The 141086-nt window shown below is 35.9% G+C and overlaps 1 protein-coding gene, 1 long non-coding RNA gene and 1 pseudogene across 4 annotated transcripts; all 3 read right to left on the bottom strand.

Moving 5' to 3' along the window:
* Positions 1–18550: 18550 nt before the first annotated feature.
* LOC112860957 (peptidyl-prolyl cis-trans isomerase A pseudogene) lies at positions 18551–19097 on the bottom strand (annotated as a pseudogene).
* Positions 19098–51814: 32717 nt separating this feature from the next.
* CHD1 (chromodomain helicase DNA binding protein 1) lies at positions 51815–129288 on the bottom strand. 3 transcript variants are annotated; one of them, XM_086691934.1, is made up of 38 exons: positions 128799–129288; positions 126514–126709; positions 120166–120223; positions 103384–103585; positions 102316–102426; positions 101201–101265; positions 98371–98520; positions 97970–98241; positions 96032–96257; positions 95473–95573; positions 95069–95247; positions 94016–94143; positions 93036–93252; positions 92261–92350; positions 91019–91209; positions 90121–90309; positions 88210–88372; positions 86980–87132; positions 83842–83913; positions 82989–83138; positions 76616–76764; positions 76133–76229; positions 75928–76023; positions 73846–74022; positions 71161–71321; positions 69816–69857; positions 68330–68460; positions 67483–67621; positions 67111–67261; positions 66002–66124; positions 65047–65175; positions 64331–64594; positions 63837–63977; positions 58652–58830; positions 56874–56970; positions 55836–55887; positions 55122–55332; positions 51815–53358 (listed from the first exon to the last, which is right to left on the bottom strand). In XM_086691934.1, the coding sequence occupies exons 2-38, from the start codon at positions 126560–126562 to the stop codon at positions 53013–53015; spliced, it is 5451 nt and encodes a 1816-aa protein (XP_086548060.1). In that variant the 5' UTR covers positions 126563–126709; positions 128799–129288; the 3' UTR covers positions 51815–53012. The 3 variants fall into 3 exon arrangements, with proteins under 3 accessions (XP_086548060.1, XP_086548194.1, XP_086548132.1); XM_086692068.1 differs by lacking the exon at positions 64331–64594; XM_086692006.1 differs by lacking the exon at positions 120166–120223.
* LOC147584252 (uncharacterized) lies at positions 108596–110794 on the bottom strand. The gene is made up of 2 exons (XR_015245470.1): positions 109208–110794; positions 108596–108960 (listed from the first exon to the last, which is right to left on the bottom strand). It is a non-coding gene; the product is annotated as an uncharacterized LOC147584252 (long non-coding RNA).
* Positions 129289–141086: the final 11798 nt, after the last annotated feature.

Genomic DNA, 141086 nt, shown 5'->3' with positions numbered 1-141086 from the left:
TGCACCCTGCCTGGTTACAATGATGTTCAAACCAAGTGAACCCACCAGGCTGGTCAGCTAAAATATATTACAGTCGGTATACCAAACTCCAGCAAGAAGAAAGCAACAGGGCCAAGTTTTCTAACTGACAGCTTATCATGGATGACAGTTATATGACACTTATTATTATTATTACAGTAATGAAAAGTCCAACTACAGAAAAAGAAAAAAAGTAAGCACTGCTACCAAATGGAATACACAAGACCAAACCATACACAAATTAACCAAGTAGGAATTGCACTTGCCATCAATGACATAATTTTTAAAACATGATTATCTCAATCACTAATGTAGCCCTTGCACCTAAATATATAAAGCAAATATTAACAGATGTCAATGGAAACTTGACAGTAGTATAGTAATATTAGGGGACTTTAATACCCCACTTACATCAATGGATAAATCACCCAGACAGGAAATTAGTAAGGAAATATTGGCCTTAAATGACACATTTGACCAGATGAATTTAACTGATACATATAGAACATTGCATCCCGAACTGCAGAATAGACAGTACTTTTCAAGTGCGTATGGAACACGCTCCAGAACAGATTACATGTTAGGCCACAAAACAAGTCTCAATGCATTCAAGAAGATTGAAATCATGTCAAGAATCTTTTCTGACCATAACAGTATGAAACCAGAAATCAATTACAAGATAGAAACTGGCAAAAAACACAAATACATGGATACTAAACAACGTGTAACTGAACAACCAAAGTGTCAGTGAAGACATCAAAGAGGAAATCGATACCTTGAGATAAATGAAAATGGAAACAACTTACCAAAATCTATGGAATGTAGTAAAAGCAATTCTAAGTTCATAGTAATACAGGCCCACCCAACAATCAAGAAAAATCTCAAATTATCCAACTTTATACCTAAAGGAACTAGGAAAAGAGTAAAGGTCAAAGTTAGTAAAAGGAAGGAAATCATAGGGGCGCCTGGGTGGTTCAGTCGGTTAAGCGTTCGGCTTCTGCTCAGGCCATGATCTCACAGTTTGTGGGTTTGAGCCCCACGTTGAGCTCTGTGCTAACAGCTCAGAGCGTGGAGCCTACAGCCTGCTTTGGATTCTGTGTCTCCCTCTCTCTCTGTCCCTCCACTACTTGCTCGCTGTCTCTCTCTCAAAATAAATAAACATTAATTTAAAAAAAAAAAACTTTAAAAAAAGGAAGGAAGTCATAAAGATCAGAGTGGAAATAAAATATAGATTTAAAAAATAGAAATATCAATGAAACTAAAAGCTCGTTCATTGAGAAGATAAACAAAATTGATAAACCTCTAGCCAGACTCATCAAGAGAAAAAGAGAGGGCCCAAATAAATAAAATAAAAATGAAAGAAGTTAAAACTGATACAGAGGATCATGAAAGATTATTACAATTATTAATTACATACCAGCAAACTGGAAAATCTAGAAACAAATGGTTCATTTCTACAAAACTTCCAAGAATGAATCACAAAAAAAAAAGGAATAAACCCATGCAAGAAATGAAATTAAATCACTACTTTTAAAACTTCTGGGGCACCTGGATGGCTCAGTCAGTTGAGAAATCTGACTCTTAATTTCAGCTTAGGTCATGATCTCATGGTCATGAGGTCAAACCACATGTCAGGCTCTGCAATGGGTATGAAGCCTGCTTAGGATTCTCTCTCTCTCTCTCTCTCTCTCTCTCTCTCTCTCTCTTCCTCCCACCTCATTCCCCTCTCCCCCACTCATGCTTTCTCTCCTTCTAAAAAAAAAATAGAAATAAAACTCCTAAAAAATAACATTTTAGGACAAGACAGCTTCACAGGTGAATTCTACCAAATATTTAAATAAGTGTTAGTACCTATCATTCTCAAATTATTCCCAAAAGAAAGTGAATAGGGAAAAATGCTTCCAAACTCATTTTGCAAGACTAGCATTATCCTGATACCAAAACCAGGCAAAGACACCACAAAATAGAAAACTGTAGGACAATATTCCTGATGAACATAGATGTAAAAATCCCCAACAAAATATTACTAAACCAAATTCAATGATACATTAAAAGAGTCATATACCATGATCAAGTGGGATTTATCTCAGGGATGCAAGGATGGTTCAACATCTGCAAATCAACATGATACTCCACAATAACAAAAAGAATAAAAATTCTATGACCATCTCAATAGATGCAGAAAAAAATGTTTCAAAATTCAACATTCATTTGTGATAAATACTCTCAACAAAGTTGTTATAAAAGTAATGTACCTCAACAAAATGAAGGCCATTTATGAGAAACCCATAGCTAACATCATACTAAATAATGAAAAGCTGAAAGCTTTTCCTCTAAGATCAGGAACTTTCATTCTAGCCATAGCAATTAATCAAGAAAAAGAAATAAAAGGAAAATTGGCAAGGAAAAATAAAAAGTAACTCTAGTTACAGATGACATGATAATATATACAGGAAACACTAAAGACCCCACCAAAAAAAAAAAAAACTATTAGAAAAAACAAATTCAGTAAAGTCACAGGACAAAAATGGACAAACAGAAATTGGCTGCATTTCTATACACTAATAATGAGCTATCAGAAAAAAAAATTAGGGGGCGCCTGGGTGGCGCAGTCGGTTAAGCGTCCGACTTCAGCCAGGTCACGATCTCGCGGTCTGTGAGTTCGAGCCCCGCATCAGGCTCTGGGCTGATGGCTCAGAGCCTGGAGCCTGTTTCACATTCTGTGTCTCCCTCTCTCTCTGCCCCTCCCCCGTTCATGCTCTGTCTCTCTCTGTCCCAAAAATAAATAAACGTTGAAAAAAAAAAAAATTAAAAAAAAAAAAGAAAAAAAAATTAAGAAAATCCCATTTACAATTCCACCAAAAAGAATAAAAAATCTAGGAATAAAGTTAACCAAGGAAGTGAAAGACCTGTAATCTGAAAACTATAAAACAACAATGAAAGATATTGAAGATGACACACAAAATAATGGAAAGATATTCCATGCTCCTGGATAGGAAGACTATTGTTAAAATGTGCATGCTATCTAAAGCAATCTATGGAGTCAATGCACTCACTATCAAAATACCAACAGCACGTTTCACAGAACTAGAACACATGATTCTGAAATGTGTATGAAACCACAAAAGATCCTGAATAGCCAAAGCAATCTTGAGGAAGAAAAACAAATCTAGAGGTCTCACCATCCCGGATTTCAAGATATACTGCAAAGCTAGTAACCAAAACTGTATGGCACTGTCACAAAAAGAGACACATAGGGGGCGCCTGGGTGGCTCAGCTGTTAAGTGTCTTGCTTAGGCTTAGATCATGATCTCAAGGCTCCTGAGTATGAGCCCCATGTGGGGCTCTGATCTGATGGCTCAGAGCCTGGAGCCTGCTTCAGATTCTGTCTCTGTCTCTCTGCCCCCTCCCCTGCTCACACACTGCCTTTCTTTCTTTCTCTCTCTCTCTCTCTCTCTCTCTCTCTCTCTCTCTCTCTCTCTCATATAAACAAACATTAAAAAAAAAATTTTAATGGACACACAGAACCAAAGAACAGAATACAAAGCCTTAATAAGAAATCCACACTTATGTGGTCAATTAATCTACAACAAAGGAGGCAGCAATATACAATAGGACAAAGGCTCTTCAACAAATGGTGCCAGAAAAACTGTAGAGCTGCATGCAAAAGAATGAAACTGGACCGCTTTCTTACACCATGCACAAAAATAAATTCAAAATGGACTAAAGAGCTAAATGTGAAACTGGAAACTATAAAACTCCAGAAGAAAACACTTCTTTGACATTGGCCATAACAATATTTTTCTAGATATGCCTCCTCAGGCAAAGGAAACAAAAGCAAAAATAAACTACTGGGACTATACCATAATAAAAAGGTTTTGCATAACAATGTGAACAATTTAAAAAATGTAAAGGCAACCTACCAAATGGGAGAAGATAGGTGCAGATGATATACTCAATAAGAGATTAATATCCAAAATATGTAAAGAACTAATACAGCTCAACACACACACACAAAAACAAATAATCCAATTAAAAATCCCACAACTGATAACATCTGCTACCTACTGGAACCAACGTGATTTGTTTGACTAAATAAATGTGTGACCACAGGGAAATTCACTCTGGCAATTTACTGATATTGCCATGGTGTTTCAGTGATAAACCTGGGGACCAACTTATCTTATAATATTGGTGGCTGCCACAGGATTAAGCCACAGTAGGCTCTAGGGCAAAAGAAAACAGGCAGAGGACCTGAATAGATGTTTTTCTAAAGAAGGCACCCAGATGGCCAACAGATGCATGAGAAGATGCTTAACATCACTAACCATGAAAGAAAAGCAAATCAAAATCACAGAGATATCACGTTACACCTATCTTAATGACTAAACTCAAAAGACAAGAAATTATAAGTTTTGGTAAGGTAGTAAAGAAAAAGGAACTCTCATGCACCACTGGTAAGAATGTAAGTTGATTCAGCCTCTATGGAAAACAGTATGGAGGTTTCTCAAAAAATTTTAAATGGGAAAAAAAATTAAAAATGGAAATACCACATGATCCGATAATTCCACTACTGAGTATTTACCTAAAGATAGAAACAACACTAATTCAAAAAGATAGATGCACTGCTAGGTTTATTGCAGCATTATTTATTTACAAGAGCCACAATATGGAAGTGACCCAAGTGTTCATCCACAGATGAATAAAGAATATGTGGTATATATACACAATAGAGTATTACTCAGCTATAAAAAAGAATGAGATCTTCACATTTCACAACAACATGGATGAACCTAGCAGCTATTATTCTAAATGAAATAAGTCAGAGAAAGACAAATACCATATGGCTTCACTCACACATGGAATATATGAAACAAAACAAAGAAGAAAGAGGCAAACAAGACAAAATAAAAAAACACCAGACTCTTAAATAAAAGAAAAAAACTGGTTGTCACAGGAGGGGAGATAGGTGGCAGGATGGGTGAAATAAAGAGGTTTCAGAGGTGCAAACTTCCAGTTATCAAATGAGGAAATCACAGAGATGAAAAGTACAGCATCAAGAATATAGTCAATAATATTGTAATAACTTTGTATGGTGACAGATGTCAACACCCTTATTGTGGTGAGAACTAATGTATAGAATTACTGATTCATTATGCTACACATGAAACTGATATAAAACTGTTAATTGTACTTAAACAAAATAAAACATGAGCTACCAAAAAATAAAGATGAACCTCGTAACAAATTGAACCACAAACTTGAAAGTCTTATATGCTAAAAACTGTAAGACATTGATGAGAGCAGTTGAAGGACAACACAGATAAATGGAAAGATATTCTGTGTTCATGGACTGAAAAAATATTGTTAAACATTCATCCTAACCAAAGCAATCTACAGATTCAATGCATTTTAAAGCAATTTATCAGTGGCAATTTTCACAAAACTAGAACAAATAATCTTAAAACGTGTACGGAACCACACAACACCCCAAATATCCAAAGCAATCTTGGAGAAGAAGAACAAACCTGGAGGTATCACAATCCCTGATTTCAAACTATAATACAAAGCTATAGTGATCAAAACAGTGTGGTATTGGCATAAAAGTAGACCCACGGATCAATGGAACAAATTAGAGAGCCCCAAAACAAACCCATGCATGTATGGTCAATTAATCTATGAGAAGTGAAGCAAAAATATACAATGGGAGAGAGTCTCTCCAATAAATGATTTTGAGAAAACTGAACACCTACATGCAAAAAAAAAAAAAAAAAAAAAAAAAGAATTAGGACACTATCTTAAAGCATAGAGAAAAATAATACCAAAATAGATTAAAGACTACGAATTTAACAACTGAAGCCATAACACTCCTAGAAGAAAACCTAGGCAGTAAGTTCTGTGAGGAGAGCCTTTTTTTTTTCTCCCAAGTTTTTATTTAAATTCTACTTAGTTAACATATAATATTATTTTAGTTTCAGGAGTAGAATTTAGTGATTCGTCACTTATATATACACCCAGTGCTCATCATAGTAAGTGACCTCCTTAATACCCTTCAGCCATTTAGCCTATCTCCCACCCACCTCCCTCCATCAACCCTCAGTTTGTTCTCTACAGTTGAGTCTCATGGTTTGCTTCCCTCTCTCTTTGTCCCCCTTCCCTTATATTCATCTGTTTTGTTTTTTAAATTCTACATATGAGTGAAATCATATGGTATTTGTCCTCTGACTTATTTGGTTTGGCACCTCTAGCTCCATCCACATCATTGCAAATGGCAAGATTTCATTCTTTTTGATGACTGAGTAATATTCCATTGTGTATGTGTATATATATGTACATATGTGTGTGTATATTACACATACACACCACATCTTCTTTATCCATTCATCAGTTCATGTACATTTGGGCTCTTTCCATAGTTTGGCTATTGTTGATAATGCTGCTATAAACATCAGGTGCATGTACCCCTTCAAATCTGTATTTTTGTATCCTTTGGGTAAATACCTAATAGTGCAATTGCTGGATCTTAGGGTATCTCTATTTTTAACTTTTTGAGGAATGTCCATAATGTTTTCCAGAGTGGCTGCACCAGTTTGCATTTCACTAACAGTGTAAGAGGTTCCCCCTTTCTCTTTGACATCAGTCTTAGCAGTATTTTTTTGGACAAGTATCCTCAGTCAAAGGCAACCAACGCTAAAATGAAGAAATGGAAGTACATCAAATTAAAAAATTTTTGCATAGCAAAAGACACCATGAATAAAACAAAAAGGCAACCCACTAAATAAGAGAAGACTTTTGCAAATAATACACCTGATAAAGAGTTAATATCCAAAATACAGAAATAACTCACTCATCTTAATATTTAATTGTTTTAATTGTTTTAAGTTTATTTTTTTGAGAGAGATAAAGAGTGAGTGGAAGAGGAGCAGAGAGAGAGGGAGAGACAGAGAGAATCCCAAGAAAGCCCCACACTGTCAGCGCAGAGCCAGATACAGGGGCTTAAACTCACAAACCTTGGTATCATGACCTGAGCTGAAACCAAGAGTCTGATGCCCAACCGATTCACCCAGGATCCCCTAAAAAAAAAAAAAAAATGAACATAAAACTTTTTCTTTTTTTAAATTTTTTTTTTTTAACGTTTATTTATTTTTGAGACAGAGAGAGACAGAGCATGAACGGGGGAGGGTCAGAGAGAGAAGGAGACACAGAATCTGAAACAGGCTCCAGGCTCTGAGCTGTCAGCACAGAGCCCGACGCGGGGCTCGAACTCACAGACCGCGAGATCATGACCTGAGCCGAAGTCGACCGCTTAACCAACTGAGCCACCCAGGCGCCCCCATAAAACTTTTTCAAAGAAGACATATGGATGACCAAGAGGTACATGAAAAGTGCTCAACATCACTGACCATCATAAAAATGTAAATGAAAACCACCACGAGATATAGCATTGCACCTATCAAACTGTCTGTTGCAAAAAAAAAAAAAAAGTGTTGGCCAAGATGTACAGAAAAGGGAACCTTTATACACTATTGGTGGGAATATAAATTGGTGTAGCCACTATGGAAAACAATATAGAAGTTCCTCAAAAAAATTAAAGTGGTTTCTGAGTGGGTCAGTCAGTTAAGTGTCTGACACTTAGTTTTGGCTCAGGTCATAATCCCATAGCAGTAGGATGAGCCCCACATCAGGTGCCATATTGAGCATGGATCCTGTTTAAGATCCTCTCTCTCTCTCTCTCTCTCTCTCTCTCTCTGCCCTTCTCCTCCAAATCTATCTTTCTCTAAAATAAATAAAATGAAAAAAATAATTGAAAATAGAACCACCACAAGATCCAGAAATTCCACTTCTATTTATCTGAACAAAAACAAAAACACCAATTCAAAGAGATATATGCACCCCTATGTTCAGTGCACCATTATTTACAATAGCAATGATGTGTAAGCAGCCCAAGTGCTCATCAATAAATGAGCAGATCAAGTAGAATGTGGTATATACATACATACAAGGGAGCATTACTTAGTCATACAAAGAATGAAATCTTGTGATTTGTGACAGCATGTATGAACCTAGTGGTTATTATGCTAAATGAAATAAGTCACATAGAGAAAGACAAATACCATATGATTTCTTACATGGAAACTAAAATACAAAATAAAATCAGACTTACAGATACAGGAAACTAACTGTTGGTTACCAGAGAGGGGAAGAGGCTGGGAGGGCAGGCAAAATAGGTGAGGGAGATTGAGAGTCACAAAGTAAAAGAGTCATAGGGATGAAATATACAGCATAGGGAATATAGTCAATAATACTGTAATAACTTTATATGGTGAGAGATGGTAACTAGACTTATGGGGATCATTTCATAACGTAAAAATCTTGAATCGCTATCATGCACACCTCAAACTAATAGAATATTATATGTCAATTATACATCAATAAAAAATAAAAGAATTTGGCAATGCCAAGGGAAATAGTGCTACTTGATGGCACAAAAGGCTTTCAAAGACTTTACACAGGAAGCAGCAAGGTAGTAACCATTGCCGAGGACAATAAATTTATTTTCTAGCAAGATCTTCTTCTGAGCTGTCAATAACAATGCCATTAATACATTGTTGGTGATTTGTGCAGTAAGGACTATGGAGAGATCTATTCATTTGCTCATTCGAAGTACAAGGGATAGATTCTGAGCCATGAATGTTCATCTTCCATCTTGGGAATAAAAAGGAAAGAGTAGTCAAATAACTTGGGATGGCACAAAATATAAGATTCTGAGTTTTCTGTCAAATTGGAAATTTGGTTGACATTTGGAGGTTGGGAAATAGGTGAAAGTTTATTTGGGGAGCTGGGAGGAAAGGAAGATATGTTCATTTTGGGGAAGTGGCAAACCCTGGAGCTATTCCTAGAACTAAATTTGCATTTATGCCCCTATGAACGTTCCAGAATCTAAGTCTGGGTCAAAGTTCCAAAGACACCTAAGTTAGACATATCCATAAGGGGGATGAACTTGGTACCAGGGCTTCTAGAAAAATGAGTGAGACCAAATGCAAAAGTTGCGCATACCACATGACTCCTGCTTGCCTCCTCATGGTAATGCCCCAGAAATCTCAGCATAAATTCTGTAAGGCCCTAACTCAGAGTAATGCTGACCTGCAAACAACTATTTGCCCTGGACAGAACCTTAGGGATGAAGAGTGGCCTGGGGACAGGAAGAACTCTGAAGAAAAGCTGCTACCAGAGAAATTATTGCAGATTTCTGGTCATGTATTATGCACTTCAGCAAATAAGAGTCCCGGTAGAGTATCCAGCTTTGGGAAAGGACACTCTAAAATGTTTTCATTGACTGGGTTGCACATAGAGTGTTGGAGACAGGTCCCTGCAGTGCTTACAACGTTAGTAACCTTAGCTCTTGTCTGCAGATCCCTTCCAATTGTTCAGACTAGGCCAGGGATAGCATTCTGAACTCTTCAGAACTGCTTGCAGTAGAAAATGGCAAAAGGAAGGCAGCCTAGCCTGGTGGTTGAACAAGTCTTTCCACTCTCTGATCTTACAATTTTTTCAAAGGTAATAAGTGAGAGGAGACAAATGTGAGAAATTGCACACAGACGCTCAATAAAAAAGCAACATGGACAAAAGTTAATGAAAAGATGTTGAAAAGGACTATAAAAATAACAGAACTGGGAAGAAGAAAGTGACAAAGAAGTAAACAGTGAAGGAGAGACAAGTGAAAAAAATTGTACATAGCTAATAAAAACACAGAATGGAGTTATAAAAATGCAGGGCAATGCTGGAGATATTTACGAAGAAAAGGAGTGGCGTAGAGTAATCCCATATCCTCTGTATCAGTCAAGGTTCTCCCTGAAATAGAACCAATGGAATATATAATATATAACAACATGTACATATATAAATATAGATAGGTACAGATACACTGTGTATATAACCAAATGTGTATGTATATACATGTGTCTGTGTATACACACATATATGTAGATGTATATGTAAAAACACAACAGTTGACCTTTAAACAACACAGGTTTGAACACAGTAGTACATGGGTCTACTTAGTATTTTCTTAATATTTTCTCTAGCTTACTTTAAGAAAATGGAATATAATACATATACAAAATATGTGTTCACAACTGCCTATGTTATTAGCAAAGCTTTCAGTCAATAGTAAGCTATTAGTAGTTAAGTTTTGGGGCAAAGTTATATGCGGATTTTCTACTGTGTTGGCAGTTGGGACCTCCAGGCCCCATGTTGTTCAAATGTCAGGGATGTGGGGTGAGGGAAGGGAATTTGTAACAGAACTTTACTCATGCAGTTATGGAGTTTGAAAGGCCCACAGTCTGCCATCTGCAAGCTAGAAAACTAGGAGAGCCAGTGGTGGAATTTAGTCTGAGTCCAAAGGTCTGAGAAATGGGGAACAGCTGGTATAAGTCCAAGACTCTGAAGGCCTAAGAAGCAGCAGCCCCTGCAAGGGCAGGAGAAGATGGATGTCTCAGCTCTTGAAGAGAGAGAGAATTCACCCTTCCTCCACCTTTTCATTCTATTCAGGTCCCCAGTAGATTAGATAAAGCCTACATACATCGGTGAGGACAGATCTCTACTCATTCTACTGAATCCAGTGCTAATTTCTTCCAGATACACTCACACAGACATATCCAGAAGTAATGTTGTACAGTCTGGACATCTTTAGTCCACTCAAGTTGACATATGAAATTAAAAATCACATCCTCCTTTCATATACTTGCTTTTAAAATTTATTATACATCTCTTAGGCATTGGAAGGGGTAATAACTGATCAAGACTCTATGATGTCCTCAACACAATCCAATTTGAACTACCTCAAGCACAAAAGCACGAGGGATTTATTGTAAGGTTTCAGAAGTATCTTATGCAACCCCAAGGGCAGGAATGGAGCCAGACCCACAAGGCTGGAAACTGCCTGGAAAGCTGTTAGGGTCTCATTTCTGCTTTTGATTCTACAAGTACTTTTTATTCTCTCACTCTGCAAGCCGGTTTCTCTACTTCACAGGAACTCTTACTGGAACGTGGCCAACTGTGGTTCCAACTACCTGCAGAGAGTTTACATTCTTGGGAGCAATCTCTTTGTTAGGTGAACATAACACAAAATGGGCAGTGAGCCTTTCCCTCACCTCACCACAGACCTTCATGAAATTTTGGCACTTTGGTGCTCTACAACTTTGGTGTTGCCCACTTTATTCAGTTTCTGAGAGGAAGGAAGGGAGGAAGGAATAATTCAACTTAGTAATGCCACAAGAGTAGAACTAGGACTGAAATTAGAAGAAACAAAGAAGGAAAGAGTCAAGAATAAGTTGACAGATGTAACTGAGATCATTGTAAAGACTCCAAGCTCGTGGTAGCCACTTTTTTTTGACCCTAACCTATTAAGAATACCAACATGGAGGCTGTGTGAAAGGGAAAAATACTAGAACTGGACTGATCCTACACCAACAGAGGGAAACAAAGGGATTTTTTTGATCATCTATCATGTCAATGCAGGCACTTTGCAAACTCCATGAGATTTGAAGAAAATGAGCAGAGAGGTTGACTAATTAGGGTGTGATCACCAAGCAGTAAGGGGTGGAGCTTGTTTACATTAGCATCCAGGCTCACTGAGATTATCAAGTCAATGCTTGCCATGTGAAACCATGCTCAGTCCAATAATGTTTTATTGTTGTATATGATTTAAAGTATAGTTACCTACCTGAAAGAAAATGCTAAGACAGTCTATTAAAAATCATTTTTCATGAATTAGTAAATACTACAAATTATCATTTTGTTAGTTAACAATGCATCTAAAATATTTGAGAATATTATCATAAGAAGATAAATCACACACCCATAATCTTAGTTAAATACTTTATTTAGTTACTATAAAAATGAACTTCACCATCCTGTTTGAATCATTAGGGTCAAAAAATGTTAAATATTTAGACTGTTTTATATATAAATACTGATATAAACTCATGTGCATGTATATAACATCAATAAAATCTTATATAAATATCAACATTACTAATCACCTCACAAAAATGTGCTGGAACTTGTCAACTCATCAGAATCACATTCTTTGGCAATCATGGGATAGGACTACAAATTCACTATATAAAATAACTCACTGCAATTGAGGACATATATTAATGCGTAGAAGAATTGGATTGAGGGTAATATTAAAGGGAAGAGTTATTCAGTTAACAAATGTTTGTTGAATACCTACTAAATACAAAACACTGTTGAATGCTAGAGATTCAAAGCTAAATAGTCTTTTTTTTTTTTTTTAAAGCTAAATAGTCTTATTTCCTTACCTAGAGAAACTTACAATCTAGGATACACATTTCTATGATGTGTATCCACGGTTTCAATTAAGTAAAGTAACTTGTCTCATGGTTCTATGGATTAGCTGGGCTCAGTGGGGTGGTTCTTCCTTGGGATCTCTCATTCAGTTGTAGTTAGAGATCAACTGAGGATACTGTGATCTAAATGCTCACTTGGGCTGGACATCCAAGATGGCACACTCAAATGGCTGATAACGACTTCACTGGGGGATCAGCTGGGGCTGCTAACTAGAGTACCTGCACATGACTTTTCTATGTTGACTTTGCCTTGGGCTTACATACATAGCATGGCAGCTCTAAGAGGGAGACAGTATAAAAGCAGAGAAGATAAATAAAATGGAGTTAATGGCTATACCAGGAACTAGCACAGTGTCACTTCCACTGTATACCATATGTCAGAGCAATCACAGGGCTTATCCAAATACTGTATAAGAAAATAGAGAAATAAACCATCTCTTGGTAAGAAAGTATAAAAATCATAGTGTAGAAGATAATGTAGGATTAGAGTTATCTTCAGACATCTTTGGAAAACACCATCTGACACAGATACAAAAGCATTGTTTTGGCAAATGATTTATTTCAAATCATTTTAACTTACTATTAAAACTTTGTATGCAGTAAATTACTATCTATCTAGCAAATGAAATTATCCTATCTATACTTTCCTGAGGGAAAGAAAGAAATGCCTCATTTAGGGAAAGAACCCCCTACAAATAGTAAGATAATACTAGTTTGTGTCTAACATGTGTATCACACACACACACCCCACATAGAACAAAAACAAGTCTTTAATACACAGGGCAAGATAATAAATCCAAAAACAACCTTCACTGATAATGAATCTAAGTGCTTACCTTAGAGTGTTGTATCTTTTCAGCTCTTCATCAATTCAAACTGAAATTAATCTATTGAAATCATCTATATGATACTGTTACATGTTTTAGACTATATAATCATGTCTTCTTGGCATTTACAACCTATGTCCAAGAGGAGAAAAATGCTCTCTCTCCTTCATGAAGAGTCTTAACAATGGTTAATGTGTCTATTACTGAGTGTTTGGTTTTTGGCTCTTTCCCCCCACCCCCAATGGCTACCAAAAAAAGTTACACAAAATACAGAATTGAGTGAACTGCCTCTTAACCTGCATTAATTTTGAAACAGGTTCAAGCATCTCTTCTTGCTCATCAATAGACATGAGATCACTGTAAAAAGTCTCAAAATTTTTCCTATAATGCTCTGTATAAAATAGAAATGTGAATCATAAATTTGGTGAAACTTCCATCAACTCTTCATTTTTGAATAGGGTCATTAGATAGGCATGGAAAACCCAAAAATATCCCCCTGCTTAAAAATGTCTTCCTAGGTCTCTACATATTTTAGTCTTCTTATAAAGACAACTTACTTAAGTGGAGACTTAGAAAATCCCAGATGGTAAATATATAGGTTCTTCCATGGCCAGAAGAAAGAAAAGTATATTAAAATATTGCAGTTTTTCTGAGAAGAACCACCTCCTCCCTCACCTTTTGGTACAGAGGAGAGTAGTCTTTCTTTCACCTCATGTTCTCCATGAGCAAAAATTCAGTCCTCTTTCCTAGCTCTCATCCCCAGTGTAAGCCTTGCTGTCATTTATCAGTAAAGACAGTCCTGATAGCTTCCAAGCTCTCTGAATGATGAGGTTAGAAAAAAGTAGAAGGTGGCTGATTCACTGGAGGGCATGTTGAATCGATACCCAGCATGTGTTGGGTATGCAAGTCAACGAATTCTGGGAGTGGGCTCAGGTGGCTCACTGAAGAAGGTTTCTTCCTTGGGCTACCTTTGACCTCAATTTAAGCAATTTATTTATAGTTGGGATAATGTAGTGATTATATGACCTCAAAGTAAATTGAACAAGCCCATTAACAATGCAATAATCACCCATTATGAAGCCCATTTTTTACAAGAATGATGCATTTATCTCTTGGATAGAACTTGATAGGGACCAAGATGGTAGAAGCGTGGGGAAAAATTTCAGAAACAAACATAAACGGTTTGTTTTCTGAGGAATAAATAGGTCAGGGTTCCAAACACTCCATTTCATTAATCAACTTGGCAGGAGCATCAACAAGCTCAATTGTAAATTATTAAAATGGGAAAATAATACGCCCAAAGAGGTGGGAAGAGTGGTCTAAATTTTCTAACATTTTAAAATACTCTTAATAAATTCTTCACTGACTGTGCAAGCAATATGTTGGGTAACACTTTTTTTGGCCAAAAAAAAAAAAAATCTCAAGGATTTATTTCTTCATTACAGACTATATATCCCTTATTATCTGGAGAATCTTACTTCACTTCTCAAGTGTACTGAACTACACTGATCCACTTATAAAACTAAACTGATCTCAGTTATCCTTGTTCATGATGCTAAAAATGAATTCCTTAAGGTCATATTGTGTTATATTGTCCATGCATTTTGTTGTGCCATTCTCAAAAATATCTAGGTTACTAAAAATAATTTTGGTAAAACAATTAAATCACTTAATGAAAATTGGATATAATATGCAAAACATTCAGAGAATAAAGGAACATTCTTTTTACTCTACCCACAGAATATGAAAACGATGAAGAGAGGCAATAACTAACCCCAAACTCTTGCTCCAAGGACAGGCAAGCGATGTTTCAAATGGGTACAGATGGATATCTAGGACATTCAGTTTCCAAGCCCTGAGCCTTCAACACCTCTGTCTCCTACGTTGGATGACTCAATGCTACAGTCTGGTTTATCTAGTCCCCACTCACCTGGAGCTCTTGCTTAATTAATCTATTATGTACAATAAGAGGACTTTCCCAGAAACACTTCTAAAACCTCCTCCTCATGCAATATTTTACATGAAAGCTCTCCCTTCGACCCCTTACTCAGCATAATACTGTATCCTGTGTAGATTAATATTGCATTTGTTTGAGGATCAGTTATCTGCAAAACTCTGCTATCCAGAACACAACCATGATTAAATAGTAAGACAAGAGGTCAGGTGAGCCAAAAAAGGAATCTTACAGAGCATGTACACAAAATTGTGCATTTTACCCACCCTCTGGTCATCGCTCAGGGCTTATTTACTTCTATGTTAGGTACAATTCTTACATCCCAATCAGCCAACTTCTTATTCACCATCAGAAGGAAAACAACATATATACAGAGGGAAAAGAGAAGGCTAAGAGAAGCGGCACACACACAGTAATAAAAAAGAAACCGGACAACTGCTTTGGATGCAGAAGTGAGAACTTCAAAACATACATCAGAATAAAAGACACATCATTGTGAAGCAGAGTGCAGGAGCAGACAAGCTTATGCATCTCACCATCCCCTGAGGCCATTGGTGATGTTCACTGTGGTGGAACTGAGTCATCCAAAAGAGTTTAAGTTATATTTTGAATTTACCCAAATAAGAAGGCAAAATGTGTATCACCCATTATATAATGTTTTTCAATAAAATGGCTGAAATCACTCATTAAGTGGATTTTGAGTGTTTATCATGTGCCAGGCTCCGCTCCCAACCCTGTCTTTTGTTTTTAATTTTAGGTAACTGAGTCCTGGAAGATAAGCTGCCTTCCTAAGGACATTCTCCAAGTCAGTCCTAGATTAAGCCAGGCCATAAAGATAGTCTGTAACCAACCCAGCGGTCCACCTTCTGTAGTTTGCTGCAGACCCAGATTGCTCTCAATGGTATATTTATGATGTGACTGAAAAGGATAATGACACATAGGCCAATAAAACCTGTTGCTTCAATAACCGCGAGAAACTTCGGGGAAACAATAGATATTAGGACCCAGGGATGTATTTATCTCTGCTCTTCATATAAGGAACAATACTAGCTCTTGCTTGTAAGTTATGGGCTCTATGAATCATATAACTGATTGCCTTTCTATTTTGTCTTGGAAGCAGAAAGCTCAAAGCTAAGACTGTGATTCTCCTTCCTATTAACATAAAGGATTTCATGGGCATGTTTTTGTGTACTGCATTTTGTCTTCAAACCTTTTGTTTTCCATATGTCTCATCCTCCTCACTTATTTTGACTTTATATCTTTTTTTGTTATGTTGTTTTATTTTTAAAACCTTGTATGGGATTTGCCATGTGCTGGACACTGTTCTAAGCACTTTACAAATATTAACTCAATGATTTCTCATAATTATGCCATGTAGTAGTACCTACTATTATATCCACTTAGAGGTGATTAAAAACTGAGGTACTGAAAGATTAGTGAAACATCAGTGATTTGATGTTTCAGAGTATACTTCTTCCTGGACTTCTGAGAGATATGTTTCCCACTTCCTTATTTAGAAATCTATAGCATCTATAAGTGCTCTAGTGAATGGCCTCCGTCATTCATCTTATTGCTTTATTAAGCAATTAAGCAATTAAGTCCTGTTAGCTGCCTGAAACTAAGTATTCCACATCTTCAAAAATCCTGAGAACTCGGGAACAGGATTTCCGTGAGTATTTTAAGGATTCTTTTTGAGGATTTTAGCGCAACATGCTATGAATACTTTCTTGAATTATTAAGAATCATGGGACATCTGGATTAATTAGCAGGGCAAATCTGAATGAGTCTTTTACTCCCAAAGTACAGTGCTCTTCTCCTCCTGGGTTGATATTATGCCCTTGACTTTGGCTGTGGACAATTCAGCAGCTGAAGGAGGAATTAACAGTTCAGACAAGACTAATCCCACTACCAAGAACAAAATGGCAAAGAAAATACCTTTTGATCCCTTATTCACTTTAAAATCAGCCCAAAAATGAGAATAAAAGAAAGTCAATTTTAGATGATCCTAAAATAAATCCACATTCCCTAAACCATGTTTAAATCAGAAGTGAATAGGGGAATGGGAATGCATTTACCAGACAAAGAAACATCCAATGCAGGTAAAGGTAGATACCAGTGGAAAACAAGTCAATTTGCACTGAATCATTTCTGAAAACCTCAGGAAAAGGAGATACCAGGTACCAAGAAAGGTATGGGTGATTCCAGCAAGTGAACGCAATAAGAATCCAGGTCTCCCCTGAAAAACTGGTCCAGAGAAACAACCTGTAGATAACTACTCCTGGAGGACACCAATAAAGAGTGACAAATGAACACACTACTGACCTACAGTGAAGCTTGTCAGTAAGTGGGTCAGTAAGACCCACTACTTACAGGGAGTTTTCACTGAGCCTCTGAATGTCCATACCTACACATGAATGGGAAACCTAGGGTCACCAAGAGGTCAAGGGACACCCCTTCCTGAATGAGAAAAAACCCTCACCTCTAACCCACCCAGCCCTGCCGTGAGCTTAAAAGGTGTCAGGGAAGGGGGAGAAGCAGGGAAAAAACAAACTGCAGAGAAGAGATTTTCAGATGTACAAGATTTCACAACCACAACCAAAGAATTGGATTCTATTTTTTTTTAAATCTTGAGAACAAATGAGGAATTCTGGAAGACTAAAAATATTACAGCAGAATTAAAGATACCCCTAGGAGACATGGAAAATAAGTCTAGGAAATCTCTAAGAAGGTAGGACAGAAAAACTAAGTAATGAACAAGAGGAGAGAAAAGGTTTGTTTGGTTTGGCTTTATTTTGAGTATCAAACCTGGATGTGAACATTGACTCTTGGGAGTTGCAGAAAGATTGAACTAAAAAATCATTTGGAAAAGACAAAGAGGATTGAAGAATGACAAGCAAATGAAACCATGAAACAACTCCTGGTGGGGGAGTGGGGCACTACTTGGTCCACTGAAGAAAAATACTTGAATATACTAACGGAAATACTACATGAATTTAACTAAAAAATTATGTTGTGGTTGTACCATATTGAAAAAAAGAGGTGAACAAACTATGTAAGAGGGCAAAAATTATTATTCGCTATAAACACAGAAAATGCTTAGAAATGATGAATTAAGAGAAAGCAATAAATATATAGAGATACAAAGGTAAATACAGAGGACAAAATCTAATAATTTAAAGTGGTTGCTTTGTTGTTGTTGTTGTTTAGCCTTTATTTCATGATCATAAACTTCACTCTGCAATCCAACTAAACTTAGAGGGGAGTAAGGAGGACACGGGGGACCCATAGAACTGAGGCGGGAGCATAGCGACTCTAGATTTCGAGCAGATGGGGGCGGAGGGGCGCACTCCCGAGCTACAGAAGGAATGGTCTGGTAGTTAAGATAAAACACGAGTCAAATTTATTGGATTTGTCCACAGTCAGCATTGGTGATCTTCCTGCTGGTCTTGCCATTCCGGGACCCAAAGGGCTCCACGGCTTCCACGATGTTTGTGCCCTCCTTCACCTTGCCAAACACCACGTGCTTGCCGTCCAAACACTCGGTCTTGGTGGTGCAGATGAAAAACTGGGAACCGCTCGTGTTGGGTCCAGCATTTGCCATGGACAGGATGCCAGGACCTGTGTGGTTCAGGATGAAATTCTCATCGTCAAACTTCTCCCCGTAGATGGACTTGCCTCCGGTGCCATTATGGCGTGTGAAGTCACCACTTTGGCACATAAATCCCGAGATGATCCTGTGAAAGCAGGAACTCTGTAACCAAATCCTTTCTCCCCAGTGCTCAGAGCACGAAAGTTCTCTGCTGTTTGGGGGACTTTGTCTTCAAACAGGTCGAAGGACACGTGGCCCAAAGGCTCGCCGTCCACGGCTATGTCAAAGAACACGGTGGGGTTGACCATGGCTGAGCGGCGCGGGCGATTCCAGGGTGTCAGCGTCTGCCTAAAGTGCTTGCTTTTAGGGGCGCCTGGGTGGCGCAGTCGGTTAAGCGTCCGACTTCAGCTAGGTCACGATCTCGCGGTCCGTGAGTTCGAGCCCCGCGTCGGGCTCTGGGCTGATGGCTCAGAGCCTGGAGCCTGTTTCCGATTCTGTGTCTCCCTCTCTCTCTGCCCCTCCCCCGTTCATGCTCTGTCTCTCTCTGTCCCAAAAAAATAAATAAACGTTGAAAAAAAAAAATTTAAAGTGCTTGCTTTTAAAGAGTGGGATTTGGGGGTGAGGGACATGGATACTGTGTGGGGTTTTTTAAAGCCGTTTCATACTTAAGTTTTTTAAATTTTATTCTGAGAGAGAGAGAGAGAATGCATGTAAGCATGGGAGGGGCAGAGAGAGGGGAAGAGACAGAATCCCAAGCAGGTTCCACGCTGTCAGTGCAGAGCCCAACATGCGGCTCGATCCCGTGAAAAACCGTGATATCAAGACCTAAGCCGAAGTCAAGAGTTGGACACTCAACTGACTGAGCCACCCAGACGGCCCCATACTTAAAAATTTTTTAATCTGGGGCATGATTACCCTAAAGAATTAAAAATACAATTACAACATCTACATAAACTTTCCAGATCACAAAAATGACTATCCTTTGATAAATAACTATGTTCACTGGAAGCATATGGACAGTATGATGATCTATCATAGAGGATTTCCTGGGTAACAAGATGAAATTTAAGGTAATACTTGCTAGAATATAGGTCTGGCTGCATTTGAAGCTGTTAGTACAAGTCTCTTGTCAACTCACAGGTCTTTAAGTTGTTTGAGTTTCACTTTTCTGAACACAGTATAGAGCTTTTAAACTGTGAAGTAAATGCTTTAGGACAGTGTGTTTCAAAATGTTTTCCTCAGTCCCTGGATGGTTCCTCATAGTCTACGAAGGATCCTCAGTCTGGCAATTGTAACCTTTTTTTTAATGTTACATTTTTTTTTCCATTTATTTCATAAATTTGACATTTAAGGTGAATTTTAATTTTTGCTAAGATCTCATTAGATCTTAACAATGTCTGAGCTTTTAGAGTTGTACATGTGCTTTTTGGACTGTACTCATCACAAAATCTTGTATAACATTCAACTATATGAAAATACTGTCTGTTCACAGTGTTTTCAAGTGAACTGAATACTGTCATTTCAATTTGTTAAATATGCATTTTTAATCGTCCAAATTTAAAGAAAATATATCCATAGTATAAAGTAGTTCACTAAAGATTAAAAGGAGTGACGAAAATGGTAATGTACATACTGTGACTCATAATAAAAGCAGATAAATAAATAGGGTGGAAAACATCAGTATAAATATAGAAAGTGAATCTGCATAAGTGAAAGCAAGAAAATCTAAACATGTAATGATATTCCACAAGCAACCAATAAAGAAAATTATATACAGTGAAAAATATAAATGAACTTTATTGGAAAATTGATCCACTGCCTCCAGCCCTAGTGCATTATCTGTTAAAATACTTGTCTACAGTAGCATATAGCCCTAGAGGGTCTTATGCATAGTGACTATTCTTGTAAACTTAATCACATTTTTGTAAAACTATGCAAAATAATGTTATTCAATATACAGTTGCTTAAATTTTTTTTCTGAGAGCAGATGAATGACCAAACTACATACTAGTATTTATACACCTGCTACCCTTTATAGCTGTGAAGATTTAAAAACCAAAAAAGGTCAACGTCTTGTTATATCAAAAACAACGTCTTGTTTTCTTGTTACATGTTTCAAGAAAAACATCTTCAAACAACATGTCTTACCATGTATCAATAATTTATATAACATCATAACAATAAAACAATGTGATACTGCCTCAGAATGAGAAAAATAAGCCAGTGAACAGAAAAGAGGTAAGAAGTTGACCTAAGTCAACTTCCTATGTATATAGCAACTTGATATATTATGGGGATCTGTTGAAAAGTTTTCCAAGGATGAAAACACTAGCAGGCACCGTTTTTTTGGCCCTTCCCTTCTACCTAGCTGGCCTGGCTCTCATGGAGCTCTGATACTCTCTCCATCTACTTACTCACTCCAGCATTTCCTACAGACTCACTGGCCCATGCCACCCACGTGGCCCAGAACCCCTTCCAAACAGCTCACCACCCTGCCACACCTGACAGGCCCCCATGGCCATCACCAGAGCCCTTTTTCAAGGGGCTCACCACCCCCACCACTCCCAACAGGTGGCCTCAGCCAGCACCAGAATTCTTCCTGGGCACCTCTGTCTGAGGGGATCAGCCCAGTACACTAAAACATCTACAAAAGTTGCAGCCAGACCTCACAGCAAGTCTCACTGGAGGCCTATCTTGCCCATCGGTATGCTATCACTGTCACAGCCAAGCCTGTAGCCAGCTATACCAAGAACTGACAGCACACCCAGTGGGCCCATAACAGTCATATCCAGGCCTCTCAGTGAGAGATGCCAGGGGCCAGCCCTGATTACTGGTATGCCAACAGCAGTGACAACGAGACCTCACAGAAAGATGCACCAGGGGACAGTCCTGCAAAACAGTGAGTCTGCACCAATCACAGCCTAGCCACAAAAGGAAGGTACATGCAGCCCACACAGGCAGTACTTCTAGGGCAGCTGGCTCAGGTTACCAAGGTTACCCATAGGACTCCTTCTGCACAAAGCCACTCCTTTATGATGGGGAGACATAAATGATCTACCTAACACAAAGAAACAGGAAGTTAGGCGAAATGAGGAGACAGAGGGATATGTTCTCAAGAAAAGAGCAAGAAAAACACCTTAGAAAAAGAATTAAAACAAAGCTATCTGTCACATTAAGAATTCAAAGTAATAATCATAAAGATATTCACTGAACTCAGCAAAAGAATTAATGAACACAGTGATAACAGTGATAGGAACTACAAAAAAGAACCAATCAGAGGTGAAGAATACAAAAAGTGAAATGAAAAATACACTAGAGGCAATCAATAGCAGATCAAATGACACAGAAGAATCAATCAGTGATCTGAAAGATGGGATGGTGAAAATCACCCAGCCAAAACAACAAAAAGAAAAAGAAGAGGGGGAAAAAAAGATAGCTTAAGGAAACTCTGGGAGAACATCTAGCATAATAACATTCACATAGTAGCGGTCCCAGAAAACGGGAGAGAAAAAGGCTGAGGAAAACTAGATGAGGCAATATTGAATGAAAACTTCCCTAATTTGGTGAAAGAAACAGACATCCAGGGGCACCTGGCTGGCTCAGTCCATGGAAGAAGCAACTCTTAATCTTGGGGTTGTAAGTTCGAACCCTATGTTGGGTATAGAGATTACTTAAAAATAAAATCTTAAGGAAAAGAAAAAAGAAAGAGACATCCAAATCCAGAAAGCACTAACAGTCCCAAATAACATGAACCCAAAGAGACCCCACTAAGACACATTATAACCAAAGAATCAACAGTTAAAGAGAGAATCTTAAAAGCACCAAGAGAAAAACAAGTAGTTATTAATAAGGAAACTTCCAGAAGAATATTAGCTGATTTTTCAGCAGAAAATTCATAGACCAGAAGGAGTGGCATAATATATTAAAAATGCTGAAAAGAGGGCACATGTGTTGCTCAATTAAGCATCCAACTCTTGATTTTGGATCAGGTCATGATTTCATGGTCATGAGACTGAACCTCACATCAGTCTTGAGATTCTCTCTGTCCCTCTCCCTCTGCCCATCCCCTGCTTGTCTGTGCCCTCTCTCTCTCAAAAAATAAAAAGTTTAAAAAGTACTGAAAGGGAGACACCTGGGTGGCTCAGTCGGTTAAGTGTCCAACTTCGGCTCAGGTCATGATCTCATGGTTTGTGAGTTTGAGCCCCGCATAAGGCTCTGTGCTGACAGCTCGGAGCCTGGAGCCTGCTTTGGATTCTGTGTCCCCCTTCCTCTCTGCCCCTCCCCCGCTGGCACTCTGTTTCTCTCTCCTTCAAAAATAAACATAAAAAAAAAGTACTGAAAGGAAAAAAATACCACCAAGAATATTCTACGGGACAAAGTCATCACACAAAATTGAAGAAGGGATAAGGAGATTCTCCAACAAACAAAAGCTAAAGTTTGTCAACACCAAACCGGCCTTACAAGAAATGTTCAAGGGACTTCTTAAAATGAAAAAGAAAAGGTCCTAACTAGAAAGAAGAAAATTATGAAGGAAAAAATATCTCAGTGGCAAAGATAAACATATAGTAAAAGTAATAGATCAACCACCTATATAACTAGTATGGAGATTAAAAGAATAAAATAGTAAAATCATCTAGACCTAAAGTAATTAGTCAAGGGATACGCAAAATAATAAGATGCAAATTATAACATCAAAAACATAAAATATGGTGAGGGAGAGTAAAAATGTACTGTATGTATGTATATATTTTTATATTTGAGAGAGAGAGAGACCAGGGAAGGGGCAGAGAAAGAGAGAGACACAGAATCCAAAGCAGGCTCCAGTCTCTGAGGTGTCAGCACAGAGCCTGACATGGGGCGTGAACTCACAATCAGTGAGATCATGACCTGAGCCAAAGTCAGATGTTCAACCGACTGAGCTACCCAGGTGCCCCCCAGAAATGTAGTGCTTTTACAATGCATGAACTTAAGTGACCATCAAATTAGACTGCTATATACATAAGATGTTATATATGAACCTCATGCTAACCACAAACCAAATACCTTTGATACACAAAAAATAAAGAGGAAGGAGTCCAAGAATAACACTAAAGAAACGCACCAAATCACAAGGAAAGAGAACAAAAGAAGGGTAAAAGAACAGAGAAGAACTACAAAACCACAAGAAAGCAATCAACAAAATGGCAATAAGTATGTATCTATCAATAATTATTTTTTTATTTTTTTAAATTTTTTTTGACATTTATTTATTTTTGAGACAGAGAGAGAGAGAGCATGAACAGGGGAGGGTCAGAGACAGAGGGAGACACAGAATCTGAAACAGGGTCCAGGCTCTGAGCTGTCAGCACAGAGCCCGATGCGGGGCTCGAACTCACGGACCGCGAGATCATGACCTGAGCTGAAGTCGGATGCTTAACCGACTGAGCCACCCAAGCACCCCTCAGTAATTACTTTAAATGTAAATGGCCTAAATGTTCCAATCAAAATACATAGGGTGGCTGAATGGCTAAAAAAACAGACCCGCATACCTGTTGCCTACAAGAGATTCATTTCAGAGTTAACAACACACACAAAGTGAAGTGAAAGTGAAAGGATGGAAAAGTTATCTCATTCAAATATAAACAAAAACATAAGGCAGGATACCAATACTTACATAAGACAAAACAGACTCTTTTTAAAAATTATTTCTTATGTTTTATTTTTTATATTTGAGAGAGAGAAAGAGAGCAAGCAGGGGAGGGGCAGAGAGATGGAGACAGAATCCAAAGCAGGCTCCAGGCTCTGAGCTATTAGCACAGAGCCTGATGCGGGGCTTGAACTCTTGGGTAGTGAGATCATGACCTGAACCGAAGTCAGACCCCCAACTGACTGAACCACCCAAGTGGCCCCAAAATAGACTTTAAAATAAAGACTGGGGGGCGCCTGGGGGGCGCAGTCGGTTAAGCGTCCAACTTCAGCCAGGTCATGATCTCGCGGTCCGGGAGTTCGAGCCCCGCGTCGGGCTCTGGGCTGATGGCTCAGAGCCTGGAGCCTGTTTCCGATTCTGTGTCTCCCTCTCTCTCTGCTCCTCCCCCGTTCATGCTCTGTCTCTCTCTGTCCCAAAAATAAATAAACGTTGAAAAAAAAATTGTTTTTTAAATAAAATAAAGACTGCAACAAAAGACAGAAAAGGGTATATGTAATAATCTAAGTAGGGGATATACAACTTATGAATATCTATGCACCCAACATAGGGACAACTAAAGGCATATAGCAAGTATTGACAGACATAAACAGAAAAACTGACTGTAAAACAAGAGTAGAAGATTTTAATATCCCACTTACATTAATGGATAGATTATCCAGACAGAATGTCAATAAGAAAACATTGGTCTTAAATGACAACATTAGACGAGATGGACTTAATAGATGTATGCAGAACATTCATCCAAAACCAGCAGAATTCACATTCTCTCCAGTACACACAGGGCATTCTCCAGGACAGATCACATGTCAGGCCACAAAACAACCCTCAATAAATTTAAAAAGAAGAAATTTTCAACCACAAGGGTATGAAACCAGAAATCAGTTACAAGAAGAAAACTGGAAAAACACAAACATGTGAGGCTAAAAAGCATTCTACTAAACAACGAATGTGTCAATGAAGAAATCGAAGAGGAAATAAGAAGAAATACCTATTTACAAATGAAAATGGAAACACAGCTTTCCAAAATCTGTGGGACTCAGCAAATTAGTTGTAAGGGGCAAGTTTATAGCACTATAGGCCCAAGTAAACAAACAAGAAAAATCTTAAACAATTTTAAACTTGCACCTAAAGGAACTAGAAAAAGAACATAGTAGAAGGAATGAAATAATAAAGATCAGAAAAAATAAATGAAATAGAGACTAAAAACAATAGAAAAGATCAATGAAACTAAAATGGTCCTTTGAAAAGATAAATACAACTGATAAACCTTCAGGCAGACTAATCATGAAAAAAAGAGAAATGATTCTAATAATTAAATCAGAAGTGAAAGAAATTTCAACCATACTATAGACATACAAAAGATCATACAAGACTTCTATAAACAATCCTATGCCAACAAATGGGACAGCCTAGAAGAAATGGATAAATTCCTAGAAACATACAACATTTCAACACTGAATTAAGAAGAAATAAAAAATCTAAACAGACTAATTACTAGTAATAAATTGAATCAGTAATCAAAAAACTCCCAACAAACAAAAGTCAAGACCAAATGGATTCAAAGATGAATCTACCAAACATTTTCTCAAACTATTTTGTTCCAAAGGAACAAAAGAAGAAGGAGAAGAGAAGAGAAGAGAAGGAGAAGGAGAAGGAGGAGGAGGAGGAGGAAGAGGAGGAGGAGGAAGAGGAGGAGAAGAAGAAGAAGAAGAAAAAGAAGGAGGAGGAGGAGGAGGAGGGGGAGGAGGAGGGGGAGGAGAAGGAAGAGGAGAGGGAGGAGGAGGAGGAGGAGAAGGAAGGGGGGGGAAGAAGGAAAGTTTCCAAACACATTCTATGAAACCAGCATTACCTTGATACCCAAACCAGAAAAAGATACCACAAAATAGAAAATTACAAGCCAATATCCCTGATGAACATTGATGTAAATATTCTTAACGAAATATTAGCAAACTGAACTTAACAATACGTTAAAAGGATCACGCACCATGATTAAGTGGTATTTATTCTAAGAATGCAAGAACAGTTCAATATCCACAAATCAATCAACATGATACACCACATTAACAAAAAGAAGTATAAAAATTCTATGATCATCTCAATACATACAAAAAATTTGGTAACATTTGACATCCATTTACAATTAAAAAAAAAAAAAACCTCTCAAAAAAGTAGACATAGAGTGAACGTATCCTCAACATAACAAAGACCACTTATGAAAAACCCACAGTTAACATTATACTCAATGGTGAAAACCTGAAAGCTTTTCCTCTGATTAAGAACAAGACAAGGATGCCTACTCTTTCTTGCCACTTTTATTCAACATAGTATTGGAAGTTTTAGCCATATCAATTAGGCAAAAAATAAAATAAAGAAAATAAAGAAAAGTAAAACAAAACAAAATGAATTCAATTTTAAAAAATAAAAAAATTATAAATTAAAAAATAAAATAAGATAAAAGGCATCCAAATTTGAAAAGAATAAAACTATTTGCAGATAATATGATACTATGTACATAGAAAACCCTGAAGAGCACCAAAAAATTACTAAAACTAAAAAATAAATTCAGTAAAGTTTCAGGATACAAAATTAATAGGCATAAGTCTGTTTCATTTCTATACACTAATAATAAACCATCAGAAAGAGAAACTAAGTAAACAATATCATTCATAATTTCATCAAAACAATAAAATACCTAAGGAATAAATTTAACCAAAGGGGTGAAAGACCAATACTCTAAAATCTATAAGACACTGATGAAAGAAATTGGAAGAACAATACAAATGAAAAGATATACCATGCTCATGGATTAGAAGAATTAATATTGTTAAGATGTCCATACTACCCAAAACATTCTACAGATTCAATACCATTCCTATCAAAATACTAATGACATTTTTCACAGAATTAGAACAAATAATCCAAAAATAGCCAAAGTAATCTTGAGAAAGAACAAAGCTGGAGGAATCCACTTCCTGATATCAAACTGTACTACAAAGCTTTAATAATCAAAACAGTGTGGTACTGGCACATACATATCAATCAATGAAACAGGACAAAGAGTCCAGAAACAAACCCATGCTTATACACTCAATTAATCTTCAACATAGGATGCAATAACATATAATGGGGAAAAGTCAGTCTCTTCAATAAATGGTGCTGGGAAAACTGGACAGGTACATAGAGAAGAATGAAACTGGACTTCTTTCTTACACTGTGTATGAAAACAAACTCAGAATGGATTAAAAACTTACATGTAAGATCAGAAACCATTAAACCCTTAGAAGAAAGCATAAGCACTAAGCTCTTGGACATAATCAGTCTGATGAATGGTTTTGTGTGTGCGTGTGTGTGTGTGGATCTGCCTCCTCAGGCAAGGACAACAAATTCAAGAATAAATAAATGACACCACATCAAACAAAATACTTTTCAACACTGATAAAAATCATTAACAAAATGAAAAGGTAACCAGGTTATTTGTAAATGATATAACCAATAAAGAAAGAGTTAATATCCACACAACTCAGTATCAAAAAAACGCCAACAATCCAATTTAAAATCAAAGGGAGGGGGGTGCAGAAGACCTGAATAGACATTTCTCCAAAAAATACATACAGATGGCCAACAGACAAAAAAAAAAAAAAAAAAAAAAAGTGTTCCATATCACTAATCACTGGGAAAATGCAAATCAAAACCACAATGAGATATCACTTCACATCTGTTAGAATGGCTATGATCAATAAGACAAGAAATAACAAGCATTAATAAGGATATGGAGAAAGGGAACCTCATGCACTATTGGTAAAAATGCAAAATGGTAGAGCCACTATGGAAAACAGTATGGAATGTGTTCAAAAAATTAAAAATAGAACCACCACATGATCTAGCAATTTCACATGTGGGCATTTATCCAAAGACAATGAACACACCAATTAAAAATATATATATATATGCATCCCAGGGCACTTGGGTAGCTCAGTCAGCTGGGCGTCTGACTTGGGCTCAGGTTATGATCTCCCAGTTCATGAGTTAGAGTCCGCTTTGGGCTCTGTGCTGACAACTCAGAGCCTAGAGCCTGCTTTGGATCCTGGGTCTCCCTTTCTTTCTGTGCCTCTCCCCTGCTGGTGCGCTCTCTCTCTCTCTCTCTCTCTCTCTCTCTCTCTCTCTCTCTCTCTTTCTTAAAGTTAAATAAACATTTTTTTAAATATATGCATCTCAATGCTTAATGCAGCATTATTTACAATAGCCAAGATATGGAAGCGACCCAAGATGCTGTGGTATAGATACACAATGGAATATTACTTAGCCATAAAAGAAAGAATCAAATCTTATTTGTGAGGACGTGAAGGAGTTGGTAGCATGCTAAGTGAAATAAATTAGACAAAGACAAGTATGTATGATTTCATTTATATGTGCAATCTAAAAAAATAAAACAAATGAGCAGAAAAAAACTAAAACAAAATAGAAACAAATTCTTAGATTTAGACAACAATCTGGTGATTGCCAGAGAAGAGGGTGAGGAGACAGGCAAAATAGGTGAAGCAGATTAAAAGGTACAAACTGTGCTGACAGCTTAGAGCCTGGAGTCTGCTTCAGAATCTGTGTCTCCCTCTCTCTCTGCCCCTACCCCGCTCACGCTCTGTCTCTCTGTCTGTTGGGATGAGCACTGGGTGTTGTATGGAAACCAATTTGACAATAAATTTCATATTAAAATAACAATAATATTAATAATAATAATAATAAAATAAAAAATAAACGTTAAAAATTTCAAAAATAAAAATGAAAGGTACAAACCTCCAATTATAAAATAAATAAGACACAAGGGTACATGTACAGCATAGGGAATATAGTTAATAATATGTAACAACTTTGTATAGCACAGAGGGTAGCTAGTTTTCCTGGTGATCACTATGTAATGTATATAAATGTTGTATCACTATGTTGTGCATCTGAAACTCATAATATTGTATGTCAACTATACTCCAATAAAAATTAGTAAACAAAATTTTTTAAAAATCAAACTACGTAAAGAAAAAGGTTGATAAATTTGAAATCTTTAACTTTGATATGAAATTTTAGAACACATTTACATACAGAAAATATTTTTAAAATGAGTCATTGACTTGGGAGAGGCCAAAAGGGAAACAGATTCAGAGAAGATACCCAGGAGATTCCATTATGTCTATAGACTTTCTCCCAAATATGTGTGCTTACACATGTATAGCAAAATGCTATTGTGTGATAAAGTTAACTTACTGGTGTGGGCTATAATGTTTTCTAAAATTTCTCTACTTTATGCTTAAAATAGTTGATAGAAAAAACATTAAAGAATGTTTCAGAAATGTGGCAAGTAGAACGTGATTTCCATCATTTGTGAAGTATGAGCTGCAGAAGGAAATGTGAGAGTGAGTGGGAGATTGATATTCTCAAAGAGATAATGGCAAAATACTTTTTAAAATGGATGAAAGACGTGAATCAAGATTTAAACACACCCTTTGTGAATTCTCGTGAACACACACCTTTCTTAAGGAAATATTAAGCTTGAACTAAGATGTGTTTGGCTATAATTTGTACCAGAAGAATCAAAGTATCTGGGCTGGGATGGAACAAATTTATTATCAAACTGGAATACCAAACATTAAGTATTCTTATCTGCCTGCCAATGAACAAATAGAAATTAAACCATTGGTAAAATTCCCTTTTTAGATGACATGATTAGATGTTATACAATATAAAGGACATACAGTGTGGAGGAGCAATCATTTTTTTCTGTGTGCTAGCAGATAATTTACTTCATTGTTTATCATTGGTGATCAAGGTGATGATTTAGATTATGTATGTAATACATATAAGGTAGAAATATTTGATGATAGATTCTTGTTTTGTTTATCACTGAAAGCCCAGACTATATGAGAATAGACTTTTCATTTGGTAACTGGTTTTTTGTTTGTTTGTTTATAAATGTTTGTTTATTTCTGGGAGAGAGAGAGAGAGAGAGGCAGGGAGAGAGGGGGACAGAGGATCCCAAGCAGGCTCTGGCTGACAGCAGAGAGCCAGATGTGGGCTTGAACTCACGAACCACTAGAACATGACCTGAGCTGAAGTTGGATGCTCAACCGACTGAGCCACCCAGGTGCCCCCAGTAACTGGTTTTTGTTTGTTTTTCTGTTTTTGTTTTTGAGCCATAATATAGATGGGGGTGGGGTGGTATTAAACTATGGCCCACAGGCCAAATCTGACCAACCACCTGTGAGCCCCCTAGCTAACAACAGCTTTTATACTTTCAAATGGTAAAAAGATAACAATACTCATAATAATTAACACTAAATTTCCTGATATGTGAAAATTGTGTGAAATTAAAATTTCAACATTCATAACGGTTTTTAACACAGGCACTTTCCTTTATACAGTGTTTCTTGCTACTTTGATGCTACAAACAGTAGTTGCAACAGAGAATGTAGGGCCTGTAAAACCTGAAATATTAAATCTGCAGCATTTTAGAGAAAAAGTTTACTAACCCTCCTGCCGTAGACTCTAAACGTGTATCTCAAAACACTCCAGCTGATATGCAGAAGGAAGAGACATAATTGGAAATCATCTATAGATTAATACCAATTTATACACTGCTTAATTCACAGAGAAGAGTTAGTTACGTAGAGAATATGACAATCATGATTCAGCACTAATTGAAATTGTGAAAAATATTACTATAAACTGTGGTTATGACTGTAACTCCTTCCCATAAGCTATGTGAAGAAATATGAGTTAGTAAGTTTCTCTGCTTTTACATTCTACAGTAAACTGGCTTTGAAGGGAGAGTTGCTTACATGAGTTTTTGAAAGGAGGGATGACGTGAACACACTTGAAATGCCAGCAGGCAAAACATTTTTACTTTAATGTTGTATCACTCCAGCGAATAGCCAGTTTCTAACAGCTCAAAACCCATATCCCCACAAATTTTGTATTGCGAGTAGCATAAAACTGTTTACAGGAAGACAAAACTGTAATTCGAATTATTGCATTGTGGAGTTTGACTCTGCAAACACTTGGTTTTGGGTTTTTTTTTTTTTCATTCTTTGGAAAATGTAATAAATAATTTATTTTGGGGCCAAATGTCTCCAGATCTAAATGAAACTTACAAGTTCAACTGTATATGTCAAAGCAACCAACCTTAAAAGTTAATTGTTGCTATTGCTGTTTTTAGTTTGACAGCCCACTTATAGTGTGCAACGAAGCGATTGAAAGTAAGCAATCTCTTTTAACTTTGAGATTCCTGTTCAATTCAAACATGAAAACCCAATTGTTATCAGTCGCTCCCATTCTCAGTTATACACAAATGTGATTTTTTAATTAAAATAAAATTGAGCTGAAGATAACAAATCCCCCAGATATGGAATTTCACTATGCTAATTTCATGAAGACCATATACTGTCATTCCTCTCTACGATTTCAAACAAAGATCATACATGGTTTAAGTAGTGTTCCCCTTTTAAAGTTGTGATGAAGTCTTGTTTTTTGTTATCTCCCTAAATATTGGTTGCTGTGCTTTACATATAAAGTGGCCCAAAGCTACTGGAAGTTTGCATTAAATGTTCAAAAATAAAGTTTTTTTAAGAAGTATATGGTAATAATAGCATGAAGCAAATAGGAACTCAAGTAGGAACTCAAAGTCTTTGCTAATAGATATGTTTCAAGGCCCAGAAAATTATACAATCAAAAGGCACAGAAGTATGAAACATTACGTACATTTGTGAGTGGTGAGTAGACCAGTTCCCTGGAGTGAAAAAGTTAATATATGGAAGACTGTGTTTCTGGCATAATGGATAAAAGAAGTAGGAGAAATGTGCCATAAATAAGGACAAAGATTGGAATGTATCATGTTCTACTAAACACATTGATTACAAAAAAAGCAAAAAGGATTTTCAACCTAGAATTCTGATGTCTTCCCTATTATCCATTAAGTTGGAGGTTTGAAAAAACACATTTTTAGAAATACGCTATCAGAAACTTAATTCCTATTTACCCTTTTTCAGAATGCTGTTGGAGGATATGCTCCACAAAAATAAGGGGATAAACCAAGAAAGGACGTATGTGATCCATGAACCATCCAACACAGGAGGGAATCAAACAGGATCCCAAAACGAGGTAAAGGAAGATCCTAAGACTATCTCTGTGCAAGAAGCTAGAGGCCCACCCGTCCCAAATGAGAAAAATCAGTAGACTTGGAAAAGGCTTCTTAAAGATGGAATTGGAAGAGTACTCAATGTGTTGGAACACATTAATTGAAGATTTGTACAATTGAGGGAGAATTTGGAAGTGAGTTGAGTACATAAAGCTATGTAAATGATAAATAAGACATAATTCCAAGGAAAACAAAATATTGTGTAGATGAGACAGAGTAATCACAATGTACTGTTTGTTTGACTCAGCAGCAGACAGTGTTTACTAGGTCATCATAATGTGAAAACTGAATATTATTTCTATTAAGGTTCTATCTATACAGGAAAGATCACCATGGCAACTCTGTGTGGGACTAAGATGGAGTAAAATTGAACTAAATCCTCTTCTTTCTAAATGAAAAGTTAATAGTGAATGCCTAAAATGGTAAGACTGAGAAATAGCCTTACACACATTGTATTTAGGTATATGTTAATTACAGCCATTGGATCAGGCAGGAGAGTCTAAAAAGACAGGCAAATAATGTGAGGGGTAAGTGGGGCAGACAGAGGACTATTCTTTTTCATAATAGGTTTCTGGAGGTATCTATGTCTTTATAATATGTGTATTTTTAATTTCCATAAAAATTAAAAAGTATATTTCAAACAGTTAAAATGCAGAATACAAAATCATATCTATTGTAATATGAACAAGAATTAAAAGAAGGTATGAACTAATAGGGACACCTGGGTGGCTCAGTTGGTTAAGCCTCTGACTCTTCATTTCGGCTCAGGTCATGATCTCATAGTTTGAACCCCACGTTGGGCGGAACCTTCTTGAGATGCTTTCCCTCTCTCTGTCCAGAGTGCATGTGCGCTCTCTCTCTCTCTCTCTCTCTCTTTCTCAAAATAAATAAATAAACTTTAAAAAAAAGAAGGTACGAATTAATAAATATATTGATTTGGAGAAAGAAATTTCTTCCTTGAAGAAATAAACAGGATGTTTATTTAGATACAAATGAAATATGGGGCTTGCATCCTTCTCAATGTTCATCACATGTTCTCAACTCAATTGATCTCAAAGGTCTAGATGTGATAAAAGCCTTGTATTTTGTTTTTAGTTAGCCAACAAACTTCCAACTAGCTTACATTAATACTTTTCACTGTGCCCATGATTTCCAGATTTGCTTGTTTCCTTTGTAGTATGTCCTAAAATTGTTCTGCCTGAAGACATCCTTGGGGTTGAAGACAATGCTGGTTTTTCTTGCCCATTCCATCTACATAACTGCCTTTCTCCCAATATACAAAATGAAATGCATGTCCTTCACTCATCCCTCGTTTTACCATGAGACAGTGCCATGATTTGAAAAACCTCTGGAGCATCAAGCCCTGGGACAAGTCAAAATACTACTTACACAAGTGAATGACTCTCATGAATGGGGAACAAGCATTTTCCAAATCAAGTAGTTTTCAATTCTTCTTACCACCAAGTAGGAGTATCTAATCCAGTCATTAAACTACTAGACCATTAAAACATTTCTGATGCTCAGTCACTGTGATTATCAGCATATGACATGGGAAGAGTTTAAGGAATCATGTTATTGCCTCAACAAAACACTTTCCATTTTTATCTACATATTTATGTGATCAAGTTTGTCAGAATAGAAGAAATAAAATTGATGCTGAATCCTGTATCATTCTAAAATAAACATCTCCTCATCCATCTCATCAACATCTACATTTCAAATACAGTTTTACTTTTTAAGTTCAATAATTATCAACCTTCATAATATATTTATGCTATCATGATTAATTATATATTAGTAATAACTAATAATTATGGTCACTTGATTTTTTTTAATATAAAACTCTTTCAGTTTTCTATTTGTTGCAGGAAAAAGTTGAAAGGGCGATCTAGAAAACCCTACAAGTATATATGTTGTGATGGAAGTGGAATTTATATATAAGAAGTAGAAAAGTACAAATTTTCCAATTTTTAAAGGAAGATTTTCCTTATAACTTTTTTAAGGAATTTCAAAGGTTGTTTGTTTTCAATTTATGATTTTTTAGGGATTACAAAGTTTGTTTATTTTTGTTTTTAAATTAGTTACATACAAGGGTGAGTCCAGGCAGGGCAGGAGTAGAGGACCACCACCCATAGAAAGCACAGTCCCTTGGGACCTCCCTCCTCTGTACCCCACCATCTTAACTTTTATATGGATGGTTATATCTATCAAATTGTCATGTGTTTATATTCCTTTGGATGTATAGAAAATATTATATACATTTTATTTCAAAATGTCAGTATTTAAAAATGTATGAGAAATGACATGCTGTAACATAAAAATTATGCCTTCATCTTGAAAATTTTTAGATACCAACGTAAGTAAAGATGCTGAATTTTAAATATCTTAAATTTAGTTATCAATTCTCTGAGGGGATTCACAATTTTTAAAATTACTTTTAAAAGTCTGAGAGCAAAAATTTTGCAGAACCCTTGCCAACTTTAATGGGTGGATTTCCACTGCCCTCTTGTGGTTTCACTGGTGGAACACATGAAGTACAAACCTGGACATGTGGCATTTTGGAAACACAGGAATTGCACTTCCTTCTTGTTGCATTGAATAAATAGCAACTGGTCATAGAGATGACTACATCTCACATACTTGTACTAGTTTTATGAAATGAAGATATAGTAAAAGGATTTGAAAGTTAGTATATAACAACCAAATGGGTCAAAAAAACCCAGCTTGTCTGCATTCAATAATTGTGATTTGGTATTGACCAAGTAACAAGATTTTTGCTTTCCAGAGATATCTAGACTGTACATAAGAGTCTAGACCCATGATGTGGACACTCCATCAGCTGAATGCAAAATCAGCCCATACTCTCGGGTTGTTCCCTGTGCAAATGTGGAGTTTACCTCCTTTCCAGTTTCTGCAACAACTTCCTCCTTCCTTGCCCTTTCCCTCCTATCTCTACCCCCGGGGGCCCTCCATTCCCTGGTGCTGTCAACAACTACAATATCCATTATGGAGAGAGTGTGGCCTAGTAGACGGACCAGGGGATAATGAAATCGGAAAGAATAGTATCTGAATTTTTACCCAACCCATCACTAACTGTGATCTTAGTAGAATTAATAGAATTCTCTTGGACAGTTTCTACAGCAGTAAATAACCGACCTCACGGATGCCATGTACAACTGTAAAAACACATAGATAAGGTGCTCAAAAATAGCAACCAAATGTAATTATTGCTATTTTACACTCATGACAGATAAGCAGGTCTTTCCATTTGGAGGACACAGAATATAGTCACAAGGAATCACTCCAGGTATCTTGGTCATTTTGAGTTATTCAGTCACAGCAGTGCCATCACATATATCTTCCTTAGTGTTTTTCTTCCTACCCTCTGAGAGAAATATTTCACCTTTTTTCTATCTGTATTAAACTTGCTCACTCTCCTCCCTTCCTCAGGTGATTGAACTTGGATTGTAACAGGAAACTAGATGCAGCCTCCACAATTACCAGCCTGCCCTTAGTCACACGCTGACAGCTATACCATGCTCACTTCTTTCACTATGGGGAGGACCTGCTCTCCTTGCATGTTCCGACACTCCACCACTCTCACCTTCATGAAGGCTTGACCACCACAATTACCCATTCTCCTCTGCATCATCTTGTTTCCTTTATAACGAAAAATATCCTCATATATCTGCTTCTCTTTAAAACAAACAACTTGTACCCACTAAAAAAAAAAATCTTTGTATTCCACATAACCCTGAAGATAATGATTGATTTTTCTGCTCCCCTTCATCATTAAACATCTTGAAAGTGTTGTCTATATTCAGAGTTTCTATCACATGCTTTCTTCAATCTACTCCATATGGAATAATGTCCTTCCCCTTGACTGAGGCTTGTCAAGGTGAGAAATTTAATTCTGACACCAAATCCAATAAACCCTTCTCTGTTCTTAATAGATTCCTTGGCAACTTCTGACAGTTGACTGCTCAAATGAGCAAAAAAATATGGCGGATGCAAATGGTATCTTAGGGATGATTTGATGGTAAAGAATATAAACTCACCCAAAGTAACTTAAGTAGACAAAGATTCATCTGAAAAACGAAAATCTCTACTGTCTCACAAAATCTAAGGGCAGGAAATACAGCCAAGCCCTAGAAGAGAATTCACTGGGCCTCTCTGAGTACACTTAGTCTCTTGCTCCTCCTTGTCTCTGCATGTCTGCTTCGTTCTTCTGCTCCTTTGAATACTTCCAGTATATAACTTTTTAGGTCAAGGGATCAATAAAGACCCACAAGAGTCTCTTAGGCTCCCTCAATAAATTTCCATGAGAGAGACCGGATTAGTCTAAGCTTAAATTGTGCATCTTGGGGCGCCTGGGTGGCGCAGTCGGTTGGGCGTCCGACTTCAGCCAGGTCACGATCTCGCGGTCCGTGAGTTCGAGCCCCGCGTCGGGCTCTGGGCTGATGGCTCAGAGCCTGGAGCCTGTTTCCGATGCTGTGTCTCCCTCTCTCTCTGCCCCTCCCCCGTTCATGCTCTGTTTCTCTCTGTCCCAAAAATAAATAAAAAACGTTGAAAAAAAATTTAAAAAAAAAAAAATTGTGCATCTTTTCTCAATTAGCTATGGCCAAGGAGTGGCAGGGTCACTGTGATGGTTAATTTTTACATCAATTTGCCTATGCGATGTTGCCCAGTTGTTTGGTCAAACACCTGTAGATATGCTGCTTTGTAAAGCCTTTTTTAGATGTGATGAACATTTAAATCAGTAGACTTTGAGTAATGCAGATTAACTCCCTCCTCCCTCCCCTAAATTTGAGGGAGCCTCATCCAATCAGTTATAAGCCTTGAGAGCAAAGACAGTTTTCTCAAAGAAGAACTTTTGTTTCAAGTCTGCAGAATAGAAATTCTCAGCTTCTAGCCTTCGGACTTGTTATAAGGATTTGGGACTCAGTAGCCCCCCAAATCATATGGCCCAGGGCCTTAAAGTTAAATCTTTCCCTCTCTCCCTTCCCCTTCTGACCCCTTCCCTTCTGTCTATAAATACAGATAGGTAGATAGGTAGATATAGAGATAGAAATTGTTTCTCTGGAAAACCCTGACTAATACAGTCACAAAGAGCAAACCTGACCACAGCAGTCTCTCCTGTTACTGGAGAGCAGGTGTAGGAGACAGGATGCGAACAGAGTGGCCCCAGCTGTGTTATATATATGAGTATCAGAGAATCTCTAACTTATTTATATTTACAGTTCATTGTACATGCTTAAGTTTGGAAATGATGCTCTTTCTGTGTTTATTGACAGCAAGGCTATACCACTGGAGCTCAGTCCCACTGTTATTAAATAACCCCTGCCTCAGAGTATTCAAATGGTTCAAATACCAGGCATTTCTAATAAAACTCAATGTATTCCTGTCTCTCAACCAGTGCCCTTTTATTTAAGCCCTCTAAGAGATACTCATCCTTTTCTCCTTACTTCTTTCACCTCTATTCTTTTTGGGCTGAGATTTCTTAAGAGAAATATGCTAGAATTTCTTTCTCCTGAAAGGGGGAGATAATTCTAGAATATGATAGCAGCAACCAAAATCGGCAACCAGATGAATCTAATAACGCTTCATCATCTTTGTTCCATCTCTGAAAACACTAGACCTAATTTTAAAGATATTAACAATTGTTCCCTACTGTATCTTCTGTAGAGCATCACACCCCAATAATAAAAGATTATAATAAAATATTATAAGAAGGTTCAGGGCCTCGTTACTTCTGCCCTGGGGTAAGACCTGCCTTTATTTAGGACAGAAAATCTCTTTGCCTTTATTTAGGACAGAAAACATTACAACTTCACAGTAATGCCCAAGGATTTACCAAAAGTCCTTTCTACTTCTCCCAAAATTTAAAAGCAGTTTTAGATGATACAGAGTTACCTGAAGGCTCTGTTTTCTGACCATTTGCATATGACTTGCTTTCTGTGCTCTCCTTCTCAGAGCTCTTCACAGGAAGATAGCATCCACCTGTTAAAACTTTTAGCCTTAAGGGGACGCAAAGTCTTCATGGAGAAATTGCAATTTGCTTACACTAAACTTTGCTATTTGGGGCACCCAATTTCAGAACAAGGGCTACATTTAGATCCAAATAGTTTCCATGGCATCTTCAACTTGCCCAAACCGAAAATTAAGTGCCATTTACAAGGTTTTCTCAGACAAGCAGGCTACTGTATGAAAAAAACAACACATATGACCCTATCATTTGGGAAGATCAGGATGATTTATCCTTTAAAACCCTAAAGGAAAGCGTAAAGAAATCCCCTGCTCTTGATCATCCCAATGACCAACTTCCTATTTTCCTCTCCCTCCTAAACTCTCATCACACTTACCCACTCCCCACATAACTAATCTTCACCCTGCTACCCTCCCTCCCTCTTCTGTGGATGGTGCTCTCAGGACTATTTAATAGATCACCCCCCTGACCCTGCCTGATGTCTTACCAGAAACTCCTGGATATGCTATATAAACTCCTTTTGAAGTCATCTGCCCTTGGTTACCTCGGCCCAACAGTCTGAACTGTCTTACTTCGGCCTGTATTTTAGCCAAAAACAAAACTGCATATTTCTATAGGACAATAGGTATGCTTTGCAGTAGCTCATGACTTTAGAACGCCACAAAGAGCACTGCTCTCAAAGGAGCCAATAACCAAACTCCTGTCGTGGCCCAAGAGATGTTCCTCCAAATGATAATCTAGAAATGTTGAACAGAGATGCCCAACAATTGGATCTAGAAAAGGAAAACCAATATTGGAAATCTACTAATTGTTTTTTGGTTAAAAAAAGAAAACTCCGGCTTAGGCCAAATAATAATCCAGTCTTGCCAGAGACTGAATTTCCATTACTGACTGCTACCCATGCATTGAATCATTGGCATACTGGGGAAAAATGATAATCTTCATGGATCAACACTGGTGGCGAAATATTAATATGGCTGCAAAAAGTGCCTACTTTGCTTGCCTACCCCACCTGCCAAAATGCAATTCAAGAAAACCTGTCCACACTGCTCCCAGGTACTTTACGTTCCCTAAAGGAGGTTTGATATTTGGGGCCCCTCATTTCAGAACAAGAAAAGATCTTGATCTACTAGAAAAGATTATCCCCACCTGAGGAACCGCCCTGGAACTTCATAGTGATGGGGGAACTCACTTCACTGGGCAAATGCTTGTAAAGGTCTGTGCTGTTTGGTTGGCCAGTTTTACACTTCCACTGTGCTTACCACCCTCAGTCCTCAAACACAAAAACTGCATAATTAAGACCCAATTAGCAAAATTTGCAGAGACCCTTCAGATACCTTGGCCAAAGGCACTGCCATTAATCCTTCTAAATCTCTGGTCTACCCCTTTTGACGTTATTGTAAAGTCCTGTTTAACCACGCTTTAGTAGAACAATCTTTACACAGCACACCCCAGGGAGCGAAGACCTTAAACATCGCACCTTGCAGCCTGGAGATTTTGTCTATCGGAAGCGATATCTCCAGAAAGACTGCACCTCTGTTGGAAAGGCCCCTCTCAGGTACTGCTGACCAACGCTTATGCAGCCAAACTCCAAGGAGTAGACTCTTGGATCCATGTGTTGCATCTAAAGAAGGCACCAAACCCTGACTGGACCTGACACCAACGGGTGGCCTGAAAATAAAGATTTCCAGGAACTGAAGCAGCTCAAGGAGATAGTTTTCCCGGGATGACAGAACCAGGCTTGTATGCCTTTTTCTTGCTGTTGCTGCTTACCTTGTTTCCTTCTTTATTTTCTTGACCCAATTTGTTGCAAAAAAGAGGAAAACTCTCTGACTATTGGATCTATTATCAGAAACTCCAGTCTATTCATGATGCCAGGGATCCCTTGGTCTTATCAGTAAGCAAGTATCCCAAAATTATATCTGCAAGACCTCTTCAGTTATGCTGTTAGAGCCAGATGTTCTCATGCCTGTTTTAACCCTTCTCTAACCATAGCCATACTTCTTTAGCTGGTTGCCTTCAACCAGGTTGAAGTAACCTGGTTGCTCCTGGTTTAGAACTACATACAAACTGGAGTCATTGTCCTGTTATATAATCATTTTTAAACATTGTGCGTGTGGTCAAATCTCTACAGAAGTGATGCACCCAGGTGGGTGGTGTTAGCTCAGCACTTAGAGATGATATCCAATGCTTACAACCTTGATAAGATATAGACCTCAGCTGGAAAATACCTGAGATTTTGCCCTCATTCCCTTCCTTTTAGTCAAATATGGCCTCAATGGTTTGCAATCTGTGCACTTTCCCTCTGACGTGAGACAGGACAACCTGTAAATGTCCTTTCTGGCACCAAGGGACAAAACCACTGAATATCAAAAACCTGATCTTGGGGCACCTGGGTGGCTCAGTCAGTTAAGCATCTGACTTCAGCTCAGGTCATGGTTCGTGAGTTTGAGCCCCACACTGAGCTCTGTCAGTGCAGAACCCACTTTGAATCCCCTGTCTCCCTCTCTCTCTCTCTCTTGCTCTCTCTTCAAAAAATAAATAAACATTAAAAAAACAAACACACACCCTGATCTTGAGCAGTAGTGTTTTGAGGAAAGATCTTAATCAAAAGGGGGAAATGTGAAAATAAATAAAAGAAAACCTCATTTAAAATGGAATCAGGAAGCCCCAAAGGGTGATCTTTCATGTACTGTCAGTCACTGCAAGAAGTCTACCTGATATTTCCCAAGAGGAAACTTACTTTACATACCCCAGCAGTGGGAAGGAAGAGTTTCTCCTTGTCCAGCAACAGCCCAGCTAATGAGAACTCAGTGAAACACTCCTCTCAGCTTCCTCCTTTCTTCTGTAAAAGTAAGCCCATCTCTGTTCTCCAGACTTGCTTCTGGTTCACCATAGTTTATTTGTCCTGAAATCCAATTCCTCTGCTATTCCCCAACAAACTCAATAGCTGGCTTTTTGATGGCCAACAAACATAAACGATTTCTAGTAGCCAAAACAATATGAAAAATGTACAAAGTTGAAACACTCTTACTGTCTGACTTCAAGAATTTAATATAAAGCTATCATAATCAAGACTATTTTATTTTAGCATAGGCATGGATATTTAGTCAATAGAATAGAATGTTCAGAAATAGACACACATTTGTGGTCAACTGATTTTTTTTTTTTTTTATAAACTAGTCAAATAACTCAATGAGGAAAATTACTCTTTTCAGTAAATGATACTGGAGAAACTGGATATCCACATGGAGGAAAAATTAACCCCAACTATTCCTCTCATCATACAGAAAAATTAAGTCGAAATGGAACAATGACCTAAATAACTCTTCTAAGAAAAACACAAGAAATTTTTTGATTTTAGGGTAGACAAAATCTCCTTATATAGGTGTGATACAAAATGTATGAAATATTAAGGAAAAAATTAGAAAATGAACATAAAAATTTAAAACTTTTGCTCTTTAAAAATTACTGTTAAGAAAAAAACCTTTTAGGTTTGGAGAAAATATTTACAATACATATATTTGATAAAAGATTAGTATTAAAATATGTTATTTACATTTACATAAAATATTTATATTTGAAATGCTTAGAGAGGATGTTGATAATGCAGGAGGCTGTGCATGTGTGAGGGAAGGGGATCGATGCAAAATCTCTACCTTCTGCTCCATTTTGTTATGAATGTAAAACTGCTTTAAAAAATAAAATCTAGTGATGCGTGGGTGGTTCAGTCAGCTGAGCATCCAACTCTTGATTTCCACTCAGGTCATGATCCCAGGATTGTGGGATTGAGCCCTGCGTTGGGATCCACACTCAGCATGGAGCCTGCTTACGATTCTCTCTCTCTGTCTCCCTAAGCCCTTCTCCATCGCTCACATGTGCATTCTCTCTAATAAAATTTAAAAAATCTATTAAAATATTGGGACAGAAAAAAATGCTTACAACTTGTAACAAGAAAGCAAACAATCCAACTACAAAATGGGCAGAAGTTTTGATAGGTACTTCACATAAGACATATAAATAGCCAAAGGCACACAAAGAGATTAATATCAGTCACCAGTAACATGCAAAATAAAACCATGTCATTGCATTACATAACTATTATAATAGCTTAAAAAAGAAGACTATAGCTAGTGCTGGCAAGGATGCAAAACAACTGGAACTTTCATATAAAATGCTACAGCTACATTGTACAAGTTTGCCAGCCTCATTAAAAGTTCATTAAGTGTTTACCATATGATTTGCCAATTATTTTCTAAGATATTTACCCAAGAAATGAAAACATATGCACAAAACAATGTGTAAAGAAATTTTCATAGAAGTTTTATTTATATTAGTTAAAAGCTGTAAACCCATTTGTTAGGTGAACAGTATAGCTACACAGTGGAGTATTATAAAGCAATAAAAAGGAACTACAGATACATGCAACATTAACTAATCTTAAAAACACTATATTGAGGGGCGTCTGGGTGGCTCAGTCGGTTAAGCGTCCAACTTCAACTCAGGTCACGATCTCGCAGTCCGCGAGTTCAAGCCCCACGTCGGGCTGTGTGCTGACAGCTCAGAGCCTGGAGCCTGCTTCGGATTCTGTGTCTCCCTCTCTCTGCCCCTCCCCTGTTCATGCTCTGTCTCTCTCTGTCTCAAAAATAAATAAGCGTTAAAAAAAATTTTTTTTTAAAAACACTATATTGAGCAAAAGAATCCGGACAAAAAAAGAGTATGTGATTTCATTAATTTACTTACTAAACTCTAGTTGGACAAATGTAATCTGTAGTAATATAAAGTAATATAAGGCCAATCAGTAAGTGCTTTCCTGGGCTATCTTTTAAGTGTAGGGATTGACAGTGAAGGGGACAATGAGCACTTCTAGGGTGATGGAAATATTCTGTATCATGATTATGTTAATATATATACATTTCTCAAACCTCACCAAACTGCACAAGTACAGTACATGCAATTTGTTGTAGGTATATTATGCCTCAATAAAGGTGACTAAAAAAAGAAACACACACACACACACACACACACACACATTTTGGAGTGCTTCTTCTTAGGATATAGTCATAAGAGAACATTCCTCCTATCCTAACAAGAAAACAATACAGTTAATCTAAAAATCATAGTTTTTACTTGAACGCATTAGAGAGTAGAGGTCACCAGGCAACAGAGTGAGCTGAATTCTAAAAAGTGACAAGATTCTCCAAGGGGAGCTGATATAAATGAACTGTATATTGACGTGCATAAAGCAATTAAGGATAAGTTAGAGGCATTTCACTGGCTCAGTCAGAAGAGCATGTGACTCTTGATTTTGGGTCATGAGCTTGAGTCCCATGTTGGGTGTAGAGACTACTTAAAAATAAACTTAAAAGAATAAATCAGTTATTTTTTTCTTCATTTTTTAAATGTTTATTTTTGACAGAGAGAGAGTGTGTGTGTGTGAGAGCACACACATGAGGGAGGGACAGAGAGAGAAAGAGGGAGAGAATACAGTGCAGAGCCCGACACAGGGCTCGGTCTCATGACTGTGAGATCATGATCTGAGCCAAAATCAAGAGTCAGATACTTAATTGACTGAGCCACCCAAGCACCCCCAATCCATTAATTTTTAATGGATTCTTAAAGGCTGATTGTGGGCTAGTGCTGTGGTTTGCAAAAGCAGAAAAAACAGAGGTACTACAGGAAATTTTAAATTTTTGAAAGAAACATATTGATAATGTCCATTTGTCCAAAACAACATTAACTATCCACTTGAGACAGTTCAGTTTCATCATTAGATCCCACTACATTACAAAGTTGTTTTTTGATGGTTTCTTTCATAAGAATCAAGTATTATGAGAAAATCAATGTAGAATAGGTAATGAGGGTGGCAGACTCCAATCTGATTCCATGATTTAAGAAGTTGTACAACAGGTGCACATATTTCAAGAATAAGTACTTGTGGTTATACTAACAATGCAAAAGATATCATTTTTTCTTTTAATACTCAGAAAATTAAGATTAGAAGGGAATCTCCTTGACAAGATAAAGGTCACATACAAAAAAAACTATGGCTAATACCATACTCATTGGCGAAAAGAATGAATTCACCCCAGATGGGAATAAGGCAATTCTTATAATAAGATACCTATTCTTACAGACAGTATAACAGAGGTCCTAGGAAGTACATTAAGGCAAGAACAAAAGGCATAAAAGATCGTGAAGATACAAATAAAACTTTTCAGAGAAGATTGATGTAGAAAATCTTAAAGCACTTGGAAGTAGCTATTTTAACTAATTGTTGAGTGTAGCAAGGTCCACAGGAAAAAGGTTGAGTCCAAAAATCAATACAGACTAAAAAATGGAAATAAAAAAGCATTTTAAGGGGGTAAATATAACAACATATGTGCAAGATTTACACACTGAAAAATCACAATGTTGAGCAAAATTAAAGACCTAAATAATGGAGATAAACACTGTGTTCCGAAGTCAGCTGTCTCAATCTTGTTAAAGTGACAATATTCCCCAAACTGATTATAGGTTCAATATAATGCAATCAAAATCCAGCAGGCTTTTGGTAGAAATTTACAATTTGATTCTAAAATGTATGTGGAAAAGCCAAGGAATTTGGAAGGCCATACAATTGTGAAAAATAATAAAATTTAGAACTTAGACTACCTGATTTCATAATTTACGAATTCAAGTGCAGTAATCAAGATGTGTTATCGGCATAAACAAATATAAATTAAGACAGAATAGGCAGCCCAGAAAGAGGCCCAGCCATATACGAACAATTGATTTTCAATAAGGTAAAATAGAAATTCAGTGGAAAGTGATAGTCTTTTCAACAAATGGTGTTGGAAAAATTAGATATGCATATCCAAAAAACAAAGTCAAAAACTAAAAACCAACCCCCCCCCCACCCCAACGCTTGGTTCATACCCCACACTACATACAAAAATCAACTTGAAATGGTTCATAGACTTAATGCAACTCCTAAAGGTATAATAATCCTTTTAAAAGAAAACATAGGAGGGACATCTGGGTGGTTCAGTCAGTTAAGCATCCGACTTCAGCTCAGCTCATGATCTCTTGTTGTGAACTCGAGCCCCGTATTAGGCTCTGTGCTGACAGCTCAGAGGCTGGAGCCTGCTTCGGATTCTGTCTTCCTCTCTCTCTGCCCTTCCCCTGCTCATGCTCTGTCTCTCTCTCTCTCCAAAATATTAAAAAAAAATTTTTTAATAAATAAAACATAGGAGAAAAATCTTCGTGATCTTGAGTTAGGCAAAGATTTCTACACACAAAGAAGGAACCATCCATAGTAGAAATAAAATGGAAACACTGGATTTTATCAAAATTTTTTAAATTCTCCATTTCAAAAGATACTGTTAAGAAAAAGATAAGCCATAGACTAGTTTATCTAAACTCATATCATAGTTTATCTGATACATGAATTTTATCAACAAATCTACTCTGTAAAATTAAAAAAAAAATTGAATACTAGAAATAAGAATGGCAAGTAAACACATTAAAAGATGTTGAATACCAGTAGTCACTAGGGAAATACAAATTAAGTGTTATCACTACCCACCTATCAGAATGGTTACATGAAAAATTAAACCCTACAATACAAAATGCTCTCACATGGTTGAAGAGTAACAAGAATTCTCATCTATAGCTGGTGGGAACATAAAAAAAATGGTATATCCACTTTGGAAAATAGTTTGGCAGTTTTTTACAAAGTAAAACATATACTTTAGCATACAATCTAGAAATCCCACTCCAAAGCACTTCCCCCCAAATTTAGAATATGTACCCAGAGACTTGTATGTGAAAGTTTACAACATCTTTAAACAAAATGGCCAAATAACTGGAAACCCAGTTGGTGAATGGATAAACAAATTGTAAACACTCAATACAAAGAATACCACTCCATAATGAAAAGTAACGAGCCACTGATAAACGCAAAAACACAGATGAATCTCAAAAACATTATACTAAATGAAAGGCTGGCTCAAAGCCAATATTTTGTATGATTCCTTTAAATAACATGAAAAAGTAAACACTATAGGGACAAATCAGTGGTTGCCAGGGACTAGATGTGGGGAAATCAGCGTGTGATTACTTTTTGGGGGTGATGGAAAGGTTTTAGATCTTAAATATGTTGGTGGTTGAACAACTGTATAATATGTCAAAGCTTATTACAATGCACACCTAAAAAGGATGAATTTACCTTATATAAACACGATCTAAAGTTTTTTTAATGGGAAAAAAACATCAAAAACCAGAGAGATGTTTTTTCTATTTCACTTTAAAAACATTGGAAATGCAACATATTTCTCTTGTATTATGGTGCCTTTACAAGTTGTGTTCTTTCCTTATGAGTAGAAAAAGACAATCTATCATGCCACCTAGAAACATGTCCTATCAAAAGATAAAGACAAATCAAAATGTTTTATATTTTCCTAACATACATCTCTGAATCTCTCTCCACAAAGTATCGTATTTCTTAAATAGCGATGTTACAAAAACTAGTTTTTCATTACATAAGTGTTTTAATTCTAACAGGAGAATTAACCTCTGTATTATTCAAGTCAACAGAATAAATATTAAAATTCTTACAATCATATTACTTGAGGCCTTTCTCTGCCTATTTTAATTTCTAGACATGAGACTTGGGTGTTTCTCTATGTTTCAGGTGATTTTTATTAGTTGAGTTAAAAAACAAAAGATAGCAAAAGACTCTAGTTATATAATGATAAGTGATACAAATGTCTCCAAAAACATTAACAGATCAGGTAACAATGGAAAGACAAAAAGTTTAATAATGCTGGCCACTTATGGGACATAGCATTTCTGGGAAAGAACCAAAATAATGGAAAAAAATACAATTGATATGTTGAGACACTGTTTAAAGTGCTAGGGGATACAGTGGTGAACAAAATAAGGTCCCTCCCCTAATGAAACTTACATGTTAGTAAGGAGGGAATGACAAATAAAAAAGAAAAAAAAATGAAGTCAAGTAATAGTGAGTGCTAGAAGAAAAAGCAAGATAAGGGATACAAAAATGGTAGGGGCATGTTTACCAGTTTAGAGACTTGATGGGACTCATTCAAGTGAGGGAACAAGCTTTGTACAAATCAGGGATAAAGGCTTTCTTGACAGAGGAAACAGCGAAACAAAGATCCATATGTATTCTTTGGTGCATTATAAGAGGGTAGTGTGAGTGAGGCAGAAAAAATAGAAAAAAAAAAACAGGGATAAAGCGCCATAGATTATAAAAGTTGTGAATGCTGAGTTTACTCCCTTATCAAAAATTATGGAACACTGGCAGTTCTTAAAAAAATTTTTTTTAATGTTTATTTTAGAGAGAGCACAAGCATAAGAGGGGCAGAGAGAGGGAGACACAGAATTGGAAGCAGGCTCCAGGCTCTGAGCTGTCAGCACCAAGCCTGACACAGTGCTCAAACTCACAAGACATGAGATCATGACCTAATCAAAGTCAGACGCCCAACCAACTGTGCCACCCAGGCACCCTGCCAGTTTTTTTTAATGTCATTGGTGGAGAAGAGTCTGGTTTTCTGTATTTTAATGGTAGATATCTATTAGGGGCATCTGCATGGCTCAGTTGGTTGAGCATCCGACTCTTGATTTAGGCTCAGGTCATGATCCCAGGTGTGTGGGATCAAGCCCCAGTAGGGCTTAGCCTGGAGTCTGCTTAAGATTCTATTTCCCTCTGACTCCCTTGCTCCTGCTCTCTAAAATGAGTAAAAATAAAGAAAAAGAGTAGATACCTATTAGATATCTAAGTGGAGACGAGTTCAGGGGAATGGCTGAAGCTGAAGAGACCAAGCAGAGAAATGGAAAGAGAAGGAAAAATAGTAAAGTTGTTAAGACAGAGGACAGAAATCAAAAATATTGTGATAGTGATACCAGGTTTCCAGAAAATAGAAAGAACTGGTCAAGGGACAAGACTTGAACAAAAATAAATAAATAACAAAACCACACCCAGACTCAGCAGAGTGAAATTGAAGAACAGAGACAAAGCAAAGTTTTGAAAGGTAGTAACAGGAAAAAACAATGAGTGCCAGGTTAATTCCACAGCTCATCTACAGACTGGAAACCTAATAGTAGCCTACAGTAATAAAATTAAAATGCAATTCCCACTTCTGCCAGATAATGTAAATCAACGCATCAATGCAATCATCCTAGCTCATTTAACAGAAGCATTATGAGCTCAGGTTTTGTTTTGAGGCTATTTATACCTTTTCAACTTAATATTTAGATCCAGACTCAAATGTAGACTAGGACATAGAATTAAAAGCATCTTACTCATTTTTGTTTGAACTACCAATCTTGTCTCAAATAAAGGTTGGTTATGTTTTTGTAATGTTTATTTGTTTTGGGGAGCTAGAGTACATGCAGGAGCAGGGGAGGGGCAGAGACAGGGCAGACAGAGGATCCTAAGCAGGCTCCATGCTGACAGTATAGAAGCTGATGTGGGGCTCAAACACAAGAACTATGAGACCATGACCTGAGCCAAAGTCTGATGCTTGACTGACTGAACCACTCAGGCACCCCCAGTTTTTTGTTTTTTAACTGAAGGCCAAGATGGCAATAGCCTTTTAGGATAGAAAATGTGGCACATAAAGATCCATTGAAGAATTTGTATAGATACTTGGAAACAGTCTGGAAAGTATTTTTTAATCCTACTTTACCAAGTAATCTTATCTTTCATTCTTTAACATAGCTAATATTCCTAACCTTAGGTCTTTCTTTATAAAAGAATCCAAAGATTTCCTAATAAAATCAGTCTATTAGGTTCTTGGAGGAAAAAAAAAAAAAAAGAAAAATATTAGCATAAAGAATTTATAAAATTACTCACTACAGTCATTGTCAAGAGAAAATATAATTTCAATTGAATTGTTTGTTTTAAATGTCTAAAATGGGGGCGCCTGGGTGGCGCAGTCGGTTAAGCGTCCGACTTCAGCCAGGTCACGATCTCGCGGTCCGTGAGTTCGAGCCCCGCGTCGGGCTCTGGGCTGATGGCTCAGAGCCTGGAGCCTGTTTCCGATTCTGTGTCTCCCTCTCTCTCTGCCCCTCCCCTGTTCATGCTCTGTCTCTGTCCCAAAAATAAATAAACGTTGGAAAAAAAAAAAATGTCTAAAATGAGAAGATGAGAATTTTAACACAGAAATTCTGACATTGTCAAGATATTTTTGTTGTACTATTACCTAGTTGCCTCCCCTTAAACATGCTCATAAATCTTGCATAAGGTGCTGCAACATATGTAATAGTTTTATCTGTACTTTTAAATCGAGTCTTAAACTTAAGCAATGGGTTTGATAGTTGTTTATATTAATATGTTAGACATCAATTTAGAAACATTTAAAAATATTATTCCATTATTTGCTAAGTAATGAACTACTCAAAATTTTAATAATTAAGCCACATTTACGAGTTCACATTAAAATTTCAGACGAAGCAGGGTAAGTCTAAATGAAGCCCGTATTTAAAAACTAGTTGCTTTTCCAACCCCTTCCCCCTTTCAAATTACCACAGCCCTTGACAAGAAGTATCACAACTATAAACCTACATTATTATTTACGGCTTAAAGATCATTGTCTAGTCAGAAACAGTAACGAAGATAGGAATTATGCCATTTATACCACTGTATAGTCTTGATAAATCTCAAGAAAGTGAAATCAGTGTATCTATACAACCCTTTCATAATTTAACTACAAAAATGAATTACAGAAATTATCGTATTTGTAATCTACCATGTCTTATGCAACTTCTATAAAAATTTCAGTTTTATTAAGCCACTCACTCTGAAATTAGTGAACAAATCATTCACACTCCAGTTTTCCACAGCTTTCCAGTCTAAAATTATTTTCTAACATACCCTGAACAAAGAATACTTTCTTTATAAGCAAACAGGCCATTGCTTTTAATAAGAAATCATTTATTGTATATTATTAAAGTGGAGGGTTAATTGGTACAGTACTATGCATAATCTCTCACCCTTAAAAATTTAAACACAAATGGATATAAATAGCAAAGCAGAATGAGCATGTAATAGACAAAATTTAAGCATATTTTATAGAGAATGTTCCCTGTTATATCTATGTACCAATGTTCTTCTCCATTGTGTCTTAGTAAATTTATGGCTTGTTCCTCTTCTACATGATTGCTGACTTTTTACAAATAATGAACATATTTTCCATCAATTAATGTTACATACAGTTTTAGGTTTTCCATTCAACTCAGCTAATTAGGTGATTGATCTATTCAACTAAATATGGCATTGTTAAGAAAGAGCCCATTCCATTGCCTCAAAAAATGTAATATTGTTCTTCTATGATATTTTGTATAATAGGATATAATGCAAATATCCCAGCTACAAAGTGATGAATTAAAAATGCAACCCTGATCTTTTTACTATGTCAATATTATAACTTCGTTAAGCATTATCTTGTTGTGTTAAATGCTATCTTGTGGAATAATCATTTACATTAAATGTGGAAAAAGTGGAAAAGCTTAAAAATGTGTACCGGCACTATGTTTTATCACTTTTAAATTTGATTATAAATTGACATTTAAAAATTGAGTTAGTGTTCCTATGTTATCTGATATGCCAGGAAAAAACAGATTATCGTTCTTCAGGTAACTAAAAGAGGGATCACCAAAAAAAAAAAAAAAAAAAGGAAAGCTTTGTTCACATAAAATTTTAGACTTTAATGGAGAAAATTAAAATGTTTAAAAAAAATACATCCATCTATGGACAAATTTCTGTAGATTATTCCCACAGTTAATCAACATGGGACACTTTAAAGACTATTATAGGCATATACCAATATACTTATATTTGTCAAAGTTAAGATTCAAATTTGTTACATCACAGCACACATCCAAGAATGTGTCACATGTTCAAAAATCCCCACTGAATATAACAAAATAAAAATCTGTGAATAAATATAAGGCATTCTGAAATAAAATCTGCAGGAAACCAACAAAGATTTCTATGATCTAATTTTACTTCATAGATTCATATAGTCTTTAAAATAGACTTAGTTTTGTAGTGCCACACACTTAATATTCAACTGCTTACCAAAATACCTTTTACCTGGTAGCTAAACGTTACTACTTAAAAAAAAAAAACAAAAAAAAAAACTAAGTGCTTGAGCGAGTAAGAATGCAGCAGAAAATTACAGGAGCCCACATATCCTTTTTCTTAAATTTAATTTGTCATATATAAGGTTTTTATATACAATCAGTGTGCATTGTAACAGTTTATATTAAAAGTCAATCAAGTTTATCTAAAATGTTACCTGGCTGCATAGCACATTTGACATTATTGCCCACATGAAAAGGGAAAACAAATGGATTTTACAATAACTTTTGGCCATTTTGGATTCTGAAAAGTGTTCATACACCTACCCTTTTAAACCAAATGCATCTGAAAAAAATGTTTCCAGAGCATGCAGTTTAGATTTTACATATTATCTCACCATTTTGTTACTACAAACACAATATTTTACTAAAAAAGAAAAAATGAAAGAAATAACATTTATCTAATAAAATAGTCAATATAAAAAGAGACTAATGGAATTAAGTGGCCCCTTTCCCCATTTTTTACATTCTAAACAATGATTCCATCAAGACAAATCATTAAAAAGTGTTATTACACTGATAATTTTTTTTAAATGATAAGAAGGCCTGAGTTGGTAGGGAAAGGAACAGTCAAAAAAAGCCTGAGCAGGGAAAGGAAGTAAGGAAAGCTCATTTAATCCATTTACAATAATTTACAGCCATGTGTGTGTATGTGTAAAAAGGCATAATAACAGATCACAAACAGGAAATTCCTGGCTATTTTACAGATATAAGTACAGAATTTAAATATTCAAGCTTGTGATGAAAAGCGGCAAGGTGGTCGCAGTGTACAATGTAAACAAGTAGCTTTGGAAAGTGAACAAAGTCCTTGAGTGTTTTTTCTTTATTAAGAAAAGAACTCTCTTTCATTCCTTCCTGAAACATGATCACAGGTCAGAGTAAAGTTCATATACAAACATAATTTAAATGGAGGTCAGTCTAAAATCACTGACTTAAAAACAGTTTTATCCAGCCTATATGGAAGGGCAGTGTTGAGGTCCCTGTAATAGTAAACATTTTCCATTTCTTTAAAAAAGAAAAAAAAAAAAAAGTACTACAGTATTTGTAGTACAGTGCAGCATAATCCTTAAATATAAAAATATTTTCTCTTCTGTTGGGATAATAGACCTTGCATCCTGGAAAGAAGTAACAATACTGCTACTGATAGAAGATCTGTTTATATCTTTCAAGTCATGTAAGGCAATTACTGTGTTGGTTTATGATATATGGCTAAAAGAAAAGTCCAGAAAGACAAAAAGTATCAGTTTTTGTTATGTTTTCCGACTACTCCAGGTATGCTCAGGTGTACTTTTGTGTTCAACTGAGTGTTCAAATGGAGATCTGGAGCCATAAGGAGACCTCTGATCTAGTGGTGATCTGGGGCCACTACTGGAAGGTCTGTGGTCCATCTGCCAATCTGAGTGATACCTATAATCCCTGGAAGATTTATGGTGTGTATATTCAGAACTTGCCCGATGGTCTGAATGCAACCGATGGTCTGAATGAGAACGATGATCAGAATGAGATCTGTCCTTTAAACTTCCTTCCAAATTTGACCTGTGATCTCTACTCCTGTGATCATCCAGTTTTCTGTGTTTCTCTCTATCACTATAATACCTAATGGAACAGAAATTAGGATTAAATTAATGATGGAAATTAAATGTTTCCAAATAGAAAAAGTATTAAAAAAATAAAACAGAAAAATACTTTAAGGCATCCTTTTAAATTGTATAGAAGCTCTGTGTTTCACAACAAGACCTCCTCAGTGAGCTTAAGTCACTGGACCTGTCTCTGCATGCCTCTGTGGAAAAATCATTCAATTCACAAAACTAAAGTGAACCATACAGAGAACCTCAGATACCATCTAATTTTACATGCCCATTTTTAATTATTTACTTAATATAATTTTATTTTTAATTAAACTATAATGGACATGCAGTATATTAGTTTCAGGTGTACAACATAGTGATATGAAATTATATACATCATGAAATGCTCACCATGGTAAGTGTATAGTTACCATCTGTCACCATACAAAGTTATTACAATATTACTAAGCTGTACTTTATATCCCCATGACTTATTTTATAACTGAAAATCTGTACCTCTTAATCTCCTGTACCTATTTCACCCATCTCCCTGACTCCAATCCCCTCCCTCCTGGCAACACCAGTTTGTTCTCTTGTCTGTATGAGTCTTTTTTGCTTTTCTGTTTGTCCACTGTTTTTGTTTTTTATTCCAGATACAAGTGAAATTTTATGCTATTTGTCTTTCTCTAACTTATTTCAATTAGCTCACATGCCCATTTTTCAACTGATTGTTACTTTTTATTCTATGGGACATTTTTATTAATGCATCTTAATTATCTGGAAGTGGGGGTTAGGACAACGATATAGAATACCCTTGAAATCAGAGCCTTTTATGAAACTCTAAGCAGAAAAAATAAAAACCTCTAAAATTCAGTCTATGAACTAATTTGTAGAAGAGAACTTTCACTGGTTGGGGAAAAGTCCTTGTTACAAAAAAAAATATGAATTATGTTCTATAAGTCTGTGAAATTATAAATATTTACTGCTACAAACAGGGCTTTGCATTTTGTGCCCTTTTCTAATTATAAGAGCCATTCTACAATTGATACTTATTATGTGACAGCACTTCTATCATAGAGAAGAAATGATTAAAGTAAATACAACTAAAATGCGAAGAAAATCTACTAATTCCTCTATTTCTGATCTTTTTTCTTCTCAGTTTTTTCTTTTGCTTTTCTTAATTATAACTAACTGATGAAAATACTCCTTTATGAAATAAAACGTATTCTGTTGTTATATTCAGATTGTTTAACTACTTAAAGGCTTCAAAAAACAACAAAACAATACTAAACAGAGAAAACTTCCTGATTTCAGGACTACCCCAGACTGCCATGATTAAGTTTATACTCAGTAGGGTGTTTTCACATAAATTAATTTTTCCCCTAGGAGTTTTTTAGTGGAATGGAACACAGAATTCTGCTCATCAAATTTCAGTCATATTCCATCAAGCTTTAATTTTACTCTGTTATTGTATTTTGAAGAGTATTTGAGCCAATATCCTCTAAAACCAACAAAAATGAATCCTATGACTTATACAGAACTCCCTATACTTTCATCTCTTACTGCACACTTTGTAACTAAAAAAATTTTGGAGAAATTTAGTTCTTAATACTAACAAAAAGTACTCTATATCAGGTTTTTTTTTTTTTTTTATTTGTAAACAAATTAATTTCACATAAGATCTGTTCTGATTACCTGAATAATGAATTGGCTGGTAAGGTCAAATAGAGTACATAAAGGTCAAAAAGAGAAGGACACAAATAAGCAAAACCGCAAAACCATCCAGTTTACCTGCTTTCTTGCTTGTAATGATCCCAGTCACGATGATCTTTGCCATTACTAAAGGAAGAATAGGGTCTTTTCCTAGAGTCACTCTTTTTGTAAGAATCTCCCTGATGTCGGTCTTTATGATGATCATGATACTGAGATAAGTGTCTATCAGATGAATAACTGTCCCTGCTGCTATCATCGTGATTTGTATTCTCTTTTAATCTTTCCACATCTGTTAGATAAAAGAGTACACCTTTTGTTAGTGACTTAAAAAAAACACATGGTAAACAAAAGTAACTTTGCTGCTAGATTATAAGAACTCTTATTTCAAATCCGGATAAACAAAATCAGTTGCCAAATACTGTTAAAGACTTCAGAACCGGTCTATAAAGGCAGAGCTAAGTCTTATAAAGGGTTACTGTATTCTGAAGTGTGAAAAATCACAACTGAAACAATCTGGAGACCATTTCCTTCTCAGACTATACTTTTGTGATTCTTGCACAGACAGAATACATTATATTCTAAATATTGTTTAAAAATACATTCATTTTAACAATTATCTATCATTTCTTGAAACTGGCAAAAAAGGTTGATTTATGGAGAGGTTAATAAACTAAAGTTATTGTTTAAGATAAAAGATTCAATATTAAAAACTGAGTATGTGTTATCTAAAACAAACCTGAAAGAGGAAAACAGTTTTTAAATTTACTTTCTAAAACAATTAGTAACACTTACCTGGATTTCTAATTACTTGAGCATTCAGGCTGCTGTTCTGGTCATTATTTTGCTAAAATAAATGCACATATGTAAGAATCTTTTAAGTGGCTTAAAATACCCTTACAAAATAGGAAAAAGAAAAAACACCCCAAAACGGAAATCCTGATGCTGAAAGAAGTTCTCATACACATGTATAAATGCATCACTTGCAGATTTTTTTTTAAAACATAGACTGTCTTTCTTAAAAAATTCGACCTTGAAATAATTTTAGAGTTACAGAAAAGCTGCAAAAACAGTAAAGTTCCCATATGCCGTTTACCCAGCTTTTCCTAATGTTAACATCTCACATAACACCACAGTATGATAATCAAAACTAAGTGTTAACACTGCTACAATACTATGAAATGAACTAGAAACTGTGTTCAAATTTTTAACATTTTTCCACTAAGATCCCTTTTCTGTTCCAGGATCCAATCTGGAACTCCATATTACATTGAGTTTTCTTATCTTCTTAGTTTCCTCTAATCTAATGAATAGCTTTTTACATTTTTTTGTCTTCAATGACCTTGACACTTTGGAAATGTAAGACAGTTATTTTGTAGAATATCTCTCAATTGGGGTTTGTCTGGTATTTTCACATGATCAAATTAAGGTAATACATTTTTGCCAAGAATTCCACAGAAGTGATATACCTTTCTTATTAGCGCACTATACTGATGGTTCATGATGTTGATAGGTCTTATTTTAGCTGATGTTACCCTTCACCATTTAAGGTCGTGTACGCAGATCTCTCTTCTATAAAGTCATTATTTTTCTCTTTGTAATTAATAAACATCTTAGATGAGATACTTTTAGACAATGCCAATATCTTATTTTCTCACCCACTAATTTTAGTTTCCTTCAGAACATCTACCTGCAGCAACTTTTATTGTGGTCTGACAGTGATTCTGTATTTCCTTTATTCCTCCTACATTTATTAATTGAATTATTCTACAAGAAAGAATGTCTCAGTTTTAATAACATAAATTAAAGGAAAAATATGATGCATCAATTTACCTGAGATTCCTGCCGTTTTTTAATAGCATGCTTATATAACTTATGTAATTTTCTTGCATCGAACTCTGTAAACTTAGATACAAAAATCCACAGGTTTCTAGAAAAAGAAGAGGTAATCAGTTTGGTAGAAAATATTTAGCTTTTTCATGGAATCCTTATCCCCTAGGTAGAAACACATACACATATACTTAGCCTTCCATAGAACAAAGTCTAAAGAGATTATTTCTACAAACTGTAAGAGACTCTTAAATACAGAAAACAAACTGAGGGTTGATGGGGGCGGTGGTGTACGGAGGAGAGGGGAAAACGGGTGATGGACATTGAGGAGGGCACTTATTGGGATGAGCAATGAGTTTTGTATGTGAAGTGATGAATCATGGGAATATATCCCCGAAACCAAGAGCACACTGTATACACTATATGTTTAGCTAACTTGACAATAATTAAAAAAAAATAAAAAAATAAACAAGTAACTTTATATGGAGGTGCCTGGGTGGCTCAGCTGTTTACACCTTTGACTTCGGCTCAGGTCATATCTCCAGTGCGGGCATTCGGGCCCCTCATTGGGCTCTGTGCTGACAGCTCAGAACCTGGAGCCTATTTCAGATTCAGTGTCTCCCTCTCTCTGCCCCTTCCTGTTTGTGCTTTCTCTCTCAAAAATAAATAAATAAAAATAAAATAAAAACTTTATATGGCTAAGACTCCAAACTTTTTTTTTTTTTTTAAGTAATCTCTACACCCAACGTGGGGCTTGAACTCATGACCCTGAGATCAAGAATCGCATGCTCCACCCACTGAGCCAGATTGGTGTCCCCATTTGGGTAAGACTCCAAATAAAACCAAACATTGTTTTAGTTCTCTTCCAAATCCCTGAATTTTATAGCCTTTTAGAGCAAAAAAGCAGTAATCCATCTTACTGAAACCAAAAATATGTAAATTTACAAGTCAAAAAGGGACTCATATTATGATTTATATTAGGTATAAAAGAAACAAGCTATGTTAGTAGTCTGAGTAAAGATACCATCAGATAATGTGCATTAAGGAGAAAGGGGACAAGGATAGAATTTCTTTTTTAACTTTAATCATCACTCCTTCAGAAATATGTCATTACAGTTTTTCCTTTGGTATGTAGCTGCACTGCATAAAGCAAGAAATCAGCAGACTAATAAACTGACAGGACTGGTTTATGGTCATTTTATAGTATTCCTAACTTGTCTTGCAGTTTGGCTTAACACTGATCTGATCTGGTAATCGTTAAGTGATTTGTATAATACAGCAGCTCAGACTTAAAATTTTAAGATCAACTGTGCTGCTGCTTCTAAAATAAAAGGGAAAATAAAAGTGTGCATTTTACACTGTTTGAGAATATTAATTCTTACAAGGCTATATACTCACACCTGGAAGATGAATTGCTAAATTTATGTAACAAATTTGTTTATTTGGAACTGCAAACTAAAGATATTACTAACAATAATTTGGTGAAGTGCAGAGATTTTTAAAAATAAAATGCAATCTGAATTTTAATGAAACAATGTTGACTATTTCTTAATGACAGAGGTGCCACCTGTGCCTTATCATGATGTGAATTAAGCAATCATTCATAAATAAAAAGCTTTAAAGGGAAAAAATGAAAACAATCGCCTTCAGATTACTTCTTTAAATAGTATTTTGTTATCTAAACTTCAGAATAGGAAAAATAAACTGAAATATGAGACAATTAGATGGTTACATAATTACAATTTAGGAAATTAACATTTCCTGAAAAGTACATCACTTACTTTCTCCACTGCTTGATTTGTTCAGGATTTGTATACTCTTTCAGACATTCTGTGATATGGTCTCCAATTTTTATTAAACACTGTCTAGTATGCTCCAGTTGTTCTCTTTCTGAAAGGCCTTTTTCAGGCCTATCAAGTTGTTTCAAAGCTGCTTTGACAGGCCTCATTCTTTCTTTACACTTTAAAATGGGAAAATAAGAACATGTATTAAAAATAAGAATTCAACAAACATCTACTTCTTTCAATGATATCTATATGAGTAAATATAGCACTGTTTGATGTTAAAATAAGCATTAAAGCTCGCCTCACAGCTCTTAAATATCAGGGTTTTTTCCTCTCAGATTTTCTTCAGAAAGTAAGGTTTTTCATTATCATTTAAATTCAACCTTTGTGCATGTAAAAGCTTTGGATTAATTTACCTTCTGTAAAAATGGTTACTTTCTGCACTGCAACACATCATGAAGCAGTTTTTTTTTTTTTAAGTTTATTTCGAAAGAGAAAGAGACAGAGAATGTGCACTTGTGTGGGGGGAGGGGCCAAGAGCAAGAGAAAGAGAGAGAGAGACAGACAGACAGACAGACCAACCGAGAATCCCAAGCAGGTTCCATGCTGACAGTACAAGGTTGAGATCATGACCTGAGCTGAATCCAAGACTTGGGTGCTTATCTGACTGAGCTACCCAGGCGCCCCAATCATCATCAAGCAGTCTTAAAACAGAGAATGTTAAAAAATAAAATATTTCAGACTATAACTTAATACCCTAGACTCACTCTAATGTCGAACAAAATGTAAAAATATGAGGATCTTTTATAAAATAAAATATGCTGTCAAACTATTAAAATCAATTGACGTATAAGTATAAATTGTCTATTCTTCTAAACCTTTGGGACAAAACAAAGTAACTAATGAATTTTGCTCTTACCATATTTTGGCTACTCAAAGAGTTGGGGATACTTGATAGAAACCAACCTTTTTCCTTACCCTACATATCACTAGCATGCTAATAAAAAGAGGACATAACAAAAATTGATGATTCAGTTAAAATACAATTTGTGCAATAAAAACTATAACCTTAGGGGCGCCTGGGTGACTTATTTGGTTGGGCATCCAACTTTGGCTCAGGTCACAATCTCATGGTTTGTGAGTTCAAGCCCCACTTTGGGCTCTGTGCCGACAGCTCAGAGCCTGGAACGTGTTTCATATTCTGTGTCTCCCTCTCTCTCTCTCTCTGTTCCTCCCCTGCTCGCTCTTGCTCTCTCTCAAAAATAAATAAAAGATTTAAAAAACAAAACAAAACAAACTATAACCTTACACCAAAAGTAGAATGAAAATATCACTAAAAAAGCAAACTAATTTATATATATTAACATATATTAATATATATTAACATGTAAAACAAATTTAAAATGAACAATGATTAATAATAATAATTTACAAGTAGTAAAGTTGGGTTAGTTCAGGAATGTTAAGGATGGATCAATTACAGACAATATATTTAGTGAGTTCAAGCCCGTGTCGGGCTCGGTGCTGACAGCTCAGACCTAAAGCCTGCATCAGATTCTGTGTCTCCCCCCTCTCTCTGCCCCTGTCCCACTCGTGCTGTTTCTCAGAAATAAATAAACATTAAAAAAAAAAATCCTTGTATTGTTGCTGTGGAAGGGCCACTCTTATTATAAATTAACTGTCTATATTATGTGTGGAATTGTTTCTATGGATTTTATTCTGTTTTACTGACCTATTTGTCCAAATCATTTGGAAGTTATCCAACTTTTGTCAGGAATAACTTAAATAACATTAGAATCAAATATTTTTTACTTAAAATTAGAACTCAGCCAGGCCTGATTTTTTTTTTTAAAGAAATCTTTTTCTTTCTAATTCTTAGCATTACTCCTGTATCTGTTCTCTACATTTCCTGCTTCTTGTTCAATTTTGGTAGTTTATATTCTGCTAGAAAATGATTCATTCAGTGTATATCATTTGACTGCATACCCTGTTCTCAGCATTGTCCTAGACTCAGGAAATAGAGCAGTAAATAAAAAGACACCTTGCCTTTGTGGAACCTGTACTCTAGTAAGAGAAAACAGCCAATAAATAAATAGACTATGTGTTGGATGGTGACAACTGTGATAAAGAAAAAGCAAGAAAAAGTAGAGAGGTTTCTACTTCATATACAGTATCAGAGAAGGGTGATGTTTGAGCAGACATCTAAAGAAAATGAAGGAGTAAGCCACCGTGAGCAAAGGAAGTTCTAAAATTTTTATGTTCAAAGGAACAGTATAAATGACAGTGTGGCTGGGACCTACTAAGTGAGGGAAGTAGCAGAGATGATGGGAGTAATAAATCAGATGCAGCATCTTTTGGCCTATAATTATGAATCTTTTAATCCTGAGTGAGAGGGAAAGCCACTCAAGGATTTTAAGTAAAAAATAAGAGGGGTGACTTTATTCTCCCTGACAGTCGCTATCACTCTGGCTGCTGTGGGGAGTATGCACTGAGGAACGAAAAGGGTATAGCAGGGGATAGAGTGGGAATGGTGAAAACAGCTATGAAGCTACTGAAAGAATCCAGGGAAGAGATGGCTGTAGCTTGAAGCAGTATGGCAGTGCCAATATCATTTGCTTAGTCCAGTATCATTTGTTCATTGACTGATTGGGGGGCAGGGGAAGGGGTTAAGAAAAAAGGAGGAATTCATGACAAAAATCCATGCTCTAAGGCCAGGGCCTGAAGATGGGAAATGGAGCAATGGTAATAAATATTTATAAAGTACTTACTATGTATCAGAAGCTGTGTGTTGTGTAAAAGGCACCTCTTTTGATTCCAGTAGTAGGCCTTTGCAATAAATACTATTTATTGTATTGAAGAAAACTGAAGTTCAGACTGAAATAACATCTGGCAAACCCAGGTCTGACCTGGAACTCTGTATTCATTCTTGACTATTAAATTATACTCACATTTAGGAGACAGATCAATAAGGCACAAAATAAGGTGTTAAATTAGGCAAGGATGTGAAGGAAAATGAAGACTGAGAAAAGGCCATTACATTTATAATTACAGCTATTCCCAAATAAAATTTATACAGTAGTAAAATCCTAATCATGTAAGCTCTGGCTCCAGAGTCTATGTTTAAAATTATTCCATTCTTCATCTCCATAATACAAGAGATTTTAAGATCAATTATGAAGGTTAGTGAAGAAGAAATTCATGTATTGGGCACAACAGGAAATTTTCCTTTAAGGCAGTTATATGAACAAGTCAGAAAGCCAAGGAGGAAATGTGGGCAAAGAAGAGAGGCAAGAGGTGCAATTTCACCAAACTCAGTAATGAGCAGGTAAAGGAAGCAGTTCAAAGAGTTCATTTTCACCTCAGAAAAGCAAAAGCATATCGCCATCTACCTTCCCATTTCTCCCCAACAGAGAGGGGTTTAAAATAAAAAATTAATAGAAAATGGATAGGCTAGGTTAAGAAGAACCAAGTCACAAACAGAAAGATTAATCTTAAAAAGATGCTAAGTAATGCCAGCCTGTAAACCTGAAGACACAGAAATGAAAAGTCTAGAGATATGTACAAATAAGTGAGATGGAAGACAGGAACAAGAGTAGCTTATCTGAATGTCTCCAATATTATTAGGGATTGGAGGGATGTGAACAGCCAAAAATAAGGAGGAGAAAAAACTATCACTGATCAACCTTCTCTAGTTAGGATACAAAGTAGAAGCAAACAGGACAAGAAGTTAACCCGGGGAATCTAGAATGGTACAGTAGGTAAAACAAAAATGTGATTTTAGAAGTGAAAATTTCCACCTTTCAAGTCTAGCATTTAATTTATACCAGCGATAAACTTAAGATTACACCTTAGCAGTGCCAAAGATTCAGATTCTAGGGATCCTAAAGAGGAAATACTCTTTCTTATTATAAGAATATATATTTACACGTATTTGTGCATACTGTAACTATATACAAATATGATATTTTCTTTCTGAGGAGGCTCCATGCCCAGGGGATGTACCCAGTGTAGGGCTTGAACTCACAACCTCGAGATCAAGAGTCACACGCTTTACCAAGTCACCCAGGCGCCCCAATGAGATATACATTTATATATCAGACTATAAATTTTCACTTTGGGTGCTACCAATAACAGCATGTCTCTTATTCAAGGATAATTTGTACCGGTCTCATATCATGCAGTCTTTTTTTTTTTTTTCTAACAGTATTACTCCTTCTTGATTTTGCTCTGTATTTGGATTCTTTTAGTCCTTTATCAATCTGATGGCATATCTATATTCAATAACAACATCCACTACAACAATTTCTTAAAATAAAGGCACTAGCTGAAAAACTTTCCATGTATTAACTCATTTAATCATTATACTTACTTTTCGAACTGGCTCCAGAGCCAGTATATTCAATTACTACACCAAACTGTTTTTCCACACTGCAACCTCACTATAAAGTTTTCCTCAAAATTTGTATCACAGTTAATTTCACAGTTGAGACTATTTTGGTTTCCTGATTATATTCAGTAAATAAATCATCTGGAAAAAGGCCAAGATAGTTCCTCTCTGACTTTGATGAACATAAAAGCATGGTACCATGTAAAACCAGTATTTTTTAGACCAGTGTTACTCTAGGTCTATGAACTTGTACTAGTCCACAATGGGGGACAGGTACAGAAATTTTAGAAACCTTCATATCAGTTTGACAGTGCAATTTTATGTCTGTCATAAGCCCCAGTGGGCTTATTACATTTTGTGTATTTTTCCCTTACTTTCACTTCTCTAACGAAATTATTTTTACTTTTTTTTTTTACTATACTTTCTAAGAATACTGGCCTATAAAATACTGGGGGGAAAATAGCTAGTCATTTACTGTAGATAAGAAGCACTGTTTTATATAGATAAAAGGTTCAGGAACTGAAAACTTTAAAATTCTGAAGCTGAAGGGAAAAAAGTTCACTCTAAGTGTTCCTTAAATGACTTTCCCTAAAGTCTTTAATAAGAAGTTTTTCCAAGTTAATTGTACATTTATGATAACGTTCAAAATTTAAATCTATTGCCTTTATCAATCTGAATTGCAAAACTACCCAATTCAAATACATTTCTAAATTAAAAGCTCCAAAAGATAAAACTGCCAATTAAAATAAAATATTATATGAATTCTTACTAATAACCAGTAAGTCTACTACTTACAATGCTGAATGTCTTCTGATCTAGCTCTTCAGATTCTTCAGATATGGGAACTGGTTCACCACTTGCTGTGATATGAACTGGAGCATCTGACACTGAAGATTTCTTGGATCTTTCCTTGCTATCAGACTTGGATTCACTCAACTAAAGAAAAAGAGGGGGAAAAAATCCAGCAACAACAAAGGTGAAATGATTAACACTTTCAGAAAACAATTAATGTCTCTTTTTATTCTATAATTGCTTGTTCACATTCCATACTCTTTATCTTTCCCCAATTTTATTTGGGGAAACCAAAAATAAATTATTATGTAACATTACCCTACAGGTAAGGCATTTAAAAAAACAGATCCAAACCTATTTTTCTCCTCTTCTAGATACCCACATGTATTTTTAAAGAACTTATTCAGGCTAATTTGGGCTGATAGGCAGTTTATTTTCCTAAAATGTAAATATGTTGATTTTGTCACTTTCTAAGTTTTACATTATGATTTGCATACCTTTTCTTCCTTTATGTCTTTTTCTTTCTGTATAGCTTCTTTTACTTTGTTTTCTCTTTTCTCTTTAAAATCTTTTTCCTTTAAATCTTTCTTATCCTCTTTTTCTTTTAGCTCCCTTTTAAGTTCTCTTTTATTCTCTTTTTCTTTTGCTTCCCTCTTTTCTTCTGATTCCTTCTTTATAAAAACATCTGGCTCAGGTCTTTCTTCACTGTCTCTTTCTGTTTTAATTTTTTTATTTGGATGTTTCACAGAAGTGATCTCATCCTGAAAAGTGCAAGTATGGCCAATGTATTACTAACCAAATCTTGACAAAGACTGATTTCTTTCTTTGTATGACTATGGATTGCATGTATGTGGATTCGGAAAGAAATAACCCAGAATCCCATTAATAATGATACATGCAATGTTCAACCTTCCTATAAAAACTAAAGCAAGCCAGTCCCATTCAAAATAAAATCAAAGGAGACAGAACCTCATTTAAATGGCAAACCTCTGAAAAGGAAGAACCTTTGCTCTATCCCTCTTAGTGACATTCTATGGGACAAGTAGAATTCTGTTCTGCATGTGAGACTATGTAATAAACTACACAAAAGGAACTTCAGTACCTAAATGTAAAATTTTAGGTCTTAGTTCAATTTTTAAATGGCAAGTATACTAAAACACGTTATGTTCCCTTTCTAGTATAAAAAGGCTGTTCTTCCAAAACACATTCTTACCTTATCATCATCTTCATCAGACTTCTCTGAGGGCAAGGGTGAAGAATCACTCTTTATTTCTTCTTTCACTTTTACAGACTTCAATGCTTTATTCTTCTTAGCTCTTGCTTTTCTCCTCTTTGAACCTCCCTAAAAATAATTATTTTATTCTAACCAACTCCAGAGATTCAATTTTAAAAAATTCCTTAAGTAGTAAATCTTGAAAGTTAACACATATTCCTACCCAATCCTTGGTCTATTGGTAGTAACTTACACCAATCTTAGAAAGTCAACAAAACTGACATAATTTAATGAGTCAAGTACATATTATCATGAGTAACTGATACTAACTATAATTATTCCTTTAAAAAAGAATTAAAGCAAAGTGGAAGTTGAAAAAAATGGGAGGTTTTTCACCTTCCTAATTTACAATTATCTTCAACTAAATTTGATCCTAACAGAGATAGCATTAAAATTATTTTACATAAAAATTATTTTACACAATGTAATTATATAATCACATTGTGATTATAATGTAAATTGTAAAGACTGTTTCTAATGACCTCTCTTTCGGTGTATTTTTCCTACTCTTCTGAACCCCTCTCATAAATAAGCTCTGTGACCTTTAATGCTGTACCTTTAGCTCTCTAATAACACCAAATAAAATAGTCATAGAGGCCCGACCTCTCAAAAATTACTCCTCTCTAAACAAGTTGCCCCCACCACCTATCCAAACACCAGGAAACACACACATACACACACACACACACAACCCAGGATCCTACTTCTGAAAGACTTACCAGTTTTAAAAGAAATACAGAGACAACTGAAGGCAAATATCACCATATACAATTAAAGCTACTAAAATATAGAAAAATACATTTATAAGGTCATATTAGACTCAGATGTCTAGGGCTATCACTAAACTACATTTACTGACAAGTAAATTGCTCTCAAGCACTAAATTTTAACTTACTGCACCAGAAAGTCTCTGAGCTTCTTTTCTTGCAAGATCTTTACTAAGTAATTTGATGAGGTAGTCTGCACGTGTCTGCAACTGCTTTGCTTGTGGTTTTTTATCAGGATCATCTGGAAGAATCTGAAAGAAATGAACTTTTTCAGGTTGTTCTTAATAAATTACATGAAAATGTTACTGCCTAAAAAATTCTCACTCATTGAAAGAAATACATACAATTTACTGACAGGTTACAACTGTTAAAATTTATGGGCATTAAACAACTAAGAGTGCAAAATACATTTTTATATACCTACCCCACAGCAAAGATTTAATTTGCCTGCGAATAAGTTCTAAATACATGAAAAAAAAAAATGCCTACATTCAAAGTAATAATACAAAGTGTGAGGTTAAAAATTTCTTTTCCAATATACAAGTGTATTTAGCATCCAGTGTTATTAAATATTACAGTATTCTTAGATATCCTTCCTTTCTCAATAACAGTACATTTAACTGTACAGTATACAAAGAGTCCTAGAACAATGTTATCATCTATTTAAGGTGACCCAAAGCATGCACCTTGAGAAAATATCCACAGCGGGATTTTAAACTATTTTAAGTTTGGACTCACAGGCAACAAATGACACAGCACCAATATCAAAAGGTTCCCCTCTGTCTATGAAAAAGTAAAATATAAAAATATAATTTAAATAAGATAAAAAGATAAGGCAATGCTTCCAGTGTTTTCCAGTTTAGGCAAAGAAATGATTTTAGCTACCAGGGTAGTATCAAATCACCAAAATCCCTAAACATTGTTTGATTTTAGCAAAAAACTATAAAATATTTCAGAATCATTTTTTTGCTAAAAATAAGATAATGATGGAATTAGAGGTTTACTTTAAACTTAATGCTATGAAGAAAAATATACCTATGCCTTAGTAACAAGTATATAATTTTAGAGGTTAAGCAAAATCTCACATCATTTAAATTCAATCCCTTCATGAAAACCAAGAAGCCAAGGTCATACAGCTCGTTAGGGCCTTGGTTTCCCATCAGTCTAATTAATTTCTAACATAATTTAAAAGAAAAAAATCTAACATCAGTGGTCAACAGAAACAAATTTTAAGTACCTTGTGTGTTAGACTGAGGTCAGGATCCATTTTAATCATTTCCCAGCTTCCATATCCATATTCGTAGATACCAATTAACAAATTGGAATCATCTTCTTTGCCCCAGTCTATATCAAAATGAGCTGCCTTTGTATGGCATGGGATAGTATACCTAATAACAAAGTTAATAACCACTGTCAAGTTTATAACTGCCATATTAAAATTTTGAAAAACATATTTGATTAGAACTTCAAAATACTATGCTTTATTTTATCTTTAAAAACATTTCATTCAAGCTAGCCAGTGACATAAAAAAACATTTTGAACATCCATACACAGCGGAATTATTGAGTAACAATAAATATTTTATAATGGGTATAGTAAATAACTCACTGTTTTCTTTCTTCTGGATCTGAAGGAATGGATTTATGCAATGGTATCAATTCTTCTTCATGGGAGATGACGAGCTTGGCATTCACCTGTACTCCTGATATTCGGAATGTTGGACCCTTCACTTTTCCAAGTCTACCACCTTAATTTTTTTTAAGACATAAAAAAGTATGAAGTATACAATTCTAAGCAAGATACACTACGATGTATATTAATAAGCATTACTTATTTAGCTAATCAATTCATTTTACCTGTTTATATTATTGGGAGGGGGCACTTGTTGGCAAACTTTAAATTCACTACAAGATTTTTCAGTACATACTAGTACTTACATTATAGCAGATGTGAATTCACAGAAAGCATTTCACAGAAAGCATTTCTTAATTGTTTTACCAATTGCACAAGATACTTCAATCTATTAATGCTGTCACCTTCTAAATAAGAGTTCTAGCATGATTTTTTCCAGTACGTTTTATTACTAAATCTTATCTAAATATTTTCATTTAGGTAGATAAATTACAAAATAAGCATAATGAAGTAATTATGTCCAAAAACCATATTATACATGTACACTATCTTTTCCTAGCCATTTATATACAAAAAATACAGTAACACCTAATGCTACCTACCAGCTAGAATATACCAAACAGAAAGACAAACTCTATTGGTTTCAGTAATACAATTCTATTACCCATTTCCTATTACCCAGGAATGGTCCTGCTTTGTTTTTTAAAGCATCTTTCAAGAGTGATGAGTAGGTAGCTAAGATATAACACATACCAAACTCAATAAAAGCATAATTTGAAACTTCTATTTACCTCCCTTTAAATCATTCTCACTTTAATATTACCTGTTCGTTCTGTTCCTGAAGAATTATCCTTTAGAGCTTTAATGCAACCGTTATGTACCAATTCTCCTAGTCGTCTGAGGTCGGTCTCTGACTTATCAACTAATTCAGCATCCCGAGCAATTGCATCTAATCTGTTAATGAAATAATATAATTCTCAGGTAAATATGCAGAATAAAGTGGCACCATTTAAGGGAGACTAAGTTTCACTTTATCTCAAGCTCTACAAGTCACTTTCCATGCCCTACAAATTCTGGTTCAGATAACTGGCACAAGATACATTAAAAAAAAAAAAAAAAAAAAAAAAAAAAAATTTTAAATGTGAAAATATTTGGCAGGGAAACAATTCATTTATATATTCAAGAATAATAAAGTTAACCAATTCATTACAGAATGGTATGCTTCAAATTGAAGATTATGTAACAATTCTGTAAAAGCTTTTAATAACCAAATATTAAATTCAAAAGCAGTTAAGCACTGTAATACAGATGAACTTTAAACAACACAGGCTTGAACTGGGCAGGGTCCAGTTATCTGGATTTTTTTCGATAAATACAGTATAGTACTCTAAATATTCAAAATAAAACAAATACTTTTAAAATGGAGGTTAAGGGGCGCCTGGGTGGCGCAGTCGGTTAAGTGTCCGACTTCAGCCAGGTCACGATCTCGCGGTCCGTGAGTTCGAGCCCCGCGTCAGGCTCTGGGCTGATGGCTCAGAGCCTGGAGCCTGCTTCGGATTCTGTGACTCCCTCTCTCTCTGCCCCTCCCCCCTTCATGCTCTGTCTCTCTCTGTCCCAAAAATAAATAAACGTTGAAAAAAAAAAAAAATTAAAAAAAAAAATAAATAAATAAAATGGAGGTTAAGAGAGAAAAAATAGAACTAAGCCAATTTGAGTCTTTGCCACTGTATATTCAGACAGTGGGTTAGCCACAACCAAAGGTCAAAGAATATTCAAATCACCAACAATTACTGAGATTAACCATTAACTTAAACAAAACAAAACAAAAAACCTGTCCTGATAATCTGAATTTTAATAGCTTGTATAAGAAGGAACTCTAATTAGGGAAACTTAAGAAAATTTCCCTAGTAGGGAAACAGAACTGGCCTTTATGTCAAAAGACTGAAATTAGCAGCTCACCTTCTGGAAGGATAAATCTGCTTTTCATGTTTGTGATGGAAAAAAAGGGATAAAAGCATATGCAAAGTACAATTATGAAAACGCTGAGTATTAAAAAAAAATGCTGAGTATTTTATAGATCTATGTATTTTAAAGAAAACTTCATTTGTAGATAAAATTTTAGAGACTAGAAGGAATTGAGAATATAAAAATCTTTTCAAAAGTCTACTTGAAATTTGCTTTCTACAGACTTTGTAAATGACTTTTAAAGCAAATTTAACAAAGTAGCTAAAGTGAGTATTAGCATAAGTAAATAAAGTTGACGGCATGTAACCCACATGTAATTCTATGAAAATGACAAACATGTTTACCTTTCCAGAGGGCCACCAAACTTCTTGTAACTCTTGATAAACCTAACAGAAAATAATTGTTTGGTTTAAATGTGGGTTTCACTATCCATTAAAAAATAGATTTGTAAATATACAGAAATAAGAAAATACTTGTTAGTTCAAAAATTAATTCAAGGTACTGTTTACTACCAACGCAAATGAATAAACTATGCTAAAGACAAAAATGTTAAAACATTAAGATATACCAAGTAAGACAAGACATATTTTAACACCCAGGATGATGTTCAGAAACCAATATAAATAAAACAATAGAAGCTAAATTTTATTTTAGAAATTACTTTATTATTTTCACAAGACAAGTTCAAGGCTACCACAGGAAGTGTCTCCCAAATTATCAATCAATCATAGAAAACCTCCTCAAATTCCAAGTACTGTTTTCTGAATAATACCTTTAACTCAGATGTATGGTTATTATACCAACAATAGAAAATAAAAATTTTACTTAAGAACAAAGCTACCCAAGTGGTTGATGGATGAGGGAAAATATCCAGGAAAAGTAGAAGCTGAAATGTTCTTCAACTAAAGACAGAAAGTCCAGCAAATCAGGTGGTCATAAAAGTACTCTTAATAAAATCTAACAATATATTTAGTTTTCTGGCAGAAAGAAGGAGGAAGAACTTTATCAGTCAGGTCTATGGTTTAAGAGAAAAGAGTTACAATGACTTGAAAGAAACAACAAACTCCCAAAATACAGCAATGAGCAACCTTTTCACAAATTTCATAAGCAAAAACTGACATAAACAAAAGTTGGCTGTTATCCCGTTCCCCTTAAATAAACGTGTATAAAGAAACGCATATTTTGAAAGAGAACTACAATTTATCCTACATGACTATCTTACCTCAATTCCTACCTGGACTTATCAGAAATACTTTTAACATTGTTACTTTCAAAAAGCAAATCTCAGTGTTAAAAAACCTAGAAAAATATGGAACTAAAGTATTCTCACATAAAAATAGTAACGCTGGGAATCATAAATGCAGTGAGAAATTTTAATAAACAAATTGAATGTACTAAAATATATATTATTCAATAGGGCCACTATTCTGAACCATATTACTAAAAGCAAAAAAATGTAGCAGTCTAAATAGACTAACAATAAATAACATGCAGAGACTAGATAATCAAACTTTATTTTTCATAGCTATAATGAACACCCAAAACCAGAACCATCTAATCCCTGCACAATCATATATTTTTGCCTCCTCTAAAACTTTCATCTTAATCTTTGAAAATATGGAATTTGTATATTTTATTTCACCTTCTAAAAAAATCAAGTTGAAGTAAAATAGTCTTATGTCATCTTACCGCCGAATTTCTGCATCACTAAATCCTTTGATAGTCTCCCGAGGGATAGTCCGTGGTCTTCCACGTTTCTTTGGCCTTTTCCTTTCTGAGATCGAGTCACTATCAGATCCAGAATATCTCCTACTTCTACTGCGCCTCCCTTCACTGCCATTAAAACTAATCTGGAATTGGAAAACAAAAATTTACCGAAGCTTAAAGGTGGCTTCTATGGTAAGAGCAAAGAAAACACTACAAAAGATCAACAGAACAAATTCAAATGTGGTCTGTATATCAAAAATTTCCTATAAATAATATTAAAAAGCAAACAAAACAGAGAAAAACATGGCAGGTTAATGGCAAAGAGTTAGTAACAGCCCTAATATTTTTTTAAAACATTCTCATAAATCAGCAGGAAAATACAAGATTGTCCTTCGGTAAAAATATGAGAAAAATTATCAACAAGCAATTAATCAAATAACAAATACAGAATTATAGAACCTCACTGCTAATTTTTTCAAATGAGAATTAAAGTAACTATTTATTTATAACATCTATTCTTTAACAGAAACATCAAAACATACTTTCTATAAGTCTTTGGAGTCTTTCCACAGTCACAGTGCATATTCTGAACCCCTAATATGTTGAAGCTAATCCAAAGTCAAGCTTGGTATACAGTTCTCACTCATTCTACCCTCCTTTCATACTTTGACAAGATGTAATATAATGCTATGCTTCCCATGTACTATAAAAGGAGATCGTTTTGGGGTTGGCAGATATAATCACTAATAACAAACTGTATATGGGCACTTTCAAACCAAACACACATTATTTGGCTCCATTTCTGCCTGGGATGTAGAAAGTTGATAGGATGCTCCCATCCTAACAATAAACCTCATCTCCAAAGCCTAACTTCTTTTATACGCATCAAAACCACAAGAGAATCTAATAGTCTAAAACATACGGAAATACAGTAGATGATACTTGAACACTGGCTTTCCTGTGAAAAGCATGAGTCGTAGACACCAAATAATATATAAGCAGGTAAAGGGAAGTTAGCTAAAATTGGCTAAAGGCCGCATTTGGGTGACCATGACAGCACAGGATTCCTGGAAACCGAAGACATGGTTTTGTTTGTTTGTTTGTTTGCTTGTTTGTTTTTTAAACTTTCCACCTTTTATCTCCATCTGTATCATCCATTTGAAAAGAATGACAGAAAAGATTCCCACCCACCCAAACTGGACGGCTGTTCAAGCTTTGTACAGAACAGAACCTGTACTCCCTCTCAGGCACTCCTCCACAAAACTCCCAACAGGTGCTCAGAAGAAAGACTGGAATCAGACCACAGGAGATCAGAAAAAAACTTTCCTTCCTGAAGATGGCCTGGAGAAAGGGAGCAGTCATCTACTGCACTGAGGGCACAGAAGAACTAATACAGTTGTAGAAAAAGAAAAAGAAAAAGAAAAGGAAAAGGAAAAGGAAAAGGAAAAGGAAAAGGAAAAGGAAAAGGAAAAGGAAAAGGAAAAGGAAAAGGAAAAGGAAAAGGAAAAGGAAAAGGAAAAAGGAAAAAAGAAAAAAAAAAAAAAACTCTATCCCCGGGGGAAAGATAGCAGAATAATGACTAGACAATTCCCTCAATGCCTAAGACTCAAAATTTAAGGAGGCACCAAAAGATTCCGTAATCAACAATAATAATCTTGTTACACAATATCCAAAAAAACAAAAGTTAATGCAAAGAAAGAAATTTAGTATTAAACCTTTTTCCTTTTCCTGTAGGATCTGATACAGCCTAGCGAAGCACTTTTACCATTATTCAAAAATCTACAGTCTTCACTTGGGTCATAAACAGTAAATATTTAAAAATTCAAAACACACAAATCAAATCAAGGTATGTTCTATGACAATGACAGAATTCATTAACAAAGATACTGAGAACACCTCCCAAGTACTTGGAAATTAAACAACACCCTTCATAACAACAAAAAAGCACAAAACAAACCAACAAAAACAACACCAAACAGGAAGTTATACAGCAAATTAGAAAATATTCTGAAATGAATGAAAATGAAAACATAACAGGTATCAAAAATTTACAAGATTCAGAAAAGGTAGTTAAGAGTGGGAAAATTATAGCATTAAATGCTAGTAATACTAGAAAAGGGAGGTCTTGATTCAATTGTTGTGTGTATCTTAAGACACTAAAAAACAAATTAAAGCAAAGTGGAAGAAATATGAAAGAGCAGAAATAAATGAATTTAAAACAGAAAGATCAATGAAACCTGGGATGATTTTTTGGGAGATATTATGAGTAATTTTATGCCTAGAAATTCAACAACTTAGATAAAATGGACAATTTCTTTGAAAGAAACTACCAAACTCACTCACTCAAGAAATATTCTGCATAGTTGTTTATAAAAGGAATTAAGAGTTAAAAATTTTAAGAAAGAAAACTCCAAGCCTAGATGGTTTCCCTGACAAATAGTGCCAAACATTTAGTGAAGAATACCAATTCTATACAAACTCTTCTCAAAACCAGAAGAGGAGAGAATACCTTCCAACTCATTTTATAAGGCAAAAATTATCAAATCAGATGAAAACACTTACAAAAGAAGAAAAGGATGGACCAGTATGCCTTATTAACAAAACCAGATCAGCCCAGGTATGACTACTCTTAAATCAACTGACATATATTTTAGATTAAAATGTCACCTGTTTTGCACAGTTTCTCATTCTTGGGAGCATATAAATTTCTTCAAGTTCCTTTTGTCTTTCTTCCTCTTCTAATCGTCTTCGTTGATCTTCAGGAATTATTTCCTCCCAATTCTTTGAATTTCTTTCTGGTTCCAACTCAATGTCATCCTCATCCATATTTGAAAAGTTGGCAACCTTAAATTCCAGAATTTTAAGAAATAGTAAGCATTAAAGAAGAACTCATCCTTAAATTACATTTTACATTTCAGAGAAGAGGAAGTGACATGCCAGAACAAGACAATAAAACTTAAATATCCTCAGGATAATGAATATGACTATGGACTGAACCAAAATTGCCTGCTAAACTAAGTTCTTTATTACTTATGATTTCTTTATTAGGTTGAAGTAGATCAAACCAAAAGACTTGTAAGAAACCTCTTCCATGAATGATTCTCTTTTGTCCTGCTGCTCAACAAAATTAGTTAACAGTACAATAACAAAATAATGTATAGTAACATGCTAATCATCTTCTGCAGAAAATACCACACCAATGCATTAATTACAAAGTGCTGTAGACAATACAATATTCTTATTTTTAGGATCATAATAAATAGTACAAAGAGCTAACAAAACACAAAAGAGCTCTGAGTCCATAAACTTACTTAGGTTCCTAGTTTCTTCATCTCTTAAAAAAAAGGATAAAAAGAGCTCACTAACTTTGTGAAGATTAAATGAGAGAATACATTTAAGGAACTCTGAAGACTGGTACACAGAAAGCACTCATTAAAGCTAACTGCCAATAGTGGAACATTAAAACTTACAGAAGCTAGATGAAAGAACCTATGCTCACCCTGTGTAAGGAATAACACTGCACAAATAGCGTTCATTTCTCATGTCTATTATTTAAGTGTAATGAAAATCCTAAAGCGAGCAGTATATCAACTCACTGGTGTAAAAATAACCTGTATTTACTTTGGTTAGCTTATCAGTGACATTTTTTTCAGACTGCCAGTTAGTCAAATTAAAACCAAATAGTATAACTTAATGTAGAGTTCATCACACCAGAATGAGTACTGGTTCCAGAAACGTTTATTTCTCAAGATTAAAGAATAGTCTTCTAACTTATCGCCTTGCTTTTAATTCTTGTTCCATTATAGTATATCCTACACACTGCAGCCAGTGATTCACTAAAATTAAAAAAGTTTTTATTCATTGCTATGTCCCTGGTGCATGGCACACTACAGGTGCTCAATAAATAACTGGTGAATGAACAAATGACACAAACTGGACTGCTCCTTAAAACCTCCAGTTTGTGGGGGCGCCTGTGTGGTTCAGTCGGTTAAGCGTCTGACTTTGGCTCAGGTCATGATCTCATGGTCCATGGGATCAAGCCTCACATCAGGGTCTGTGCTGACAGCTCAGAGCCTGGAGCCTGGTTCGGATTCTGTCTCTCTCTCTGACCCTGCCCTGCTTGCTGCTCTCTCTCTCAAAAATAAACACACACACACAAAAGAAATTAAAACAAACAAACAAAAAAACAAAAAAAAAAACCCTCCCCATTTGAAAAACTTCAATTTGTTGAAAATGGCTATAGAGGAACTACCAGGAGTATTTATAAGTACTAACAGGAGCTCATTGCTTACTTGGACTGATTAACTTGGATTTTCTTAGTTGTGATAATGCTTAATTTAATCTAATGTCAAAAACTGCAGAACTACTCCAACAAACAGTAGCTAAAAGCCTTTGGTCACAGAAATCTAAATTTAGAGATATCACGTTCCCTCATTTGCCAAATATTTGAGGACATACTATTTGCCAAGCATTTTTTTACATGCTAATTAGGAAATAACTGCCCTCCTCATTCCACTAAATGTATCTATTCATATACAATTTGGTCCTTTCCACATCAAGCTGCTACTGCTTTGTCAGTATAAGGGAGAAAAGTTTTCATATACCATACCAAATTTTAAAACAAAAATGTTAAGAAATGATCTTGCTGATTGTGCTTAAAGAGGTTTTAAGAAAACACATAATGACAAAAAAATAATCACTATCAACTGAAATAATTACAAAGAAAAATAAAAAAGAAAGAAAATCTACCTTGAACTGGGAAAGCAATTCATCTCCTACAGTTAAAGGGCCTGGTTCATTTTCATGAGTTTCAGCCCTCTTCAAGATTTCATCTATATCCATTTCCTGTAATTAGAAAGAAATCTTTATTAAGTATACTTTAATATATTTTAAAGTAAATACACCTTATGCTTATAGTTTAAAGAAATGTCATATATATATATGTTTTTTTAACCTGGGGTTCTTGTTCTTCTCCTTCAGGTTCCTTAAAAAGTTCCTCAGCACCAAACTTTAAGATAGCTGATAATTCTTCTTTATTGAAAGGAGTAGAACTAAAACCAAGAAAAACAAAAAAGCTTAATACTACTAACAGTTAACAATTTAACATTTATGTTGCACTTTTATTAATTATTGACACAGTCAACTCTATGGAAGTTATACGACAGAGTTAGGTGAAATATTTTTAGTTTACTTATTTTAAAAGTAAAGTACTTGAAACCTGGAAATTAAAGGAATTTCTCCCAAGACTTAACAAAATTTGAGTGATAAAAACCAGTAATGAACGTGTGCCTTTGACTAGAAATTACTCCAATGCTTTAAAAAAATCACAATACTAAACATAGTACTTCAAAGATCTGCTTATAGCATGTAATATTTCAGGAAAATGAGTACAGTACGATTATAAAATGACTTTTTAAAAATATATTAAGGTAACTACCTTGACGGGGCAGAACCTGTATGTAGTACTGTCTTCCCAGTTGTGTCCATTCTCTGAATCACAAGATGATCTAAAACCATCTTCTTTTTGGCCCTTTCAAGAATATCCTCTTCAACTGATCCCTTAGTAACTAGACGATAAATATTCACCTGTAAAGATACACACAATGAAAATACAATGTAGCAAAAAGTATTTGTTTTGCTAATGCGAAATACCCAAATACTGTACATAAAGTGAAGCTCATACTATGTGAAATTTTCACTAGTCAAAATAAAAATTAAAAAATATACAACAATATATATAAAAGCTAAATTTCTTCAATTTAAAAAGTATTTTATGGTTGTGTACTGCTTGCATTTTGAACAGATTTTATTTGCTTTTTATTTTTTTAAAGGGATAACAGTAATTTTTATCTTTTAGCTGAGAAGGAAAAAAAGTGGTAAATTTATAACAATTTCTACCTGTTTCCTTAATTCTAATTAATGTTTCAATATTCCACATAGTTCAAAATTCTATGAACCATACCCCAGGTTAATGATGAAATCCTGCCATAAAACGAAGACTTCCAAAATACACAAAAATTGATGTGCAGTAATTAACCCTATTTCTCAAGGTTAGCAGTTCTATATCAAATAGCACCCAAAGGGATATTTTCAAAATTTATAGGAACATTGTAGCTTTTGCAATGATTAGGCAGGCTTACGAGTACTTAAGAGTACAGTGACCTGGGACACTAGACCCTCTGCACTAAACTGTACCTTCAGACACAAAGAAAAACTATCCTGAGTCTTTTCTTTCAAATGATTTTCAAAACTTTTAAAATTATCTTGAGTCTCAATTCATCCTCTATTTTAATGTAAATAAGAGTTTAAATGAACATTATAGTTTTTTTCAGCACTGCAACTATTGCATGAATCAGCAGATAACTAGATACTGTTTTATTTGGATCTCTGCCAAAGTTATCATCTCCAAATGTGTATAGTATTGGTGTCACAAATAAAGCTCACCTGTATTGCTCATCTATACTCATTTTGTAGTTCTTGCATGGAAATACTTAACAAGAAATATGAAACACCTGTGTCAGATTTAGAACCAAATACTAGTAAAAAAAAGAGCAGGTACATGCATATGATTTCACTCATATGTGGAATTTAAAAAACAAAACAAATGATCATTGAGGAAAAAAGAGAGAAACAAACAGACTCTTAACTACAGAGCATAAAGTCATGATTACCAGAGGGGAAAGGGGTGGGGAGATGGGTTAAATAGGTGATGGGTACTAAGCAGTGCACTTGTGATCAGCACTGGGTGCTGTATGGAAGTGGTGAATCACACTATATTATACACCTGAAACTAATAATACAATGTATGTTAATTGGAATTTACATAAATACAAAAAAGAGCAGGTACAAAAGCACAGGAATCTTACCACAGTGCATCAATAATGAAATAATTAAAAACATCTCAAAATCATTAATAAAAATGTATTTATATATTCATTTATATTTTAAATGTTATTAAATAATGTATTAAACAAATGTACAATAATTAATGTATTAAATATTTTAAAACATTCATATTTATATCACATTTGTTTTTATGCAGTTTTGTAACATAATGGTTAGAAATACATGTTACCATTATTTTGCCATCTTATTCAGATATTCTTCCCAGAGGTCTACCACACAACTTTCTACAGTATCTTGCCTAACTGGTTCTTCTAATACCCTCTATTTTCTATCACCTATTAGAAAATATGGTGGCCTTTAAATAGTCTTTAAGTAGTTGTTTGAGAAGTATAAATGGAATGCGAGTTCAGCCATGGTCGAGGATTTCGATATAGGAGGTATCTGCTATTTAGTGCAATTAATCACTATTCCCCATCTCATTCATAAAAGAGGTCTATTTTGAGTATTCACATCTACATTAGGCCCAGCTCACTTGTGAAATTATCTTATTTTCTCACCATCTCCTCTATGACAATCTGTAATTTATATTGGCATGTTATTCCTACTTCAAGTTTCCCTCTCTTTATAACGTGCAGATAAATTATTAGTATTGTAGAATCCAGGCCTTCCTAAAGAAGGAAGAAAGGTCTCAGATACACAACCTAATCTTACACCTTAAAGAGCTGGAAAAAGAACAGCCAATAAAACCCAAAACCAGCAGAAGACGGGAAATAATGAAGATTAGAGCAGAAATCAATGCTATCGAAACCAAAAAACAAACAAACAAAAAAACACATTAGAACAGATCCAATGAAACCAGAAGCTGGTTCTTTGAAACAATTAACGAAATTGATAAACCCCTAGCCAGTTTGATCACAAAGAAAAAGGAAAGGACCCAAATAAATAAAATCAAGAATGGAAAGAGAGATCACAACCAACACAGCAGAAATACAAACAATAAGAGAATATTATGAGCAATTATACGCCAATAAAATGGACAATCTGGATGAAATGGACAAATTCCTAGAAACATAAAAACTACCAAAACTGAAACGGGAAGAAATAGAAAATTTGAACAGACCCATAACCAGTAAAGAAATCCAATTAGTAATCAAAAAACTCCCCCCAAAAAACAAGAGTACAGGGCCAGACGGCTTCCCAGGGGAATTCTACCAAACATTTAAGGAAGAGTTAACACCTACTCTCTTGAAGCTGTTCCAAAAAATAGAAATGGAAGGAAAACTTCCAAGATCTTTCTATGAAGCCAGCATTACCCTGATTCTAAAACCACACAAAGACCCCACTAAGAAGGAGAAATATAGACCAATTTCCCTGATGAACATGGATGCAAAAATCCTCAACAAGAAATTGGCCAACTGGATCTAACAGTACATTAAAAAAATTATAGGGGCGCCTGGGTGGCGCAGTCGGTTAAGCGTCCGACTTCAGCCAGGTCACGATCTCGCGGTCCGTGAGTTCGAGCCCCGCGTCGGGCTCTGGGCTGGTGGCTCGGAGCCTGGAGCCTGTTTCCGATTCTGTGTCTCCCTCTCTCTCTGCCCCTCCCCCGTTCATGCTCTGTCTCTCTCTGTCCCAAAAATAAATAAAAACGTTGAAAAAAAAAATTAAAAAAATTATTCACCACAATCAAGTGGGATTTATACCTGGGATGCAGGGCTGGTTCAATATCCACAAAACAATCAATGTGATTCATCACATCAATAGAAGAAAGAACAAGAACCACATGATCCTCTCAACAGATGGAGAGAAAGCATTTGACAAAATACAACATTCTTTCTTGATAAAAACCCTCAAGAGAGTAGCGATAGAAGGATCCTATCTCAAAATCAAAAAAGGCATAAGACCCAACACTAATATCATCCTCAAGAGAGAAACACTGAGAGCTTTCCCCCTAAGGTCAAGAACAAGACAGGGATGTCCACTCTCACCACTGTTATTCAGCATAGTATTGGAAGTGTTAGCCTCAGCAATCAGACAACACAAAGAAATAAAAGGCATCCAAATCGGCCAGGAGGAGGTCAAACTTTCACTCTTGGCAGATGACATGACACTCTATGTGGAAACCTCAAAAGATTCCACCAAAAAAACTGCTAGAACTGATCCATGAATTCAGGAGAGCTGAAGGATGTAAAAATCAATGCACAGAAATCGGTTGCATTCCCATACACCAATAATGAAACACCAGAAAGAGAAATCAAGGAATTAATCCCATTTACAATTCCAACAAAACCCATAAAATACCTAGGAATAAACCGAACCAAAGAGGTGAAAAATCTATATACTGAAAACTATAGAAAGCTTATGAAAGAAATTGAAGACACAAAAAACTGGAGAAATATTCCATGCTCCTGGGTAGGAAGAACAAATATTGTTAAAATGTCAATACTACCCAAGGCAATCTACATATTCAATGCAACCCCTATCAAAATAACACCAGCATTCTTCACAGAGGTAGAAAACAACCCTAAAATTTGTATGCAACCAGAAAAGACCCTGAATAGCCAAAGCAATCTTGAAAAAGAAAACCAAAGCAGGAGGCATCACAATCCTGGACTTCAAGCTGTATTACAAAGCTGTTATCATCAAGACAGTACAGTACTGTAACAAAAACAGACACTCCAATCAAAGGACAGAATAGAGAACCCAGAAATGGATCTACAAACGTATGGCCAACTAATCTTTGACAAAGCAGAAAGAATACCCAATGGAATAAAGACAGTCTCTTCACAAGTGGCACTGGGAAAACTGGACAGCAAAATGCAGAAAAATGAACCTGGACCACTTTCCTACACCACACACAAAAATAAACTCAAAATGGATGAAAGACCTAAATGTAAGACAGGGAGTCATGAATATCCTCGAGGAGAAAGCAGGCAAAAACCTTTGACCTTGGCCGCAGCAACTTCTTACTCAACACGTCTCCAGAGGCAAGGGAAACAAAAGTAAAAATGAACTACTGGAACCTCATCAAAATAAGAAGCTCTGCACAGCAAAGGAAACAATCAGCAAAACTAAAAGGCAACCAATGGAATAGGGAAAATATATTTGCAAACGACATACCAGATAAAGGGTTGGTATCCAAAATCTATATAAAGAACTTATCAAACTCAACACCCAAAAAACAAATAATCCAGTGACGAAATGGGCAAAAGACATGAACAGACACTTCTTCAAAGAAAACATCCAGATGGCCAAACGACACATGAAAAAATGCTCCACATCACTCATCATCAGGGAAATACAAATCAAAACCACAATGAGATACCATCTCACACCTGTCAGAATGGCTAACATTAACAACTCAGGCAACAATAGATGCTGGCGAGGATGCGGAGAGAGAGAGGATCTCTTTTGCACTGCTGGCGGGAATGTAAACTGGTGCAGCCACTCTGGACAACATATGGAGGTTCCTCAAAAAATTAAAAATAGAACTACCATGACCCACCAATTGCACTACTAGGTATTTATCCAAGGGATACAGGTATGCTGTTTTGAAGAGGCACATGCACCCCAATGTTTATAGCAGCACTATCAACAACAGCCAAAGTAGGGCAAGAGCCCAAATGTCCACTGATGGATGAATGGATAAAGAAGATGTGGTATATATACACAATGGAGTGTTACTCAGCAATCAAAAAGAATGAAATCTTGCCATTTGTAACTACCTGGATGGAACCAGAGGGTATTATGCTAAGCAAAATTAGTCAAAGACAAATATATGACTTCATCTGAGGACTTTAAGATACAAAACAGATGAACATAAGGGAAGGGAAGCAAAAATATATAACAATAGGGAGGGGTACAAAACATAAGAGACTCTTAAATACGGAGAACAAACAGAGGGTTACTGCAGGGGTGTGGGGGGGGGGGTAGGCTAAAAGGGTAACGGGTAGTAAGGAATCTGCTCCTGAAATCATTGTTGCACTGTAAGCTAACTAACTTGGATGTAAATTTTAAAAATAAATTAAATAAATAAAAAATAAATAAAAGTGTAAAAAATATATAGATATATATATTTAAAAAGAACTCTGTTTTTTTTTTTTTTTAAACCTAAATTGGTGTTAGGGCATTAAAATTACCTTCCAAATTAATGTATCCAATTCAAGGAAGAGGGGCTGCTAAAAAGAGTTGTTGTAAAGAGGGGTCACTGGGTTCGATGATGTTAAGAACTACTACTCTAAATACAAGATTTCACTTAAGGGTGCACAACATTGTTCCAGAGTATTAAAACATTACAGAAAGAAGTGTACTATATTCCCAATGAAATAGTTTTATGAGAATTATTTGGGTAAAATACTTTTTTAGTTTAAAATGATGGATACATTTTTAAATAGAAAATATGAAATTTTTAAAGGGTAATATAAATGTGTGAAGTCCTTCTGTGCTACTCGTTCATATCTTCTGCATTAAAGAAGTTTGAGAAGCACTGCCCTAGATGGTGGTAAATCAATTAAAATACAACAAACACATCAGAATGATGACAGATGGTTTTTCTCAAGGCCTATTACTGAGAGCAATACAAAAACTACAAATTTAGAATGGCTTGTTTGCATAAAGAATTTTATAAGCAAATGGATAAAATATAGGCTAACAAAAAGGTAGTAATATACTAAGCAAAATCTCTTTCAATAGTTAAAATTAAGTAAATACATTTTAAGGTTTATGTATTGAATGAAAAACACTGTACTCTACAGTTGTAAACACTCTGACTAAAAGAGAGGGCATGATCCCATTTTGGCATAGTTACCTCAATGATTTTGGTAAATCTGAGTTCCTTAGTATTTTACATGTTAAAGAGCAACATGACTGTGTTCCAATGAGGTTTCCAGGAGAATAAACCAAAATCACTTCCAAACACTAATCATAAAAAAAGATTCTAAAAGCAAAATAAACAAAATAAAAAATACCTGTTTCTTCTGCCCAATTCGATGAGCTCTAGCCTGTGCCTGAAGATCATTTTGTGGATTCCAATCGGAATCAAATATAACAACAGTATCAGCAGAGGCTAAATTAATTCCTAGACCTCCAGCTCTTGTGGAAAGCAAAAAGCAGAAATCCTGTAAGAAATTATAAATAGGCTCAACTTTAAATTCTTCTGAACCGTGAATATGAATAATCAGCAAGAGAATTTTACAACTGGTTTTTTGAATTTAAAAGTATTTTACCAATAAAACTGAAAGATAGTTTTAAAAATGCTAATAGGGGCGCCTGGGTGGCGCAGTCGGTTAAGCGTCCGACTTCAGCCAGGTCACGATCTCGCGGTCCGTGAGTTCGAGCCCCGCGTCAGGCTCTGGGCTGATGGCTCGGAGCCTGGAGCCTGTTTCCGATTCTGTGTCTCCCTCTCTCTCTGCCCCTCCCCCGTTCATGCTCTGTCTCTCTCTGTCCCAAAAATAAATAAACATTGAAAAAAAAAATTAAAAAAAAAAAAAATAAAAAAATAAAAATGCTAATAAAATACAAAAACCTCTAGCAAAATCCATCAACAGGATTCCAAAATACAAATATACATGGAAATAATGAACACCAAATCTACAATGAATTTTAAATGAAAATGGGATAATTTATTTAGAAGCAAATTAACTGTTCTATGCTGAAACAGTATTGATAAGGGCAAAATTCTCCAGATTAACATAAAATACTGATTTTAAAACCTCATTTAGAAAGTAAAACTAGCTAATAAGACTTTTTTTAAAAAAACAATGACAAAAATAATTTACTAAAATTATGACTAAAATTATTTAGTTTTAAAAGCATTCATACCTCTGATCCTTCAGCATTAAAATGATCTAGTGCTTGTTTTCTCAGCTCCCCTTTTATTGATCCATCTAATCTCTAAAATAAAACACATTAAAATATTTCACATAACAGAATCAAATATTTAAAAAGGTATTAAAATCAATTATGAAGTTAAGTATGAAAATGCGGCATTACTTTCGTTAAGACTATAAGAGTAGTAGGTACTTATTAGTCAAGAAAACAATGCCCAAGCATTCTGTCTATAGTCTGTGCTCTTAACCGTTAGGACTATTTTCCCAGATAATAATAGTAAATAGCATTGGCTATCATTGTGTCTGAGTCTCACTGTAAGAAATATATTTTACATGTGAATGAGTACACAACTGTACATCCAAAGCAAGTTACATGACACATGTATCATGATATGGCCTCATATATTAAAATTTCATTTTTTCAAAATGTTGGTACAACCCATTAAATTGATTCCCAGATCCATTAACAGGTTACAGTCCACAGTTTTAAAAACAGTGCTGAAGTCCAGTGTGGTTAGTGGACCAACAACATCGTTGTCACCTGAGAACTCAGAAATGCAAATTTTTGAGCCCCATCCCAGATCTACTGAATCTACTGAAATCAGAAACTCTGAGAAAAGAGGTACAGCAAAGCCCCTGATTAAAGTTTCAAAGTCACTGATTTGAGTCAAAAAGCCCGCATCTGAGTATCTTCAATATCCATGGGTGCCTTGGGCAAGCGATCTGACTTTTCAATTCATCTTGTCAGTTTCTTTCTTAGGTAATGAACACAATAGTACTTTCTTCATAAAATTCAGAGGATTCAGTGAGAGAACAAAGTAAAACACTTACCACAGTGTCTGGCATATATATATTGAGTGCTTACTAAACATTAGCTGATGTCCAAAATTAAAAAAAAAATTTTAGGGTGCCTGGGGGCTCAGTTGGGCTCAGGTAGTAATCCTGCAGTTCTGAGATCCAGCCGCCCCTATCCCCTGAATGGGCTCCACGTAGAGTGGAGTCTGCTTAGGATTCTCTCTCCCTCTCTTTGTCCCTCCCCAGTTCTCACTCTCTCTCTCTCAAAATAAATAAATAAACATTTTTTAAAAATTTAAATGTGCCGGGCGCCTGGGTGGCTTGGTCGGTTGAGTGTCCGACTTTGGCTCAGGTCATGATCTCACACTCCGTGAGTTCGAGCCCCGCATTGGGCTCTGTGCTGACTGCTCAGAGCCTGGAGCCTGTTTCAGATTCTGTGTCTCCCTCTCTCTGTGACCCTCCCCCGTTCATGCTCTGTCTCTGTCTCAAAAATAAATAAAAACGTTTTAAATAAATAAATAAATAAATAAATAAATAAATGTGCTACTGGTTTCATTTTCACTAAAAATTACTATTAGTAAAAACTTCTTAAAAACAGTGGCATATCAGGGCACCAGTGAGGGTGGCTCGGTCGGTTAAGCATCCGACCCTTCATTTAGGCTCAAGTCATGATCTCATAATTAATGACTTTGAGTCCCGCATCAGGCTCTGTGCTGACAGCACGGAGCCTGCCTCGGATTCTCTCCTTCTCTCTGCCCCTCTGCTGCTCACTCTCTCTCTTTCAAAATAAATAAATTTAAAAAAACAAACAGAACAAAAAAAGAAAACCCAGTGTATATCATTTATTAAGGCATGATCTAAACTAAAAGAATGTTAAACATAATTTTCTCTGGGAAATAATACTGGAATGAGAAGGGAGTAGGGGCAGAGAACTAACTACCAGCACTTGTTTACTATTTGTTTTGTTTGACCATGTAGACACAATAATTTGTCTAAAAACAAACCAACACAGGATTGGGGTAAGGATAGAGGGGTGGAATGGAAACAGGGTGATAGTTATAGGGTACTGTTTCTTTTTGAGGTCATAAAAACATTCTAAAATTTATTGTGTTCATGGCTGCCCAACTCTGTGAATATATTAAAAATCACTGAATTGTACACTTTAAATGGATGAATTAATTGCATGGAATGGAAATCACATCTCAATAAAGATGTTAAGAAAATCAAACAATAGTACTTTTTCTATATTTTTCCCTAGCCTAAATGACCATATATTTCTCAATCACGTTCATATCACCAAAGACCCGTCCCTCAAATGATGTCTGTTGAGATTCATCATTATAATTCTACTTCTATTTTATTGCCTGCACTAACATTCATCATTTACTAGCTATGTGAATGTTCGCTATGTTCTAGGCACTGTTCAAGAAAGGATTAAATAAGGATTAAATAAATTATTAGAAAAGCACTGAAACTAGCACCTGACTCTAACATTAAACACTCATCCATACTAGCTTTAATTATACTGAATTGATTTCAACATAAACACTGAATAGATGGAATATAAGCTCATTTTGGTCTTTAATACCTTCCCTAAAGTCATCTAAAAGTTTTATTCAGTAAACTATACATTAGAATAATTATAAAACATTATTCTTCAGAATCTGTAACAGTCCTGATATTGGCTGACACATAGCAGGCACTGAATAAAAAGTCGTTGAGGGAACAGCATAGTTTTTTTTTTTGCGTCTCGCATCCATGAAATACACCCAGATCAACACTAAACCATCCTGCACACCTAGAAAACTGATTTAAGGATTAACACAACAATCTGCACAACCTGAACTATAGAACTCAGCAGGTACACAGCACGGAGAGGTGAACTGGGGGGGAGAGAAGCTGCGGAGGGCAGGGAGCTGTTTTTGCTTGCAGAGAAAGGAGGGAGACAGGGGTCGGGGGGGGTGAGCACAGGAAAAGCACACCCTCCCCTTCACCGCAAAAGAATCTGCAGCAGTCCTGGTAACATTCACAAAGGCTGCTCTCTCTCTCTTCCTCAAAATAAAGCCTAACTCATAAGGCTGCCCATTTACATTTGAGCATAGAAGAGAAATACAAAATTAAAATAAAGACTAGAGAATAGAAAAATTACTTTGCTGCTAAATATAAGGTCAAGAAGAAAAAAGGGAATAATGACAGAAATGTTTAAAACAGATATATTATCTTGAAAATACAGTTTATTAAAAAATCTATACTTCATTTACACAAGAATTTCACAGGTAATTTTGTAAAGATCCGATGAAATTTGTCAACAAAAAGGAAAAAATGAAATGCTTACTTGAAAGGGGAATTGACGGTATTTCAAATATTCTGCAAGTATGTCTAACATCCGCACCATTTGAGAAAAAATAAGAACTCTATTGCCTCGTTCTCTTAGGCGAATTAACAGTTTGTCAAGAAGAATCAATTTTCCGCTACTACGGATTAAGTGCTAGGAAACAATAAATTACAATGGTTAGAGCATGTGAGCATGTGCAAAGAATCAACCAAATGAAACAAATGCCCCACTTAAAACTTTAGCTTCTTTAATTATTGAAAATTGAGATTTTGTATTTTTATAATGTTGAAAAAGTTTATTTCAGTTTCCAAAATTTTCTAGAACCTTTTCTAGGATCATTTTTATCTACGATTTAAGCTAAAATTTTCCTTGCCATTTAGCACCTAGATTTTCATTTTGTTTTGGGGAAAGGGGGGGGGGGCATGTTTCACTATATTTGCTAGTTATTACACTACTTCTCAAAAAATCTCAGCTGAAAAATAATACATTGAAAGCAGCAGCAACTAAGCAGCTAAAGGTTAAAAGAAAACAGATTTTAATTTATATGTATCAGCCACTGAACCTAGCTCTTTTAAAGCACTACTGTGGTTGAATGGCAATTGTGGCCCTCTTCACACCTCATCTGTCTACCAGAAGCAATAGGAAGTGTAAACTCTAAGCTCAAGATGCCTTTCTTAAGACTATCATTTGGGGTGCCTGGGTGGTTCAACGGGTTAAGCATCCGACTTCAGCTGGGGTCATGATCTTGTGGTCCGTTGGGTTCAAGCCCCAGGTCAGGCTCTGTGCCGAGAGCTCAGAGCCTGGAGCCTGCTTGAGATTCTGTGTCTCTCTCTTTCCCTGCCCCTCCCACACCCGTGCGGTGTCTTTCTCGCTCAAAAATAAAGAAACATTAAAATATATATATATTTATTAAAAAACTATCATTTGCCATATCACAAATTCAGCATCATAATGTGAATTTTTGTCATTTAAGAATATACTAAGGGATTTCTCCTGGATAACTCTTGGTAGTCCATACAAATCCATTTTTAGAAAAATGATCAAAATAATTGTATGAATAATTATGAAGGCTTTTTTAATAAAAACAAAGAAAATAATTAACACCATTATTTAATATACCATAACCAAAGAAAACTTCTAACCAATATATTAAAGCATCATGCCATTTTCAGTTATAACTGAAATAAACATTTCTAGAATTTTGCTTTACTACAAAGTAAAAATCCTTACTTGTAAGGCCTCCTGTTTATTATAGAATTCATTATTATCTGGTGGTTTAATGAGGTAGCAATGGTTACAACATTTCTTTAGCTCCATCATAATGTTCAAAAAGCCTGAGGTACTGCCCTTGGAACCTTTGCTGAGGGCTTTGTAATTCCTAGTTAATATCCATCTGTTTAAAGAAAAAAAAATACCATGAAAATGATGGTTAGCAGAACAATTACCAGGATGAATTCTAAAACCATTAAAAAAAAAAATCAAGCACCAGAGCAAAACTGTACCATTATGAAGTTCACAACTGGATATACTATGGTCCAAACATCGTTCAGAAGACTCGTGAACTTTGTTCATAAGACTGAGAATCCGATCAATATACAGTAAAGGCTTAATGTAACATAGTGAATATAGTGTATTAATCCTTTTCCCCCCAAAGTTACTTCAAAATGGTTAACTATCAGGGCACCCGGGTGGCTCAGTGAAGCGTCTGACTTCAGCTCAGGTCATGACCTCATGGTTCGCGAGTTCAAGCCCCGCATCGGGCTCTGTACTGACAGCTCAGAGCCTGGAGCCTGACACTGTCTCCTTCTCTCTTTGCCCTTCCCCCACTCACGCTCTGTCCCCCTCTCTCTCTCTCAAAAATAAACATTAAAGAAAAATTTTTTTAATGGTTAACTATTATCTATATTAACCTTCCAACAAATCTTAGTATATTAGGCAACCAATATGTAGACTTATAAAAAAAACCTCACGAGCATACCTGGTTTAACCACAATGCCTTGTCTAAATTACAGTTAACACAATACAATTACAACTTGTAGAAAAATTATAGGTAGATTTTATTACTCCAAACTATTTATATAACTATGTAACATTTCCTCTCATTATGATGTACTTTGTCTTCTACCACCTTTTATTTTCTTCATTTTTATAAGATTAGTCTTTGAAGGAACTTGGAATAATTTATCTCTGATTCGCCTCAAAATGATAGGAAATGGGAATGTCTAGAGATAAAATAAGACTGGCTATCTGAATTGAAAACAAAGCTGAGTGTTGGGGGTTTATTATGTCATCCTCTTTTTGTATATGCTTGAGATTTTCCATAATACAAACCTAAAATTCATGCAATGAATGTTTTTTTTTTTAATGTATGGCACTTACAGTTTTACCATAAATTTCTGAAAATCCAAATGCAGGTAGCCATGGATTTTATGCAATTAAATGTTTAAACAGATATTAGGATAGATATTCTCTTTTTGATTCTTTGAAACATTATGTATAGTTCTGACATACGTAATTTTTTTTTAATGTTAATTTTTGAGAACGAGAGACAGAGCATGAGCAAGGGGAGGGGCAGAGAATCCGAAGCTGGCTCCAGGCTCCCAGCTGTCAGCACAAAGCCTGACGTGGGGCTCAAACTCACAAACTGAGAGTTCATGACCTGAGCCAGAGTCGGATGCTTAACTGAGCCATCCAGGTGCTCCGACATATATAATTTATCTAAAGTGCAATTAATATTCTTCCACATGGGGGAAAAGAGAGGGTGTGTCCTAAAACTTTCTTTTTCTGGCCTCTACCTCTGTCAATTATGCAACTATCATAATTATATAATAATGCCTTAGTATCACTAACACTTAAGTAGTCAGTATTAACAATATTTAACAGAAACCCTACGTATGTTAAAAGAGCATACAGTAGACAAATGCAATTAATGATGATTTAATTAATCTTAGGTTACCCGTTATCTTGGACAAGTTGATCTCTCTTTGCTTCAATATATCATAATATAAACCTATTTTAATATTCAAGAATTGTTATTGCTCTAAGACCCTACTGGGAGGAGAGACAGCACCTCCATGAGACAAGGATAGGGGGATTATTTAGAATTAAAGGTCCAGAACATGTGCTCTGTTTACAGCTTACTTGTAATACTGTTTCTGTAAAGCACTCATTTCCATTCTTAAAATCTGCTCAACCTTGGCAGGAAGAGATTTTTCCACATCTTTTTTAACTCTGCGTAACAGAAATGGTTCAAGCTCCTTGTGGAGGCTTGCATAACCATATTCTCTGCCTTTTCCATGTTCTTCTTCAAAATCTTCCCAGGAAGAAAACCTTAAAAATTTAAGAAAATGGAAAAATCACTGAAAAAGTCATACTGCATATGAAAATTTTCAGGGTAGTCACATATAAGCAAAATATAGACTTTCAGGAAAAGACTAGCTAACATTAGTCACTTCTAAGGACTATCCTTCCCAAGAAACCCATCTTATATCTACATAAAGGTGAAAAATAGGTTATTTTATGAAAATTAGGATTCTCCTGGAGTTAAAGATAATAAATAAAATATTTTCAAGTACACAATTGTCACTAAAATATTTCTCAAAGAATATATTAAAGTTTGGAATCTACTGAAAGAGAGCAATTTTGTGATCTTGGACAAGTTATTTATCCTTATCTAGTTTTCCCCATCTAGAAAAAGGGATTATCAGTACCTTATTACTGTTGTTATTGCTAATATTAAGTACTAAGAATGATACTGTTTGTTTTTCAAGCAAAGTATATTTTGAACATGGGCAGAATCAACTGTTGTAATTTATTACACATGACTCAAGCTTATTTACAAATTTGAAAAGTTAAAATATTATTAGAAATGTGAAATGCTGCATCGCCCCCCTTTTTTTTCCTTCTTAAAAATCTGTAATCTAATGTTCAAGGATAATTAATACTTCTTACAGACCTTATTACTACCTATACTAATATTTTCTTGCTAAGCTTAACATTCAAAACTAACATTAAAATTGCATATCCTAACTTATCTTACTTTTCTGGCATAATGAAATGTAGCAAAGACCACAGCTCTTTAAGGGAGTTCTGTAGAGGAGTTCCAGTAATAAGGAGACGGTGATTGGATTTAAAGTCTATTAAAGTTTTATACAGAAGAGAGTCATCATTCTTTAATCGATGTGCTTCATCTACACCTATAAACGCCCAATTCAGACCTCCAAGGAATGCCTTAAAATGAACAGAAAAACACAGTTAATGTTTTAAGAGAAAAGTGAAATTCAAATTATTAAACTGAGGCAAATTAAAATTGAGAACATGCTTTTGTCTTGTTTTCAGATAAAAACTATGTATTATTTCAAGATTTATTGGAATCTTCAAATCAAGTAACTCAACATGCAAAATAAAGTTCCCTCCATGACTAATTCACCCACTGGAAAACAGAGCATAATAGCATACACATTCTAAAAAAAAAGAGAGAGAGAAAAAAAATAAAAAAATTTAAATGATAACTATCATTTAAAATAGTTATCATTTAAAAATTTTTACAAAAGATTTTTAGCTGAAGGGCAGCAGAAGCTTCTATTAGTGTCAATTTGGAGAAAGTAAGATATAAATTTGGAAGTGTCTTTACTCTAAGTGTAGGAATAATTCACTGTATGACCTTTAAACACTGTGGATCTGTGTATATAAATATGGGTCTCTGACTTAAAACAGAGACAGGCCAGATTCTACTCTTCAATGGTTGTATGATCCAAGAGACAAGCTCAATAACCACTTTGAGACATGATTTTTCTTTCCAATAAAGTAGAGATGACAGCAGGATCTTACATAATAGATTAGAATTACTTGACATATTAACTATAAAGAATTAAATAAGACAACATTTATCAAGCATTTAGTACAATGCTTCATCCATGGGTAGCTTAATCCTTTTAGGTATTCTCCTCCTCTTTCAAAGACCTTACAAATCAAAGCACTATGCCAAACTCGTTGCATGTAAGTCAGCAGTTGGCAAACTTTTCCTGTAAAGACTCACATGAAGTATTTTAGCTTGTGCAGACAAATGTGTGGTGACCTGTGCTGCATATTCTTTGGTTTTAACACTCACTAAAAATGTAAACAATATTCTTAATTCAAAGGTCATAAAAAATAAACCAGATCTGACCCACAGGATGTAGTCTGCTGACCCCTGATTTAAATTATCTTCTCATCCTATCCACAACACATGGTAAAGGAAAAATGGATATACACCAAACAGAAAACCATAGGTAATACATACCTTATCCTTCAATAAAATTTCATAAGTTGTTAAAAGTATATTAAATTTTAACCGTTTGGTCTGGGGATGCATCCATTCATGAGTTCTTATCTATCAAGAAATTTTAAAAATAATTTTAAGATAATCATTATGAAAAGTATACTTGTACTTGAATATCTAAAATAAAATCTGCTCAAAATACACAAAAAACAATGTATATGTTTATGTAATAAAATCATTTTTTTATTTAAATTTTCGTTAAAAATCATTTTATTCTTAACAATGCCTAACAAGCTGCACTAATCTTACTTATAAATAAAATGTAAATGCCACGGCATATCAAAACCTACAAAAAAATAGCAGATATATTTTTCTTACACATTTTCCACTAAAGGAAGTTCTCATTTAACAAAACATAAGTGATTAATTCATTTAATAACATGGCATTTATGGATGAAATGATATTCAGGTTTGCTTCACAATATCTGGGAGGAAACAAAACTGGCAATGCATTAAAACTGTGAAGCTGGAGATGAGTAACATGGAGGTTTATTATACTCTTCTGTCTGCTTTCATGTGTATCTCAAATTTTCCAAAACAAATTAGGAGAAAAAATTATTACATAAAGTAACACTCAACTGAAAATTGACTTTTAGTATTCAGCCAATTAAACACGTACAGAGCACTTACTTGTGGCAAGTTTTACTCTAAAAATTAAGACTACAAAGACACATACAATACCTATCCTGAAAGACAAGTATATCTAGATTTCTAAATTTGTGGAGAAACAACTTACCATATTTCTGCTGTTAATGTCACCTAAATAGACCACAGCATTCATCTGAGAAGCCCATGTCTGAATTTCCCTTTGCCAGGAAGTAAGAGTGGAGAGTGGTACTACTAACAGAAAAGGTCCATATAATTGATGCTCATGAAACAAATAGTTCAGAAATGAGATCGTCTGTATTGTTTTTCCAAGGCCCATTTCATCAGCAAGTATGCAACTATTTCCTCTACAAAGTAAAAACAAAAATTACGTATGCAATAAAGAGTCAAATTTGTAAAGAAACTTTTTTACATAACCCATGTACAAATTTATATGAACAGTTAAAATAAATCTGACAGGTATACAAACAATACACCACTTTTATTACCTATAAATAATAAATGTAAATAAAGGCCTTTGTAATAGTTTAAGTGGACAAAGTTTACCATTTTAGTACAAAAGAAGCTTAAAGATTAACGTATTATTTTTAATCAGTTATGCAGCCAAGAACACAATCTACAAGTGATAGAGTCCAGACATATTAAATAAGTAAAAAAATTAGCAGAAAGAAAATATACAGCAGGATAAACTATAGCTACAGTAAAATTTAAATACAAAAAATCTGCACCCTAGGGTTACATATATTGCCAAGAATAGAACAAGAAACACAGGGCGGGGCCGGGGTGGGGGTTGGGGGGCAGGGGAAGAGGCCTAAATATTAGAAATAACTGGAAGAGAAAGAGTCCAGGACTGTAGGATAGAAATATATATATGTATGTATGCTGATTTTAAGTTCAGTATGGAGTGCTGCAGCAAACAGGTTAAACCTCAAACTCCAATGGATCATCTTCTTAGTATATAATAAGTATTATTTATATACTAAGGAAATTTGAAAACCTGCATATAAAAACCAGTCTTTATCCTTCATGTTGGTGGAAATCTTTTCCAAATCCTCTACTTGTAAAATTCGTATGCTCTCAAATTAAACAGATAATTCAAAATATACTTACTTGCACCAAGAATGAGCAAGCCAATTTAAACCATTTAGTTGATAATCTCTTAATTCTAAACTCTCATGTCCTCCAATGTAGGATGGCTGCTTCTTTAGGGCTACAAATCTTGGCCTTTGTTTTAATACCTTTAGTAGAAATAAATGTTAATAAGAACCATTAAATGTGGGAAATTATTTTAAAACATGAAAATCTCAGCTTTTACCATAAATTTTTACATTTCATCTCAAATCATCAAAATCAGAAATTCCATGACTCAAGATGTATCTCAGGATTCATCGAAAGACTGTTTTCTATTACTATAACAAAGTATAGTGAAATATTTTGCCCTTTTTGGACAAAAAATGATAGAAGTAAGTTCTGGCTGAAATACCTGGGGCCTCACATAGTTCACAAACAAAACCTATGTTAAATTCATTCAATTAACTGCTGCTGCAGCCCTGACCCAGAAATAAACCATACAACTGGCTTAAATTTCTGATTTCTTAATTACCATTATCAACTTAATTCAATCTTGTAATAAGAAAACAAGTTTTACTAGCATATAGATCCTCAAAACTATTGCTAATAATCACTTTAAGTATAAACATCCTATATTAAAGCAAGGTAATCTTAGGTACTAACTTTTTTCCTATGGGTACATCCTTCTTTTTCTTTCCTACCTTCAAAGAAAATACTCCCTATCTTTTAAACCAAGCATATATATATATATATATATATATATATATATATATATATATATATATACACATACACACCTATTTTTCAGGAAATTTTCCTATTTGGTCTCCCCAAGCCACTCCTCACAACACCACCACCAATTTATCATCTTACTGACGTAGTTTCACTCACCAGGGCCAAAAGACAGTGCCACATCTAAGACCACATATCAATTACAGGAACACCATTTCCTATAAGACCTACCAACCAAGCAGTTCTCTCTCTCTTAGCCTATCTAAAATCAGGCAGGATCCATTCTTTATTTGAGCTTGTAATATTTTTATGATGCATAAATACTATTCTCAACAATTACAAATTTCAAACAATACTCACTTTGCAATCTTTAAAAGGAGTGGTTTTTGATTGATTCCTGCTAAAATACTCATCTATGCATGCTTGAAACTTTTTGGAAATTAGGGCTCCATCCTCCCAGCTGCACTCTGAGTATGGAAGGCCCTGCCATTTGCAATAATAATCGGGATAACCAGCTGCTGACTTCTGATTGGAATGAGCTGTGAGAAAAATCAGGTTATTTATTTATTTTTACAATGAATTTTATCCAAGAACTAATTTTTGGTAAAACAACACCACAAGCAAAAATTAGCCATCTGGTTTATACTACCCTATTACAGTAAGACTAAGCTACTGTATTTGCTGTATAAATAGTAAATTTATTTATTTTTTCTGATTTCAAGCATGGAAAGATAAAAGTTTAATTAGAATCATTTATTACTAACCAATTATTCGTTCCACTATTTGATACTGTTTGTGTAGATCATCTGTAAGTTCTTGCTGGCAATTATAATATTCCACATCTTCTGGAGAAGCATTTTTCAACCTGAAAAATTATTTTAATCCAGAATTAGACTTAAAAATCTCCTCTAAATAACCCATTCCCCCCCCATACTCTCTATAGCACAAAATCTCCCATTTTGCCACTCATCTAAATATGACTCAGTTGAATAAGGAAGTAATTGAAATAGAAATAAAGTGAAGCATCATTAATTTTTAATTTTAAAAATGTGTAAGCTACATTTACATTATATATTATATTATATTTACATTACACGCATATATATTTACATTATATATGACACACATTCTACATGACCGTCACCAAGGAGAAATTTAGATATGGCTGTTTCTAAAAAGTTTTACCTTGAGATGCAATACAATAAGTCTATAAATAATTATTTTAGGTTATTACTGGATTCTTGACTATGTATTCCTTATTAACAAAACTTTAGTAATAACCTTTGAACTGCTAAAAAATTAAGTGTAATATAAAACACTTACCATCTTTTTGTCTCCTGATCTTTTTTCTTATAATTATCCAATTTTTTCATTCCTCTAACATTCTGCTGCTTAAGGGTTTCTTCTGTCTCCCAAGTATTGTGGATATGAGACCATCCTTTCCATTTAATTAAATACTGGATCTCTCCTGGTTCCTTGTTTTTTTCAAATCCTGCATTTGGGTCACCATCTGCTTCAACTGCATAGATGGTTGTAGTAGCACCAGTAGCTGAAAAAGAAAGCACAATACATTCCATATAATTCAGTTATAAGCTTATTTCCTTCAACTCAAAAATTCAGTATAAATAGAAAAAATATATTCTTTTTTTAAATTTTATTTTGTTAATGTTTTTCTTTTAATGTTTATTAATTTTTGAGAGAGACACAGCACAAGCAAGGGAGGGGCAGAGAGGTGGAGACACAGAATATGAAGCAGGCTCCAGGCTCTGAGCTGTCAGCACAGAGCCCGACGTGGGGCTCAAACCCATGAACCGTGAGATCATGACCTGAGCCAAAGTCGGACACTTAACCGACTGAGCCACCCACATGCCTCACCATTATCTGGTGCCGAGGTCTGTAGCCCAACCGAATGAACCACCCAGGCACCCCAGTTCTCTTTTAAATAGGCAAAATATCAGGGTACAAGAATTTAAGTAAAATTCCATTACACATACATAAAAGAAACTCTGCATTTTAGAACAGAAATATCTAATTTAATCTCCTCAGTTTTAAAATTAGAAAAAACAAGGTTAAAAGTCAGTGACACACCTAAGATCATACGGCAATTTATAACAACTTATGACTGGAAGCCTGATAACTACAAATAAAATAATGAAAAATCATCTTTAAAAACTGCCATGTCCAAAGTCATTATGTTGGAGATATCTGCAGCCCTCATGTTCAATGCAGCTTTATTTATAATAGCCAAGACATAGAAACAACCTAAGTATTCATCAACAGGCAAAAAAATAAAGAAAATGTGATATACGTAGATATATATATAGATATAGATACAGATATAGATATAGATATATATATATATATATATATGATAGAATACTATTCAGCTACAAAAAAGAAGGAAATCCTGACATTTGCAACAAGGTAGAACACCACTGAGGGCATTACTCCAAGTGAAATGTCAAAGACAAACACTGTATAATCTCACTTATACATGTAATTTAAAGCAAACAAAACCTCATAGAAAAAGAGATCAGAACTGTAGTTAATAGAGGCAGCGAGTGGATGTAGGTTGGGGGGGCAACGGGGGGGGGATAATGATGTAGATGCATACAAACTTCCAGTTATAAGACAAATAAGTAAGTACTGGGGATATAAAGTACAACATAATGACCATAGTTAACACTGCTGTATGGTATATTTAAAAGCTGCTCAGAGAACAGATTCTAAATTATCGTAACAAAATTTTTTTTTCTTATTCTACCTATATGAAATAATGGATAAATAGAAACTAAACTTAATGTGGTAATCATTTTGCAATATATGTAAGTCATTATGCTGTCCACCTTAAACTTATACAATGTTCTACGTCATATCTCAATAAAACCGGAAAGAAAAAAAATGCATGTCAAGATAACTAAAAATAACCTACATAAAAACATTTTGAAATAACCAAACCATTTGTAAAGTTGAAAGTACCTAAATAACACCTATTATTTAGGTATAACAGAAAAACTCTGATACACAGGTTAAAATTTTTTCTAATTATCTGCAGTAAATCAAGTAAGGTCAAGTGAGGTTAAACGGATCATTTTGTGGGGAGAAAATACTCAGGCTAAGAAAAGTATAGTTTATAACAAGTAAAACAGAAGAAAAGCCACGCTCTGGACTTTCAAAACTGAAATAACTTCAAGAAATACTTTATTTACTCTAGTAAATATCACTGAAATAATCAAATAAATAGGTTTTTTAAGAAAATACCTCCTTTTCTCCCAATCCGACAATCCATAAAACGTTCTATTGTTTCAAATTCCTCTTCCTCAGGTTGAGGAACATCCTCCCCACAGACTTCCAGTAGGTCATCGGAATCTGTTTTCATTTCTTCATCTTCTTTATAGCTAACATTGACAGTTGCTTGGCGACGAGAACTTCTTTTATCATTATCATAATCTTCTTCATCATCCTCCTCCTCAGATGAATCAAGCTGTCTCTTTTTTTGTCCAAGAATTTTCTTTCCATTCTTTGCCTTAGATCTAAGGAAGACCAAGAGATAGAGGTGTTTTACAGAAACAATGGCATAAAACAAGACAAGCGACACTACATACAAAAAGAGTATCTCTGTAACCAACAATTTCCAGCATGAAATTGAGAACTATACTTACCTATTTTGAGGTTTCCTGCTTTTAACTTTGTTTTTTGGCTCATAATCAGATTCTGTTTCATCACAACTGCTTTTATCTCTTTCTTCTTCAGATTCTGAATCTGAGCCAGATTGAGATGGAGATCCTGACCCAGACATTTGCCAATCTTCACTGTATACAGAATATACAAAGTATGTTTATTTATCCTTATATTGTATAGCACATTTTACCTCTTATAAAAGTACAAAAAAAATCAAATAAATTATGTTTTAGTTAATATAAAAAAATTGCTGCTTTCATTTACACTAACATATTAAAATGTGTGTAGAATAAAAAAATGCTGGAAAATATTCTTCATACAGTTCTCCTATAACTCCAGGGTTTTGTTAATCATTTAGTTATACCTCAATGAGTAGCAAATAAGTAAATGTTATTCTGATTATCACTACGAACGAAAACATGGAAAGATAATTTAAAGAGTCACAGGGTTTAATTTTGAAAATCCTGTATAATTATACTTGCTCTCTCAAAAAAAAAAGATTCTAATCTCTTTCATTTTAATTTTCTGGAGACTGATTTTTAAAAATATACACTCTTGGCGCCTGGGTGGCTTAGTTGGTTAAGCATCGGACTTCAGCTCAGGTCACGATCTCATTGTCCATGGGTCTGAGCCCCACATTGGGCTCTGTGCTGACAGTGAGGAATCTTCTTGGGATTCCCTCTCTCTCCCTCTCTCTGCCCCTTCCTCACGTACGCTCGCTTTCCCTCTCTCAAAATAAATAACTTAAAAAAAAAATACACTCTGAAACTTATTTTTAAATACATGTTCATAAAGAAACCTAAAATATACTCAGTATAGAAAAATGTAATAAAGAAAAAAAACTAGTGCATTTTAACCAACATTCAATTATTATCTTAGCTTTATTGCTAATTTGAGTCTATACTCAGTCTATTTAATTCTAGTAAACATGTAGAGAAAAATTACTGGATGTACACATTAATATTCTGCTATAATATCAACTTCAAGTGGAAGATACACATTAAATTCTTATATATATGCCATAACTAGTCTCACAGCTACTCTTCTACTCCACTGCTCTGTACCTCAAGCATCAATTATGACTATGCTAAGGGTTCCATAAGCAAGCACATATGATAAAATCTGGTTCATGGTAAAACCGTAACAGGGAAGTAATCCCTTTTTTATCTTGAGATCTTTTGAGAGTATGCACACTAGAAATAGCAACAGATAGGTAAAATATATGAAAATGTCTCCATATTTTTTATAATACACATTATGACCTTTATACCTAACCAAACCTACCCATCATCCCAAATCACTAGTTTTAAAAATAGTCCTTTTTTTAAGGACTATGCCAAGTTTAGAAATTACTATGCCACCTATGCCAAGTTTAGAAATTACTAACTCAGGGGAAGAGTTATAGAGCTGATGAGACACAGTAGTTGAAAAGGTAAACTAGTAAACTTCTAGTAAACCAGTAGACAGATCTGAGGAAATTAGCCAGGATGTAACACAGCAATAAAGGGATAAAAAACATGATACAGTAAGATTTACACAGAAGATGGATGATCCAATAGATATCTACCACAGACACAATCCAGTAAAAAAGATATATATTAAAGTAGTACCAGGGATATTTACAAAATGAGAAAATGTCCAGGGATACAATGACTGGATTTTCAGAAACTAATAAAAGATAGGAATCTTCATGTTAAAGATGTATAACAGGAGTGAATAAAGTGGAACAAATAAATAACAAATCCAAAGGTCGATATACCAAAGTAAAACTGCAGGACAGCCAAGGAAAGTAGAAAAATAAGACACAGACAATGGAACAGTATTTTTGACAAAACAAGGGAGAAAACAACTCAGACCAAGAGCACACGGATTGTTTAGTCGGTTGAGTGTCTGACTCTTGATTTTGGCTCAGGTCATGATCTCATGGTTCATGGGATTGAGCCCCACATCAGGCTCTGCATTCACAGAATGGAGCCTGCTTGGATTCTCTCTCTCCTTCTCTCTCCCTCTCTGCCCCTTACCTTCTCATGCATGTACATACACACTCTCTCAAAATAAATAAATAAACTTAAAAACAAAAACAAAAAAAACCCAGACCATCTAAATAAGTGAAAATCTGAAGTACTCAAACACGTTCCAGGTCAAGATCTTGAGGAAATTATAGTGAGTCTCTAAATGAGTTCTACAGGAAAGTAAATTTCATGTGCAGATTAAAAGTAAGATAGCTATTAACATAAATTTAACAGAAATACCCACTATTCATCATCCACTGGTCCTACATTTCTATGTAGGTTTCCCAAGTTATTAATATTTTCTGATACTATGACTAGGCAGATCTCTCGAGTTTTGTTTTGTTTTTTTTAATGTTTGTTTATTTTTGAGACAGAGACGGAGCATGAACAGGGGAGGGGCAGACAGAGAGGGAGACACAGAATCTGAAGCAGGCTCCAGGCTCTGAGCGGTCAGCACAGAGCCCGACGCGGCGGTCGAACTCATGGACCATGAGATCATGACCTGAGCTGAAGTCGGACGCTTTACCGACTGAGCCACCCAGGCGCCCCCGGATCTCTCGAGTTTAAAAACACCCCTCTGGAGATAGGGATCACAGACAATAAACAAGTGGCACAAAAAAATCTCAGGTCCTCACAGAAAGATAAATGTTATGGATTAATGGTTTAAATTAACCTAATAAAATGTCATGAGCCAAGAATTTACAAAAGTCTACTTTTGCCAATAATTTTTCATAAAAGAAACACAAAATCAATAGGGTCTTCCTGATATGAAAATGATCAGTTGAACAAAATAACATACTCTTTATGTTTTTTCCTTTTGACTTCATTTGATGAGTCATCAGAATCTTCACTGCTGGAAGAATCCTACAGAGGAAAAAAAAAACAGGGTTAATGTTATTAATGATTAGAATTTGACCATGATATCAAATTTTTGCTTGTCATACTATTTAACATTCACTTTGCTAATAACACTAACTGTAAAGCTTTTTCCCCATGTTATATTTATATCATTAGCACATAAAGTAATTAATAACATCTTTATTACAAATTTGTAACAGCCACTGAAATTAAGAAAACATTACAATCTACTATCTTTTGAGACCATTATTGTTGCTTAGTATGGCCTTCAAAAGGAATTCTAATTGTTGCTATGTCAAATTTTGATTCAGTATTTTTCTTCCCCATTAGCTTTTTTTTCTTTTAATTTTTTTTTTAACATTTATTTATTTTTGAGAGAAAGAGAGAGACACGGAACATGAGCAGGGGAGGGGCAGAGACAGAAAGAGAGAGAGAGAGAGAGAGAGAGAGAGAGAGAGAGAGAGAGAGACAGAATCTGAAGCAGGCTCCAGGCACTGAGCTGTCTGCACAGAGCATGATGCAGGGCTCAAACCCACCAGGCACAAGATCGTGACCTGAGCCAAAATCGGATGCTTAACCGACTGAGGCACCTAGGTGCGCCTAGACAGCTTTTGATATAGTTCTTCCTAAATGTTTCCGTGCAAATATTCAGGTGTGCTTTTGTGTGCATAGGAACTATACTGTTTAAAGCTGTAGCCTGTATTTTTAAAAACATATTGAGAATTCTGTTATTCAATATGAGTAACAAATATGGTTTAATAGGCAAATGTGTATATCTGTGCACATAGTATTCACATTTAGTTTATTTCCAGTTTTGCTGTGATGCACAAATGCACATACACTTTCACTGGTTATTTTGAATTCCTAAAATTGGAATTATTGGATAACAGTATATTGATATTTCGAGGCTCTTGATACATATACTTAAACATAGTTATTTCCTTATCCTTTCAAAACATTTACTATTTCTAATAATTTCATAAATATCTACACCTAATTAAATGATGGCACATTATATCTACTTTTAAAATAAGAGCTTTCATAATGAAAACTCACCTCTTCTGATCCACTATTAGATGAAGCTTGATGCTGCTGCTGCTGCTGCTGCTGCTTCTTGAGCATTGCAGATCTCTGAACAGCCAGAATACTAGGGCTAGATTTCCAAAACTATCATAAAAAGAAATATGAACTAGTGAAGGATGAAGTTTTGAAAAAAATTTTAACAAGGTTAAATTACTGAACATTTTCACTGCCTCCAAATAATAAATTCAGACTATTTTCCTTACATTATATGTAATATGGTATTATAGCAATTAAACTTCTGACCTTAGTTGCATATAAAAAAACTTACGGTGTGCTGAGACAAACAATATTAACCAACATATTCTTTGATGTGGAATATTATTTTCAAAAAACAATGTGACAATGTGACACCAGTGCTACTCAAAAAGTGCCTAGTTTTTTTAATTGATGTGAAGATGAAGAGCTTGTGTCAGAATGCAAATCAACTATGTCACTAAGCAGTTTCAGTTCAACGAACTTTTTATTTATTAGATAGCAAGATTGCCTCCATAAAAGAAGTGTGTTAATGTATATCCTGGCCCAACCATCTTATCATGACTGGTACTCTAAGTAACACTACTGTATTCTATTATGAGGTATAGACAGGTTTTAGTAAATCTTACAGAAGCTTTGTTCAGAGGGACCCTTAGCCTACCCTACCAAGTATCTTCAAGGAAGCAAATCGATTAGATTCGCCTGCTATTAGCAACAAAGTATCTCCTTTGAAGATCTTGAAAGTAGAGATCAGACACACTGAGATTAACAGAAAGACCTCACAAAGCCTTTAATTTTTATCCATGAAACAATAAATATTTATGAAATTCAGTTTATGCCTTAGAAAGTTGTATTTGTGTTTATTTTGTACTTGCTTGACAGCTTCTCTTCCAAGCCAATTAACCATTTTTGAGATATTTAACCACAAATTTAAGAATCACTGAAAGTAATTTCAATGTTTAAAATTAATGTTTTCTAAAAGCTAGATTAAGAATGCTATAAACCAATGTTATAAATTTTCCCAAAGTAGTACAAGAAATCTACCTTTCAGGATATTGTATTTATTACCTCAGCTCCATCAACTTTCGGTGGTTTTGCTTGGACTTTGTTTTCTCGGGAAGTGTCTGACTCAGACTCTGACTGACTGCCCGATTCAGATCCAGATTCAGAGTCACTGCTACCTGTTTGGCTACTGCTTCCATCACTACTGCTTCCAGAACTTGAACCAGATCCAGAGCCTGAAGCTGACCCAGAATCATCATCCGACTGGCTACAATTTGAAAATAAACAGATTTCAACCAAAATTTATTAGGAATTTAATTTTCTTTAAGTCAGCAGAAAGCCCCAAAGCATTAAATTGTGTTTCATATTTCAACTTTCTACAGCCAAACAAATAGAATCATATTTCAACTTTCTACAGCCAAACAAATAGAAAAAAGAATTGATGTTAATCTATAGTAACTGACATACTTGATAAATTTAGTACAATTTTGGCAAAAACATAAGCAATCAGACCACAATCTTTCTCAAAGATAATGAGCAAAATCCATCAAATTACAGAATTCTGGGCTACGAACTTGGGAAAACAAGAAATTGAAGGCATAATCCTTATCCTTAAAAGGCTATTTAATATTTAACCATAGTAAATATAATGTAGAAATTGTGTGAAAAAAAAGGATACACATCCTGAAAATTCTCAGTCACAGGTAGAAAAAAATTTGTAGCTTCTACTTATTTTCAAATTTATATCTATGTTCTTTCATTCCAGGGGAAAATAATTTATTGATATTAAGCTATGATCAAATACAATTTACTGAAAGATAGAATCAGTAATTGCTTCTCTGAAGAAATCATTGAATCTGTCATGGTTCCACAGCAGTAAATACGAAATAATAGTAAATTCTCACAATCTTTCTTAAACTCTGTATATACACTTATGAAAACAATTAACAGTTCACTGAGAAACCTTTTTTCCTAATACTAATTTTCAGTCCAAAGTAACCTAGAAATGGTCTGGCCTAAACAGGTGATTGTGTAAATTACTATTATTTCCAAGGCCGTTTATTAACAAAGTATTTACATATGAATTGTTGAAAACTAGGGCATTAAATTTTTTACACACACAGTAGACTCAGCTTTTGATATAATTTCACCAGACTTTATGACAAACGACAGGTAATATAGCTTGTGTATACACAACACAGCTAAATTCAACTTCATGTCCTCTGCTGTAATTTTCAGAAATACCACCAGATGGAGGTATTACTCTAGGGAAATAGATTGCAATATTAAAAGTAATTCATTTATAAAAGTAGTATCTCCTTTTCTAGAGCAAGGAGTTTAGTATTCACATGGAAACACAGACATAAAAATATGAAAGAAGACTTTTGATTCCAAAAGTTAGATATAAATCAAAATGCTCAAAGCGTGAACATATGCATATTTTTAAAATCTGGGAATCTAGAGGAATGTTTTTCTTCACAGAAAACAGTAAGCAAAATTTGCCTTTTAAAGGCTGTGATACTAAGATCACTTTTGCCACAATTTCTAACCAATGGTCACACGGCTCAGAGATCAAAAACAACACAATGCATTTTAATTAATAAGTAAGCAAACAACAAACCCCACTTACCCATATTTTACTCAGGTCCCTTCTGAGAAATTTCAGCAAGAATAGTAAGAAGATATTTTTCCTGACACAGAATTTTGTTTCTCCACTAACCCACTAAGAGATAACTCATTTACTCAATAAATTTTACTAAGAGGTATGTTATTAGACTGGGAAAGACTAAGTTTTACCATTAAAAGAACCTCTAACTTGGTATGGAGAGACGACAGTCATATACACCAATAAATGCTGTTCTGTGCTATTTTTAAGGTAACAGATCCAGGCGTATGGGGAGCACTGAAGATACAACCAAGTCTAACAAAAGTAATTGGGGAACACTGAGAAAAAAGTGCAGTTGATAGAAAAGGAGTATTAAGCAGAGGGGTATCTCTGTGATTTCTCGTAAGCTTCTTGAGGATACCATTTATTTCTTCCAGAGTACCTAACAATAGCACCTTACACAATGAGGGTGCTCAATAGATACTTGATAAGCAGACACATGAGAATGACTGAATTTGCGGGACTATCATGGGCCTATATTCTTGATTATGTCTTGATTAGCCATTCCAGATGAATGGCTGGTCAAAATTCCTTGTTAATGTAACAAAACTCTAAGTGAAAGTAAGAATATTTCCTTTCATACTCTTCAGGTAGAAGTAGTTCTGGCTGGAGATAAAAGCAAACAGCCTGAATCTAGATTACTCTAATGACACAGATTTATTATAGAATGTCTTCACCTTATGCATTAGAAGCACAAAGAATTTATTTTATTTAGTTGCTTTTTGTAGAATTAAGAATATATACAAAGATTAAGTAAGAAATATCTTACATACTGTCACAGAACAATCTCCAGGATATAAATTAAAAAAAAAAAAAAAAAATACATGAGCCTGGGTGGCTCAGTCGGTTGAGCGTCCGACTTTGGCTCAGGTCATGATCTCCCGGTTCGTGGGTTCTGGCCCCACATCGGGCTCTGTGCTGACAGCTCAGAGCCTGGAGCTGCTTCGGATTCTGTGTCTCCCTCTCTCTCTGCTCCTCCCCTACTCACATACTCACACTCTGTCTCTCAAAAATAAATAAAGATTAAAAATAAAATTTTTTTTAATTAAAAAAAAATCCAAAATTCAAAACAGTGTTTTATACTATGCTTCCTTTGTATAATGGAAAAACATACATATTTGCCTATATTTTTAAAAAAGGGAATAATGGCAAGATAAACCAACAATTAAGTTAAAAATGATTAACTACAGAGGGCGGGACAGAGGGAAGAGTAGAGGGAACTAGGTCTGAAATGAATCATCAGATTCAAACCATGTATATGTTTTACATAAGTTTTTTAAAAAGAAAATCCTAAAAATTTCAAGAAAAATTGACACAGGTTTAAGAAAAAATATCTATATTGAGACATAAAATTATGAGCTAAAATCGGTGACTAATGTTTCCTTAATAAAGTAATTCTGTTTCAGCTCACTGCTATAAGATGCTCTTTCCAGAATAAAAGTCTGGGCATGGCCCTTTGTTTTTTTTTTTGTTTGTTTGTTTTGTTTTTTTAAAGTTTTCAGTGTTTCTATAATAAAGTGCAAGTACCTATGAGGCCTTTCAGGAATCTGTCTTTGCCAACCTATTTCCAGCCACTTACACCTTTAGTTCTACAAATGGTAAACTATTTGTAATTCTGAGAGCCGGTTTCTCTTTCCACTTCCTGCTTTTGTACAAGTACTTCTCTTTTTTCCCTCACTATGTAATTCCTACTTGAGCCTCATCTCAGAGGCACTTCTCCAACAAATCTCTCCTGACTCCAGAGTATTCCTGAACCAACTGTAAATTAGGTATCCTCCCTCAGCACTCCCAAAACATTGTATACATACTACTATCTTGGCTGTGAGTACACTATGCAATGATCACTGTAGTTCTGCTTTCTTTCATGGCTTTTTTTTTTTTTTTGGTATCTCATCTTTAATATTCTATCATATCATATGTTCCTAGAGTGTTGAGATTTTTACTTGTTGCCCTTTACACCAAACAAAGAACTCAATATGTTTGATGGGTGGGGCGCCTGGGTGGCTCAGTTGATTAAGCAACCAACTCTTGATTTCAGCTGAGGTCATGATCCCAGGGTCATGGGATCCAGCCCTGCGTCAGGCTCCAAACTAAGTGTGGAGTGTGCTTAAGATTCTCTCTCCTTCTGTCCCTCTCCCCTACTCATGCTCTAAAATAAAAAAAATAGGGAGGGGGGAGACACCTGGGGGGCTCAGTCAGTTAGGTGTCCAACTCTTTATTTTGGCTCAGGTCCTGATTTCACACTTCATGGGATGGAGCCCTGCAATGGGCTCTGCACACATGGACAGTGTGGTATCTGCTTGGGATTCTCTTTCTCCTCTTTCTCTGCCCCTCCCTCACTCAAACACACACATGCATGTGTTCTATTTCTCTCAAAATAAATAAATAAACATTTTTTAAAATTGATGGGTAGATGGATTTACACATAAATCCAAGATACATGGGTTAGAATTCCTGTATAGAAGTCACAATTATATCTGCCTACAAGAAATACTGCTGAGCTCTAACATTTTATTTATTTAGGTAATAACCAATACCAGTAACTTTTTATTTTATTTAATTTTTTTTTTAATTTTTTTTTTCAACGTTTATTTATTTTTGGGACAGAGAGAGACAGAGCATGAACGGGGGAGGGGCAGAGAGAGAGGGAGACACAGAATCGGAAACAGGCTCCAGGCTCTGAGCCATCAGCCCAGAGCCTGACGCGGGGCTCGAACTCCCGGACCGTGAGATCGTGACCTGGCTGAAGTCGGACGCTTAACCGACTGCGCCACCCAGGCACCCCTCCAGTAACTTTTTAAACAACATAAGCCACTTAAGAATTATCCTTATTATTTATATTAAATCTCACTAGCACAATAACAATAAAGCAGCAGTTACTAGAAACACTGAATTCTTTTCCTCACCTTTCTCAATGTACACAAGAAAATCCACCGTTAAGTTTATAGGCACTTTGATAAAATTATATTGATTCTTAAAGTAAATTAAATAGAAACACAGCATTTAAAAAATAAAAGAGCAATTCAAATTAAAGTCTTTTTTTGGGCTTATTTTTATACTCAACTTCAAATATAAACAAGAGAGCAATAGAATGAATTACCATATATCTAAAAACCAGCTTCACAATTACCAACTCTTACCCATCTTGTTTCAAACAATCTAGCTTCCCAAAGACACACATCTCAGGCACTCTAAAATTTTATCCATAAATATTTAAGTATTAAAGTATTATAAATGAACACTATTTTTAAATATCCAAAAAAACAGTACTACACCTTTAAAGCATGAGTTACTCCTGAACATTAAAGGTTCACACATTGCACTTGCATCTTTTTTTTTTAAGTTTTTATTTAAATTCTAGTTAACATACAGTGTAGTATTAGTTTCAGGTGTACAACAGAGTGCTTTAACACTTCCATACATCACCTGTGCTCATCACAAGGGTACTCCTTAATCTCCATCACCTATTTCACACATCCTCCCACCTGACCTCTTCTGGTAACCATCAGTTTGTTTTCTATGTTAAAAGTCTGTTTTTTGGTTTGCCTTTTTTTCCCCCTTTGCTCATTTGTTTTGTTTCTTAAATTCCATAGATGAGTAAAATCATGTTCGTTTGTTTTTTTTTTTCTCTAACTCTTTAAGTCTTCTTAATGTGACAGTTCCCTCTTCCTTTTTGCATTCCCTTGCAATTTATTTTGTGGAAAAAATTAGGTCGTTTTTTCTGCTTTTTCAGATTTTGCTTACTGTAACTCTGTGGTATTAACATATTTTTCTGGCCCCTGTATTTCTTGTAAACTGTTAGAACATGAGGTTCAGATTCAACTTCAGCTTTTCTTTTAGCAAAAATATTTTTAAAGAGTTGTTGTGGACTTAGAAGAAACTGAAGTTTGGTTGTCTCTTTTTAAGTAAAGATACATTTTAGCTGTGACATTTTCAGCCTTATCCATCCATTACACAGTTCCCTATAACCTCTACACCTAATTTTTTTTTTTTTAAATATTTTTTTTTTTTTCAACGTTTATTTATTTTTGGGACAGAGAGAGACAGAGCATGAACGGGGGAGGGGCACAGAGAGAGGGAGACACAGAATCGGAAACAGGCTCCAGGCTCTGAGCCATCAGCCCAGAGCCTGACGCGGGGCTCGAACTCACGGACCGCGAGATCGTGACCTGGCTGAAGTCGGACGCTTAACCGACTGCGCCACCCAGGCGCCCCCCTCTACACCTAATTTTTTAGCAGCCACTGATCATATGGCTTTATCATCTATTTATTTAGAGGCAGTAAAATGGTAATACACCATTTTTCACTTACCTGTTATACCATTTATTCATTAATTAACTTTCCCTCATGTTTGTTAACCTTGAGGTACAGTTCATACCTGAAAGCCATTTTTATTTGTTTTCCTTATATTTGTTAGTTTTGAAAGTGAGTTAAGTTGCTAGCATCCTTTCAAAGTTGACCAATAGTTTTTCTGTCTCATGAACTCATGGTTTTGAATTCTTTGATAAGTTTTAATCCACTATATCATTCTTGACGTCCAAATTGTCCCATCTTTAGCCCACAGGAAATACTTTATTAGTTCCAGAGTCCTTTTGACAAGACCTCAAGTAGTCTTTGATAGCTTCCTTACTTTCTTGTCTGACAAGATGAACCAGGCTCATCTTGTGTATTTCCTGCTTCAGAATATAATTCAGCCATTTCATCAAAATGCTTTTGTTTAGATTAGAACTTAAATTGCAATCTGAGTACTAGGTGAGTCTATTACTATGGGATTGGTCACTGTTTTTAAGATTGTTTTTAATGGAATGAACTAGTAACATACATTTTTAAAGACAATGCATTAAGAATTTATACTAACATTTCCAATTTAAATTTGTAGGTTTTTATTTTTTCGGTTATATATTTATAGTATCACTTGGGTTGAGTTTCTTTGTTCCAAATGACATTAAAATTATTTATTTCCTTATCTTAGAATGTATATAATAGCTCCAAAATGATACCTTATTAATAATATGATTACTAAATGTTAAAATCTCTTTAAAATTCTTTTGTCCCAAGAATAATCCTAGAATCAGATTATTGCTTTAAAACAACTGAAATAATTTATTGCTGTAGAGCCACCAATTTGGTTACTTAGGATCATTTGCCTTTCTTCATTTTAGATACTGCTTTTTACTCATTTTGACTTAATTTTGCTTTGTTATTTACTTGGATCCAATGTGAGGGCTACAGAAGTTAAAGTCAAAATCTACTTTCCATCTTTGTCTCCTCTACACTATGTCGTCTCCCCCTATAGTTCTTTTTTAAAGTTCTAAATGTACTTTCCCTTTTCTTCAATATAAGCAAATTATGAGTAAGGATATATTTGTATATATCTCCTCTTTCATAAAAAATCATTAACATATTTACACTCTTAAATGATATATATACATTGTATTCTGGAGATCATTCCACAGCACATTTGTTTCCTCTCCCTTTATGCAACTACACATACTCCATTTTGTAGATGTATCACAGTTTCACTTTGTCCCTCAAAGATGAATATGCTTTGCTTCCAAGCCTAAAAACATGGCCCACTGCATACATCTTTTTGTATTTATGACAGCATATGTTTTGATTTGCTACTTATCAACCAATGTAAACATATCCCTTTAAAGTTTCAAATTTTATAATCGCCTAGCACCCAGATCCTGATAGCTAAGTACTATTCCACACTTAAATAAACTGGGAGTCCTTTGAAAAATGGCAGATTCTAGAGACAGGGAAAGTACAAGACGAACCTAAACTATCCTGCTATACCCAAAAGTGAAAGAAAAGAAAAGAAAAGAAAAGAAAAGAAAAGAAAAGAAAAGAAAAGAAAAGAAAAGAAAAGAAGAAAAAAGAAAGAAATGGAGTCATTTCAAAAGAACAGGAAAAAACAAACAAACATAACAGGACATAGGAGCCAACTTGAAGAAGCTTTCATTGGCAAATCTGACCTAAGCATAGAAACAGTCCATCAAAGGTTATTACCCAGTAAATAAAACAGGAATCCTCAAGTCCATGCTGATAATAAGTAGGTAGGTAGGCAGACAGGCAGAAAGAAAGACAGTGGAGGGCTCTGATAGGGCTCTGACCACCAATTGGTCAATATGGCCAGGAGAGCAGTGTTAGAAAATTACCATTTTCAATCACCATAGAAATACTAGTTTGGGCGAGAATCATCGAGAGACACTAAATCTAGGGATAGAGTTTGATGAGTAAGATACCTGCACAGTCTCAAGGTGTCTTCTTAGAAATTGTTTTCTGGTGTAACTGATAGATGAGAAACCAGATGAAAAACCAGAAACCACCCTGTCCTGGTAATCGAAACAAACATAGTGAATAGGGACCAACAGGCAACATGAGCCTCCAGATATATCTGAGAAAGATATATCACCACTTACACAGTACTCCAGCCAGGGATGCATGTGGTATGGGATGCATTACTTGGATCTAATCCGAAGTGAATAGAAGACAAGCCCAAATTAAGAAATATATTTTATAAAATAACTAGCCTATCATCTTCAAAATACTAATGCCATGAAAAACAAAAAGGAAGTGTTCCAGATTAAAGGAGATTAAAGAGACATGGCAGCCAAATACAATATGTGATCTCAGACTGGACTCTATATGGAAAGATGACTAGGATTGACCAAACTCACTACTGACTGAAGATTATTCTATCAATGTAAATTTAATAACTATACATGCCTTATGTAAGGGAATGCCTATATTCTTGGAATACATATATTCTAAGGTGTAAAGTGGCATGGTTTTTCCAATGTGCTCTTAAACAATTCAGGAAAAATAAATACGTATTACATATACATCACATATATAAATATAAAGGCAAAAAGTTAAAGCAGCAAATCTGAGCAAAGGGTATATAAAGAATTTCTTGGTACTATTTTTGCAACTTTTCTGCACTATTCCTTAGTGCTCCTACTCTACTCATCCCTCACTTCTCCAATCAAGTTATTCTAAATCTCCACCCCCAGATTACATAAGACACCTAGCAAGATTTCTGGCAGTGGTACATGATTAAGATAGTTGTATTGCCTGGGTATTTTACTTAATTCTACCCCTACTTTCTAGGACTCTAACAGACTCTAAAAATATGTAAGTAAACAGTACTACCACCTCTTGGCTTTTTATTCAAAATATCATAAGCCTAAGTCTTTCAAAGTTGTCTTGTTCCTTCCTCCTGGTTTCTCTGCCTCTACTTTTCTTCTTTCAGATTTTTTTCTTTCTCTAAGTCATCTAATTTAAAATTGTTTGGGGGAGGGGTGCCTGGGTGGTAAAGTTAGTTGAGCATCCAACTCTTGATTTTAAGCTCAGGTCATGATCCCAGGATCATGGGATCAAGCCCTGCATTAGGTTCCCCATGCCTGCTTAGATTCTCTCACTCTCTGCCCCTCTCCCCTTCTCACGTGCTCTCTCTCTCTCTCTCTCAAATAGAAATAAATAAATAAATAAATAAATAAATAAATAAATAAATGTAAAAAAATAAAAATAAAATTGTTTGGGGGAAATAATTTTGAGGAAACAGAAAATCTAGAACACTGAATCTATTTCCCACATGGTCACAATTGTCTATATCCAAGTAGCACTGGTTCCTTCCAATGATGCACATAATCACCAAATTTCTGCATGACCTTCACTGGTCACCTCCCACAAACAAGTGTCTTATATTCAGACAACTTCATTCATTTATGTTATCGGCTTGGACCCTATGGTCCTTTCTCTCATTTATACTCTAGTTTAGACAAAACTTAAAGTAGCTCTTCACAGATTTCAAAATATCTTCATCACTATACTCTAATTTATCCATACAACACAGGGTCCCAACTTTAAGGAGACTTAATTCCATTGACAAACACTTATTTTCAATTCCAATCTCACCCTGCTGTCCAGAGACCCCAGAGATTTATTTATAATAAATACCCCTGTGCTGCCATGTTTGCTCAGAGCTTATGCTCCTAATGCTGGCTTTGAGGTCTTTTTTATTGCTGGCACAATGAAGTCTTCTTTGAAGTTTAGCAGTGTGCCTATTTTTTGCCCACTTGCACTATTTTATTTAGATTTTCATATGTTTGTGGGTAGGAAATACTTTAGGAGAATCTTTTAGCTTAACCTAGCATATGACAGCATAGCAACACCTCCTTTATCTGCACTCAACTCTCCACTCAAATCAGTCCTTTAAACTAAAAAAAAAAAAACCACCAAGACCTATAATGGGTACATGAAAAGAATATATTCTCAAGTGAATAAACAAAGATTCTTCTGTATTACAAGAAAAAAAAGTCAAGTATTTTTTGCTTTTTTATCACAGGAATTGGAAACTAAGTCTGCAATGGCATACAAAGGAAGAATGAATAAAATAATCTTCTAAGAAAATGGCAACAAGGAGCAGCTGCTTCCGTTACCATCAGATCGGCAACAGAAGAAACTGGTCCTGAAGAAACTGGCCCTGATAAAGGACTAGGAATGGACTGACAAAGTCAAGAAACTGTAGGTTAGACTCTGGAAAGATAGGGAAGGAATGCTATAGGATACACTGATAAAAGGTAAACTGCTTTTCCACAGAAATATTAATAAAAGATTAAATGCCTGACATAGTAATACATAAACAAACAACTATATCTACTATGCTAAAGAACAAACATACTGCACTAAATTCTCATTTCAAGCCTTGTTCCCTCTCCTAATTACTGTTTTAAGATCAACACCATTCAAAAGGAGTTCTTTGGAGGAAGTTTTGAAAGAAGTTTTTGACAAATAATTATGGGGGAAATTCAGGGCTAACCTGATTGAATGCTCTGAAGTTTAAACCTATTTTTTCCTAGCTTTCTAGCTCTTTCTTCTCATTGTTAATTATATTTATATATGTACACCCATTAGACAAGCCTCAGGTTTCTGCACATGGAAATAATAAATATACTTAAGTATTACTGTGAAGATTGAGAGATGTAAAGCATATAGTCTGATGTATTGTGGGAATTCAATACTAGTAGATATCAGAAATTTAAAAAAAAAAATTGGTCTTTTTCCTGAGTTCAAGACCAGAATCATTACTTCAAGTTCTGCTTTAAGCTGTTCTTCAGACTGTCATAATTATAAATATATAAAGTGTCTATGAATAACACCTATGATGTACTCAAGTTTTCAATACAAATTACTAACAAGGATAATAAACAGGGTGATTACTAATTGGTGCTATGTGCCAGAACCTGGATTCTCATTTAATCCTTTCATTTTTTTATAATAAATAAACTGAGGCTCAGAGAAGGATAAGTGAAGAAACCAAATACCAGTATTGTAACAAGTGTACAAATTATGAACACATGTGAAGAAATGAAAGAAAATTCAGAAAAAATCCACTAATTTCTTAGTATAAGTGATTATTTTAAAGTAACTTTTTATATTTATGCCTTATGTACGTTGTCTACTTGCTCCTCCACACTCACCCAGTATCCATTTTGTTTGCCCTTTAGTATTGCATAACTGTTGTCCAGTTTTCATTGCTATACACCCACCCAGCTAAAGATTAGATTTCCTAGTCTTTCAGCTACATGTGGCAATGTGAACAGGTTCCAGCCAACGGGATATGGCTAGAAGTGATGTGGGATTATTATGTCATAGACTTAATAAAGTGGCTTGCCTTAAATCTGCCCCTACCCTATTTTGTTCCTGTGGTCTGAAAACGGCAACTAGTAGAGCAAAAGAAGCTATGTATTAACGATAGCAAAACTGTCCCACTAGTCACAGTAACTGAATAACCTCAAGGAATAAAGCTCACTTACCTGAGAGTGGAAAAGAAGTGACTATGTGAGCCCCTGTGTTTTGAGGTATCTAGTATATACAGCACTTTAACAGGTTCTCTACTTAACATACTATAATAACGTTTATGCAATAAACACTTTTGAAAGAATAAGTTCTATACATATACAATGTGAATTCACTGGCTCATCTCTTCAATTAACAGGAGTTTTTAGAAGAGACAAAATACCATGGTAAAAAGTAAAACTTATGAGAATCAAAGATATAAAGATGCATTGATTCCTGATTAAGGAACTAGAGGTAAGGGAAATGGAATCAAGGGCAAGGCTTTATGGAAAGAGTCATCTTAGAACTCACTGGTAGTATTCCCCATAATTTTCCCTCTAGAGAATGAGTCATCTCTGAAGTAACTGATAATCCACTCTAAAGTTACTCAAAAATATATTCTTTATGTAACCTTCTCCAATTTCTTCAGGCACATCACTGTACCAACATATGTGTTCATGATATTTTGCTCATGTTATTATTCTTTCACAATATTACAATTATTTTTATGCATGTATCTCTACATCCTAGGATTCATTAAGTCAGGGACTTCATTTCTGTTATTTTTATAGACTGTTATCTACTTCAACAGGACTAGAGAAACAATATGGAAACTAGTAGGTATCGAGGAAATACTTAAAACTAAGAAAATGAATTGGTGGCCAAAGGCAATGGCTCTCAAACTTTCTGGACTATGACTTATACGTTTTATATCATGATGCAGTGCACACATGCACATGCATGCACACATAGGCATAAAAGTGTGACGAACTACTACTGTACAAGAGGCACACTGTATTTTCTATTCTAGTTTACACTATCCTCTCTCACTAAAAAAAGAACTGTTCATAATCCTCTAACATGCTGCAACTTACTATTTAAAATATATTACCCTAGAACAATCATTTAAAAAATGAGAAGAGTTCGGCGTCAGGCTCTGTGCTGACAGCTCAGAGCCTGGAGCCTGCTCTGGATTCTCTGTCTCCCTCTCTCTCCGCCCTTCCCCTGCTCATGTTCTGTTTCTGTCTCAAAAATAAATAAAAATATTTTTAAAAAATTTTAAATGATAAGAGTTCATCTAGATAACTAAGATCAGACTACCTTTAAGTTCTTTAAAATTACATTGTATTAGAAACTGTTATCCAGCTTATCTTTCACTATAAGCCATCAGATAAATATTAAAGGTTTGAGAAAATATGGAATGTATCTATCCATCTGTATGGTTCTGAAAACCAACTAATTTCACTGTTTGTTAGACACTGAACATCAACCCAACAGTTCCTTTTAGCATTCTAAATTACAAAACCAAGTCAAAATTCTACTATAAACTCACAATACAGTATGCTTCTACCACCTGAAAGTTTCCAGTTGCATAAATAAGAATAAAACTGCTAGAAACAGATGCTAGGAAGGGTCACATTTAGCATCATTAATTGCAAAGATGACTAGGTTTAGTCATGTTGAATATCAGGTAAAGACAGTAAACTCAAGAGTTTCTCTAATAAATATTCAGGGAGACAGATGAGAAATAATGGCTACTATATATATTTGAAAGTTACTAAACAGTAGTTTCATAAAACACATAAAATCTGTTGTTAACATTAATGACATGACACAAATCTAATTCTGTAATTTATAACAAGTAGATAAAGCTTAACTGATGACATTTATGTTTTCCCCATTAAGTATTTCCTACCATAAATCTAATCTATGTAGAAATTATGACATTTCAAAATAAATGAGTGGGAGAATTTAGAAATTAAACTAGATTGCCCATGAGATGAAATGTGTTGAAGCTAGATGATGTGTACATGAGGGTTCATTTTACTACTGGTCACTACTTTTGCATATGCTTAAGATTACCCTCAACTTTTAAGTTAACAGTAATAATAAAATAAAATGACTATATTTAAAAGTTTAATTTTAAAGAGATTATCCAGGAACACCCTGGTGGCTCAGTCAGTTAAGCGTCTGACTCTTGATTTCAGCTCAGGTCATGAGATCAGCCCCACATCAGGCTCCACATGTATGAAGCCTGCTTCAGATTCTCTCTCTCCCTCTGCCCCTCTCCCTCACTGGCGTGAGCTCGCTTGCTCTCTCTCTCTCTCTCTCTCTCTCTCAAATATTAAAGAAATAAACATTCAAGAGATTATCCATTTGACTAATTTGTTTTAAAAAAGATTTTCGAGGGGCGCCTGGGTGGCGCAGTCGGTTAAGCGTCCGACTTCAGCCAGGTCACGATCTCGCGGTCCGTGAGTTCGAGCCCCGCGTCAGGCTCTGGGCTGATGGCTCGGAGCCTGGAGCCTGTTTCCGATGCTGTGTCTCCCTCTCTCTCTGCCCCTCCCCCGTTCATGCTCTGTTTCTCTCTGTCCCAAAAATAAATAAAAAAAACGTTGAAAAAAAAAAAATTAAAAAAGATTTTCGAGGGGCTCCTGGGTGGCTCAGCCGGTTGAGCCTCCAATTTCAGCTAAGGTCATGATCTCATGGTCATGAGTTCAAGCCCCAAGCTTGGCTCTGAGCAGACACCTCAGAGCCTGGAGCTTACTTCAGATTCTGTCTCCCTCTCTCTCTTCCCCTCCCCCACTCACTCACACTCTCTCTCTCTCAAAAATAAATAACCATTAAAAAAATTAAAAAAGAAAGATTTTTGAAACATGTATTGTATATACTTTTTATTACTTTAATGAATACTACTACAAAAACTAAGTTCCCAGCACTATATGCTTTACTAACAAAGTTATTTATAGTATTTCATCACTCTGCAGATACCCATGGGAGTGTACTGCACACAACAGAAACCTCCACTTACTGTGAACCATTCAATTAAAAAAAATTTTTTAAGCAAAATCACCATAGTATAACATGACTAAGACAAACTACCAAACCCTAAGTCAATCCTTTGCTATAAAATACATACAAAAACGGTAATAAAGAAATTTACATTTTTTGTACTCATGTACAACTAATTGTAATTCTTATAAAATTTCCTTTCATATACTTATTACTTCAGGATTTACTCATTTAGAAATGGGAATATTGTAGTAGTTTGCATCAAATGGCAATAATCATATTATAATCTACTTCAAGCACAAAAATAATGGTCTCCTTTGAAGGAATTTAGACTGCAACTCCACTCTTCTCCAATGGCCCCATTTCTTTACATAATAGCTCTCCAGCACAGTATTTACTGCCATCTAACCAATCATTTTCCTGGGTATAAAAATTTCTCTTTGCTTTTTGCCTAAGCCTGTCAATATACCTCACCATCATAAAAGCCCCATTATCAAGACTTTTAACATATAAAATCTAAGATCATCAGGATTTTACATGATCTCTTTAAAAAACAACAATAAAAAATTTCATTCTGACATTGGGCTTGATGTAGAAACTAACCATTTGTCTTACAATTAAACTTCTCTGTCTCCTACCTTCAAATTGATGCACGCTCTCATTCTGTTTGTATCGACTATAACCACCTGACACTGCCAATACTTGACTTAGGGGCACCTGGGTGGCTCAGTTGGTTAGGCATCCGACTCTTGGTTTCATCTTAGGTCATGATCTCACGGTTCATGAGTTCAAGCCTTGTGGTGGGCTCTACACTGGCAGCACAGAGCCTGCTTGGAATTCTCTTTCTCTCCCTCTTGAAAGAAAAAAAGAAAAAAGAAAAAGAAAGGAAGGAGGGAGGGAGAGAAAGGAAGGAGGGATGGAGGGAGGGAAAGAAGGGGGGAGGAGGAGGGGGAGAGAGGGAGGGAAGGAGCTCCCCACTATTTTTGTGCCTTATGGCTCATCTCCGAGAGTTACTGTAGACATTGGATGCCAGAAACCAGTACTGTTTAGACAAAACTTTCCATGTCTTTGTACTTTAATCTCAATGATAACTTAGATCTCAATACATCCACACCAAAGAACTTTCAAATACAGTTTACAATTTACTTAAAGTTGACTAAGTAATCACCTCCTATCACAGTGACAGATAATATATCCTTAATTATAAACAGCAATTTTCTCAGTCATTCATACATTAAGAACTTGATTCTGGTACAATAAATTTCTAGACTATCTCCTTAAACCAGTGGTTCTGACCAGTCTATTCACATGAGCGATTTTCTCTCAGTACATGATGCATTTGGGGCTCCTGTGTGGCTCAGCTGGTTAAGCGTCTGACTCTTGATTTCGGCTCAGGTTATGATCTCAAGGTTGTGAGACCAAGCCCATGTCTGCCTTCCAGTTGAGCGTGGAGCCTGTTTGGGATTTTCTCTCTCTCTCTCTCTCTTGCTCTCTCTCTCTCTCCTTCTCTCCCTCCCTCCCCTGCTGGCACTTATTTGCAGGCACACATGTGCTCTCTCTCTCTCTTCAAATAAACATTTAAAAAAATACACGTTGCATTTATTCAGCTATACTTCTTTTCTCTCCTTCCTTCATTTGGGACTAAACGTCAGAGTAAAGAACTGCAAAGGTAGCAGGTCCAACACATTCTCTTTATTAGGAACTTATACTTCTTTATTGGGGGACTATGACCTCTGCAAAAACTTTCCTCTCCATCCCACTACTGAATATATACCATTTGTTCTCCCTTTCTTTCCAAACTACATCATTTCTTATCATCAAGATTACAAAAGTTGAAGAGCTCCATGAAAACTTTCCCTATAGCCTATTATTTACTCCAGTAATTCCATTTTCTTTCACTTCACTTGTATACCTATATGTTCCATGAATTTGAGTGTATTCACTTCACTGTGCCTTAATACCTAGCTATTCCATTATCACCTCTAAATCATAATAATCTTTCTTCAAGTTAATTTATAATTTTTAAATATGGCAAGATACTGAATGATTCCAGATAAATAGCTTCTCCTATATGCACATGAACTTAATATGCATACAAATCTTCTGGGAATCTTGTTAAAATGAAAATTCTGATTCAGTATATCTGGGACACAGGAGAACTTTTAGGGTGAAAAAATCATTCTGTATAGTAACGGGGTGGAGGATAAATGATTCTGTGCATTTGTCAAAACTCATAAAACTGTACATCACAGAGAAAATGTAATATATGCAAATTAAAAAAAAATCAACCCATGTGACTGACGAACACAGAATGGAATGTAAACTGTGCCAAATGAATCTAACTTTATTACAAATTTATGACAACCACACTGAAGGGGGTGGGAGGAAGAAGCTAACTTTAGTAACTTTAGAAAACAGTGTTTTGACTAGAAACTGTAAAGCTAAATATATTACCAACTGTGTAAATACGATACATAAACACTGTATTCTAGCTGATAATTTTTTTCTTCTGGGAGTATGGCCTAAAAATTCTGAAACTGCTTTACCTGTATATGAGCTTGAAGTGCATGATGGGATGGTGGATGGTAGGAGCCAGCTTTCTCTCTGAAGGAGATTGAAGTTATAAAGGAGCAAGAAAGGAAGGTTAGGATGAATCCTGTAGTATAGAATTAGAGTTGGAGACATCAGTACGAACTCATGTTTACCTTAACATGCATACTGATAGACACTGAAACTACAGATAGGCAGATATAGGTAGTTTAGTATACATACATATACTACATAGCTCTGTCTGCTTTTTCCACTGAGAGGACCTGGAAGCAGTGATAACTGCATAGTAACGAGCATACCTAGCACCCAAACCTTGGTTTCTAATACCCTTGTCTCCAACAAAAGGATCCAGAGCTCTTTGGAAAACTGGCTGGTTCTAGGGCAAAAGGATAGAAGTATGTAACAAGGATACAGTGGCTAACTTGAAAGTCAGTTCCCAATGGGCAAGGCTAGAATAACCTGAGCAACAGAATAAATAATTTACTGGATTATAATCCAAAGTATAAAATACATATACATGAAAGTCCAGGCTCATATAAATGACTGAATAAATCAAAGAGAAGAGTTCTTTACAGAAGAATTCTATTTAATATATGTAGATAGTCCCTCCCTGCAGGAGATGGAACTTAATTCCAACCTTCCCCCCAGCCATGTGAGAGACGGCTGGACATATAGTACCTTGCTTCCAAAGAATACAGTATGGAAGGAAAAAAACAGTAACTTTAACTGGAGAAGTATGGCAAATATTACATTGGCTAAGTGATGAAGGTTAACATCATCAGTAATATCATGTGGCTATTAATGCTTCCCATACTATGTGACTAGAAGAGCACTTCATCTCTGTGATATTCTTTCTAAAAACTGATAACCCCGGTTTACCCTAATAAAACATCAGAAAAATTTAAATTGGGGGATATTCTATAGGATACCTGGCCAGCACTTATCAAGACTGTTAAGGATATCAAGGAAAGACACAAACTCTCACAGACCAGAGGATACTGGGGACAGTTGACAACTAAATGCAACATGGTACCCTGGATTGAATCCTGGAACAGAAGTGGCATTGATGGAAAAACCAATGAAATCCAAGTAAAGTGTGGAATTTAGTTAGTAGTTTTTTAAAAAAGATTTTTAAAAACGGCTAAAAATCTGGTTTCCCCTTCTGGAGAGTAGGAATCATAATACTGCATACATCACAGGAATTTTATGAGAATGAACTATGATAAATTCATGTAATACACTGTGCACTATGTGCACCATGCCTGCCTCAGTAAGAATAAGAGCTCAATAATTACTGCATGCCATTAATATTGTTTCAAGAGATATGAAATGTATTCAACCTCTTGCTGGCATGGGCCATGACACCATCTTTTGGGGGTTCCGGGGGAGGGGGGGGCAGAAAGCATGTGTAATAACAAGTTCAATAACAAAAAAAATAGCAAGGCACTGAATGACTCCAGGCAAAAAGCTTCATCTACATACATATGAATTTAATACGAACACGTTATCACTTGCGAATCTTGTTAAAATGAAGATTCTGATTCAGGAGGGCTGAGGGTGGGGATGGGGGAAGGCCAAGGTTGTACATTTCAAACAAGCTCCCAGGTGATGCTACTGGTCCAAGGACCACAACTGGAGCTTTAACTTTTCTATTTATGTATTTTTTTTTAATTTTCTGTAAAAAAGGTAAGAAAATTTTTTCCATCTATTCTTTATCTCTTCACTACAAAGAAATACTCTTTATTTTTAAATACAGAACTGTACCAGATATAACCTACCAGTCACCAAGTCCTTAAACAAACAACTATGTAAACAGTATAAGAAGGGGCAATTACAAATTAATGTCTGTCTCCACACTATCTCATGCCTATGCAGATAAAAGTAATGTATTTGAAAGTCAAATCATATACAGTTGTCTTATCCTTACCAGTTATAAGTAAACACTTTATCGTCATCTAGATTAACAACCATCCTAGGAAACACTATGAAAAATTTAATTCAATAAATTCTACTTAGAAAGAGAGTAACCTATTGCTGAAGCTCCTGGATAATGGTTTATTGAATTTTCAAAATGTAAGAAATGATCATAGATTAAGTAGCACATACAGAATATTTGAGGAAAGAAAAAACTAACAGGAAAAGATGAAGACAGTATATACAGAGCTGAAAAACAGGGATTAACAGAATATGGCATAAAAGAGCTGTACTTTCCTGCGAATAATGACATCATGGGAAAATGTTTCTTAGCACAACCTTTTGAAATTTATGAATGAACTGAGGGGCTCCTAGGTGGCTCAGTCAGTTAAGTGCACACCTCGTGATGTCGGCTCAGGTCAAGATCTCAAGGTCAGTGGGATCCAGCCCCATGTGGGCTCTGCAGTGACACTGCAGACCCTGCTTGGGATTCTCTCTCTCTCTCTCTCTCTCTCTCTCTCTCTCTCTCTCTCTCCCCCCCTCTCTCTCTCTGCCCCTCCTCCACTTGCTCTCTTTCTGTCCCAAAGTAAATAAACATTAAAAAAAAATTAAGAATGAATTCTTTTTTAAAACGGAGATAAATGCAAAGAAACTTAGAAAATACCATTTTTACTAGTATTGTCTTTAAAAATTATTCAAATTTACTTAGTGAAAAAAACTGTTTTGATGGAAGAAAACTTTCTGGAATGTGTGTACATAAATGCAATGTTTCCAAAAATGGTATACCACAATAGTTTTCAACAAGACACTAACAAATAAATATATGGTAAAAAAACCAACATGGCCTGTGTCTAAGTTAACTTTAACTTGGGTGTTCCTTAAATTTAACAGGTCCTAGGGGTGCCTAGGTGGCTCAGTAGGTTAAGCCTCTGACTTTGGCTCAGGTCATGATCTCCAGGTTCTGGAGTTTGGCCCCCGCACCGGGCAGGCTGCATGCTGATAGCTCAGAGCCTGGAGCCTGCTTAGAATTCTGCGTCTCCCTCTTTCTCTGCCCCTCCCCCGTCATGCTCTCTCTCTTCTTCAAAAATAAATAAACATCAAAAAAAAAAATTAACAGGTCCTTTAGACTACAGGGCTTCTGAAAGTCTTTTAAAAAGCCTCTTAAGAACTGTGAGTTTCTACAAAAGGAGATTTTCAGTTGGAAACTTTTCATTGATAGTATTTCCTACTTAACAGTTATACAAAACACTTTAAAAGTTGATAAAGCTCAATTGCCAGACATACATTAAGTGTAAATGCTTAAGACCACTGTAGCACATCACCAACAATTTCCCTCACTCTAAAAATTTTTCAAGAGCATAGTTTGCTAATCAAAGTGATTCAAATACATAATCAAATTTACATGAACAATTCTAGATTATTAAAAATTTAATCTGCAGGCCAAGGAGAGAAATTCTTCTGAGGATTAAGCATGTAGTAATCATCTAAAAATTAGCAAAATGTGACTATATATTTCTGGTCTTCATCCACAAATCTATTTCTGGATTAAATCATCATTCAAGAGAACTTTAAAATAAAAAGTCTAACTAGGATTTGGAAAACCTGGGGGGGGGGGCGGGAGGGATTTTTTTGTTTTGTTTTTTCTCAAATCCACACAGCTGGGAATTGATGCTTTGAAATCTTCCAATATCATCTGTAGAAAGCTTAACTTCAGTTATATAATAAACTTTATGCTGAGTTTAAACTGATGTGCAGGTGCATCCTGACCCACATTTCTTAGTAAATAAGTTTCAAAATTGTCAGTTATAGCATAGCCAAAGAGACATCTTCCTGTGTATTCTTCCTCCTTTCAGTCAATGGTCATAGATACCTTTCCACATGACAAGAATAAAAAAAACTTTCAGTAGAAAGCTAATTATACCAACCAAAATTGTCAAATGGCTACTTGCTTAATTTTATTTCATGAAACAAATGGAACCTCCACAAAGAAAAAAAAAAATCTAAAGCACAAGTACATTTAAAACTTCTAGCTAATAAAAATCAAATTTTACCTTAAAAACTATTTACAATGTATATCAACTTTAAAAGCAGAGTGTATTTCTCCTCTTTCAACCCTATATTAATATTCATAATTACATTTTGTTTCTGCAAGAAATCCCCCTACATATAAATTCATATCCTCACTCTTAACTAGGCACAATCTCCCTTCTCTGTACTGCCTTAATATAAAAACTTTTTTTCTGGGGTGAGGGGTGATGGTGACTGAGGGTTGGTAACAATGACACTAGAGCAAAGGAAAAGGATAGCATAACACCAATAAGGAAGAAAATGAAAGCAAATTAGAAGCAGGTCTCCCTCCTTCTGATAAACACCAAGGCAGTTGCAAGAACAAGATAACTTGCTTCCCAGAAGCACATAAAACTTATACACTAGAAATAATGACTCAGAATAATTAGAGAATATGATTTGCAATTATTTTAAATAAGTATACATATAAAAGATTGCTTTAAGTGAATCTGATTTCACAGGGTTTTTTTTTCACTTTATACTACCAAATCTGACTTACCACTACTCCTTTTTTGCTTTGGATATGGCAGCAAAATACATAAAACATGATTGGAGCAATAAGGGCTCACAGCGTAAAAGCACAAGATCTATCTGAATACTCAACTATAAGATTTACTCTCACGAGTCTTATTTCCTATTTTGTGAGTAGTTTATTAAATTCCTGGGTATTCTCTAGATATTTTTGTTAACCATTTCATTGCTCACTGATGAATAAAAGAATGTGGACAAGGTGACTCTTCTAATCACTTAATACAGTCAATACAGCTATAGAGATATGAATCAAAGATGAGATTCACAACTCTTATAATTTAACCTCTCAACTCTGGTGATTCTGGAACTCCGTTGTCTGATACGTTATTATACTTTGTAAATTAAGTGGTAGGATGAAACTTCAAAATCATTTAAGTCTTTTTTTTTTTTACAGTTGAGAAAGAAGTTAACACAGAGCTGTCAACTCAGGTTTTGTAATGTTGATACCATACCTATTCAACTAAATAATGCTGCTTTCCATAGCTGCTCTTTTTTCTCTATGATGTTCTTGTTATCTAAATAGTCTGCCTGTGAAAGCTGATAAACCCTACCTAACATGACCAGAAAATACCAAGTTTCAAGTCAAATACTTATACCACTGCTTCATTTTCTCATTTTCTATCCAACATTTTTTCTGAAACCCTCCCAACTGCCAAAACTTTCCTGTTTCTTGTCCATCACATTTCTCCACTACTGTAATTTAACGTTCCAGTTATGTAGTATCCTATGGTACATAAAACATGATGCTAATTATAATAAGCAAATATTGAGTGCTCATTATATCGGGAACTATTTTAAGACCTGTACATAGAACACCTCACTTATTCTCAATTTTAAATAAAATAAACAATATTGTAATACCCATCTGTAAGTGAAAAATCAAAACCTCAGAGGTAACATAATTTTCCCTGACACTGCTAATAAGGAGAACTGGGAAAAGTAATCAGGTAGTCTGACTCTAATGCTCACATTCCTGATCTCTACTGATAAGTACACATAACTATGTGGGCTGTATCAATGTGCAGATAACTCAAAATTAGGGGGCTACAGAAGAATTTAAAGAGTCTTTGTATTTAAGAGGTTTCTTACACATTCAAACAGCTTAGTATGGCTTATTCCCATTAACTATATCTTCTTTGCAAAGACATGGCCCAAGTTACTCATTCGTATATAATTAAAACTCAAATTTAAAAAGAAAATAGAGGAGAAAAAGGGTTGCAACAATACTTTAACAGATGTCCAGAATGGTGCTGCCCAAAAGAACTTTTGCAGTGAGGGAAAGGTTTTCTATGTGCACAATACACCATGGTAGCCATTAACCACATATGGCTTTAAGCACTTGAATTGTGTTGAGCATGACTGTGTAAATGAATTTTGAATATTCTGTAATTTTAAATAGTTTAAATTTAAATAGCAATATGTGGCTAGTGGCTCCTATACTGGACAGGACAGGTATAGAAAACAAAATCCTGGGAAAAAGTAAGTAAAGAACTTCTTGCTGCCTTTATTTGGAGAGTGCACTAATAGGCAAATCAATTTAAATGTTTCTTTTTACTTGCTCTAGTTCATTAATTGACCCAAACAATATAAACCACCAAAGAGATTTAAGTCACCTAAACTTTCTGTATTTAAATTCTTCTTTGTACATCTCAATGAAAAAAAAAAAAAAATGAAAACCTGTATTATCGACAAAGCGTATGAGAAACTTTTAACTGTTTGGATAACTAAGAGGAAGAATTTGATCTGAAAACTCTGCCACCTATTAGGAAAACTAAAGAGTCACACAAGTTTACATTCTCTTCATAATACATACTTGATAATAAAGTGCTTACCTTGATTCTCCACTACTGTTTCTAACACTTTCTTCATCGCTGTGTCCATTCATTGTAAATATCAAGAAGTTTTAAAATAAAACACAACTCTTCCCAGTTAAAAAGATGAATACAAATATGAACTCCTTAAACATCAAAAATTCACAGATGAATTCTTTCCAACATTCACAGGCTTCCTGGGGCCGTTCTGATTCACCTAAAAAAAAATATTAAGAAAGTTAAGAAAATATCCTGTAGAAAAAAAGATAAATCCATCTATTTAGAACTTATACAAATCTACCTAGGCCAATTAAATCAGAGATGGTAAGGAAGGAGTAGGAGTCTTTCACTCAAAATGCTTAGGCTTCTACTAACTACACTCCTGCCTACTTACTAGAATTTAGCACACTATTGCTTATTTTTGACAGACGAAATTAAAATATTTGTGGAATGACAAAACTTTTAGACTAAAACTGTGTGTCAATACACATATATAGACATTACAGATAAACAGATAACTAAAACAAAGTGGTAGTACATAACCTATACATACATGTATATGTTTCCCAAGAACCGAAAATGAAGTCTTAATGGATACTTGGTCAAACAAATGAAGGGGGAAAAACTTAATCAAGCACTAATTCCTATTATCAAGAACTTCTTGTACTTGAGTGAGAAAAAGTTTTGAAAATACTCACATTAAGAACAGAATAAAAGGGTATCACATAATCTTAGCGAAAAATGTATAGGTCAAAACAATTGTGTTCTTTCACAGGTAAACCGAGAGTGGAGTGATAAAATTTAAATAATATTTATCCAGTTTGGGCTTGCAGGGTTCCATTCAAAAACAACAACAAAAAAGGTAATATACACTAGGATTATTTAAGAAAAGGGGCTTGGGGTAGAAATCATGAGCCAAGACACAGCATTTCCACCTTTCAAGATTTCAGCACAACAGTGGAGAGTCACCTACAAGCCATCCACGAATAAACAAAGGAGATCTCTGGCAGGGGAGGGAGAGGAAGAAGCGGGGGAAGGAGACGTCAGATCCTTCCCCAGCCAGAAAGTACCGAGACAGGCGACTGAAAGCAGAGCTGTCCGCCGACCTCAGCAAAGAGAATTTACTCCTACGATTATTTCCACTCCACAAAAAAGAGGGGGAAAATATGCTGTTGCCAACTCAATCAGAGCAAACTCTGCATCTTCACTGGGATTGTAATTCTCCAGAGACTACAGTCCAGTAGACTCTTTGCAAGAACTGGTCATCCAAAAAGTAACCATTCCACGCAACATTTATTCTTAACGCTAAATATTAATTCCAACTAGTCAAAGAGCTTTACACCATTAAACAATTAGGTCTTAAAAATCTAGCTACTTAATAAACCGCCTCTCTTTCTCGAAAGTCTCTCTTCATCGAGAAAGTTCACTCATCTTTTCGTTATTTCCTTTTCACCTTCCTTTCGCCCCTCAAAATGGCTTTCTCCGTACATTGTAACTTCCTTCCCCCCCCCTCATCTTCCCTGTCGGAGTAAGTCCTCTTTCTGAGACCCTTCTCACAACCTTAAGTTGTGAAGCTCCAAGCGCACGCAGCTCTCTGGTGCCTTTCACGCGTCTTAACAATGACTCTTCCCTAAGTGGCTAAACCTCTTCAATCTTCCTTCTCTGCGCCCCGTCTTTTCACAGTTGCTTCACTCCTGCGAAGTTTTCAAAGCGGTACTCGAAAGGAGGTTGGAAACCTTCCCCCTCCCTCATCTATACTTCGCAGCTTCGCTTCAAGCAGCCTCCCAACCAGACGCACACGACCCCACTCCAGCCCCGTCCTTCTCTGGGCCTTCATCCCGGTCCCAGAGTCTCTCTTCCCGCCTCAAACTTCCCGCAGACCCGCCCCGCGCCCTCCCGGGCTCGCCCGGGCCGCCGCCCCCTCCCCCTCCCCGCCGCTCCCCACGTGCTGGGAGCCCGTGTCGCGGCGGGACCAACGCACCGGGCAAGTGCTTGCCGCTCGAGCCTTGCAGCTCTCCCCTCGCGGCCCGGCCAGCCCCAAGCCGAGGAGGCCCGGGCTCGACTGCCCAGCTGCCCGCCCGTCCTGCGCTAGGATGCGCTCCTCGGCGCCGGCCTGCGCTCACCACTCACACGCCCCCTGTGCTCCGAGCCCGTCAGCCACCGCCGGCCCTCGCAGAGCGGCCCGGCCTTCGCCCGGCGCCCGGCCGCTGGGCCGCCGCCCGGGCACCGCGCCGCCCCCGCCCTCCGCCTGGCCGGCTCCCGTCCTCCCCGCCACATCCTGACCCGCCCGCCACCCCCTTTCTTACCGGCGGGCGTGCAGGCTTCGCGGGGCGGAGAGAGCCCACTCGGATCAGCGGCCTCCCCCGCGCCCGGGCCCGCGTCTCCGCCGCCGAGTGAGTCCTCGGGCTCCGGGCGTCTCGGGGTAAGCCGGAGTCCGCGAGGGGGAGGGGGAAGGGGAAGGACGCGGAGGGGAAGGGGAAGCCCCGGGCCGCGGCACCAACGCGCGATCCCCTGCGGAGCGGATCCAACAATCAATTCATTATTGAAGCACCAACGGCGAAGGCAGCAAAAGCGAGAAGTAACGAGCCGTCGTCGTCGCCGCGGCCACGCGCGCGCACCCGCTCCCGCCGCTTATCGGCTCCCGGCAGCCGCCATGACGCCGAGAGAGCGAGCGCAACCGTCTCCGTCGTAGCCGCCTCCGCCGCCACCACCACCGAGGTCGTCGTCGCCTCCGCCTCCCGCGCGACGTAAGCGCCTCTGCTCACTCCCCTTCCCCACTCGGCGCGAGGCGGGCCGGCGGGCGAACGGGCGCGCGCACGCCAAACACCTCCGGCTGGCGCGCGGACGGTGGGAGGGGCTACGTTGTGGAGCCGTGGGGTGTAGAAGGAAAGCTATTGGTGCTGAGGCGGACGGAGAGTGAGGCGCGCACGCTCACGGTTGGGGGCGCGCACGCCGGCCTCGCGGAGGCCGCAGGACTCTGGCCACGGCCGTGGGCTGCTGATCCTTGCTCCGGCGCCCTCCCTTAGAGGCCCGGAATTGAATTCCGGGAAGTGGGAGCTGCAGGCCCGCTCCGTGCGGGTATGGACGCTGCTGTCACTTGGAACGTTGCGCAAGGACCTCGCGGCGAAGAGACTGAGAAGCTATCGGGGAAGCGGGCGGGGGGGAGGGGGGCTAGGGAAATGCTAAAAATCACATTGGTCCTGGGGGTGCAGCGGGAGGACCGAGGTGGATACGCGGAGGGAGCAGGGTCTTGCGTGCGGTCCGGTTGCCCAGGCCTCGAATCGCATCTCCCTCGGGCTCCCGGACCAGACAGAGCGCCTGTCCGGAGGGGTGTGGAGGGGCTGTGCGTCACACCAGGCAGCCTGGGAACCCAACTGTTGGGCAACTGTGGTCACCTCCCGCCGCCTACTACGCTTAGGCGACCTGCGACACAGGCTCCCTCGGGGTGGGGGGGTGGGGGGTGGCTGTTGATCCGAACGGGCGGGGCACCTGAGGAGACGGAGAAAAATAGAGACGGGATTATTGACCTCCTATAACTCTTCTTCATTTGTGGGTATCCCTTGCCTGGTTCAGTAAAAAGCTTTTACTACCTTTCTAAGTCCCTGGAGGGCGGGGTGGAGGGTGCGGTGCCAACTCGCAACAGAAAAACAACTCAAGGGACGTTGGTAACTGTGTCAGTTTAACCTGCTGCAATTTAGTTGGCGGTTTCTTTCATAACTGTAACTGCGGGCCTGTTACAAACCTTTAGAAATGTCGACGGAAACACTTTTCAAGCCTGGTGGTGTCCCGTTTCACTCTGTTTGAAAGCATTTTTAAAATCAAAATTGTTTTATACTTTATTTCCAGTCCATTGATCAGTCTTGAATCAATCGAGGTTAATGATAAAACTCTCTAATCCTATTCTCCAGTGATTGGATTTGGTGCAAAGGCCTCCCTTCCAAGCCAAATGAGTTTGAATGTGGTAGCTCCATCCCCAAAATAATGATTTTCTCCTGTGGGAAATATTCATGTTTTAGTCTACCAGCTGTTGAAATAGTTTGGTTTAAAGCCTTAAAAAAGATCTCAAAACGTATCTCCAAATACCTGTTCGTTATATGGAAGAGTATATTCATTCACCCTTTGGGAGTAGGGAAGGACAAACAGGTGCACATGGTCTACTCAAAAAAATATTAATGACTAGTAACACAAAATGTAACACTACCATAATTTGCAAAATGATGTATGCCTCAGTCTCTTTATTTTTCTTTTTTCCTAGTTGTTAAATAGTTCTAATGCTGGATTGTGAAGAATGATAGGATCATAACAAATATCCATTTCTGAAGTCCCTAAAAGTAGGAACTGCTAGTTTTTAATATTATGCTTTGAAAATATAAAGATGCCTTATTGATAGGGGCTTCTTGTGTCTCTAATCTCTCTTGGATTACTAGAGTGGTAAGTAAAAAGAAAAAGGCCCAGAAAAACAGTAACCATTGCAGTAACCATTCTGAATCATCAGAAGTATGATTCGGATAATAAAGTGTTCAGTTATAACTGTACTGTAATTTGTCATTATCTTACAAAAACAATTGTATGAACTTACTCTTTTTTTTTTTTTTTTTGAAAGCATATAGCAAATGTTTTTAAACTACTGATTGCTATTCGGATGTGATATACTACATATAAACACTAGACACTTTGGATTTTTTTGCAAAAAAAACTTAATAAATTTTTAAGAAAGTATTGAACCTTGGAGATTTATATTTCTGGTAAAATCATAATATACTTTATGACTCCACAGAATTTTAGAATGACTGTTGAGAATGTGAAGAAATAACAAGGTAAGTGGAAAATGGGAACACTTTTGCCAGTTAAGTTTTTTAAGTTATTTGATAAATAAAGCAAGTGTATTTTTTTGATATTTGTTATCTGTACAGTTAAATTTTTAGGTTCACTTTGTTTGAACAAACTTTGTCTTTATTGGTACTAAAAAGACAGTTGATAATCTCAGCACATGACTAGCAAAATCCTGAAAATTAATGTCAACCAGGAAGTCTTTATTATTTCCTGTTTGAGAAATTCCATATTCTTTGGAAAGCATATTACTTTTACAAAATCTAGGGTAGCCCTTTGTGGGTCCTTGATTCTGATATGCTCTACTGGGACTAGTTACTGATGGGTATCCGTAGGTGAAGGTAGATTGAGAAACATCCAGAATTGCAAGATGTTCAACATAAAGACAATGGTAACTCTTGTTTTTCTCATAAATGTTTTGGATGCCAAGATAGGATTTTAATCCCATAATTATGTTCTTGTTGCCTAGAGAATTTGTGTTTGAGAAGCTGCTAAAACAATCAGAATAGTATTAAAATAGCTTAGAATCTAAACCTATGTCATCATCCCCCAGATCCTTGCCAAACAGAGGAATAGCTTTCCAAATATGATACTTAAATTTACAGAGCCCTCTATAAATAGAACCCAGGAAATTCTAAGTCACCTTATAGTGAATATTTACATTTTCTATTTTCTTAATCATTAAAATTCTAGAACAGGAGCTGTGGTTCCCAGCGTTGGGCAAGGGGCAGGAGTCTGTACCTAGGAAGTTTTTTTTCCTAAAGATACATATTGGGCACTCCCTTCCCTTCTCTGATGCACAGAAATTTCTAGGTTCTGGATAGTGTTTAGAAATTTTTTCTGACATCCACCAACATCTCATTTGCCATGTTTATGGCCATTGCATTTGGGTTATTTTTACTGATAAATTCTGGAATCACAAGTTAAATTTCAAATGAAAGTTTTAAGAGGTGATACTAAGGGGCAACGATATATAAAGTCTAACCATTGGAGTATATATGAAGATTCTACCTCCTCTAATTTCAAAGTTAAGTGTACAGATGGTAAAAAGTTTAGCTACTAATATCAAATTGGTACATTGATGCTGTATCATTCCTCACCTGCAGATTCTTTATTGTCCATTTTACCTCATGTATGTTGTCTGCAGCCTTTCTCTTAATCCTCACTATGTTTATTTAGGCCTCAATTTCTCTACTTCTTTTCCTCTAGCTCACCCTGTAGGCTTCCTTTCAGACTTGAAATCCAATGAAATTGCTCCCCTGATTTAAGTACACATATTTAAATATACCACAAATCTGCCTACATATTTTATTTAGTCTTTTCACAACCTGACCCCAGCATTGCCTCCCGTCATTCCTAAGAGGCACATGACACTAGCCATACATTTCTTCAGGTCATCCTAAAGGTACCTTTCATTGTAAATGGATATAGTTTATCTTATGAATTAGCCTCTTACAAGTTTAAGTAAGTCGTGAAGGATTGTTGAGTGTCCTCATGTAGTTGTACTGACGCCTTATGCGACACCTCCCTTTTAGGTCATCAAATTGTGTATTCTAAGTGCAGCTGTGTCTTTGTAATAAAGCATTTGTTTTCATACTACATCATGAGCTCCTTGAGTACAGGCTGTCTGTCCCCAGTGCATTATGTTGATATTTATTCAATAAATTGCATACCAGCCATTCTGCGGGGGGAGGGGGAGAGTTGTGAGGGGATCATAATAGAGTAAAAACAGATACTTTAAAGAGTTAAAGTCTAGTACAGGAAACAATCCTAGTGTGAAATCATAACAGAAAAATGGTATGAAGAATCAATCATAAGAGAATTCATAATGGAGAATCCTGGTCAGAAAAGTCTCCCCAAAGGAGTGACATTCTGAGAACTGAAGAATTAATATGAAGTAGGTAAGCAAACGAAATGTAAAGAGCTTTACAGGTAAAAGAAATAACATGGGCAAAAATTCTGGGGCCAGAGAAATGAGGTCAACTTCTCTCCCAGTTTGCCGAGGATGGGCATTTTTCACTTTTAGAAATGCTCTGGTTTGGACTGGTATGGAACCTGGTACTGCTAGAACAGACAGTACTGAGGGAGATGAAGCTGTGTAGGAGCCAGGTTATTCAGGGCCCAAAGCTAGGTAAAGAAGTGGGTTCTTGGAACAAAAGGAAACTTTTGGAGGAGTTTAAACTGTGGAGTTTATTTTGCAAATTGGAAAAGTTTAGCCTTAAAAAAAGATTAGTGGCATGTCAAGGAAGACACAACATTCTTAAGTGAATTAGGCTAAAAAAATAACTTGGTAGTGTTAATGGTAGAAGAGAGCAGATATGTAAGTGTCCACAGGATTTGCCGATGCAACTAGATGCAGGGTTAGGAGGAGGAGGGAAGCTGTACACATAATGGAATGGAAAAAATGGTAATGGCATTCACTTCAGTTGTAAAATGTTTGGAGATGGGTAGGTGTGGGGATCATAAATTTGGGATTTAACTGACTTTCTGATGCCTCTGAGCCATCTAAGTCTTTGAGATAGAAGTCCAGAACTTAGAAGAGAGATCTGGACTGAATAAAAGCTGTTAAGTGTGTGCGAAGAAGTTAAAGTCTTAAGTATACATGAAATTAACTTGGAAGACAGCCTAGGAGTATGCAGTCAAGAACTTAAATTAATTTTTGGCCAGTAGAGGAAGATGAGCTGGATAAGGAGTTGCAGATGTTAAGGGTGTTGTGCAATGGAGAACAAAGACAAGTACTTCAAGGAAAGAGTGGTAGGTAAATAGTGTATAGTACTATTGAGAATCATGAAATAAAGTCAAAATATCCATTGAATTCAGTAACATGATAAGCATCTGTTGCCTTCGAACTATTTTGTTGGAATAATAGGGCTAGAAGCCAGACTGGAGTGGAATGTGATAAATGAAGAAATTGGATCATTGAGTCTAAAATTCTCTTTCAGATGGTTTGACTTTGACTTGGGAGGAAATATGAACTGCTCTGTTTGCTTATGTCAGGGGAAGGGCTGTGGATTTTTATTAGTTTAGGTGAAAGACTTAACATGTTTCAAAGACAGTGAGAAATGCCCTTTTGAGAGAGGCTGATTAGAAAAGAGGGATAAGAATTAGCTGGAAGGATTAACATTCATCATTCAAAAAAGGAAATACATTAAAAGTCTGATCTGAGAAAAATATTTTTTTTCAGTCAGGAACTAAACACAAGATACCACTGTTTATACTTAGGGGCTATAGGTGGTTAATGTGATTTGAGAATTTCTGGCAGCCTTCTATTCCCCAAATATATGTATGCCTCATACTCTACTAATGTTTGAAAAATTGTTGGTAGAAATCTATTTTAAAGCATATATTGCTGGTAAGAGTACTATGCTATAAAGTAAGTTCTCAACTGTGCAAAAAGAAATTTTGGGTGGCTTTGCAAGAAAAATGCTCAAGCCCTACCTCAAGAGATTACATCCCATTGTTTTGAGGTGAAGCCTTGGCCTATGCATTCTTTAAAAGCTCACCTCTTTTTTTTTTTTTTTTTTTAACATTTATTTAAGAGAGAGTGCGTCTGTGCAATGGAGCACCAGCAGGGGAGGGGCAGAGAGAGGAGGAGAGAGAGAATCCCAAGCAGGATCCGTGCTATCAGCATAGAGCCCAGTGCAGGGATCCATCTCATAACCATGAGACCATGACCTGAACTGAAATCAAGAGTCAGACGCTTAACTGACTGAGTCACCCAGGCACCCCAAAAGCTCACCTTTTTTTAAAGATGATTCTAATGTGCTATTAGTACTGGAAAACTGTGGACATCATTGTATTAACACTGCATTGACTCATGACAGTTTAGATAAACTGTGGAGAGGCCAGGATACTTATTTTGACAATAGTGGTTATTAATGGGGCAAGGAGAAATTTTGGCGCACAGGTGACATTTAGCAATATCTGGAAACATTTTTGGTTGTCAAGATGAATGGCAGGTGCTGCTGACATACAGTGGGTAGAGGCCAGAAATACTGCTACAGATCCTACAATCCACTGGACAGCCCCAATAACAAGGAGTCATCTCACCCCAAAAGACAATAGTACCATTGTTGAGAAACCCTCCTATAAAGGATGACAAGCAAGGTAGTATTTTTAGTGAAATGTTAACGAATGGAGTTGTGGTTTGGTAAGGGTGCTAATGAAGGAGGATTTACTCTGACAGCCTAAACTCAGCCTTGCTTGTAGCTAACAACAAAACAACCCGCAAATACATTTGCGGAACAAAGAAATGTAACTAACATTAATAGACTGTTATTTTCCTTGTTTAAAAGAAAATACAGCATACCTGAAACTCTTATTGCTGGTGGGAGTGTAAATTGGTCACAGCCACTTTGGAAAATTGATGGCAGTATCCATTATAGCTGAACTTACGCCTGCCCTATATCAGCAGTTTCTATCCCGTGTATATCCGAGAGAAATTAATGTAGGTGTCTGCTAAAAGTTTTGTATACAAATGTTCGTGGCAGTTTGATTGATTATGGCATCAAACTGGAACAAAGTGAAGTATATCTGTGCAATGAGATACTACCCAGCAGTCAAAAAGAAGACCTACAATAACAAGGATGGATCTCACAGGAATTGTGTTCAGTGAAATAGATATAAAAGAACTCATACTATATAATTTTATTTATACAAAATTAAAACTATGATGATAAAAGGATAGTAACCTCTCAGGGCATGGATATTAGAAGAGGCATAAATGAAATGATGGAAATGTTCTTTCTAAATCTTGATCTGGCTGATTCTATGAGTGTAAACATGAAAAAGTTTGAGCTGAACATTTTAGTTTTGTTACTGTGTATATAATATATCCCCATTTCTTAAAAATTTGGGAAAGAGGGGTGCCTGGGTGGCTCAGTCAATTAAGCATCTACCTTTGGCTCAGGTCATGATCTCATGGTACACGGGTTCGAGCCCTGCCGCTGTAGGGCCCTGTGCTAACAGCTCAGAGCCTGAAACCTGCTTCAGATCCTTTGTCTCCCTCTCTCTCTGCCCCCCCCCAAAATAAATATTAATTTTTAAAAAAAAAATTGAGGAAGGAAACTAGGAAACCTAATTTTGAACTATTTGAAGTCTTGTATCTCAAGTGCTTGGTTAAATACAGTGTTATTATCTAATAGGTTCACAATGCAAACAACTCTAATGCATTGCTTTAGTGAAAATAAATTTCAGATTTGGAGTTATATCTAGTTTTGAACCACAGCTTCATTATTAGCTATGTGACATTGGGCAAGTCACTGATATTGGGACTTTTTTGTGACTATGGAAGAACAGAAGATCAGTGAGTTAAAAGTATAGAAGAATCCACCATTTGTTTTGTTTTAATTTTAGCCTTATTTCATTATCCTCCACCACTGAGAAATATTTACAGACATCCAGGGGTGAGCTTCAGCAAATATATATGTATTAAGTAACTTAATGCCTCCGTCTTTAGCTAGGATGAACAACTGAATCCCATCTGGACCAGTCAGATTCTCTTGAGCATTTGAAATTGGGATTGAGAGGGGCACCTGGTGGCTCAGTCAGTTGAGTGTGTCTGTCTCTTAATTTTGGTTCAGGTCATGGGATGGAGCCCTGCGTTGGACTCTGTGCTGAGCATGGAGCCTGCTTAGGAGTCTCGCTCCCTCTCCTTCTGCCCTTCTCACCTGTTCATTCTCTCTCTCTCTCTCTCTCTCTCTCTTTCTCAAAAAATTAAAAACAATAAAATTGGGGTCTAGAAAGTTTATCAGTTTATCTGTTCTGAGAAAGGAAGTTAGGTCAAGGAAGTTACTTGGGAGCAGCAAATCAGACCACAGATACCTCAACCTCTCAAGCACCTCTCTTTCTCCAGTACAAACTCAATCTGAGTTGTGTTGCAGACTAAGAATGATCTCAGATTATAATGTCATTCAGTGTTCTAACTATGTGAGGTTGGTACTATTATCCCTACCTTACAGGTGAGGAAATTCAGAATCTTGACCAAAGTAAACATGAGAGGAAGCTAAAATAAAACTCAGGCAGTTTGACTCCAGAGTCTGTGCTTTCCATGAAGCCATGCTGACAGATCAGACACAGCTGTAAGAGTTGCCTTGGCTCCAGATAGGTTTCCATTTCTTGATCTCATTGCCTTGAAAAGATTGAGTTTGCTTCCTATCTCTGAATTTTTCATCATAATTTATCCTTATAATAAAATTTATTGCCGTTGCTTAAACTAGCTTGAGTGAATTTCTGCCAGTTGCAACTAGAAGAGTCTCCAGTTTGACTGTGAATGGGATTGAAAATAACAAAGCTCAGAGAAACTGAAACTGACTGAATCAAGGTGGAATGGTAGACAATACTTCCTCCCCTAACATGCGGACTTGTTAGCTTGTGTTACACAATTCTGAATCTTTTACCTAGGCTTTCTCCAATAGTCTCTTAGAACTCAAAGTATATATACACTGAGGCAAGGCATTAGAGAATTTTGTAACTACATTAAAAAAAAAAAAGTCAAGTGCATTGGTTACTATATGCACTTGAGTTTTTAAAAGTTGATTAGGAAAGAGAAATTCTAAAATTTCTCTGAAGAAAGTTGCACCAAATTTGGCTATTTATGCCAAATTTAGCACGTTGGACAATTATTGGAAGCCAATTTGCCTTTGGTCTGAAAGCATATAAACAGCTCCAGAAATTAAGGGGTTTATTGAATTGCAACATTTTTTTTTTTTTTTTTGCCACCTTGTTCTTAACACTGAAGTTTTTACATTGAATTCCAGAAAGTGAAGTTTTATTAATAGCAATGGAACACTCAAGAAGAAGCAAATGATGTTAAGGAACTCCAGTTTTTCAGTTTCCTTCAAAACATTTTTCACTGCCCATCCCCTTCCATGCCTCACAAAAGTGTGATGATCCTTTAGATTGTCTATCAGTAGCTGCTAAGATTGGAATGCACTATGTGTCTGGGAATGTTACTAAATGGCAAACTGCAAGCTGTCATGCACACGTTTCCTCTTGTTTGCTTTGAGGCTAACTCAACAATGAGGATGGGCAGAATCACAGCTGTTGCTAAGAAACAGAAGTCCAGAAGAATTGACAACTTTAGGAGAAACCTGACCCACTAAGGTCTTCAGCATTAGCTAAATACAAAACAAATCTCCCTGAAAGAAAATTGGCAGGCAGTCCTTCACAGTGGAACGGTTGCATGCCATAAACCCCAGAGTAGACTCAGACCACAGACTACCTCAAACACCTCTCATTCTCCAGCACAAAAGAATGCACCAGCCAGAAGTGGGCACCCTTGACCCAAATGAAGAACCTTAGTGTCCCTTGTCAGGGGTGGCCCTGGAAGACTCTGTAAATGAGAATATAAATGGGGTGTAGCCAGATTTCCTAATAACTTACTAGGAAGTGGGTCTATTAGCTCATGCCTGAGAAGATTTCAAGGGCCTATTTACTATCCCATTCCTGCTGGATATAATATATAATTTAGTTGAACTAGTTGAATTTACATTTAGTCCCCATATTGCAGAATTCAAGTATTTTTTTTTTTAACTTTATTTTGAGACAGTGTGAGCAGGGGAAGGGGCAGAGAGAGAAGGGGACACAGAATCCGAAGCAGGCTCCAGGCTCTGTCAGTCCAGAGCCCCACACGGGGCTGGAACTCACAAACCATGAGATCATGACCTAAGCCGAAGTTGAACGCCCAACCAACAGCCTTCCAGGTGCCCCTATTCAAGTATTTCTTAGGTGCTCTTTTTTTTTTTTTTTTAATTTTTTAATGTTTATTAGAGAGAGAAACAGAGTGTGAGCAAGAAAGGGGCAGAGAGAGAAGGAGACACAGAATCCGAAGCAGGCTCCAGGCTCTGAGCTCAGCACAGAGCCCAACGCAGGGCTCAAACTCAGGAACCGTGAGATCATGACCGAGCCAAACTCGGAGGCTTAAACGACTGAACCGCCCAGGCACCCCTCTTAAGTTCGCTTTCTATGCCTATCCTTGTGGTAGGTACATGGAAAGCAGTGTTAAGATGGACATGGGTTTTTTTCTCACTTGGAGTTGATATTCTACTTTGGGGGAGGGAAAGGAGATATCATTAAGGAAAGAAGTTACAAATTGGGATGGGCTTTGTAGGGGAAAGGTGAGGTAACGCCAGAGAAAGTAAAAACACTTAAATGGAAAGAGAAGTAAAGTGGTCAGGGAAGGCTTCTTTGAGCTGTTACTGGTAGGATGAGGTAGTGCCTATTGTATGAAGAACCATGGGAAAAGCAGGAAGAAGAACAGGTGCAAAGACCGTAAGGTAAGAAGGGGTTTCTTCTATGTGAAGAACCAAAGGAGGCAAGTATAGCTGTAGCATAGTGTGTGAGAAGTTAAGTTGCTAATGGACTCAAAAGACATTCAAGGAACCTCCTTTGATCCAGAGCCTTGTCGTCTCTGGAAAGCATTTGGGTTTAATTCGAAACACAAGAAGATGCTATTGAAAGGCTTTACAACAAAGAATAGCATAATCTGATTTACTTTCTACAAAATTGTAGCTGCTATGTAGAAAATGGATAATAGTAGCAAAAGTGAAAATGGCTCTAACTCTCCACTTATAAAGCTATTCTAGTATACAATAGCTGTGAGGATTAGAAGAGTATCTTTGAAATGTAGAAAAGGTGGAATCAAGATTAATTTGGGATGGAAGAGTAACAACATTTGAGTTGAGGACCTTATTTGCTATACAGTAGAATCTAAATATATCAGTAAATAGCAAACAAGTATTTTTGGAGGGGAATGTGGAGATAAATATCAAAGCACTAGAAATGTTGAAGGTATTTCAGAGTGGAGACGACTGGGAGAGGGAGATGCTATTTTTTTCCCATAAACATTCAATATCACTGTTTACTAAAAAAGTGTGTGTGTATGTGTGTGTACATAAAACCTTTGTTGTGAAAAGGTGTGTGGTAATGGATGGTATAAGTCAACAAAGCATTTTTTTAGTTGAAAATACTGATATATGTTGGTACACTGGCATGAATAATAAGCAGAGAATGAAAGTTTGATGATGTGCTGTAGACAGAATAACTGAAGAAGCAACACTGAGGAGAAGAGAAAATATAGGTGTCAAGAGTTACAGTCGCCCATGATTGGGAAAATGACACTATTTCCATTTTAACAGAAAAGAAGGCTGAGAAGGTGAGTGCAGATGCAGAGAGGTTTGAATATTTGTTATAATGAAAATGAAGTAAATCCTGTCTGATGGTTTCTGTACTCACCATGACTTATGGAAATAGATCATCAGCTGAAAATGAGTAAAAGTGAAGGAGTCTGACATGATAGGAAAAAAAATATATATATGGCATTTTCCCCTTATAGGATGTAAAGACGAATTTCCTAGGGAAGCATAGTAGGACTGCCAGATTATCTTGGATGTTTGTTTGCAGTCTGTGGTTATGAGTTTAAAGAGAAATGAGTTAGCTGATTGTATTATTTCTTTATGAAATTGCTTGGGTCTCTGTACAAAGAAACAAATAATTGAAATCAAGCAGATTTCAGATTTTGTGAAATGAGCTCAACAGAGAGATGGGAACCAAGGCAGTTGATTTCACTTCAAAAGGAATGGTCGTATGATGAAAACATGAAATCCAAGCTGGGTAAATGTAAGAGTGACTATAGATAATTAAAAAGCAGTGGGAGTGGAAGAGGATGTCAATGAACTGGAGGTCTATAAGAAGCTAAAGACTTACAGCAAACTAAAGTGAGCTGGACATATAGGAAGTAGTGGACCAAAAAGGATGTTCAAAAT

This window comes from Puma concolor, chromosome A1 (assembly GCF_028749965.1).
Source record: "Puma concolor isolate L17-30 chromosome A1, mPumCon1.1.hap2, whole genome shotgun sequence".
Classification (NCBI taxonomy): domain Eukaryota; kingdom Metazoa; phylum Chordata; class Mammalia; order Carnivora; family Felidae; genus Puma; species Puma concolor.
This window is presented reverse-complemented; position numbering and strand designations above follow the sequence as displayed.

Excerpts from the sequence above, each read along its gene's own strand:
- CHD1 (XM_086691934.1), bottom strand. The coding sequence starts at position 126,562 with ATGGACACAGCGATGAAGAAAGTGTTAGAAACAGTAGTGGAGAATCAA. Across the intron at positions 67,622-68,329 it reads TTCAGGAACAGAACGAACAG|GTGGTAGACTTGGAAAAGTG; the intron begins GTAATATTAAAG and ends AAAAAAATTAAG. Across the intron at positions 67,262-67,482 it reads GATCCAGAAGAAAGAAAACA|GTATACTATCCCATGCCATA; the intron begins GTGAGTTATTTA and ends CTTTGTTATTAG.